Here is a 144,179-nt window from a genome sequence, read left to right on the forward strand (position 1 = left end):
CATTGTATCCCTCCAAAACCTCTTGCACCCCTCCAAAACCTCTTCTGTAGTTATCCTTCAAGCTCTGCTTTTCCAACCTCTGGACCCGCAACCATCCAGTGGTAAAGAGCACTTGTATTCTCAGTGAGCCCAACTACACCACCATCTCCCTTGATGAGAGCATTGTTCTGCTCTTGAGCCTGGTCAATAGGGATTGAAGATAATACTTCTTTCATCTTCTGTATAGTAAAACAGATTCCTTTGAATTTTTTGGCCATATCTGGGTGCTGTGTTGGAAGATTAGCCATGTCTCTCAGATGAACAGGGACCCACCTGGCATAGTTGGTGTGGTCCAAGACATGGAACCAGGGGGCTAGCTCAGTTAGGGCATCAAGATACCTTGTGAATGAAAGCTGCTGCAAACACAAGTATTTCCAACTTAATTTCAAGAACGGTAGACCAGCACTGGAACTGAGGGTAAGTATCTTCTCTGTTACTGCACCCTTCTTCAAATTATATTCCTTCTGGATGCACCTAAGGGCTTGTTTACATGGACCCAAGATCCACTTTAAACATGCTGCTTTTTCCATTGGGATTGATTTTGACAGTTCACATACTTCCGCCCTCGCTACGAATAAATTGGCTGTTTTTCTTTGTAGCATTCACACGCGTGTGCGTTTATTGCTATCAGCATTTCCTTGTTGCCGTGCCCTCACATTAGCATGTTAACTGCAGAGGTGGGGAAGGGGCGTTGTTTCCCTAAATGAAGGAATAGGTGCTTGAAAGACAGGGAATCGCTCCCACCCGTGGCTGTTAGGCTGACCCTGCGTGAGATTGGTGTGCCTTTGCAACCCCTTGGACAAGCCTCAGCATGCGTTCTTGGAAACATAAAAAAAACCCCAAACAATTATCTTTAGAGAGACATTAAAAGCAGCTACTAAAGGAAGCATTGACCGTTTAATATTATCGCTCTCCGTGAGTGGAGCAGATGCTGGGATGAGATGGCAAGGCAGCTCCCCTTACCCCAGCGGCGCCTTCGCTAGCCTCCTCTCGCCGTGGCTGCGAAAAGGGCTCATGCATCAGCCCGAGGGGGGGGAGATCCAGCTTTAGATCCTCCACACACACACTTTCTCACACACTCTTTCTCACACACACGCTAGACGTAAACAACAGCGCCAAAACTGCAGCTCTGAGGAAGGAATTTTATGAGCTCCAGCCCTGCTACCCTCGGGAGTTGATGGTGTCACTTTCTTTAAAGGAGCAGGGGAGGAAATGTATTGGGGGGAAGCGGGAGAAAGCAGGAGAAAGGAAGGCGAGAGCAACCGGAAGTTGCTTTGTTAAGGGTCGGAAACAAAATGACCCCCAGAGACACTTGAAGGGGTGGAGAAAAGGGAGGATCTAATGGCGAAGAAACTGCACAGCCAAAAAGGGCACTTAAAAGGTAATACACGGTAGAAGCAGGTGCGGATTTTAAAAGCAAATTTGGGTTTTTGCCTCATCCATTTAATCCGGAGTTAAAGGCAAAAGCAGTACAATGCACGCGCATTGAATTGAATTGAATTGAAACTTTATTTTTACCCCATCCTTTTTCCAAACTGGAACTCAGGGCGGCTTACAAATAGAACTACATGTAGTTAAAAACATAGAAAAACATACAATTAAAATACAATTAAACTATGCCCAACCTTAAAACCGTAAAAGGCACTTAAAAATCTAAAAACAATTTAAAATAATACAAATAATAATATAAAACAATAAAACAAGCCTTGTAAAGCCCAATCCTAAACACCTTCTATCCCAAAAGCCTGTCGGAATAAAAAAGTCTTTACTTGCCGACAGAAGGATGGCAAGGAGGGGGCCATTCTTGCCTCCCTAGGAAGGGAGTTCCAGAACCTAAGAGCAGCCACCGAGAAGGCCCTATCTCGCGTCCTCACCAGTCGCACTTGCGAGGGTGTTGGGACTGAGAGAAGGTCCTCTCCTTAAGATCTCAGGGCCCGTGCAGGCTCGTATAGGGAGATATGGTCTGACAAATAGGCTGGACCTGGGCCGTATAGGGCTTTAAAGGTAAAAACCAGCACTTTGAATTGTGACCGGAAACAAACTGACAGCCAGTGGAGCTGTTGTAACAAGGGAGTTGTATGGTCCCTGTAACCAGCCCCTGTTAATACTCTGGCTGCAGCTCTTTGTACCAGTTTAAGTTTCCAAACAGTCTTCAAAGGCAGCCCCACATAGAGCGCGTTACAGTAGTCTAAATGGGATGTAACTAAGGCATGCATCACCATAGTCAAATCAGACATTTCCAGGAACAGGCACTGGCTAAAACGTCAAGTAAACGGTCCAAATTAAAAGGATCTGCAAAAAAATCAGATGCAACATTTTTTGGCATGTAAACAGGCCCTCACTGCTTCGATCATATGCTCGTCTTACTAGGATGTATAAGGCATCAGCAGTGACCTGTTTGTGTGATACGGGCTGCTCGTAAGAATGAATCTGCTGTGCCAGGTGTTGCTATCTCAGCTTGCACTAAAGCTACATACCCATGCAGGAGAGTCTACAGAGTGCAGCTAGAACTTTTAATATCTGGCACCAACTATAAAATATTTTCCCTAATAATAATTAAAAAATATTTCATAAAAAAGACATCAAATACATTTTTCTTTAAATATGAAGTTGCGTTTGGCTCCCATTTTGGAAAGTGGCTACCTTAGCCTTCAGAGGGTAAATCAACTGTGCACCAATATCTAGATATTTTAGAAATATAAATAGCTGTCTCTGTGCCAAATTTCATGCTTTTATCACAAAGTGCACAATAGGTTGGCTAATCCGCCCCACTATAATCCTGGAATGTCTTATGAAGCATCTGAGCTGTACTATATTGCTAGAGGAATCCTCCAAGGAAAAATGTGGGTGCAGGAAGGAGAAATTTCAACAAGCACAATTTATAATAATCTCTGGGCTCATCCAAACGCAGCGGGATAATCCACATTTTCCATATCCGGTTCATCATCTGACAGTCCTCACTTTGCCTGTTTGTTCGCTCTTTCCCAATTAAAAAAAACGCTTTTTTTGCGCCCACACACGCAGCAAGAGAACCCGTACTTCTTCTTGCTTTTTCCCAACACCCATAACACTCCCCCTATCAGCCAATTGGTCCACAAAAATATGACGTATGCTCCTCTTCCCCTTTGCAACAAAGCACAACAAGGCGCATGCGCTTGAACGTAGGAGCATGAAAGTTTGAATTTCCTGATGGTTTGGTAGTAGTGGCTGTAATGGAGTTCCTTGTCGCTCACCACTCTGGAGCAGCGCTGGCCAGGGGGGGTGTCTCCAGGTGCCCCTGACCATCCAGGGGGATTGTGGGCAGTGCAAGAGATCAGCGCTTGTAATCGCTGGGTGAATCCCCCTGTAACCCTTGGGCTCATTCACTGCAGGGTTCAGCCCCAGACCATTATGCAGCTCGGCAGCAGGAATGCTGCCCCTGAGAGAAGCAAACAGCTGCCCCTCCACGGGTGGCCACTCTTGGCTCAGGCAGGGAATGCAGGCAAACAGCCCTGCATGCTTCTGGGTCAATCTGTGCTGAAGCAACCAGCACAGGCTTTGTGGTGTTCCCTCTGATAAAAGAAACATGCAAACCACTTATATGCTTATAATTCCTGTATTTTTCTTTGTTTGTATTTGCGATATTTCGCAAAACTGACTGTATGCTTTTCTACCTTTAACGTTTCTGGAGATACACATGATTGCAATTCCACTTATTTCTCCAGAACAGCAAGTAATGATGTGTCATGTCTAGGAAGGCAGACCACCAGTCTCTATGGTTGCGGGTGGCTGAGACTCTCTAGCAAACCACTTATATGCCAATAATTCCTGTGGGTTTTTTGCTTGTATTTGCCATATTTCGCAAAAGTGACTGTATGCTTTTCAGCTCAGCTGGGCTGGGGAACCTGCAGGCTGTGGTTGAAATTGACAAGACTCAAAGACAGTAGCCTTGCAGGCAGGAAAGCGAAATTGACTAAGCGTGGTGAGTGTCTTAATCCAAGAGGAAAGCCTCTATTTCTCTTCTTCCCCCCTCTCCCTCGACTCTGGATGCCTGGAAGCAAAGACCAATATGTTTAAGAAGGGCATTTGATTGGGGGGGGGTGAGGGGTGGGAGGTGGAGGTTAGGCAAAGATAAATATTTTCTCCCTTGAAAAAGTTTACAAACAACCACAATTGCAGATCTCACCCTGAGCTGCTGCCCAGTTTGCAGGCTGGCTAAAAATTAACCGCTGTTGCTGCTTCTGCGCAAATGTGCTTTTTTGCATTTGCGCAGTAGAAGTTGCAGGGGCCCCCCAATACCACACCATTGCTCTGATAGGTTCCTTTTTCCCGGGCTTTCCCCAGACATTCGCGCACATGTGCAACAGTGGAAATACGTGATTGGCTGAGAATGAGGGAAGGGATATGGGGAACCGCCCAAGAACCGCCCATCAAATGCCCACAGCTGTAAAGTCCGTGGTATTGCATCTGAGTGCCTGAAGGTACAGCGGATGATTCCCGGTTTAAAAAAGCACATCACATGATTTGCGGTATTCCAGGAGTGGATTTAACTGCGTGAAAATGTGCAAAAGCGCACGGTGTCATATGGACGACCGAAAAATAATGAAAACACAAAGCGATCATGTCACACATTTTACAGTCATCTGGATGAGCCCTAAGTTATCTTTTCAGCACCTATTGAAGACTTTTTTCTTTCAACAAGACTTTTAAGTAAAGGCCTTATCCCAGTCTGCGTCTGTGCTAGAATTGCTTTGTAAGATGTTTTAAATGTTATTTTTAAAAATATGTTTTTAAGATGTTTTCTTTTAAGATGTTTTAAAATATTTTGTTTTAAAGATATTTTAAAGTGCTTTTAGTGTTTTTGTTTGCCACCCTGGGCTCTTTCTGGGAGGAAGGGTGGGATACAACTACCACTACCACTACCACTACCGCTACTGCTGCTACTACTACTACTACTACTACTACTACTACTACTAATGTACATCATTACTGATCACTGGCTTTATTAATTTATACATTTACATTAGGATTGATAGAATATTAGTATTGTTAATATTAGCTGATTGTTTCTGTCTTTCCCCCGTTATACTTGCAAATTAAAAAATAAAATTTATAAAAAATAAAATAAAAAAGAAATGCACATCATGTACAGTTCCATTATACATTTTTAGGAACTTAAAAATATAGAATGCAGATTCTGAGACTAAAATTGGGAGAGGAAAGACTAACACCATGGGAGAGCCATTGTCTAGCTGAAAATTGCCCCCTGAGCTGCTTTTTCCTGGTAGCTTGGAAAAAGCTAGGGTGGTTCCTCTCTCCCAATGCTGGTCTTGTCTTTCTTGTCTTAGTGATTTCATTATGTACAAAACAAAACGATCACCAGGGGCGCAATCCAACTCATATTTCTGCCAGGCTGGGGGGAGTTGGATGCAACTGCCCCCTGCCTGAGCTGGCTAGCCCCTGGCACTGTCAGGCTCCACCAGTAAAAGGCCCCCACCACGGCTGTGCCATGCAGCTGCCAGGACCCTGCCGGCATTAAAGGGGGTCTGACGGGGACGGCCAGTCTGGCAGATGGAGAGCTGGTTCCGGGGCATGGTGGGGGAGGATCCATGGGGGGGGCTTACACAACTTCCAAGTCCCCCTTGAACCACTCCTCTGGGTCCTGATACCCACAATAATTCCACCAGGTAATTGGCCAGTGCAGTAAAAAATTACAGTGGTGGCCTACAGGGACTGCTTCCCATCCAGCTTCTGTGCACTGCTGCCAATGGAGCTGGCGCTCAACCAGGCCGGCAGCTCCTGAGCAGCAAGCGGATGCTGCAAAACTTTCTGTCGGCTCCCCTCTGCCACTTCCCCCCTCCATCATTTGGATTGCTCTGTAAAAAAGGATAGTGGAACTACATGCAAAGTATAGTTAACCCTTGATTAAATTATTGCATGGAAAAATGGTTAGGACAGTTAGGATAGGAGTGGGAATGGAGGTTCAGGGATGGGTCCCAGCATTACTAAAGAACAGGATGCCACAGTTCAATCCTAAAATTACCCCTGGCTACTTATTGTTACCAAACATCTCTGCTTACTTAAGGAATATATAAACACTTGAACTGATGACAAACCTAGGCTGTGTACACGCTCTCATTTATTCTTCATCCAGTGCACTCCCACTGCTGTTTTGTGAAGCCATGTACACATGATGTTAGCCACCATCTACATCTGTGAGGTAGTTGTTAAAGAAATACTGCATTTTGGTGTGATTTTCCCCAAGCCAGCTTCTATCATGTAAACTGTATGAAGACATCCATGTCCCCACTCCAACCACTGGTATGGACAGACAGCAGACGACTTGGAAACACATCAAACTGTACTGATGTGTACAGTGATGTGTAAATACGATTTGAAATGCAGTGGAGAAAAATGACGTTAATGCATTTTAAGTCGGTAAGTGTACACGGCCCTTGTCCAAATTAAGTTTGGATATAGTCTAACTCTTGTAATGTGGATGGCACATGTACAGAGCATCTCCATGACAACAGTAATGTTGAAGGCCAGCTTTTAGTCTTGCTTAAGCTCCTAAAGAAAAGTGTGTTATTTTCTTTACTAAAAAGGAGGTGTTTTGAAAGTAAAATACAGTAATGATTATTTATAATTGATTAAATTTATATCCCACCCTTCCTCCAAAAGGAGTCCAGGGAGACATTTTTGACACTACACAACTTGCTCCTCAGTCTTTCTATAAGCCAGGTTGGTGCAAACTCATTTCCACATTAGAAAAACATTCCAGCAGCCTTAACGATTGTTCATATAGGTAAATAATTAACAGTAAGCTGCCTTGTACTGAATCTAACCATTGGTCCTTCTTTATCCATCTAGCTCAGCACTGTTTACAGTGACTAACAGTAGCTCTCCATGATTTCAGACGGGGACATTCCCACTGCTACCTTAAGATGAAAGGGATTGAACCTGGGACCTTCTGCATGCAAAGCAAGTGCTCTAACACTAAAGCTATAGCCCTTTTCTCTAGTTCTTGTTACGACAGTAGTTCTCAAACTTTTTTGGTTTGCGGCGCACTGTAAAACATAAAAATTTTCTGGCGCACTTCATGTACAAAATTAAAAATATATTAATATATTTTAAACTATGAATAAAAATAAACTATAGAAAACTATTACTTACCCTATACAAATGGGTTTCTTCTCATTTTTAAAATATACTTTCATAATATTTGAGGCACATCTAGCCACCTCTTAGGGTGCACCAGTGTGACTGGGCGCACCGTTTGAGAATCACTGTATTACGACATAAGCCATTTTCTGTAGAAATGGTATTTTGGACTGCTTCACATGTAACATCAAACTATTGTTAAAATAAATGTAATTGTGTAATTTTGTCATTGTAATTTTATTTATTTATGTAGTGCTTAGTGCCAAAATATGCTGCAAAGAAGTTTACAACTATAAAAACATCCAGAATTAAAATACATAAGGAATATTTTTTCAAACTGATTTTAAATTTTTAAAAATTAAAAAGCACTCATGTTTGTGTAAATAGGAAATGATCCTTGAAATGGAACACACATGCACTCACAAAGGTCTTGTGAAGAATTTTTGTTAGATTAACTCTACAATCTAGTGGTGTTGCTCCTAGCTGTGGTGGTCGTTTATAAATGTTCCTAACGTCTACTTGTCCTGGAGACTCCAACTGTCCATGTAGTATAATTTGGGACCACCTGCTACATTTCCAGCTGATTTCTGCTGAGCACTCAGTGAAACAGAGAAGTTTACCTTTCCTTATACTTGTAAACTATGATTTAATGTGAATGAACATCATGCTGATGCACACCGCTGCAATCGCAGACACTTCACTCCTCCCCTGCTCCTGCTCCTGCCATATTGCCAGGAAACAAGCCATGGTCTGGCTTGTCGTATTGTTGAAATTAGGGTAGCCAGATCTCCGTTTTTTGGCCTGAGACTCCAGTTTCTGGGGGTACCCTCCGGCTCTCTGGCTGACCCACCTTAATCTCTGGACTCTCAGCTTCAATTAAAAAAAAATTAAGTTTCTAGGTGGTCTGGTTCCAGAGATATACACCAAAACATCAGCCGCCCCCACAACTATTAAATCTGTTTAACGGATCTGTTATAGCAGCTCCTAGCAGAGCTTGGAAAAGTTACTTTTTAAAAACTATAACTCCCATCAGCCCCAGCCAGGATGTCCACTGGATTGGGCTGATGGGAGTTGTAGTTCAAAAAAATAACTTTCCCAAGCTCTGGCTCTAACCCCACCCTTTCAGGATTGTAGCCAATAAGTGAAGCCAGGGTTGTGATTTGTTGACCCAGGCAGTGCCTACACTTAATTGCAACGTCAGGAAATGGTGGGTTTGAAATCTTCAGTTTGAGTAAGTAATAATTATGGCTTAAAGTTTTTTTTTCTCTTGTGTGTAAGAGTCAGACCCTGGGCTGTAGGAGAGGGCAGTGCTTTGAACACCTTGGCAATATGAAAGTATTTAATCCAATACTTGCTTTTCTGGGAGTAAAGCAATTCTAATCCCATGTACCTGGAGTAAACCCCATGGAATTCATTAGGACTTACTTTTGAGTAGACGTGGTTAGGATTGTGTTGTAAATTAATGGGACTTTTGAGTAAACATAACAAAGAATTGTGTTTGTGTTGTAAATCTTTCCCTCTTTCTCCAATCCTATTTTAAAGCAAGTAGGCAGGGTTTACCTAGGTATCACATTTTTTATTATGTAGGAAACTAATACTGATTTTTTTAAAAAATGTTCTGCAATGACCAACTGGTTTGACAATAAACTATTATATGGGGTATATTTTTACAAGTGTGTGTGTGTATGCAGTCTTTCCAACAACCCTGTGAGGTAGGGTTGGTGATTAGAAAACAAGGCAGCTCACAATAAGAAATAAATTCCTTTAAAAACCAATAACCATAAAACAAGTATAAACAGTTGCAAAACAGCATAAAGTGGCATGATTCTGAATTTTGGGTTGGGTGAATGAAGTTTATTTATTTATTTTTATTTATTATTTGATTTTAATCCCACCCTTCCTCTCAGTAGGAGCCCAGGGTGGCAAACAAAAGCACTAAAAACACTTTAAAAATCATAAAAACAGACTTTAAAATATATTAAAACAAAACATCTTTAAAAACATTTTTAAAAGCTGTGACTCCAAAATTTATTTATGCATTTTATATATTTATTTATTTTATTTTATTTATTTTATTTTATTTATTTATGTATTGTCCGTGGCATAGAGTGGTAAGCAGCGGTAATGCAGCTGAAAGCTCTGCTCACGGCCAGAGTTCAATTCCAACGGAAGGAGGAAGTCGAATCTCCGGTAAAAGGGGTTGAGGTCCACTCAGCCTTCCATCTATCCGTGGTCAGTAAAATGAGTACCCGGCATATGCTGGGGGGTAAAGAAAGGCCGGGGAAGGAACTGGCAATCCCACCCCATATATACGGTCTGCCTAGTAAACATCGCAAGACGTCACCCTAAGAGTTGGAAACGACTCGGACTACAAGTGCGGGGACACCTTTACCTTTTTATTTTATTTACAACAGTTATATATTGCTTTATTGTAAAAAATCTCAAAGCGGTTTACAGAAAGAATTAAAACAATAAAATTATTGGCAAAAACAGTTAAAGACGTGTTGAAAAACATTCAAATTAATAAAACCAACAATGAGTTAAAAACAGATTTAAAAACACAATAGCTTCTACATGTGTGGATAGGCTTGCCTAAACAAAAATGATTTTAGGAGGTGCTGACCAGAGGCGTCTGCCTAATGTCAATAGGCAAGGAGTTCCAAAGTGTAGGTGCTGCCACTTCATTGTTGTTATGTGCCTTCAAGTCAATTTTGACTTATGGTGACCCTATGAATCAGTGACCTCCAATAGCATCTGTCATGAACCACCCTGCTCAGATCTTGTAAGTTCAGGTCTGTGGCTTCCTTTATGGAATCAATCCATCTCTTGTTTGGTCTTCCTCTTTTTCTACTCTCTTCTGTTTTTCTGTATTGTCTTTTCTAATGAATCATGTCTTCTCATGATGTGTCCAAAATATGGTATGTGTCCAAAGTCAGAGGAAGGCAATGGTAAACCACCTCAGTCTGAATACCTCTTACCACAAAAACCCTATGAACAGAGTATCCAAAATGCTGCCACTTTACAGGACTGATTTCTTACAAGAGCAGAACAAGTACTATGTGGCACCCATAACATGGAAAGCACAGCTTGAACTTGGCCTGATAGCAAATCAGCAACCAATGCAGATTTCAGAGCAGAGGTATTATGTGCTGATAGGATCTCACTCATGTCAGCAATCATGCCCCAGCATTCTGCATTAACTGACTGACTGCAAGAATTTTTTTAGTTTTGGTTTTCGGTTATGAATCCTGGCTGGTTGTGGGATGCTAAGTTGTCTGCCTTACTCATAGGAATCTTGTGTTTGGTATGGTATTGCATTTAGGAAAGCATCACTGTATTTTGTTTTTCATTTTCTGTTTGCATTTCATTTACCTTTAACCTCACTCCCTTACATCCATCGAAACAACAGCAGTGGTTGAATGTGCCCAGCTCAACCCCCTAAAACCCATTGATGATGCATCTTGTTGATTTCATGGCAGTTTGTTTCTTGCCCAATAGTGGTAAAAGAGAATTCATGTATTTGAAAGTGTGGCTGCAGTTGTTGTTCCCAAGCTGCTGCCTGTTTTCTCTCTGTCAATTATTACTCACTGGAATTGGGTTGGCTGTCAAAATGAGTTTATAGCAGCCCACAGGGTAGACAGAAAGGGTAGAGAATCTTCTAACTCTTACTCATTTCTCAGACCTCTTTCTGAAGTGAAGGGTCAAATCTGTAAAGAAATTTGGAGCAGCCACATTAAAAGATAAGGGCAGGGCATTCCAGGCAAGGGGTTGCCAACCCTGCTTGGATATGAATGTCTTTGCAAAGGATCCCTAGTCAAGCTTTACCAACAGCACAATCCAAACTATATCTACTCAGAAGTAAGTCCTGTTGAGTTCTATGGGGCTTAGTCCCTTAGTACGTGTGTTTAGAATTGAAGCCTTCAGGGGCATCCATCTTTACTCCTGAATGCTCCCATCTAACATCTCCACAACATTAGGCTCCTTTCTTCCTACAGTGGCCTTCATGACTGGACTGGACTGGACTAGCAGCACTTAAACCCTTCTTGCCGAAAGCAAGCAGGCTAGATTAAATGTTCCCTACCCAGGCTCCATCTTTTAGCTAAGATTTCTATGTTAATTTCCAATCAGATATTTTTTTAATTGTATGCTCCAAGCAACTGTGATTGATGCTTAATGTATCATGCTTAATGACATCACTCTGGCCCACCCCATGACATCACTCGGGCCTGCCCCTAAAATCTCAGGTTTTGGGATGCTTCTGACCTGGCAACCCTAGTTGAAATCCAGGTTTATGGTTTGTTTCTTTCCAAAAAAACTATGGGCTGAAGTCATGGTTCTTGGCTTACTGCTCATGGTTTGTTCATGGGAAAGAAATAATGAGCTCAGGTTCAGACACAGCAACAAGCCAAACTATAGCTTGTTTCCCAGCACCAAGAGCAGGGGATGAATGAAGTGGCCATGATTTCAGCAGCATCCATGAGCACACTGCACATTCACATTAACAGTAGTGTATTGGCCCTCCTGGCTTGCCATACCAGGAACAGCTGAGTCAGCCCCAGGCTGTGGCAGTTTCAGTTCCAGGCCTGCCTTACAAGCAGCACCATGCTGTGGGCCTTGTTCTCTGTAGTAAAGTTCTTGTTATTGTTTAGATCCTCTGTGTGGCCCTTCATGATGCTTTTCACTGGTCCATGCAGCCAGTGTGGTGTAGTGGTTAAGAGTGCTGGATTAGGACCTGGCCTCTGGTAGACCAGGGTTCAAATCCTCACTCAGCCACGAAGCTTACTGGGTGACCTTGGGCAAGTCACTGCATCTCAGCCTAACCTACCTCACAGGGTTGTTGTGGGGATTAAATGAGGAGGGGGAGATGTATGCCACCTTGAGCTCCTTAGAGAAAAGGTGGGATACAAATGCAGTTAATAATAATAATTAACCATCGTTCATTTCAATGTGACGTGAACCAGGTGATAGTCTAACAAATGTCATTTGCCATAACTAAGAAATTGGGAAGACATGTGGCGTCAAGTTATAACAGTCTGAACTGGCTTTCTGTTTTCTATCACAATTTTGTTTGTAATCATTGTAGTTGAGACACCTCTTACCACACTGCTTATCATGTTTTGTTGACTGTATAATGTCCTGTCTCCCTTTTTGGTGACCTTTTTTGCTTCTTGAGTATGCTAACAGTGAAGTACTCCAGAAAACACATTGCATGCTTCTTGAGTATAGTATCACTGACTGGTTTTATTCTGAGAGAGATTCCTTCAGGCCTAAGGAAAACAGATCCCCTCTGTCTATCACAGCCAAGATTGAGATAGCAAGCGTAACATGATAATGCACAGATGTTCTTCTTGGCATTTTACATGACAAAAATAAAGACACTGACTGCTATGGAGACTTGAAAGTCGCCTCAGAGGATATGCTATCAAGGTAGTAAACATCAAGAGTGTAGCTCATGGGCACCTGTTTATAATTGGACAACTTTAACACTGATATATGGCAGCAAATTTGATTTGAAAGTTATTTAGAGCCTGAGCACATGTGGAATCCTTAACAGGTGTGAAACCTTTGATATTTTTATACAAAGAGAAGCATGGTAAAGTTGAGAAATCTGCATTGTATTAATGTGCTGATCATGTAGCTTTACATATATTTACTAGAAATTAAATTCTATTAATTAAGTTTAGTGGGGCTTACTCTCATGTAAGTGTACACAGGATTGCAGGTTTAGGCTATAGTCTTATGTACATTTTCCTGGGTATAAGATCCATGTACACGACAATACTCTTTTCTTGTAGATTTATATTCTTTTATTCTAGAATTTCACTTGTGAAACTGAATACAGAAACAAGATACAGCCATTAATAAATCAGCAGGAATAAACTGAACAAAGGAAACTATATCCTACATGGTGCTTATTTATTGATGGCATCTTTGCAGATACTAGATTTTAGGAATGAACTGGAGCCTACTTAGTTCTCCAGTATGCCATTTGGATTTTGTGACAACTAAATTGACACTATATTTTCTTTCTACCCTTTTTCTTTATAAACTTAAGTAATTATAATGCTTCCATATTTTATACAAGCAAACATTATAGATTATAAAACAATACATTAATTACTTAAGAAGATTTGACTGTTAGAAACAATAATGGAAATCCTGTTCTGATCTGAATACTAGAATTATTGGATGATGAGAGAGTAGTATCATAGAATCACAGAACAGTAGAGTTGGAAGGGGCCTATAAGGCCATCAAGTCCAACCCCCTGCTCAATGCAGGAATCCAAATCAAAGCATTCCCTACAGATGGCTGTCCAGCTGCCTCTTGAATGCCTCCAGTGTTGGAGAGCCCACTACCTCTCTAGGTAATTGGTTCCATTGTCATATGGCTCTAACAGTTAGGAAGTTTTTCCTGATGTTCAGTCGAAATCTGGCTTCCTGCAACTTGAGCCTATTATTCCGTGTCCTGCACTCTGGGACGATCAAGAAGAGATCCCGGCCCTCCTCTATGTGACAACCTTTCATGTACTTGAAGAGTACTATCATATCTCCCCTCCTCTTCTCCAGGCTAAACATGCCCAGTTCTTTCAGTCTCTCCTCATAGGGCTTTGTTTCCATTCCCCTGATCATCCTTGTTGCCCTCCTCTGAACCTGTTCCAGTTTGTCTGCATCCTTCTTGAAGTGTGGAGACCAGAACTGGATGCAGTATTTCAAGATGAGGTCTAACCAGTGCTGAATAGAGGGGAACTAATATTTCACGCGATTTGGAAACTATACTTCTGTTAATGCAGCCTAATATAGCATTTGCCTTTTTTGCAGCCACATCACACTGTTGGCTCATATTCAGCTTGTGGTAATCTAGCAGCTATATTTTGATGAGGTTTGAAAAGTCTTCAAAGACAACCCCACATAATGCGCCGCAGTAACCTAGTCTGGATGGATAATTTCAGACAGGTTATCTCTGTCTTAGAAAGGTTGCAGCTGGCACACCAGCCTCAGTTGATGGAGGGCAGTTTGTACCACATATGCCACTAGGTGCTCCAGTGACCAAGATGTGTCTATGAGCAACCCCGGATTGCAAACAAGGAAGTGCAACTCTGTCCACAATAGGTTAAACTTCCTTAGGCAAATGGGAAATACAAATTCCTACACCTTTAGCAGCAGTATGGCAAGCAGTTCACTACATTTTGCTTCTCCTGCCACCATGCTTTGGTAATGGGAAAAGCTGCATCTGCTGTCCCTTTCCCTGCTACAATGCTGTTGTAGACCCTTGTAGCCAGCAGAATGTTCCTAATAACATTTTGAAGCATTCTTGTGTTTGACAGAGCTAGAAAAGGACATGTTGTAGTGTGGACTGATGTGGTAGCTTATGCTTTGATATTTCATATACACTAGCTGGACTTGGGGCTGGAAATGTGCCGGCCTGTCTCCAGCATTCTGCAGTTGTCTGGCAGTGGGCATGTTATGGCAGCTGTTGGAAAATGTTATGTCAGGGTGCCCCCTCTCCCTCTCTTCAGGATTAGATATTGTGCTTGTTAAGTGTACTTTGTACAGCTAATAAAAGCTTGACCTGTATCACAAGCACATTGAAAGTAACTTCATGGCTTTTGCTATACTAAACACTTGGGCAATACAGATCCAGCTCAGATGTGTTGCTTGTGGCTTACAGTGCAAAGTTTTTCCTCTCAGCCTTTTCTTTCATCTCAACTTCAAAACTGCCTCATTTCTTCTAAATTTTGAACAACTATTCCCTTCCCAAAGAAGGGGGACATACTGGCTTTTAGCTGGAGTCATGCCGGCCTTGCCAGATTGGTTCTTAAAGGCTAGTCTTCATAAATAAATTGCATTTCATTTCATAAGGGTAAATCATCTTTTTGACTGGGGGAATTCTTAGGGTTCTATGCAAAACAAATGCAAACTGTGTTAATTTGTTTAAAAATGGCATAGATGAAAACATTTGTTTATTACTCACTAGACACAGTTTGCTTCTTTTCTTTATTTATTAGCATAAGGATACGTACAGAGTTCAAGAAATATCTAGATTTTTAAAAGAAATCCTACAAATGGCAAGTTCCTTTATATTTATACTTCCTCTAGCACAGGAATGAGAAACTTGTGGCCCTCCAGTTGTTGATCACCAACTCCCACCAGCATGGCTAATGGTCAGGGATGATGGGAGCTGTAATCCAGCAACATATTGGACTCATCATTCTTGCCACAGGAAATACGGACAATACAACAGCCAGTTCTGCGCTCCTGTTAGCATTTACATGATGTATAATACCCATGTATAAAACATTTGATTTTCATGGACCAGATTGAATCGTATGAAAACAGTTTTACTGAAAATTACTACTACCTCAGTATAGGGCAAGATTATGGTTTAGGGCTATTTTTAACAAAAATGTGGGTGCGACCTCAAGCACCTAAGACGTGGTAATCTGATGTCTTTCTTTCTAGACCAGTGTTCTGCCTGAACTTTAACACCACAAGGCTAGTTGATTATCACTTGTTGATAGGAATGTAGGCTATTTCAAGCATTCTTTTCATGTCTATTTTTATGTTAAGCTTGAAGCCCATAGTTTGGAATTAATGCAAACTAGAAATACATGGATTGTATGAGTTCTGCCTTGTCTGCCAAATAATATGTACAATATGCGAGACATATCTCAGCTACTTTCAGGCATAAAGCTTTAGCTGGATCAGTGCTTTCACAAGTCTAAAAAAGAATTCAAACAGAACTCAGATGCAGATACTGTAATGGCAAATACAATTCAACCTAAAGTGTAAAGTTATGCATAATGAAGCAAAAAAGTTAATTTCATGTCTACACTCCTGGGGTCTGAACTCTGAACTGGCAGTGACTGAGCAGGAACAAGACCTTGGGGTCGTACTGGATAGCTCAATAAAAGTGTCGCCCTAGGGTGTGGCAATTGTGAAAAAGGCAAATTCCATGCTTGGGATCATTAGGAAAGGTACTGAAATCTAAACTGCCGATATCATAATGCCATTATACAAATCTATGATGTGACCGTGTTTGGAATACTATGTACAGTTCTGGTCACCTCACCTCAAAAACGATATTGTGGAGTTGGAAAAGGCTCAGAAAAGGGCAACCCAAATGATAAAGACGATGGAGTGACTCCCTTACGAGGAAAAGTTGCAGCATTGGGGGCTTTTTAGTTCAGAGAAAAAGCAAGTAGGATGTGACATAATAGAAACGTATAAAATTATGCATGACATGGAGAACGTGGATAGAGAAAAGTTTTTCTCCCTCTCTTATAACACTAGAACTTGTGGACATCTGTCGCGCCCTTGGGACACTCTACAGGCCACACCTCTTACCAGCCCTACTTGAGGGTTTTTACATAGGTGGAATATGTCCTTGAGGTCTGATAATAACTCTTGGTTTCCTGAATCAAGCACAGAGTGTGGGGTGTAAGTGTGAATAGAAAGTAGCTACTGTAGAAAGGAAAACTTTACATTCATTGCTTTGTCCACTTTTGTCTCTGGCTCTGACCACCATCGGCATGTGACCCCTGGAAGGTTGTCCAGATGGGAATGCGGCCCTCAGATTGAAAAAGGTTCCCCACCTTTGCTTTTACCCATAGGAATTATTTTCTTGTAGCTGTTTTGAAATGTAGTGTAATTATGATAAAACATCTACAGTAGGGCCCCGCTTTACGGCGCTTTGCTAATCCAGCAGTCTCAATTAGACACAATTAGACTAAAGCCCCACTCATATGGTGCTTGTTCCACTTTTACAGCGGTTTTCGTGCGTCGTGCGCCATTCTATTCAATGAGTTCCTCTTTTCAGCGGTTTTCGCTTTTCAGCAGGGGTCCAGAACGTAACCCGCCTTATGAGTGGGGCCCTACTGTACTTCTGTTAGTTCCAATTATTTTTGTTTAGCTAGTTTATAATTTCAGTGTGCTATGCAAAATGGTAAATCTGCCTAATGATGTCACAAATTGTAGATGTAATATGATTTTTTTAATAAACAGCATGAAAAACAAGAAATCCACTTCAGCTGAGCTATTACCCATAGCGGCATAATAGAATATATCTGAAAAGGATAAACTTATCTGTATCTACACTGGTATATATCATCAGGCTCACACTGCGGAATGCATGCTCTTCTGACACATAGAGTTATCTTTGCGTCATAAAAAGACACATTTGTGAGGTTAATAATGCCTAATATTTATAGAGCACTTGCAAGAACTTCATATACACCACACGTACTTTATTTATTTTAGAAAAATTATAAACCTTGATCAAAAAATTTTCCATGCAGTAATGTATTATCTAGTTGTAATTCTTACAACAGTCCTGTAAGCTAAGTCAGTATTATTTATTTATTAACCCCCATATTGCAGCCTGGGGCTGCTGAGGAGGATTGTCTTGCCTGACAGGGTCACCTAGTGAGTTTATGGTAGAGATGACATTAGAACTGGGGACTTAATGATTTGTAGCTCATACTCTAACCACTAAGTGCAGGATTGGCTGTATGATGGCCACCTGATTCTTCAGGCTAAGAGGATTTAAGGTTCTGGTGATGCATCCTGATTAGGGATGGAAAGATCTGTCAATTTCTTTCATTTTCTCATTTTTCCAATCTTAAATCCAGTTCTCCACATTTCTGCAGCAATTTGCATTTTTTATATATAACAAAAATCCTCATGAAAATTTTCCAGCATTTGAGTGTGAACTTCTCCTAACAAACACATTTTTGTAGGTAGTTTTGACTAATGTACACATTTTTACAGGCAATTTCTCAATATATAATGCATTTTTGTATGTTATTTTCACTAATATATTCATTTTTATGCACAATTTCCCCTTTCACATGCATTTTATAAACAATGTTTAGTTGGCAAACTGCATTGCAAAATTTGATTAAGAGCGAAGTTTGAAGAATGGCTGTGTTTTGGTTCTCATGTTGTTTTGGAAAGTGAAAATTTGATAGATTGGCTTGAAATGCAAATGGAATTGAATTTCTTGGCCATCCCTAATCCTGATCCTAACTGCCCCTAGTCACTTCTTCTGACCAGCAGTCTCGGTAGTGTAGGGGCCAGGGAAACAGTGCCAGACCTGCAGGAATCCTGGCTTGAGCTCCATTGTACCTGAACTAGGGATAGGAAAATCTGGTAATTTTGGTTTTTCTCACATTCTAATTTTTCCAGCATTACGTTTAGCTCTCCACATTTCCACATCAGTTTGCATTTTAAAAAAAGTCCTCCTGAAAATTCATCAGCATTTTAGTGTGAATTTCTCCTAATGTACACATTTTTGCAAAGTATTTTTCCCAGTATAATGTATCTTTGTATGTCAGGGATGGGGAACCTGTGGCTCTGCAAATGTTGTTGGACTTCCTCTCCCATCAGCCTCTGCCAGCATGGTCAATGGTCAGGGATGATGGGAGCTGTAGTCCAGCAACATCTGGAGGTCCACAGGTTCCCCATCTCTGTTGTATATTGTTTTCCCTAATATATGCACACTTTACCCCACCCAATATATGCATTTTTGTACACATTACTTGGTTGGAGAACTGAATTGCAGGTTCTAGAGAAGTGCATTTTTCAAAGAATAGATATGCTTCATTTTGTGTATTGTTTCAGAAAGTGCAAATTATGTTGGTTCACCTTTAAATGTGAACCAGATCAAATTTCTCCCTCATGCCCGACCAGAGCATACCTTTTGATCCTATACATTCTTGGCAGTTCTCAATTAATATTATGTTGCTGGGTTTGCGGGCAGGAGGTTGAAATAGGGGTCAGTATGTGTCAATAACAGTTATAAACAATATTTGTTTTATTTGGGCAAGGCGCTGGAGACCCAATTATTAGGTGTATGGCATTGGGGGATCAAGACTCACATCTAAGCACTTTTGGATACAATAGTCTCTTGCTTTTATCCAATACTCAGAAAAACCTGAAGCTAGGCCCTCAAAAATGTTGAGCTTCAAGGTGGTGCAATGTGACACTGGAATTTGGTATAGCAGCTTTTGCCAACCTGGTGCCCTCCAGAAAGCAGTGCTGGCTAGGGCTGAGGGGAGTTGTAGTTCAAAACAGCTGGAGGGCACACGGTTTGCAATGGCTATATTATATAGAAAGGTGCCTGTTCAGCTTCCTGACATCTTTGGTCCTCCAAGCTTGCCTGAGTGTAAGCTTTTCACTGCTGATGTTAACCAATGCTCCATCTACTGTTCTCTGAAATTAACTGCATGAACAGTTAATGATTTTTCTCCCACACAGTACCACTTTTGCTTCCTCCTCTCCACCTCCCCATGATCCCAGAATGCAGATGCAAGATGTGAAATACCATGGCTATTTTTGGTAAGCATGTTTCCACGTATTTATTGACTTAGATATTTATATCTGAAGTAAAAAAAGTTATAAAACATTCATTAACCCTGCATTTCCCCCCCATAAAAGATAAGGGTGGAACATGATTTCATTTCAACCAACATCTGTGGTGTAATGGGGATGTTTCAGGCAGTGGACACTTACCCCCAAATACCAAAAATGATCAATTTTGACAACACTGTTCTGTTGATGAGAAAGGATCAAATCCCCCAGTTCAGCAAAGTATTACTGGCCATGATACCACTGACAGCACACCAACCATCTATTTAGCAGTGCATGCAGGACATATAACCCTGGGTACTGGGTGTAAATTTCCCATTCCCATTCTCTTGCACAAGCAAGACTGCATACAGAAGGGCAATATATGTGCAGCAGCCTGTGTCCTCATGTGCATGGCCCTTGCCTTACTACTATCCCATCTGCTTTCATGTTGAATTCTAGAACATGCATGTACAGTCAATCTTGGAATAGTCAACTGTTGGACATCCTGGGTGGTATTCAACTAAACAGTTTTAGCACTAGAGCAACATTATTCCCCCCCTTTCCTCCTCCTGCTCACTTCTGCACCGTCCCCAAATCTGTTCCGGGGGGTTGGAAAAAACCCGGAACACATTTAGGGGATGCGAGGGGGGGAATGTTCTATTCCATGAAGAGAAATTCTTGTGCTGACAAAACCAGCAACTTAGTGCTATGTTGAATACAACCCCTCTGTTAAGTAGCCACTGATGGATATGAAGTAATGCTCATTACGTTAATAATGGGGTTAACTTTCTATTGGTTCATTTTACTGTTCTCATTCCCTGACTAATAAATAAAAAATAATCCAGAAAATTTCTTTTCTAAAATATAATTTGTTTAATTCATGTTTTCAGTATGTACTTCACTAGGGGCAGAAGTGCTCACATAGGAAGAATATGGAGAAGATTAGCACAACCCAAAGGTGACATGGATTTATGAGAAGCACTTCATATTTTTTAAGCTTGATAGGTTAGTAACAGGGGACACGTTATAAAACATGTTATAAAACAAATGTGTGTGTGTTGTTGGAATCATATAGAGAAGCAACTAATTAGGAGGCAACCAATAAATGTTAAATAAATAAAGAGACTCTGAAAGTTGAAAATGACACCATTTATAATGTGGGAGGGGGGAACCTGTGACCCTCCAAATTTTGTTGGACTCCAGCTGCAATTAGTTCCAGCCAGCCTGGCCGATGGTCAGGGCTGATGGAAGTTACAGTCCCTTACCCTTGTTATAAATGGTTCAACATTCTGTTATTTATTTGTTGCCACATAATCATGATTATGTAATATTACAATAATGAAAATTCATCCTAAAAGCCAAATCAACATGAAAGCAAACTCACTTTACAAGCCAGGAAAAAAAAGTTAAAGAGCAACCAGCCACCATTGATGACAAGATATTAAAAATGATGCCAGTTATTTCCCCTGGATTATATTTCTGATGTTTTAATGAGATATTTTATTGAGACGCAATTGCTGCTGTGTTATTTTATTGTTGTGAACTGCTTTGAGATTGTGTCTTCAATGAAAAGCAGCTCAGAAATTATTTTAAAAGAAAAAAATGATAAAAAAAATGAAAGGTTGTCGAAAAGCTATTAGAAGGCCTGGGAGAATTTTACAAAAAAGCATTTGCCTCATACCACAAGGATATTAATGTGACGCAGAGCTTGGAAAAGTTACTTTTTTGAACTACAACTCCCATCAGCCCCAGCCAGCATAGCCACTGGATTGGGCTGATGGGAGTTGTAGTTCAAAAAAAGTAACTTTTCCAAGCTCTGAATGTGAGTGACAACATGATGAGCATCCCTAGGGAGAACTTTCCACAGTTGTGGGGGTTGCAGGGTGGGGAGAGACCCGACTGGTAAGGCAACCTCATATATTAAAACATAATATACTACTATATTTTACAGGATTTTGCCATATGTAATTAAAATTACCTATTTCATTCCTAAAGAACTCATCAGTGCTGATAACAGAGGGACCTGGTTGAATATCTTTGGCAATTGGACTAGAAAATATCCCACATCCTAGCTTTTGCTGAGCTGTGGCCATGCTGGCACAAGCTATCTTTTCACTTTGACTTACTTCTTAGAGAGATCCTAGAGTGGTTGCTTTATTTACAAAGAGATTGCACTACTTATCAGCAATTCTTGAAAACCCATCAAACATTATAGAAGGTGACATTGTAATAATTTTTTTAAAAAAGTCAGGCTGAAATCCTACACATACTTATCTGGGATGCCCTACTTAACTCAATGGGGGTAAATCTCATTTAACTGAGTTGGAGTTAGAAGTAAGATGTACATAGGATTGTACTGTGATACTTTATCCCTCATTCTATCATTATTTTAGTGATTAGGATGGCAAAGTTCTCCTTTGTTATGCTGTTTTAAGGTGGAAACAGTCCATAACAATACACTTTTTTTTAAAAAAAAGCCCTATTTCTTGTTTGCAATTCTTCTCCCTGAACACTCAATATTTATTGTGAACATTGTGTACTTAGACTTTCAAAAAGCTTTTGACAAGGTAAAAAAGATTATCAGTGGCTATTAGCCATGATGGTAATGGTCTGCCTCCATAGGCGGAGGCAGTATGCTTCCAAATACCAGTTGCTGGAAACCGCAGGAGAGAAGAGTGCTCTTTGTACTCAGGTCCTGTTTGCAGGTTTCCCGTGGGCAACTGGTTGGCCACTGTGAGAACAGGATGCTGGACTAGAGGGGCCATTGGCCTGATCCAGCAGGCTGTTCTTATGTAAAGCATCTCACCAAAGGCTTCTGACAAAACTAAGTAGTCATGCAATAAGAGGAGAGGCCCTCTTGTGGATTAGGAACAGGTTAAGAAGCAAGAAGCAGAGAGTAGGAATAAATGGACAGTTCTAATGGTGGGATGTAAAAAGTGGTGCCCCCCAATTGGTATTGGGACATATACTTTTTAACTTGTTCATAAATGATTAAGAGTTAGGGATTAGCAGTGTGGCAGCCAAGTTTACTGATAATATCAATTTTTTTCAGTGTAATTTAAACAGACATTGGGAAGACGATATCTCCAAACTAAATGAATGGGTGATAAAATGGCAAATGTAGTTCAGCATAAATAAGTGTAAAGTTATGCACATTGGAGCAAAACATAGAAATTTCTCATATATGCTCATGGCATCTGAACTGGTGAAGACTGACCAGGAATGAGACCTAGATGAAGATACTATCCCAGTGTGTGGCAGTTGTGAAAAAGGTGAATTCCATGCTAGGAATCATTAAGAAAGGGACTGAAAATAAAACTGAACTTCCCATAGGAATCTGATTTGCCCCAATATCATAATACCATTATTCAAAGCTAGGGATGGGGGAGAATTTTTATTCAGTTCGCATTTCAAGCAGAATTTATCAAATTTGCAATTTCTGAAACAACATGAGAACCAAAACACAGCCATCCTTCGAAATTCGCCTTTATTAGAATTTTGGGATGCAGTTTGCCAACTAAACAACATTTACAAAAATGCATACGTTAGGGGAAAGTATGCATAAAAATGAATACATGTGTGAAAATAACATGCAAAAAGGCATGAAATGATGAAAAATGGCTTGCAAAAATGCGTACCTTTGTCAAAACTGCCTACAAAATTGTGTTTATTTGGAGTAATTCACAATAAAATGGTGGAGAATTTTCATGAGGTTTTAAAAAATAAATAAATTGCAGATCGCTGTAGAAATGTAGAGACAAAAGCCAAAACAGACAGATCTTTCCATCCCTATTCAAATCTATGATGTAATTGCACTTGGAATACTGTGTACAGTTCTGGTCTCCTCACTTCAAAAATGGTAGAAATAGAAAAGGTTCAGAAAAGGACAACCAAAATTGTCAAGGAGCTGGAGCAACTCACCTGTGAGGAAAGGTTACAACATTTGGGGCTTTTTAGTTTTGTTTAGAGGAGACATGATGGAGATGTATAGAATTATGCAAGGTGTAGAGAAAGTGGATAGAGAAAGGTTTTTATCTGACTAGAACTTGGAGATATCCAATGAAACTGGATGTTGGAAGATTCAGGATAGATAAAAGAACTTCACATATTGCATAGGTAAACAATGGAATTTGCTCCCACGAGAGATAGAGATAGCCACCAACTTGGATGGCTTTAAAAGACAAACAAATTCATGGAGGATAAGGGCTCACTAGCCACAGTCTCTATGTTCTACCACCACTGTCAGAAGCAGTATGCCTCTGAATGCCAGTTACTGGGAATCACAAGTGGAGAGAGTGCTATTGTACTCGGGTCCTTCTTGTGAACTTTCCATAGGCATCCGATTGGTCACTGTGAGAACAGAAAGTTGGACTAGATGGGCCATTGGCCAGATCCAGCAGGCCCTTCTCATGTTCTTATTTATTTTAAAAAATAGGTTCATATTTGAAAAATACACACTACCCTGCTTGAACTATTTGCATCATGAACTGATTTGTCTCTGGAAGAAATTGAAATTATTTTAGTTACATCATAATCCAGTGTTCTTTGTTTGGTTTTCAATACATTTTTTTTAACATAGGTGAAAACCTAGAGATTATAACAATAAAATTTCAGATTAACATTTCTGTAGCTTCTTATGTTTAAAATATTTTTTTCTGATCAGAATATTTCATTTACTGTGTTATAAGTGACATCTGACTCCACCATACTAAAGCCTTCAAAATTGCTATTTACTGTGTCATCTAATTCTTTCTTCTCCATCCAGCTTCCTGCCCCCAGATTAAAGGAAAGCAACTGAAAAGTATTAGAACTTTTTTCAACTTTAGCAGTTGAACAGTTTATTTCACTCCCTTTGGTTCTGCTTTCATGGTAGATTATTGGTGAAGGTCTGTCAATCAGCAATTCCTTTTTCAGTTGCTCTTCTCTTGTCTGAAAAGAGATACTCTTTATGAAATAGGCATAAAATATTTTTAGAGACATGCATACATGTAGGATAGCCCCACAAACTCATTCTTAATGTAAAGGTTATCAACATGTGAAGGGGAACATGGGTATTGCAATGATAGGGCCCATCCTGACCTCAATGTACTGATGGTTACTTTTACCATAGAGCTTATGTATATACAGATTGTGAGTGCATAAGCTCTGTATGTATGATCTGGTACCCTGTCTTTTGCGGGGTGCACGAAGATAGCCTGTGTGCACACAGTTTCTATGTGTATGTGCTCACTGCACAAAGAAATAGTTGATATGTGGAGGTCAGGGCCCACCACCACAATCTTATTCTCTCTACCCCCATGCTATTAAGAATATCTAAAACTGTTGTTAGAAGCTGCATTGATCTTCCTGTCAGAGTTATAGGTCTATCAGTGCAATGAATGAAGCAAAAACAACAAAGAGTCTCTTGGCACCTTAAAGATATGGCATGTGGCATTACCTTTTGCGAACTAGAGACTACTTTGGTGGATACATATTGAATTTCATCAGTTTATTGGGAGAAAAAAAATATTTTGCAAATTTGTTTAAGTCTCTGCCAGTTCATTTGTTTAGAAATATCTCCTGCAAGGAGGACCAAGTTCAGTAGAACAGGGAATAGAAGCTTCCCTAATTCAAAGATATGTTGTGATGATACATACATTCTTGATTATTAGGTATTCAGATACTATAGTGATGGGAGTCAGATTAGTGGATTCTTCTCTTTTCAAAGGTCTTGTTTTCAGAGTTCTCTACTGTTAAATTATGTGCTTTCTGCTTTCTTCCTTTTGATTTCAAGCTTTTCCAGTTTGGCTGGTGGTTTCTGTGGTGGCCTTCCTGTATCTACCAGCTGTAGAAACAGATATATAAATTTGTATATCTCTCTGTGAAGGAAGTCTGTATTTAAAGGGGGAATACCTTATTCTACTCTGTACATACATGTGAAGAATTTAGATTACAATCTTTGAAATAAATTTGAAAAGAACAACTTTATAAATAGAAAGGAAAACAGTTATAGTGATATTTAGGCTTTAATCCTATGCAAATGTAAACTGGAAGTGTAGCCATTGTGTATATTGGGACTTAAATAAACATAAATGCCTCTTTAAAAATGCAGTCTAATGAACACAGAGAGTTTGGTTTATAAAACAGGATATGAATGTTTCCCCCACACATGCGCTCCCTTTGCTCTTCCCTCTGTGTGATTAAACCAGGAAGCCTCTAATTAACCATATAGTGTTATGTTTTGTCTGAACCTGGAAAGTGTGATTACTAGCTGTGAAATAAGCCAAGATAGTTAACCAACTTCAAACTGTGATTTAATGTTTTGGTTTCTTCCAAAGCTGGAAACCATAGTTTCCCAATTTAGATGAAATGAGAAACGATGATTAACTGAAGATTTACTAGTTTCTTTGCTCATGCTACAAAGGGAGGAGCCAAGAGGCTGCATGTGCAGACAAAAGGCTCAGCTTATTAAACAGAGATATGTTTGTCCGAACATGGCCAGACACCTTTGCAAAAAAACCCCTTATATGATAAAGTGGCAGAAATGTACAGAACATTATTTCAGAAGATGTTTGGTCCTTGTTCACTGGAGAAAAAAACTTCTATATTTGATTGAGTATACTAGATAAAAGGTGCACAATGGCATTCTAATGATATCTAGCTTCCTAGAAAATTAGTAAAATATGCGGGACAGGGTACTGTAATGGCTGATTTTGCCATGTTGAAATAGGTGAATTCATAAGAGGTGGTAGAGCAAAAGAATATTGAAATTCTGGAAAATTATTATAAACACTTGTAATAACACTTTTCAGCAAGAAATACTTCTTGATCCAACGTTTTATCTATTACATTGGGTTAAGATCCTGCTTATACATATATGTTCATTGCAACAAATTACATTTCTAAAGTGCTAGAGGGCAATAATAAGGCCTGCAAAAACTGCATGTTCAAGTGCAGTTTCAGATCTAATTAAATTAGACATGTTAATTATTAAAAGCTATATCAGAGAACAAAATCTGTAACAGCTGAAGGCCAGTGGTTAATTTGGGTTTTCTTAGCAGAACACCATTTTATGAATGGTAAAATTAGCTCTATTTTAATCTGGATTAACGTGGGTTTAACATCCTTAAATTTGAACTGTAATTTCGGGATATGCTGTGTTTGTGTCTCTGTAATTATGTCTATGTACAGTAGTATGTATTTGAGGTTTGGGTTTTTTGTATTTTTAAAATCAATTTTAAAAACACACACACTGGGATTTAGCTTAGACTAAACTTGCATGGTTAGTTTATTGTGTTTAGGTTACTTTCATACATACAATTATCAGAGACCTGCTATCATCTCCATGAGTTGTATTTTGTCAGTGTTAGGGCTTACCTTTTTGTTGCTATTTTTGTATCTTATATTCCACCTCCTACTTTATTTTAGTTCATGTCAACTTTATGAAAAATGAAATGGACTGCCTTCAAGTTGATTCTGACTTATAGGTGACCCTATGAATAGGGTTTTCATGGTAAGCAGTATTCATATACAAACTGTGATTTTGTGATTCCCTGAACACTGTTAATGAGAATTCAGATAAATTTTGCTGAAGTCTGTAAACCAATTCAGTTTAAAATGCAAAGAGAACAAAACAGAAAAATAATTTATATGGTGTTTAGCCTTTATAAAAGCATGAAAACTTTAAACATTTTTTACTTTCAATATGTATGTTGAAATGATTGACTACTTTATGAACTTTTAATTTTGACATAGGATTTATTTATTCCCTATCAGTTTGTATGGCTCTTGACAAGAGAACAGGCCACTGCCCTGAAGAGTCACAATCTAAAATTTGATACAGGGAGAAACCAAGGTGAACTGGAGATGGTAAGCAGGGATGAGTCTTGTTTAAGAGCCAACTTACATATTTCATTAAATGTGTAGCATGCAGCTACATATATTCTTTAATTACAGGCATGGGGGAGATTGTCATCAGGAATACAGCACAGCTCTTCCATTCCCAGCTGTGATCTGGACAAGCCCCAGCGCTGCTACGAGGCTTAGAAACAGAGTTCCCATTATTTCCCCCCTAAGGCTCACAGGTATATAGAAGGGGTGGTTTTCATCTGGATCACTGCTGAGGAAGGGATAAAGCTCCCCATGTGCTATAGTCCCAATGATAATACCCCACCTTGCTGACACATAGAGAAAAAACAGGCATAGCTATACACTGTGCATTTAGCATAATGTGTAGTTTGATCCTCGATTACCTGTACAGACTTCGTTACAGTAGGGCATGTGAATCCTGTGCATAACTGGAATACTGTAGCTGTGAATTTTGCTATAAATGAGAATGGAACTGTAAATACAAGAGACCAGTAGAGTGTCTTTAGAGTGTCATTTGTGGGCAGGGTAGATGTGGGGCAAATCTGTGCTTGGCCATGAATCTCACTAGGTAACCAGAGGGGCTGCAAAGTCTGAGGGTGTTCTGGCAGTTTTAAACATATGGGGCAACAGAGAAGAAAGGGTGGTGGGGTTGAATGTTCAGGAGACCTTCAAAGATAAATTGATTGAAATAAATGTATTTATTTTTTTATGAAGAGATTTTTATATCTCCTCCACCAAAAATAGTCACAGTGTTGTTTTTAAAAAAAGATAATATAAAACATAATAAACAAAAGTATTAAAATAATTATCATATATTACATAAACAGCCAAATTAAATTACTTCCCTGTTCCATAAGAAAGATCCACTGGAGAAGTAACCCATTGTTCAGCGCAGAAAGCAACTCCCGACTTGAAAGTGTGTTCATTAGTTTTGAAGTTTACTTACCATGGAGTCATCTGCTGTTCTGTTTTTAGAGGTTGCATTTGGGATCTTGATTATTCCTTGCATCCGAAGCTCCTCTAAGATGTCTGATGATGACTGTCTTTCCCTTTCTGTTAAGCTCACTGGTTTCTTGGGAAGTCCACCTCTGATATCTTCAGGGGGAAAAAGTTTTAAATTATAACTTTTCTTATATGGGGGCAATTTTTAAAACTTCATTGCTAATTTTCAATCCTCTGAATTAATTTGTTTTAATTAATTTTTTGTTTAATAAGTTGTTTTTGTTTAATAAGTTTTTGTTTATTCAGGGTCCATAATATGAAGAGCAGAGGAGTCAAATAGAGGGTAAGAGAGAGTCACCAAGGCAAAACACTGAAATTACCCTGTTCATGAGCTTCAGACATAACTTCTGCTCACAGTTTATTTTTATACTGTGGTAGCTGAACATTTAGAACATAATCCATCAGAAAATTATTCAGCAAAATCTTCCTGAAATGAATGTGAGCTGTAGTTTTCTTGTGAAGGTCCCATTTGTGTTTTATTAACTATTTTAATCAAAAATAACAAATATTAAACATACACTGATGACCATGTCCATAATTGTTATTATCCTAAGTTACAATGTTTGACCAATAAAAAACATAAATATTCTGTAAAAACCATGGCCTCTCCAGGGGGCCCTAATCTGGCATTGCTGTCTCAGGAGTGGTGAAGAACACTATCCTGTCACACAATGAAGCAGGATTCAGCTGCCAGTACAGCTGGTTTCTCTACATGGAATGGGGAAGGGGCACCATCTTATCCTTTGTCTCAAGCAGCAACATTTCTTGATCCAGCCCTGGGAGAGCCACAGCAGTCAATGGAGACAATACTAAGCTAGATGGACCAATGGCCTGATATCGTATAAAGCAGCTTCCTATGACTTACTATATAATATTTTTCGAAGTGTCATGCTATCCATGAATGCTTCTGCGCAGCCGTGTGCCTGCGCAGAAGCATTCACAAGTCACATGATGCAGTGAGGTAGGGCAGCAATGGTAGCGCGCAAGGCACCCGGTTGCAGCAGTGGTGGCGAGTGAGAGGAGCAGAGGAGATGGCTGCAGAGACACATGAGGAGCCTAGCGGTGGCAGCAACAGCAATGGGAGCAGCAGCAGCAGTGTCTGAGTGAGAGGGGTGGAGGAGGTGGACACGGAGGTGCATGAGGCACCCAGTGGCAGTTGTGCTGGCTGGGCCTGGGCCTTGGTCAGTGGGTGAGTGGGTGGGGAATGGAGGTCTGTGGGTGGGAGGGGAGGACTGGCTGGTGATCTGTGGGAGGGAGGGAGGGAGAACACTGGCGACCCAAGGGAGGGGGGAGCATTAGCAACCTGTGGGGCAAAGGATGGGGGAATGCTAGTGACCCATAGGGGGAAAGGATGGAGTGGAAGCACTGGTGACCCTTGTAGGAGGAAGGGGAGTGCTGGTGACCTACGTGCAGAGAGGGAGGTGCAAGTGCTGGTGATGGGATGGGGAGGGAGTGCTGGAGAACTGTGAGGGGGAGCACTGGGGACCCGTATGCAGGGGGAGGGAGGGGGAGCACTGGCAACTTGTGGGGGAGAGGGGGAGTACTGGCAACCCATAGGGGAGGGAGGGAGGGAGGGAGGAGTTCTGGTGACAGTAGATGGGAACGGCAAGTGGAGCTGGCAGCAGCAGAGCCCCTAGTTTGTATCAATATCTATGAGTAGCTCCTTACAGGTGTGGACTGTAAATGTGTGAATACCACAAACAAGAAGAAGTGTTGGAATTGCTTTTAGTATTTTTTTTAAAAAAAACTATGTTTTTTAACCCCTTTTTAAAGATGTTTTTAAAGCTTTTTAAAAAAATGTTTTTAAAGTTGTTTTGTTTTAATGTATGTTAAGGTCTGTTTTTATGTTTTGATGTGTTTTTAGCGCTTTTGTTTGCCACCCTGGGCTCTTGCCAGGGTGGGATATAAATCAAATAATAGATAAAAGAGAAAGGAAATATAGAAGACTAAAAAATAATGGCTGTTGAAGTCGTCATTCTCCACCTGCTATCAAACACAAAACGCTGTTCTTATAACATATAAGACTAGAAATTCACACCTGTATTTTGCTCGTTAGCTAAAGGTAGCTTCTGCATACCACCATCTGGTAACCTTCCTTCACAGGAATAGTCTTCATTGACTGACCCACCTGGAGAGTCAATGCTAATTGTTCCAAGAAGCGCATTATTTTCAGCCTGAAGAGAAAAAAAGATATTAGCATGTATGCTAGTGTGTGTACACATTTTCTACAGTATTAATTAAAATCTAGTTGTTGAGTTTGTGGGTGCTCTTGGCACAATTGTATACACATGTTCTGTTCTCCTGAAGGCTGCCATAGAGGGAGGGAAAGGAAGGGCTAGGAGGCTTAGCCCCCTCCCCTGACATGACAGTGGTGGTAGTTGTGATAAGTTATCACTGCTCCACTGAGGCCCAGGTCATTAACCCCCAGGCACCTGGTTGGCCACTGTGAGAACAGGATGCTGGACTAGATGGGCCACTGGCCTGATCCAGCAGGCTCTTCTTATGTTCTTATGTTCTGCTCTGCACCTAGTCTGCCTTGGTTTGCTTGAACTGCACTGCAAATGAGCATAGTATTGGACATCAGAGCTTTGAACCAGACCATGTATTGCTGTTGAATTATATGAGTTGGTTGGCACAGCAGTGGATTCTTCCAAGCCAAACAAGCTAACCCAGCCCCTCTTGGCATAGGTTTTCCTTGTCTGTCACCATCCCAGACTTGCTATTGCATTGTTACTTTAAAAACATTGCAAAGAACTGTGCAAATATATACAGTGATTACATCCAACTGTACATAACAATTCCAACTGTACATAACAAACCACCACCACCACAAACTCCCCTTTGCAGTAGGAAAAATGGGAAAAGAGTGTGTGTGGGGTGGGGGAGAAGGAAAGCAGGAAAGTACTGGAGATAAGGGAGGGCCGAAGAATGGATCACCATGCCCAACACATTGTAGCAAGCATGATCACAAATCTCCAAAACCAGTTTTGTTAACTTTTGTCTCTCTTGTGGGCTTCCCATAGGCATCTGATTGTCACTGTGGGAAACAGGATGCTGGTGTAGACACGCCCTTGTCTTGATCCAGCAGAGCTCTTCTTAGAAACATAAATTCCTGTAGCATCTGTAAGGAGTTCTATACATTTTCAGCACAGGTGCTGCAAATCAGCTGTCTTGGTTAAATCAGCTTTGTAGTTGTGGCGTTCTGGGCTGTAGCCTGCACTGTCAGACAGAAGGAAGGCAAACCAGTTCCTCCTTTTTTTAATCACTGATGCCAGAAGGGTGATTATTTGTTTATTATATTAAGTCTCAAAGTGGCTTAAAAGCAAGATAAAATGCAAACAGGTAAAATTTAAAAGCCAAAGAAAAGAACACAGAAAACAAAAACTTCCTAAAGTACTTATCCAACAATACAATAAAAAGGACAAATCCTATCCCACTCCGCTAAAAGATGAGTACCACAGTAAAGGTTAAAATCATACATATGATCTCAAAAACTTAAAATGTTATAGTCTGACACATAAAAACTGGCAATGATGGTGCCAGGTGTGTTTCCCTGGACAGAGCATTCCACAAATGGGGGTGTATGATGCCCCTGTAAATGTAATTACTGTAAATATGGTAAGTGCAGGTTTATTAGAATATATGTGGTAAGTAGACTGAGTGAGAGGGGGGAGTACATGGGTTGGAATGTTGATGAGCGTTGTATGATGATTGGCTGAGTTCTGGGTGTCTGAAGGTATAAATGGGAGGATGACAGTTGTGAGTGGGTTCAAGTGCTGAGAAGGGTTTTTGGAGGGGTGGATTGGATTTAGGTGGGTAGTGAGGCAGTTATTTATGACTAAGAAATATAAAAACACATCTTATGAAACCACATGCATGTTGACTGAATCTTTAAGTAATCTTTCTATTCCCTGTGTAAATAAATAAATAGTTCTTGGTTTACCAAAGTGCCTGATCCTTGGCTGGGTTTCACAGACCAGAAGGGTGGGCAGGACCAGAGCTTGGAAAAGTTACTTTTTTGAACTACAACTCCCATCAGCCCCAGCCAGCATGGCCACTGTTGGGCTGATGGGAGTTGTAGTTCAAAAAAGTAACTTTTCCAAGCTCTGGGCAGGACCTATACCAGCCTTTCCCAACTAGTGGGCCACCAGGTGTTGCTGGACCACAACTCCCATCAGCCTTAGCCAGCATTGCCAATGATCAGAAAAGATGGGAATTGTGGTCCAAAGGTGGCCCACTAGTTGGGAACGGCTGACCTATACCAAGGTTGGGAAACGGTATCAATGGTGGCAGCGGTGAAGAGATAGTGTAACATCAGCAGGTATCCAAAACAACCCAGGGCTGTAATCTTTATAGGCACAAAGATACAGGGGGGTTGTGGCCTGTAAGTGCACCCAGACACAACATATTGTTTACAGAGAGTGTCAGGTGGTGTTGCCTAGCAGTGGGATCCTGAGAGATCTGTGCTAGGGCTGGTGAGAGAACCATTTTGAGAGCAGGACCCTGAGGTGTGACTGTGACAGGGTGGTGACCATTGGAGGGGTCCTGACAGGGGGCACCACTGAAAAAGCCAGTTCTTGTGCAGCTATCACTGCAGCTGTTTCTGATGAGGCTCACAGATGAGGCTGTGAGGAAGACTACAGGGTCCAGGCTGGTTCATGTGGGGAGAGGCGGTCCTTGAGATTTTGCCATCTCCTAGAGGAATCTGTTTGCTTCCATGCTCTACTAGTATCAGAGCCTGGAAGATTACTTTTAAAAAGTAATAAATTACAGTTACAATTATATGGCCCAAAAAAGTAGCAATTACAGTTACAATCACAATTGCTCTGAAAGTAACGGATTACTTTTTCTCAAAGGTAATCACTACAATTACATTTCAGTTACTTTAAAAAAACACGCCTACAAGGTGCTGGCCTTGGCTGCTGCACATCTAAGTAGCCTAAAACAACATTAAAAATAAACACACACATACAGACGTAGTAGAATAATTCTTGTTATCCATAGGATAGCAGTGGTGGTTTCTTTGCTGGTAAGGGAGGTGGGGAGAGAGGCAGAGGCCACAGCTCAGATCTTTGCATGTCAAACCAAGTGCCACTCCCACCCCCCTCAGCCAGCAAGCATAATCTCTCTCACTTATCCACCTCCTGGACCCTGCCCTGCCACCAACTAAGGGCCACTCACCCAAGCAAATATTGTCCCCTGAGATGCAAAAAAGTTAAAATACTGCAAATGCAGCACAGTAGCCAGAGAGGGTGGTGGAGGCCACTTTGTGTGCCAAGTGCAAACACACACACATGTTGTCATCTTTCACCTCCACAGTTCTTTATCTCCATTCTGCTGCTGCCTCCTTCTCCTTTTTCCATGTTCTTGCCCTCCGGCTCCTTTTCCCCTCCACTCCATTCTTCACCACCACCATCCATTTTTCTAAACAATTGTTTTCTCCACTCCACCCTGTCTCACTCTCTACCTCCTCCCTTGTTGCTTCCTACCCACCCACAGAGCTTGAGGGAAGAGCAACGCTGCACAGAAACCCAGTGAGGCACATGATTTTCATCCACAAATCAGAGGAGCAGAAGACTTCCTGTGCTCCCCCCCCAAGTAATGCCCCAAAGTAATGCTGGGAACATTACAGTTATTCCACAAAAGTAATAAAATTACTCCTAGTTCTATTACAATAAAAATGTAAAGGAATTACCCATTAGTTCCTCAAAAAAGTAATTAATTACAACCAAGTGATTCCTAACTTGTAACGAATTACTTACAAGCTCTGGCTAGTATGTATGTAAAGGACAGACATTAGAAAGATGCCATCACTTTCTAGTGATCTCACATCTAGAGGAAACAAAACCCTGCAGCACTGATCTTGGAACTTCTCACCATTTGTGGAAGTAGAGAACTCTAAACAATATATTACCTGCTTTTTTACTTCTCTGCTATGATGTGGATTCTTGGATGATGGTTCTTTGGCAATCACTCCGTTGGAAGTGCTGCAGCCCATGGTGTGACAAGTGCTGCTTTGGAAGCAGAACAGGCAGCTCAGCCTCCTGTTTTTCACAGAAACTGTGGGCATTGCACCATCACTATGGACTTAAGCTGTTGCTACGGCCTGTTGCTACAATAAATCACACCCAGCAAAGAGCTTTTGTCTAGTGTGTAGCTCACTGTAGCACTCTGCATCTTGGCCTGGGTAACCCTGCCTAAGCATGGACAATTGTCCTAGGTCTGATGTGGACAGCAGAATGACAGCAACAAATCCTGGTGGATTCTTCAAGAATTCAGTTATGGAGGCAAAAGTATATTTTTATGCTGACCTTTCTCCTGTATCAGCTTGTGACCAGATCCTTTGCTGTGACTGCAAAATAACAGTAACAACATTTTAAAGGACAAAATTCCAGATAATATAGCTGATTGGGTTTATATTAATATAAAAGAGCAGAGACAGAAATCCTGACAAAGAAGGGGATTATACAATAACAACTTCTAGGGAAGCCCTTTAAAATGCATGTGTCTTAAACAAGTTATGAGTTTCACACACACTTTCCACTTGCTAATTGTTCTCCATACATTAAAAAAACCCACGTTTGTCCTCGCTTAAGAACATAAGAACATAAGAAGAGCCTGCTGGATCAGGCCAGTGGCCCATCTAGTCCAGCATCCTGTTCTCACAGTGGCCAACTAGGTGCCTGGGGGAAGCCCGCAAGCAGGACCCGGGTGCAAGAACACTCTCCCCTCCTGAGGCTTCCGGCAACTGGTTTTCAGAAGCATGCTGCCTCTGACTAGGGTGGCACAGCACAGCCATCATGGCTAGTAGCCATTGATAGCCCTGTCCTCCATGAATTTGTCTAATCTTCTTTTAAAGCCATCCAAGCTGGTGGCCATTACTGCATCTTGTGGGAGCAAATTCCATAGTTTAACTATGCGCTGAGTAAAGAAGTACTTCCTTTTGTCTGTCCTGAATCTTCCAACATTCAGCTTCTTCGAATGTCCACGAGTTCTAGTATTATGAGAGAGGGAGAAGAACTTTTCTCTATCCACTTTCTCAATGCCATGCATAATTTTATACACTTCTATCATGTCTCCTCTGACTCGCCTTTTCTCTAAACTAAAAAGCCCCAAATGCTGCAACCTTTCCTCGTAAGGGAGTCGCTCCATCCCCTTGATCATTCTGGTTGCCCTCTTCTGAACCTTTTCCAACTCTGTAATATCCTTTTTGAGATGAGGCGACCAGAACTGTACACAGTATTCCAAATGCGGCCGCACCATAGATTTATACAACGGCATTATGATATCGGCTGTTTTATTTTCAATACCTTTCCTAATTATCGCTAGCATGGAATTTGCCTTTTTCACAGCTGCCGCACACTGGGTTGACATTTTCATTGTGCTGTCCACTACAACCCCGAGGTCTCTCTCCTGGTCGGTCACCGCCAGTTCAGACCCCATGAGCGTATATGTGAAATTAAGATTTTTTGCTCCAATATGCATAATTTTACACTTGTTTATATTGAATTGCATTTGCCATTTTTCCGCCCATTCACTCAGTTTGGAGAGGTCTTTTTGGAGCTCTTCGCAATCCCTTTTGGTTTTAACAACCCTGAACAATTTAGTGTCGTCAGCAAACTTGGCCACTTCACTGCTCACTCCTAATTCTAGGTCATTAATGAACAAGTTGAAAAGTACAGGTCCCAATACCGATCCTTGAGGGACTCCACTTTCTACAGCCCTCCATTGGGAGAACTGTCCGTTTATTCCTACTCTCTGCTTTCTGCTTCTTAACCAATTCCTTATCCACAAGAGGACCTCTCCTCTTATTCCATGACTGCTAAGCTTCCTCAGAAGCCTTTGGTGAGGTACCTTGTCAAACGCTTTTTGAAAGTCTAAGTACACTATGTCCACTGGATCACCTCTATCTATATGCTTGTTGACACTCTCAAAGAATTCTAATAGGTTACTGAGACAGGACTTTCCCTTGCAGAAGCCATGCTGGCTCTGCTTCAGCAAGGCTTGTTCTTCTATGTGCTTAGTTAATCTAGCTTTAATCATACTTTCTACCAGTTTTCCAGGGACAGAAGTTAAGCTAACTGGCCTGTAATTTCCGGGATCCCCTCTGGATCCCTTTTTGAAGATTGGCGTTACATTTGCCACTTTCCAGTCCTCAGGCACGGAGGAGGACCCGAGGGACAAGTTACATATTTTAGTTAGCAGATCAGCAATTTCACCTTTGAGTTCTTTGAGAACTCTCGGGTGGATGCCATCCGGGCCCGGTGATTTGTCAGTTTTTATATTGTCCATTAAGCTTAGAACTTCCTCTCTCGTTACCACTATTTGTCTTAGTTCCTCAGAATCCCTTCCTGCAAATGTTAGTTCAGGTTCAGGGATCTGCCCTATATCTTCCACTGTGAAGACAGATGCAAAGAATTCATTTAGCTTCTCTGCAATCCCCTTATCGTTCTTCAGGACACCTTTGACTCCCTTATCATCCAAGGGTCCAATTGTCTCCCTAGATGGTCTCCTGCTTTGAATGTATTTATAGAATTTTTTGTTGTTGGTTTTTATGTTCTTAGCAATGTGCTCCTCAAATTCTTTTTTAGCATTCCTTATTGTCTTCTTGCATTTCTTTTGCCAGAGTTTGTGTTCTTTTTTATTTTCTTCATTCGGACAAGACTTCCATTTTCTGAAGGAAGACTTTTTGCCTCTAAGAGCTTCCTTGACTTTGCTCGTTAACCATGCTGGCTTCAAAGTTTTTTTTACGCAAAACATGATAGTACAGGGAAGTATAGGAAATTACTAAAATCAGTAGCCAAAACATTAGTGCTTTGGAAAAGGAGCATTTGATAAGCTAGCTGTATGTTGGTTTTAAGACTGTAGAAGAGATTAGCAGTTATCCCCAAGCATAATTTTTTTGCTTCTTCTTGGCCAGAGACCATTATTTTCCTGGATTTTCCAGCAGAGTGGCCATGTAAAAAAGAGAACAGGGCTCCTATACCTTTTAATTACTGTTTAGAAGAAGGTATGTCAGTCAGCACCACTTTCTGCAACTTCAGAATGAAGTCTGCAAATGTTTGAGAATAAGAATTTCAGGAGATAGGCATGTATGCAATATTACAGGGGTCCCCAATCTGGTGCCCTCCCGATATTGCAAGACCATGGCTCCCATTATCCCTGAGCATTGGCCAGACTGACTGGGCATTGTAGTCTACATTGGAGGGCACCTCGTTGGCTATCCCTGTCTTAGTGCATGCATACTAATATCCAGTGCATGTGCATGGGAGGGACAAGCTAGATGCATGAGCAGCCAAACCAGGAAATAAATCTGTCACAATGAGGTCCAATGCCCATCTGCTGTGCTCCATCTGTAATTTTCTACTGGAAATTTTTCTACTGAAGACAATAGGCATAGCATGGTGAATCTGTAGGCCTCCAAGTGTTGTTGGATTCAGACTCCCAGCACCCCAGCCATTATGGTCAATTGTCAGGAATGATGGGAGCTGCAGTCCCACAACTAGTGGAAGGCCACAGATTTCCCATCCCTGTAATAGACTGCAGCAGTACTTTGACTGGGAAGAGTGTTCAGATCTGTTGTTTGTTGCAAGTGTTTGTCTTTGTCTGAAGTCTAAAAGCTACCATGGTCCTGTAAGCTCTGTTGCTATGGAAAATACCAGTGTTTCTCTTTGTGGCTCTTCAGCTAGCCCAGAAATTCAGACTCAACTAAAAGAAGAATTTTCCCTAGGCTTCTTAGAATGGCAGAATGCTGGATTAATGAAACAATGATGGGGAAATTCATAACAGTAAATAGTTAATCACCAACCCACACACAATGATTTTCATGAAAAAAAGGATTTGTTGCATGGATTAAAGGGTTTCTGCCTCCCTGGGGAGAGTTCTGGTATTGTGAGGAACAGTAGCAGTACTTTCGCAACAGCAAAAGACTAGGATGGAGTATTATTTATGGATAATCAGTAACTATAAACATCCTATCTATCCATGGCCCTGAGATATGAATGCAGACTTTCCTTATTTCCTTATTATTTTAATGTGTGCATACATAATAAAACCAGCAGAGGGCAACAGTATCTCAGTGGGAAAAAAATAACAAAAATAACATCTTATGTTAACAATTGCACTACTATACTGTTCATATCACATGGTAATTTTGACCATAATAGTGGGATAAACAAAATGTTTAAAATAACTATCAAGTAATCTTGGTGTTGCATATTGAGTTTTAAAAACACACAATAATATACCTGGCTGAATGTTTGAAAATATATTTAAGCACATTCCTATTCAGAAAGAAACATAACGTTCCAAGAACTGTAAGATGTCAGATATTTGCAAGCCAAGCACTTTCACAAGAGATTCCTAGTTTCTAAAGCACAATTTGAACTCCCACTGCAATCACGTACAGACAACTGTTTTGCCAACTTATGCTGATGAATTTATAACAGATTCAGTGTATTATATGGAACTGGAATGCAAACATCTTGTGTGGTTATTCTCTCTTGGTCTTTAGGATGGGGCTCTGTTTCTACAGACAACTTTCTTAATTCCCCTTTTGTCTTTAGATCCTGTGGGTGGTATTTGCAACAGGATTCCCTCCTCTCCCAATATGCCACTTCCCTCCCCATATCTGCTCCAGAAGGTGAGGGGAACCCCTATAACAGATTTAGGGGATATGCATGGAGAGGAGTGGGGAAGCTTCATTGCACTAGTGACAATTCTTGTGCTGATGGGACCCTGACCTAATGCTATGTAGGATACAACTCTATGTAAAGCTCTGGGGCTGATGGGAATTTAGATGTAGGGTTGCCAAGATGAAATGGTGTCCCAGATGAAAAGCACCTTCAGCACATTCTCTGTTACTTCCAGTTTTTAATACCTTGGGTTTTTTAAAATTGCATTTAGAACCCATTTCACAACTTTGATGTATGATTTGCAGTCATGATCTACTCCTGCCATGTAATACATTTGCATGCACAGATGTGCAAATTTGTACTTGTTTAAATTCAAGTTTCTTTTAAGCTTACAGCATCTTTTTAATTTTAAGAATAACTAAAACGTTCCATCAAGAAGGTGAACTTTTTTTTTGCCTGTTGAGTTGATAGTTGAGTAGATAATCTCTGACGGATGAAACCCAAATCTTGGCGTCTCCCAGCCTGGGGCCTCAGGCTGTTGCCTGGGTTCCCTGCCCCTAAAGGTGGCCCTGGTTAGGGGTTTACACTGCCTTCCTAATTTGCTGCTGCCTAATTTATCCTGAGATTGGATTGTGGTTTAGTGACAATTAGGGATTGTCTACATGCAAGAGTGTCCCTCACTCCCATAGTAAACAGATACTATGGGATTAATATGACAGTTTTTTTAGTTAATAGTAATACATGTATGCCTTAGTCTAGAGATTGCCTGGTGATCATCCTAGTTCGCAGATCAGACCTTAACTCTGTTTAAATGTGCTTCCACTAGAACATATGTTCTGGGCTTGATTCAGTGAGCTGATATTAGAGGAAACATGTTTAAGGAAGAAGTGTAACAATTTGGATGAGTTTTTGTTTCTGTTATTCTTCTGGAGGTTTTCCTCTAATATTTTTATGTATTTTGCTTTCATTTTTTCTTCTTTTTCGTTAAAAAAAAGAAAAGAGAAAAGAAAGTAAAATAAAATAAAGGAAGAAGTGTAAGCGCAATGTCACATTCCATGTTGATCTTCTGTCATTACAAACTGACGAAGGAAGTTGCGTGAGCAGTGCATTTGTTTGTTGCCAGTATACTAGCAAAAGCTACTGTTATTGAATGTGGCAAAGCTGTCCTATGGCATATCCTTGGCTGGAGTATGATGGGGACAGTGTTGAGGATTTCTCAATTAAAGGTATCTGAGTTACCCCAGAGCCAGCTGTACGAGCACAATCCAATACCTTGACATTTGTTCATAGCTTTGTATTGTGAGATGGCAGCTGGCAGGTAGGATAACAATACAGATTTGCTATACTTATGAAGAATAAGATGCCGCCGTAATTCCTTTGGCACATACCTCCCTGCATGTTGCTGAATCCAATTTCACACATATCTGATATATACAGGAGTGATATATACAACATTTATGTTCTAGGTAGTTTTTGAGCTGCACAGGAACAAGTTTAAATCTTTGGTATTAAAACTCTTTTAGAAACAGCGATTCCACTAGCAACAGCTTTGTTCTTAGTGTAGTGCAAATCCAATCAGTGCCTTGCACTTGCAAAAGATGTTGCATAACCTCTAGGAAACCAGTGTTGTTGACTTCCGGGAAGGGTGACTTAGCCTGTGCCTGCTTTTGAGACGGGCTCCTGCCTCAAAAGAAGCTTATTCAGATATATCAGTCAGTTTTTTCTTTTTTTTTTGACTGATTAAACTTCTCCCGGGTAGGGAGAAACGAAGAGATTAACCTCAAAGCCTATTTTTGTTGGGACGACCAGATCTCATTAATTTATGGGACGAGGTCCAGCCGACGAAGGTGGGACGGATTTTCAACAGCAAGCTCTATCTGTTAAAGCGAACGTTCATCTTATCTTCTAAGAGAGAACGCACTAACAGGCAAGCACCCTTCTTTCTATATTTTTCTTTTACTTGACTTAAATTGTTGCTGTTTAAAAGAGATTTGCCAGATTGATCGGTTTTTGACATCTCACTGGGGAGCCGTAACTTCTCTCTGCTACGCACTAATTAATAGCTTATCTCTGTTTTTGTTGCAAAAAGCTGTCCTGGATTTGCATTCTAAAGATACACACAGAAGAGGGATTTCTATTCCAGATTTTTATTTTGAAAAATATTACACTGTTTTGAGACTACTCTCTTTTTGGTCTATTTTATTTTGACGAATCTGTTTCTTGACGATTGCCATTAATTGCTTCGATCCTGGGAACTGCATTTTGTTTACTTAACTATTGGAGAGATAAGGCTGTCTGCTCTGTTTATACTGTGATGTCACCAAGTTTGGAGTATTAACCCAATTGTTGCTGAAATAAGAAGTGGTTTTCCTATATTTTTCTTTTAAAATGGCAATTAAGAAAGTGGCTGAGAATCTGGAAATAACTATGTTTCAGAGAATAATGAATGAGATTGAGATAACGAAAATTGAATTGAGTAAAATGAAGCAGGAGATTAAAGATATAAGGGTCCCTGTGAGAGAGGTGACCCTGGAAGGGGTCCCTGTGAGAGAGGAGACCCCGGAGATTGGAATAGGGGTCCCTGTGAGAGAGGAGACCCTGGAGACTGGAATAGGGGTCCCTGTGAGAGAGGAGATCCCGGAGATTGGAACAAACGTGGAACAGGAACAAGATTTGGAGTCTATGGACTTTAGAAATAAAATCTATTGTTTGGAACTCAATGTTATCTCTGAAGAAATTAATGAAGATTCTAGAGATAAAGTTATCAATGGCATGGATTATCTTCTGGACTGGAATGATGTGATGGAGCCCAATATAGAGAAAATCTATGGAATTAACTGCAGCCATGTGACAATGGAAAAACTTTTAAGAGATGACCCAGTGTATTTTGAAAAAAAGAACAGAGATATGATTTTACAGCAGTATTTCAGCAACTTATTCAGAATGGATGGCAAGAAAATATTTGGGATAGAGGTAATTCCCATCAGACTCTTATTATATGACTATGGCTTTGACAGCAAGATTATTATGGAATACTGATAATGGAAGATTGGATATTGAAATTACTGGACTTAACAAGACTACTGAAGATGGAAGATGGAAAATGGAACTAATAGAGATAATAGAACAATGGCTACTGAAATTACTGAACCTAACAGATTCTGATGTGATGGATTAATTGAAATGTTTATTTTGACTATGGTTATGACAATAAGATTATCATAATTAGTAATGAGATGGATTAATCGATATGCTTATCTGGAAAAAAAAATTGATAGATATATTTCTTAAAGAATTGAAACCTCTCTTTGACTTTTTGTGGAAAGAATAAAGTAATGTTTATGAGATTTGATGATTAAGTAAGATAACTACTGGAGGAAAGTGATTTTATAATATGACTTAAGAGACAGGATTGCTATATATTATAGACTTATAACTGATTTGATCTTTGACAAATGGGAAGTCAATATTTTACTCTTTATTTTTTATTTTTGTTTTTTTTTTTTCTTCTTTTCTTTTTTTCTTTTTGTTTAACTATTTTTGATTTTGTTTTTTGTCTTTGAATGTTTTATGATTTTGTCTTGTATGTTTTATGAAAATCTGAATAAAAATTATTGAAAAAAAAAAAAAAAAAAAAAAAAAAAAGGAAACCAGTGTTGTTGAACCTGGTGATAGTTAAGCTTGTATGCTACTGCCAACTCTCATACGTCTTGCACTAAATTAATTGGATCTCACCCACAGGGTTGTGTCAGCAGATCTGCACCATACATTTAAATCACATTCTAAGATACGTGACTTCCACAAAAAAAGGGAACTATACTTTCTCCTCACAGAGCTACAATTCCCACCACCCTTAACAAACCACAGTTCCCAGGATTCTTTGGGGGAAGCCATGTGTTTTAAATGTGTGTTGAATGTGCTTAAAATGTATGGCATTAATCTGCTAAGTCGTACTCAGAGTAGACCCATTGAAATCAATTTTTAATTTAGTAATGACTAATTTTAGCCCATTGATTTCAGGGGGTTGAGTATGACTTAGTTGGTTACAATCCATAAAGTCAATTTTCTGCATTCCCAGTTGTTGAATGGCTTCTGCTTGTCTCATGGAACAGTCATTTGTTATTGTGGGGCATGTTTTTGGCATGGGTTTAGCTCTCCATTCAGTCATGTTGTGTCTTCTCAGTAGGATGCCTTGGACAAGTCCTCTCCTCTTAGCCTCAGAGATTAAATGAAATATAGTCCAATTTATATATATATATAAGAATATATATATGGCTAACTCTGAGCTTTCTTTTATATCATAGGCTTTTTACGGAGTAACAAATTGAGACAGCATATAAAGTACCATGGAAACACCAAAACAAAAGTATGAAAGGACAAAATATTGCAAGAAGCAATTGCCTTTGTGCACAAATCTGAATTTCAACCAGGGTGAGTAGGCAGGTACAAGTGTACGAGGTTGTTCTATAAATAGAGAGAAGAGAAATCAGTTTGCTTTTTTCCTCTGAAAAGCATTCTTCTCTAGAGTGGAAGGTGGTGGCTATTTTTAAATCCCATGACAACATTTCTCAGTGACTGCATCTGAAACTAGCTTTCAAATGACTGGTCAGAGTAGTTGGGGATCAGATGAAAAACTGTAATAGGAGTCTGAATCATCTTGAAATATGAGACAAAATATTATGCTGAGTAATGGTCAGCAAAAATCAGATACAACAGAACGTCAACACTACAAATATTCATGAGAGAGGGTTAGGGAACTTCCAGATGGCTCTGATTTAGGGGATCACATGAGCTTTCTGGCATATCTGATCTTTGCAGTAAACATGGGGAGAGTGACTAGTGCCCGCAACTGTTTATACTTGTTTTTATGGTTATTGGATTTTAAATGGCTTTATTTCTTGTGAGCTGCCTTGGTTTCCAACCCTACCTCACAGGGTTGTTGGAAACACTCCATACACGCACACACACACACACACTGCAGATGTATAAATACATACAGCCCATATAATAGTTTATTGTCAAACCAGTTGGTCATTGCAGAAAACAGTATTAGTTTTTAAAAAATCAGTATTAGTTTCCTACATAATAAAAACTGTAATACCTAAGTAAGCCCTGCCTACTTGCTTTAAAATAGGACTGGAGGGAGGGACAGAAAGAGTTAGAACACAAACACAATTCTTTTTTACATTCACTCCAAAGTCCCATTGATTTTCAGCACATTCATAACCATGTCTACTCAAAAGTAAGTCCAATTGAATTCAATGGGATTTACTCTGGGCATATGGGATTAGCATTGCTTTTACAAAAGCAAGTATTGGGAAGGTTTTCAAAACACTGCCCAGGATCTGACTCCTGCACACAAGAGGAAAAAAAACTGAAATGTATATACTTACCCAATTTATGAGATTTTCAGATTAACGGGGGGAAACCACCATTTTCTGGCATTGCAGTGAGGTTTTCTAGACACTGCCTCAGGTCAACCAAATGCAACCTTGGCTTCACTGATTGGCTGCAATCCTGAACGGGCGGGGTTAAAGCTACGAAGTGCTATACAGTAGGGCTTCACTTCCCAGTGTTCCACTAATCTGGTGGCTTTCGTTTTCTATTTTAAAGCCAATTTTTGCTCTTTTGCAACGTTTTCGCGTCATTTTTGCGTAAAGGCCCCATTATAGTCTATGGGTTCCACTTTACGGCGATTTCCGCTTTACGGCGGGGGTCTGGAACGGAACCCGCCATATAAGCGGGGCCCTACTGTACAGTACTGTTTAAAGAAAGATTTAACAGTCAGGGGGGTGGATGACGTTTTTATGTATATCTCGAGAACCGGACCACCTAGAAATGTAATTCTTTGTTTAAATTAAAGCTGAGAATCCGGGCCACTTAAGGGGCTAAACGGGTGCTGGGTGGCATGCAAAGAATCCAGGTAAAACCCAGCTAACCGGGTAATATGGCAACCCTAGCCTTGGGGGTGTGGCATAACACAAAATGGCTGCTACATCTAAAAGGGCACAAAAAGACACAGGGCCACAAAATGGTCTGGGCATCAGCTGTTCCTTCAATGGGGAAAAGCCAGTGCTATATCAGCCACCAAAGTACTTGCTCACAGAGAGAAACTGTTTGTACCTGTCCTGCAACAGACTGTCTGCCAATAATGCCATTCTCTTGGCCATTCCCTGCCCTTGACCACTATTGCTGCTGCTGCTGCTGCAACAGCTTGGAGGTTGGACATGGCCTACCATTGTACGCTTTCCCCGCCTCTTGCTTCCTTGTAGAACTGTTCCAAGGGGACAGACAACATCCAGGGGTTTTAGGCTACAACCCTAACCATGTCTAAAACAGAAGTAAACCCTATTAAATTTAATGGGATTTTCTCCCAGGTAAGTGGGTAGGATTGTAGCTTTAGTTGGCAGTATGTAGCTTTACATATATTCAGTATCATGCACCCAAATTAATCCAAATCACCACATTAGTATGGAATAGAGAGAGACAATGGCAAGCAGACTAACCATCAACCTTCTGATTCTCTAACTGAAACTTGTCACACAGAATGTTTCAGGTGCACCGTTTATAAACAGCTCCTGACTCTGTAAGCTTGAAACACAGAAAGTCAAACAGTTCCTTTAAAAGATGTGTATTCTAATACTGGATCTGATCTTGGATAAAAATAGCAACCATGAGTAAATTACTAAATATGTTTTACTTTGGCAGCGGGGGTGGGGTGGGGGAGACAACTCACACAAGTGATTATGTAAAAAGCATGCATACAGTATAGTACTAATCTGGCTATGATTCACATTAGGCATGTGTTCATAAATATTCATAGTTAGCTCCTACAAATCTGAATAATTGACTTCTCTGACATCATTGCAGTTTGGGACATCATACTCCACTGTCCCACTCATGTCTCTGAATATAATGTTAATAGCCTTTGCTTTAAATCAGGGCTGATTTCTGCTTTACTGAAGGACATAACCTGCTCTCTGGCTTTTCACAAGACACCTCTTCCCTTTCCTTCATATATGGTACTGATTACTTTACATCCCAGGTGGAGGGAGATGGTGTCCCAGGGCGATGTGCTTTTCCCTAGGCCAGGAAACTGAGCTTTCAGTTCCATTGTGGGGTGGGTGGCACCACACAGCCTGTCTCCAAAACCTCAGACATAGTTTGGCAAACTCTAAGAATCATTTAAAAGCAAGCGTGAGCCTTTTCCCTTTTCATAACAGAACAAAACATTGATTTTCAACTGCATTTTGAACTATCTTCTTTAATTTCATGTTAGAATATGTGATTCTGCTTTATTACATTACCTAGGGGTGGGGTCACAGGTGCATATTCACCTGGAGCCTACTAGCCCCTCCCTTCCTCCACCATTGCAATGCAACTTAAAAGAAGTTCTCTTGTCACCAATATAAGTTTTTTTTCCAAACAGCATTGTGCAGGGGCATTTGGAGGGTTGCAGATGAGGAGGGAAAGATTAATTCTCCCCTCTTTCCTGCTCTGACACCACCCCCACCACAAAAATAACCCTCCTGTGCAATATTTAGTCTTGATAGAAGCCTTTTATTGGCTACAATAGAACACTACTTTTAAGCCTAATTCCAACAGGGGTGGGTGACTTTGGGGGGGTCTCAGTTATGGAGGGAAGAGTTAACGCTCCGCTCCTCAGCTGTGATTTCCCCCTCTGAAAACGCCCTCTCTGCCCCAAGTAGATTTGAGTAAAGCAGGGACTGAGGGAAAAACAACGCTTTTAAACAATGGCAGAAGTTTGGGTACAATGAGCAGGGGAGACACTGAGAGGAATAAAGTCACAATTTAAAACAAGGTTTGAGTGCAGCTAGAAGGGAGTTGGGGAAAGCTCTGTTATGTTAGCTTCTGTATTGTACCCAGCTCTGTTTCTCCTTGTTAAAACATCTTGTTTTAAAAAACAACCCCTCAATATTCCTCCCTTCCCAGTTTATTCAGACCTCTCTCATTGTTTTAAATGCCATGCCATAGCCATGGCTGCTATGCAAGCTGCCTTCTCTTTTGCTCCCCTACCCCACCCTGACTTCATGCAAATCTAGGATTGTGATGAAGCACTACAAATCCTCCAATGGGGCCTGAGTGATGACACCCTTGCGTGTGTGTGTGTGTGTGTGTGTTTTCCAGGTCAGAAGCATCCCAACCCCTGAGATTTCAGAGGTAGGCCCTAGTGATGCCACTGGGGCAGGGCCCTAGTGATGTCATTAAGCATCAACCACAGTTGCTTGGGGTATACCATTCAAACAAAAAAAATTATCTGATGAGAAATTAAGATAAAAATCATGGCTAAATCTTTGTGACCCTGTTACTCTTACTTGATCTCTCAGTGGCTTTTGATACCATTGACCATGGTATCCTTCTGGGCCGAATTGGTGAGATGGGTATCGGAGGCACTGTTTTACAGTGGTTCCAATCCTATCACCAGGGTTGTTTTCAGAGAATAGCATTGGGTGATTGTCTTTCGGCCCTTTGGCAGTTGTGCTGTGGGGTGCCGCAGGGTCCTATCTTGTCCCCCATGCTGCTTAACACATCTATGTGAAGCCCTTGGGAGCAGTCATCAGGAGATTTGGGGCGAGCTATCAGCAGTACGCTGATGATACCCAGTTCTATTTCTCTGTAACATCTGAATCGGGAGAGGCTGTGCAAGCCCTAGACCGCTGCCTGGACTCAGTGGTGGGCTGGATGAGGGCCGATAAACTGAGTCTGAATCCTAGCAAGACAGAGATGCTGTGGGTGGTGATTCTTGAGTTCAGGTAATAGGTCAATTGCCTGCTTTGGATGGAGTCATACTACCTCTGAAAGAGCAGGTGCTTAGTCTGGGGGTACTCCTGGATCCATCTTAGTCGCTAGAGGTCCAGGTGACCTCAGTGGGTAGGAGTGCCTTTAACTAACTTCAGCTGGTAAGATAGCTGCGGCTGTTTGTGGACCGGGATAGCCTGACTACTGTTGTCCGTGCACTGGTAACCTCCTGGCTGGATTACTGTAATGCACTCTATGTGGGGCTGCCCTTGATGTTGGTCCGGAAGCTGCAGCTAGTGCAAAATGCAGTGGTGAGACTGCTCACTGGGGCAGGGTACCGCCAACATGTCATCCCACTGCTGAAAGAATTGCACTGGCTGCCCATTAGCTACTGGGCCAAGGTCAAGGTTCTAGTTTTGGTGTACAAATCCCTATACAGCTTGGGACCAGGATACCTGAAAGACCATCTTATCCTTTATATACCCAGTCGATCACTGAACTCTGCAGGTGAGGGCCTCCTGCAGATACCATCTTACCAGGAGGTCCGTTCTGCACAACATGGGAAACGGACCTTTAGTGTGGCGGCACCTACCCTGTGGAATTCCCTATCTTTAAATATTAGACAGGCGCCACCTCTGTTATTTTTTCAGTGCATATGGAAGACCTTCCTCTTTCAACAAGCCTTTTAAGTTGAGACCTTATCCCAGTCTGTGTCTGTGTTGGAATTGCTTTTTAATATGCTTTTAAACCTTTTTTTAAAAAACTATGTTTTTTAACCTTTTTTAAAAAAACTATGTTTTTTAACCTTTTTTTAAAAAAAGTCTTCAAAGCATTTAAAAATGTTTTTAAAGTTGTTTTGTTTTAATGTATTTTAATGTCTGTTTTTATGATGTTTTGATGTGTTTTTAGTGCTTTTGTTTGCCACCCTGAGCTCCTGCTGGGAGGGGCAGGATATAAATTAAATAATAAATAAATAAATAAAAATGAGGGTGTTCCCAGGTCCAGCTGAAGTGATGGGATCATTCCTCCTCACTTGTTTAGGGAGCCTGGGTAGGAAACATTTAAACTAGGCTATTTGCTTCTGGCAAGAAGGGTTTAAGTGCCCGCAGGCCAAGTTAGTCACCAGAAGGCCATTGCAGGGAGAAAGCCTAGTGTTGTGATGATGTTAGATGGGAGCACTCAGGAGTAAAGATGGATGCCCCTGAAGAGTGCAATTCTAAACACACTTACTAAGGGGCTAAGCCCCATAGAACTCAACAGGACTTACTTTTGAGTAGATATTGTTTGGATTGTGCTGTTGGTAAGGCTTGATTAGGGATCCTCTGCAAAGATATCCATATCAAAGCAGGGTTGGCAACCCCTGCCTGGAATGCCCTGCCTGCCTTTTAATGTGGCTGCTCCAAACCTATTTACAGACTTGATCCTTCACTGCAGAGAGAGGTTTGAGAAATGAATAAGAGTTAAGAAGATTCTCTATCTTTTCCTGCCTATCCTGTGGACCGCTATAAACTCACTTTGGGAGCCAGTCCAATTCCAGTGAGGAATAATTGACAGAGAGAAAACACACATGGTTTGGTCTAATTTCATAGGCAGTAACTTGGGAACAACAGCAATTGAAGCCACACTTCCCAGTATGTGAATCTCTTACCGCTATTGGGCAAGAAACAAACCGTCATGCAAACAACAAGGTACATCACCAGTGGGTTTAAGGGGGTTGAGCTGAGCACTTGGAACCACTGTTATTGCTTTTATGGATATAAGAGAGTGAGGTCAGAGGTAAATGAAATGCAAATAGAAAAGAAAAACAAAAGACAGTGATGATTCCCTAAATGCAATACCATACCAATCACAACAAGATTCCTATGAGTAAGGCAGACAACTCAGTATCCCACAACCAGTCAGGATTCCTAACCAAAATAAAAGAATCGTGGCAGTCAGTCATTCAAGGTCAAAGAAATCCCCATGCAGCACAACTTGACCTGGGGGCTGCAGCACGATTGCTGACAGGAGTGAGATCCTGCCGGAACATAATACCTCTGCTCTGAAATCTGCACTGGTTGTTGATTTGCTACCAGGCCAAGTTCAATGTGTGCTTTCCATGTTACAGGTGCCACATAGTACTTGTTCTGCTCTTATAAGAAATCAGTCCTTTAATGTGGCAGCACCTACACTTTGGAACTCCCTGCCTATTGGCATTAGGCAGACACCTTCATTGTACTCTTTTCGACACCTGCTAAAAACAGTTTTTGTTTAGGCAAGCCTACCCAGGCATGTAAAAGCTATTATGCTTTTTATCTGTTTTTAACTTATTGTTGGTTTTATTATTTTGAATGTTTTAAATACCTGTTTTTAACTGTTTTTGCCAATAATTTTATTGTTTTAATTCCTTCTGTAAACCGCTTTGAGGTTTTTTTACAATAAAGAGTTATATACATGTTGTAAGTAAAATACATAAATAAATTTCAGAGTCACTGTAGCTCTAGGGTCTCTTTCCTCTTTTAGGAACAAAGGAATCTACCTTATACTAACTCAGGCTGTTTGATACTATCTAGCTCAGTACTGACTAGCACTGACTCTTCAGGATTCCAGACAATAGTCTCTTCCAGAGAATGGATTTTAGACTTTGCATGCAAAGCATGTGCCCTATCAGTGAGCTACAGCCCTTCTCATGTTTAAAAACTATCTTTTAAAATTGCTCTTTTCAGTTCACTAATGAATGAACCCTCCTCTTCGGATGCACACCTTAACACGGTGAAGGGGTTTGAGTGTGTTGAAGAGGCTGAGAGCAATGCCATCAGGAGTCTAGACCAAGAGGCCAGACTCCTAGCAGGGGCACCCAAGGTGGAATGGTCAAAGCTGAAACACCAGACTAAGATGCATCCAAACTCAGAGGAAGGCAATGGTAAACCACCTCTGAATATCTCTTACCACAAAAACCCTATGAACAGAGTATCCAAAATGCAACACGAGATAGTGCTGGAAGATGGGACCCCCAGGTCAGAAGGCACTCACCGAGCTACTGGGGAAGAACAAAGGACAAGTACGAGTAGCGCTGTGACTAATGATGCAGCTGGGTCAAAGCTGAAAGGAATCCCAGAGGCTGATGCACACAGATGCGAAAGGAGAGTCCGGAGTTGTATGACGCGCACAATAGGAACATGAAATGTGAGAAGCATGAACCAGGGAAAGTTAGAAATTGTCAAGCAAGAAATGGAACGCGTCAACATTACAATACTTGGTGTGAGCGAACTAAAATGGATGGGAATGGGATATTTCCAATCAGGCAACTACAAAATATTTTATGCAGGAAATGAGAAATTAAGAAGAAATGGGGTTGCTTTAATAGTGAAAAGTGATGTAGCAAAAGCAATTAGGAGCTACAACGCAAGGTCTGAGCGAGTGATATCAATGAGATTAAATGGGAAACCTATCAACATAACCATCATCCAAGTCTATGCTCCGACGGCAAACGAAGAAGAAGAGGAATTGGAGAGATTTTACACAGAAGTACAGGAAGAAATTGATCACACACCAAAACAAGATGTGCTGATAATCATGGGGGATTGGAATGCAAAAGTAGGGAACAGAAAAGAATTAGGAATTGTGGGGAAATGGGGCCTAGGAGACAGAAACGAAGCAGGAGAAAGACATTGAATTCTGTGAAGCCAATAATTTGTTTCTTGCGAACACATTTTTTGAACAACCGAAAAGACGACTGTACACGTGGACATCACCAAATGGTCAATATAGGAATCAAATTGATTATATAATTGGTAGCAGAAGATGGAGATGTTCCATACTTTCTGCAAAAACAAGACCAGGAGCAGACTGCGATACAGATCATGAACTGGTCATATCAAAAATCAGAGTAAAGCTAAAGAAGAAGAACAAAGCAATCATAATGCCAAAATACAATTTAAATAACATCCCAGAAGCATATAAAGATCAAATAAGGAACAGGTTTGAGACTTTAAACTTAGTTGACAGAGAACAGGAAGAACTATGGAATGAAGTCAGAGACGTTATCAGAGAAGAATGCAAAAAAGACAATACCTCTAATTAAAAAGAGAGAAAGACCTCAATGGATGACTGAAGAAACTCTTCAAATGGTTAAAGAGAGAAGGAAAGCAAAGGCAAAAGGAAATAGAAACACAGTCAGAACCCTAAATGCAATAATACAGCGACTAGTATCTAGGGACAAAGAGAACTATTACAATAGTTACTGTATAGAAATAGAAGAGGACAACAAAAAGGGTAGAACAAGAGCCCTGTTCCAAAAGATTAGAGAAATGAAAGGGAAATTTAAACCAAGAATAGGGATGTTGAATAATCAACAGGGGAACACACTGACTGACCGAGATGAAATAAAAGGAAGATGGAAGCAATACACTGAAGAACTCTATAAAAGAGATGCCAGGATGATAGATTCATTCATGGAGGAACCATATTATGAAGAACCAGAAATTTTAGAATGTGAGGTGAAAGCTGCTCTTAAAATACTTGGAAGAAACAAATCACCAGGAATAGATGGCATACCAATAGAATTGCTACAAGCTACTGAGACTGAATCAGTTCAAATTTTGACTAAAATCTGTCAAGAAATATGGAAAACTGAACAATGGTCCTTAGACTGGAAGCATTCCATATACATCCCAATTCCAAAGAAAGGGGATCCCAGGGAATGCAGTAATTATCGAACTATTGCCTTAATATCCCATGCAAGTAAAGTAATGCTCAAGATTCTACAACAAAGGCTCTTACCATATATGGAGTGAGAAATGCCAGACATCCAAGCTGGATTTAGAAAAGGAAGAGGCACCAGAGATCATATCACAAACATACATTGGATAACGGACCGGACCAAGGAATTTCAGAAGAAAATCACCCAGTGCTTTATAGATTATAGCAAAGCCTTTGACTGTGTAGATCATGAAAAACTATGGAATGCTTTAAAAGAAATGGGGGTGCCACAGCATCTGATTGTCCTGATACGCAACCTATACTCTACACAAGAGGCTGCTGTAAGGACAGAATATGGAGAAACCAATTGGTTCCCAATCGGAAAGGGTGTGAGACAGAGGTGTATTTTATCACCCTATTTATATAATCTGTACGCAGAACATATCATACGGAAAGCAGGATTGGACCAAGATGAAGGAGGTGTGAAAATTGGAGGGAGAAATATCAATAATTGAAGATATGCAGATGATACCATACTACGAGTAGAAACCAGTAATGATTTGAAACGAATGCTGAGGAAAGTTAAAGAGGAAAGCACAAAAGCAGGACTACAGCTGAACATCAAAAAGACTAAAGTAATGACAACAGAAGATTTATGCAATTTTACAGTTGACAATGAGGACACTGAACTTGTCAAGGATTATCGATACCTTGGCACAATCATTAACCAAAATGGAGAGAATAGTCAAGAAATCAGAAGAAGGCTAGGACTGGGGAGGGCAGCTGTGAGAGAACTAGAAAAGGTCCTCAAATGTAAATATGTATCACTGAACACGAAAGTCAGGATCATTCAGACCATGGTTTTTCCGATCTCTATGTATGGATGTGAAAGTTGGACAGTGAAAAAAGCTGATAAGAGAAAAATCAACGCATTTGAAATGTGGTGTTGGAGAAGAGCTTTGCGGATACCATGGACTGCAAAAAAGACAAATAATTGGGTGTTACAACAAATTAAACCAGAACTATCACTAGAAGCTAAAATGATGAAAGTGAGGTTATCATACTTTGGACACATCATGAGAAGACATGATTCGTTAGAAAAGATAATAATGCTTGGAAAAACAGAAGGAAGTAGAAAATGAGGAAGGCCAAACAAGAGATGGATTGATTCCATAAAGGAAGCCACAGACCTGAACTTACAAGATCTGAACAGGGTGGTTCATGACGGATGCTCTTGGAGGTCACTGATTCATAGGGTCGCCATAGGTCGTAGTCGACTTGGAGGCACATAACAACAAAATCAATGAACATCATACCTAGGCCAGATCCACACCATACATTTAAAGCACATTCAACATACATTTGAAGCACATGAATCCCACTACAGAATCATGGGAACTGTAGTTCGTTAAGGGTGGTGGGACCTATAACTGTGAGGGGGAAACTACACTTCCCAGGATTATTTGGGGGAAGTCATGCGCTTTAAATGCCAATTGGATGTGATTTAAATGTATTATGTGAATCTGCATTACTTCATAAACTTTGTCTGCATATAAATCATTTTAATTATTTTTTAAAATGGAAAATAGCCACAAAGTTTACGTGGTGACCATGGACTACACACCATCTCTGTCTAATCTGCCCCTCTGGGTGAAAACAATGGAGGGGGACCATGACCACCCCAAGCAATAAGGGCACACTTAAAATCTAAATAATAATGTACAACCATAATGTGAAATCAGATGCATACTGAGACATAGTATGAAGAAATATTTATATAAGCATGCATGTCAAAGATGTTTATTATTTACACAACCTGTAAATATATTTATAGTGCAATCTTATGCATGTTTACTCAGAAGCAAGTCCCAAAGTATTCAAACAGGGAAGCATGCACAGGACTGCAGCCTCAAATGGAACTTCACTCACCCAATCCAAAATTCAGAATCATGCCACTTTAAGCTGTTTTCAAACTGTTTTATACTTGTTTTATGGTTACTGGATTTTAAATGGATTTACTTCTTATTGTAAACTGCCTTGGTTTCCAGCCCTGCCTCACAGGGTTGTTGGAAATATTCCATATATACACACACTGGAGATGTAAAAATACACACACCCTATATAATGGTTTATTGTCAAAACCAGTTGGTAAATGCAGAACATTTTTTTTAAAGTATTAGTTTCCTACCAAATAAAAGCATTGACCTTTGGGTGAAGGGTAGGTAATAAATTCTATTTCTAATAATAATTCTAAGTAAGTCCTGCCTAGCTGCTTTAAAAAAAAGGATTGGAGTGGGAGAGAAAGATTTACAACACAATCCTTTGCTGTGTTCACTTAAAAGTTCCATTGATTTTCAGCACAATCCTAACCATGTCTACTCAAAAGTAACCCCCTACTGAATTCAGTGGGGTTTACTCCCAGGTATGTGGGATTAGCATTGCAGCTTTACTACCAGAAAAGTGGTTAATGGATTAAAATTTCATATTGGGAAGGGTTTTAAAACAGGCTATGTATGAGATAAATAAACTGCCCTCTTCAACAACCCAGTAAAATTAAAACTTGTTTGACACCTTATAATTAGAAAAGTATAACATATTATAGACTCACTCAACTTCTGATGGGCAGACAAACAGGAAAAGGAAACTGTTTTCAAGATTTGCAATGGGTTCTAGCTCTTGACTGGAGGTCAGCAAATCTCTTGTCAATCACAACCTTGACTTCACTTACTGGCTAAAAACCTGAAAGGGTTTGGATTAAAGTAGCAGGCTTCTAACAGAAGGGGGGGGGAGAGCTGACATTTTGTTGTATATCTCATGAACAAAGCCACCTAGAAACTTCATTTTTTTACAATGAAAGCTAAGAGTCCAGATATTAAGGTGACACACCCAGAAACCCAGAGAGGACCCCCCCAAACCGGAGTTTCTGGGCAAAAACCAGAGACCTGACAACCTCTGTGTGTGTGGGGGGGTGCCTGGCCCAAAGTGGGTAGCCCACCCTACCTGAGGACCATTGTGGACATGGTATTTGGTGACCTGTGCACCTGGGCAATTTATATATATATATATACACACACATTAGATACTAGTTTACTGATGTACCAGACTTGCACAAAACAGTAGGTTAATTTTTTTTAAGTATGTGTTGCAGCCAGTCCCACTAGCAGTTCAGTGAGGAGCACCTCACCAATGGGAGTAGAGGGTGTGGTGATAGATGACCCCCAGCAAAATTTCACCATACTCATAAAAAAACCTGTCCAAGCAATGTGCTTTGGTAGGTCCATAATCAGGGAACATGTGTTTTTATGTTGGCTATATGACCATTTTAAAAATTAAGAATAGTCTAAAAGTTTCTGAAGTCGTGATCATCTATAATGTTCTACAGTATTATAATATTCTGGAATATATGTCAGTCTTCTAAAATATTGATTTTCCTTAAAATAAAGGACTTGTGACAACATCATGAAATCAAAATGACATTAATTGCATTGATTTCCCCAAGTTAAAATGAGGAAAACAAACTGAAATTATTTATTTTACAGAAGAAACTAAACTTTAAAATAAATGGAAGTTTTCAATTGAGATATCCTTCATCAGGCTTTTTCATATGCCAAGACCATTCAAGACCCAGCTGAATGTCACATCCAGGCTCAGAGATATGTCAGTTACATATTAGATATTGGCCCCACTTAGAGTAAGTCAGGTTACACAAGTCACCATCGGTGACACACTCAAATAATTCAGTACAATAATTAGATTGTAGGGCATTTCCCCAGGACTAGTTGGGCTTATAAACCAGAGAGCAAATATAAGAATAATTGTTAGCAAAACTGGATATAAACTATTAAAAAACGTGGGGTGAAGGACTAGATTTTTATCCATACTCTAATTCTAAACCTGATATTGAACAAGCTTGAAATTCTTTTCCTGAGCAGCTGTACATTAGTGACTAAAATTACTGATCAAAGACCAAGCCATATGTGCTATTCATATTTATTTATCTATGGTTAAATGTACCTCCGTTGTCATTGACTTTTGTAGCATTGCAAATTTCCCTGTGTTTGTTTTTGCATAAATTGAGAAAAACTGTACACATTTAGTGTAAGATCCTGCTGCTGATAGTAAATGTTAATTTGTAGCCTCATTTCTGAAAACCCCTTGGGAAATCATTAAATGAACATAACTAGAAACAGAACTGCAAGCCAATAAGGCAGCATGCCAGTAGATAATCAAAGAACTGATAAATAATTTTTAATACACCAGTTTTTCTCCCTAGAGGATAAGCAAGCAGAAAACTTAAATCCCTCTTGAGCTTAACAACTGCAAAAAAGAAAGCAGAAACTGCCTTGTATTCCAAAGGAGGTCACTTTGTTCTCAGGTGAAATGTAGAGATGAGACAACATAAACTTAGGCTGTGAACACACTAGTTGCCAGAACAAAGAGTTTCCATTAGCCACACCTGGAGGGGGAACGGGTTGATCAGCTGATCAACTGTGAAAGCTCTTTGAAGCTGAACTAAAAAAAAAAAGTACTCAAGCTGCTCCCACCAGACTTGGCCTGATGTTTTCCTAGTGCTAGCAACCTCAGGACCTGTGATTTTTTTATTGTGTGATCTACCATGGTAAGCTTTAGTTTAATGATTGTGTGGGAGCTATAAAAATAAGTGTATTTAAGGTTATCTGCTTTAATTCTACTGGATCCTACTTTTACTTAGAGCAATGACTTTCTCTGTGTGTGCTTTCTCTTTTAGTGTGTGTGTGGGGAGAGTGTGACCCAGGTGAGGGGTGAGAGAAGCAGCCTGGGGGCAATGCCTACTGGATTGGAGACCCTGGCATAAACCAATTCAATTAACTGTGAATGTATCATTTTTGTTTGATAAGGACTACTATTAAGAACATAAGAACATAAGAAGAGCCTGCTGGATCAGGCCAGTGGCCCATATAGTCCAGCATCCTGTTCTCACAGTGGCCAACCAGGTGCCTGGGGGAAGCCCGCAAGCAGGACCCGAGTGCAAGAACACTCTCCCCTCCTGAGGCTTCCGGCAACTGGTTTTCAGAAGCATGCTGCCTCTGACTAGGGTGGCACAGCACAGCCATCATGGCTAGTAGCCATTGATAGCCCTGTCCTCCATGAATTTGTCTAATCTTCTTTTAAAGCCGTCCAAGCTGGTGGCCATTACTGCATCTTGTGGGAGCAAATTCCATAGTTTAACTATGCGCTGAGTAAAGAAGTACTTCCTTTTGTCTGTCCTGAATCTTCCAACATTCAGCTTCTTTGAATGTCCACGAGTTCTAGTATTATGAGAGAGGGAGAAGAACTTTTCTCTATCCACTTTCTCAATGCCATGCATTATTTTATACACTTCTATCATGTCTCCTCTGACCCGCCTTTTCTCTAAACTAAAAAGCCTCAAATGCTGCAACCTTTCCTCGTAAGGGAGTCGCTCCATCCCCTTAATCATTCTGGTTGCCCTCTTCTGAACCTTTTCCAACTCTGTAATATCCTTTTTGAGATGAGGCGACCAGAACTGTACACAGTATTCCAAATGCGGCCGCACCATAGATTTATACAACGGCATTATGATATCGGCTGTTTTATTTTCAATACCTTTCCTAATTATCGCTAGCATGGAATTTGCCTTTTTCACAGCTGCCGCACACTGGGTCGACATTTTCATTGTGCTGTCCACTACAACCCCAAGGTCTCTCTCCTGGTCGGTCACCGCCAGTTCAGACCACATGAGCGTATATGTGAAATTAAGTTTTTTTGCTCCAATATGCATAATTTTACACTTGTTTATATTGAATTGCATTTGCCATTTTTCTGCCCATTCACTCAGTTTGGAGAGGTCTTTTTGGAGCTCTTCGCAATCCCTTTTTGTTTTAACAACCCTGAACAATTTAGTGTCATCAGCAAACTTGGCTACTTCACGGCTCACTCCTAATTCTAGGTCATTAATGAACAAGTTGAAAAGTACAGGTCCCAATACCGATCCTTGAGGGACTCCACTTTCTACAGCCCTCCATTGGGAGAACTGTCCGTTTATTCCTACTCTCTGCTTTCTGCTTCTTAACCAATTTCTTATCCACAAGAGGACCTCTCCTCTTATTCCATGACTGCTAAGCTTCCTCAGAAGCCTTTGGTGAGGTACCTTGTCAAACGCTTTTTGAAAGTCTAAGTACACTATGTCCACTGGATCACCTCTATCTATATGCTTGTTGATCTTTGTGATAATGAAAGGGTCAGTCTTCGGACTTTGGATTAACTAAGAAAAATATAAAAAAGGCTCACACTCATTTAATTATTTCTCCCCTCCTTTCCTTTGTGCTTGAAGCGTGGATTTAGACAGATATTTAAAGTAGACTGTGCCTAGAGATATGCAATCCAGCCCAGGGTCAAGGTTGTTGAAGCAGCTCATGTGTTTGCTCCACTGCTGAAAGCCAGGACTGGAGGAAAATGACAACCAACAACATGGGTGGATCTTAAATCTCTCCACATCTGAGGCCACAGGAGCAGTTGATGGATTGTGGGGGCAGGGCCACTGAGAACTAGTGGCACTGGGCCCTTGGCAAGATGCATGAACAGGACCCCCTCCCTATATCTTCCTACAAACAAAATATTACTACTTTCTTTATTAAACACATTTTAAAGTGACAGGTTTAATTTAGGGCAAGCTCTTAGCCATTAAGGTATTATGCCTAAACACCTATTGAAAAATGCATACTTTTTGTGTTGCAATTTTTAAATATATTCAACATTATTTTGAGATGTGCTTTATATCGGTTCACTAATTTTATGCTGTTTCCAATGGTGTATAGTTTTATTTTTTTTAACAATACAAGACCTCCAAATGAGGTCCAGAAAATTCATGGTGGTCCTAAATGTTCTGCAAGTACTGTTCACTAGCACTGTATATTAATATTAACTTGATGTTTGAAGAACAAGTGTTTCATATTTGGTATTACAAAAATGAAAGGAAATGTAAAAATATCCAAATTTCTTCTAGTGTGCTAAGTATACAGGCAAATTGATTCACAATGAAGTATTCAATAATGAGGTATGAGACCAATCTATCCTTACCCTGAGTAGTGCTAGTGCTTCTACTTCAGCAGAATCCTCCTTAGCTTTTTCTTCTGATATTAATGCTTGAGCATCCAATGACTGGCTTTCACTATCTCCCTCATCACCACATGATTATTTTGAAACAAAGTCCAGGCTGAATATACTTATCTGGCCTTTTCTTTTTCATATTTTTCTCATTTTTCTTTTCTCCTCTGTGCTCCAGACTTGTATTTGTACTCCATAATGTTAATTTCACTGTAAAACAATACCAAAACATGTAGACTTGTTCCAATGTGTTCTAGTCACAAAACAAGTAAGGAATAGAAATGACACACTCCCATGTATTAGCTTTCTCTTTATCTGCAACTGTGGTGTACTGTTCCTTTAAGAGAACTGTAGGAAATGCTTGTTGAGCAAATGTGAACTGGGACCTACTACTGGGCCTAGTCGTTCTGGTTTCAAATTGAGACTGCACTGTGCCATGTCTGAATCATATTGATGAACGTTGGTGCTTATAGTAGACTTGGATATGCTGAGATTTAGCAACAAAGATTATAGCCAATCTCTGGTCTGTTGAGATGCCAACATTCATTTTGTAATGTATTGTTTGTTTTTTCACAGTACAGGTCCCAGAGAACTGGGTCCGCCAGAGATCCACACCCCAAGTATTCCCCCTTGACCCCCTCTCCTCAGGCCTGGGGGGCCCACAAACAAATGAGACTGGTAGAAAGAGGTAATACAGACTCACATAGCGAACCTACAGGAAATTAGGGTGCTTACTAGCACAGTTATCAGTGCTTTAAATGATGTGGCATGTCACTAACAACATTGCTTGTCAACAAGTCCTGCAAAATTTGTCAGGCCAGCTTTGGATATTACCATTGTAGCATTGTTATCACCAGCAACTCAAAACTGCATAGATCTCTGCTTGCATGATTAGATCTTTGCATGAAGTGCATCTATTGCCTCTGTCTATATATGTGTGTGTTTCTATTTCCCTTCATCCTCCTTAACTTAGCTGTTGCTTCTAAGCAAGGCTAGTAAACTTACAGGTTCCAGAAGGTGAGTTAAAGTCCAAAATGACACAGACCACTTTCTTTTTTTTAGGTGCCCATGCCCTGATACAGTTCCAGCTAAATTATATTTTTAGGGAGGCATCAGGTCAAGTCCAAATAAATATTTCCCTAAATCTGGCACTACCTAGAGCTGCTCCTACCCCAGGGCTGCATAAACACACCAGATAGGTTGGTTGGGCTGTGGAATGGGCCCAGAATAATGCAGCACCCAGCAGAGATATTAACTATCACACAAGTGACTGAGGTTGCTTCTGCAATATAGGTGTTAGGAATGGGGCTCGCTGCCTAGTTCCGATCAGCTTGTAGTCTGTTGTTCGATCCCAATCCACCCTTTTTTTGTTCCGCCTTGTTTTGGCTCTTGCCAGTTCAATCCACTGTTGTTTTTTGGTTGTGAAAAAAATTGCGTAATTTTTAACGTAAATGCCTATGTAAATGATCACGATGTTCCATATGGTTTATTTTTTCCTGTTTGTCACACCTACACACTGTTACAAATGCATCAACTTGGAGGAAATTATGAAGATAATTACGTAAAATTGGGAGGGAAATTCGGGGCTAGGGAATCCATGCTGAATACAGCCGCAGCCCGCCACAAAAAATCAGTGCTGGTGCAAAAAGATCCTGGACTGCTGAATTCAGTTGGAATCCGGTACTAAGTCCGATATTCTCCCCCATCCCTAATAGCTCTGTAGTGAAGCTAAGACATTGCTGTTGCACAATTAGCTGGAAGTGGAATTAAATAGAAGTTTAATATTGCACTGTATTATATCACCAGTGCTCTTCCTCAAGGCTAGGATCCTTCTAAGGTTTATTCACAAATAAAGGTTTATTCACAAATATTTTCCTGCATTCCTTCCTTGCATCAGTCCATCCTTCTGTCAATTTTTACTGTCCTTTGGAATAAGGATCAATTACCTCTGAGGAATACTGAGAAGATAAAGTCCAATTCATCTGCCTTGTTCTGTTGCAGAAAGCTTTGGGAAGGACTGTAGCTCAGTTGTAGAACATCTGCTTTGTCTCCAGAAGGTCCCAGCTTCAGTCTCCAGGTAGGGCTGGGAGAATCCTGTCTGAAACCTGGAGAGTTGCTGCCAGTCAGTGTGCTGAGCTAGATGGACCAATGGTCTGACTGACAAAATGGTAGCTTCCTATGATACCTAAGGCTGGCTCAATATGTTTTGTCTTAGGGCAGCACACATTGTCTTCAATCTCATTTTATCCTCTCAACAACTCTGTGAAATAGATTAGGCTGAGATAGAGTGACTGGCACAGGCTCACCCACAGGGCCGGCTCTAAAGCGCGGCAAGGTTGGGCCCCTCTTCAGGGTGGGGGAGTAGTGCTCTCTTTCCGCAATCCATGGCAAAATCACTGCTGTGGATTGCACTGCCCGCCTGTTTCCCCACTCTGCCTACCTTTCCTGTGTTTTGCAGCTGTGCATGCAGCACTGCCCTTAACCAAGATGGCGGCAAAGGTTTCCATATGAGGCTGAAGCATCCTCCACCATCTTGGTTGATGGCAGCCCTGCATGTGTGTAGCACGCATGTGTGCCATCAACCAAAATGGTGGTGGAGGCTTAAGCCCCTTAGGGAAACCTCAGGTGCCATCTTGGTTAAGGGCAGCACTGCACGCACAGCTGCAAAACACAGGACAGAAGGATACACAGAGTGAGGGAAAGGGCAGGAGTTGCAATCCGCGGCAGCATGCGCTTGGGCCCAGGACAGGTGCTGGAGCCCAAGGGCCTCGGCATGCCTGGAGCCGGCCCTGGTCACCCATTCAGCATTGCAACTGTGGATGTGAACCAAGTCCAAGGGAAGCTCTCTAAACACTTTGTCACAATGACTTCCCTTCTCACATCACTGCAGTTTGCAAAGTACATTCTAGAGGGCATCACCTACTATGTCTGCACGTTCCATTGGCAACACAATAGGCTCACACTGGTTCTTCCAGCAGCTGCCAATAGATGTGGCTTATCTGTGATAGCACTTCAGATGACATGGGTTTCTGCCAATAACAATGTTTAAAGCATGCTGTTTGGGCACAGCCATGCCTGCTGGGATTTTATAAGCTGTTGTGTGAGGAGTAAATACTCACTGGAACAGATGTAATATTTTTTAATTACCAAAAAAAAAATTAGCTTGCAGTCCTAACCCCACTTACCTGGGAGAAAGCCCCACTGAATTCAGTGGGGTTTACTTCTTAGTAGACATGGTTAGAGTTGCAGCCTTAGTCTCATTTCTCTTCTAAATAAAGAAATGTTTAAAATGCCTTCTTTAAAAGGGTCGTCTGTACTGTCATGTCCAGCAGACAGAAACAAAGATATAACAGAGGTTTGCTGTGTTAAGAATGCATTATATTCACTGTATTTGCATTGTGTGCTCTCCCTGACCTTCATCTGACAAATTCAGACTCGGAGGCATTCAACCTGACATGGAATCTACCTTTCAAATGGAACAGGCACTGTATTCTGATGGCTGACAAGTCCCCACCCCGGCCCCCTCATTTTTGTAACAGGACAAAATAGGCTACAAAGCTAAGCTAAGGTTCAGGCCAGGGCTTGGGATAAATGGGCAAATCCCTTGTCTCCTGAGATTCAAATAGTTGAAATTGAGGTAGCATTAACTGCACTTAAGTCAAGGAGCAGTGAATAGCACACACACACACACTCAATTAATGATTAAAGGCTCAGCATGGTAACTCTAAGTATGGTACTGAATGTCTATTTAAAGATCTTTGGTAGCCAGTGCGATATAGATGAGACAGCGAATGTCCCAAATCTGCAGATTGTCAACATTCACATGTGAAAGGCTGAAAGCTGAGAATCCCATATGCCTGGAAACCTGTTCCTCCTCTCAGGCATCTGTATTTGGATACTCAGTGCGGGGAGGAACTTCAGGGTGGTTGAGGGCAGAGTTCTCCTACTTTTGCAGAAAAAGAGCAAGGCACAAAATTAGCCCTTGTCTTCACCCCACCCTCCCATTCTGACATCACCTGAGGGTTGGAGGTGCATACTTCCTTCACCTGTGGGGGTATCCCCAATGGCCTTGAATCCAGTGGTGGAGTTGCCTGGCTGGTGCTAACATAAGGGTTTCCTGACTGTAGGCTGTCACTGTGTCCTGAGAGCTTTCAGGATGTGGCAACTTGATTCCTGTTGCCTGCAGGCAGCTAGCTGGCAGGTAGAAGGGCTCTGAGCACCCTGCCACCGTGCCCTGATTGCTCTCAAGATTCACAGCCGTGGCTTCAATTACTTTACTCACTTGCAGTCACTGGCAGCAAAACCATCCAGTGCCTTTTCCTGCAATTTCACGAAGTCTTATCACGTTGCTGTAGATCAGGGGTTGGCAACTTTTTAGGGTCAGTGGGCACATTTGGAAATTTCAGAAAGTGCTGCAGGTGCTAAATCACAAAATGGTGCCTGTGGGGACATGGCATAACACAAAATGGCTGCTGTGAGAACACAGCATAACATGGAATGGTTGCCACAACTAAAAGAGCAGAAAAAGAGACTGTCACGATCACTTCTGAGTACTCTGATTCAGACCAGGAGTGGGAGGCACTTGAGGAAGAGGAGGGAAGGAGGGAGATCAGATGATGGAGCAGAGACCAGTTGAGAAGCCCCACCCCCTCTGCCTCTGCATGCGCCCAGATCTACTGATGAGATGGAAGCCTCAGAAGCTGCCTTTCCCTCACCTGTGGAGGAGAGGGTCCGTTAGAGATTGTGGAGGCGGTTTCCCTGCAGGAGGACGAGGAGGTGGGTCTGGCAATGTCTCCCAAGGAGAGGTGGTGCATCAAGAGAAAAGAGGAGACTAGTTTCCCTAGGAGCACCCACCTTCAGGCCAAGAATTCTCATGGGGAGCTGGGGCATTCTCTGCCTCTGCTTAAAAGCTTGGTGGGGAGGTGGGAAAACTTGCTGGAACAACTTCCCAGCTCCCTTGTTACTGATCTTGGGACACCTGAACCTTGGCCTTGATTCTGAATTTGACTTATTGTTGCTACCCCTTTCCTTGTAAGGATGCATCCAAAATCTGTATAATCTGTAATGTAAGCCCCTTGTGCCTCCATTAATTTACCCCCAGCCATATGACATTTTCCTCCAATCGCTGCCTTCCCACATTTTACCCTCCCTTGATCCGAAGTTTCCAATACCAACCATACAATGAAAAGGAGAGAAACAACTATACAAAGGGTTGCTGAGGAGCCACTCTGGTTGCTTTGACTCGCAGTTTTTTATGTTGGGTTCCCACTGGCTCCCTCACCCGTCTTCTTTCTGATCTGAGCCAATCAGCAACACAATAAGATGAGAAGGAGGGAGGGGGATTTTATAAACAAAAAAGAGCATGCTTACAAGTATGAATAAGATAGAAGTTTGATTCAAGAACAAAGAAAGTGCAAAGCAACCACGTTTGGACCACCAGTAGACAATTCCAATAAGGAAAATGTGAATTTTCAGTATGGTCTGGATGAGCCCTAAGGGCATGAGGACTTTATCCTGCTTTTTCCATGACATTGAGCTGGTACTATTAGTCTGAAATAATAAAAGTTCACTTCTTTACTAACAAGAGAATGCATCTGTTGTCATTTTGGGGTGGGAACCAGGACAGAGACAGGGCTACAAAAAGTTGTGGGTATGCCCCCCCCATCAATGGGGGAAAAGGCACTTAATATCAGCCACCACTGCATTCACTTACACACACAGGTTCTTTGCACCTGTCCTCTGTTCAGAACAGAAGAGAGAGTGTCTAGTCCAGTGAAATGTGGGCATGTTTAAATGAGTATGTTCCATGCAGGAGAAGCTGAGCCAGTGCAAACAGTAACAGAGCAGAAAGAGCAGTCTTTCATGCATTGTGGATTTTTGAGGGGATACTTACTAAGACCTTTTGTGGGTGCCATACAAGGTATTGGTAGACACACTGGTGCCCATGGGTGCCCAATGGGCAAACCCTGTTATAGATGGTAGTTGACCATTGTTAGGCCTAGAGCTAGCTGGCAAATAGTCCAGGAAGTATCAGTTGATATTTCATCAATGGAAGCTTGTGCTTATATGTTTTACTCAGCTCAACCTCCGTCAAGAGACCAGTGCTCTGTGGTGGGAGGAGAAGGGGTGAAAAAAGAAGACACTTTTGCAATTTGAACTGGAGAAGTGAGAAGCCTTATGGGGGACTGCTCCCTGGGGATCCATTTATTGTTATTTATTTAAAATATTCATAAACCATACTTTCATATACTTTCATTACAAGGCAGTCTACAAACTAAAAACACGGTGGTATTCAATGCTAATCCTGCTCAGAGTAGACCCACTGAAGTTAATAGACATGACTAGCCTACTTTGGGTCTACTCTGAGTAGGACTTTGTTGTTAATACAGCCCAGTATTACAATAAAAACACGTCAATGAGAGCTGATTGGCAAAGAACCTCAGATTTGAAAGGCCTGTATGAATAATATAGTTTTAGAAGATGTCTAAAAACAAGCAGGGATTACTCCTGCTGGACTTCTATTGGCAAGGGGTTCCACAGGGCAGAGCCAGCCACATTGAAAGCTCAGTCCTGGCAAGGCTGGATTATCCATGGTGCAATTGGAACAAATTCATTAGGGCCCTTCCTGCAAGAGGACCCAGACTCTGAGCTTTCAATTAAAAAAAAAAGTGAATTGGCCTTGTGATAAGTAAGTTAGGAAGCAAAGCATGCTGACTGATGAGCCAGCCTTGCTTTGCCCGCCTTTTCAGTGTTGTTAGTCAGAGCTGTGACTGACAAGTCAATTGTTTCAACACTGGAATACAGAAATCCCTGGGTCCTAAAGAATAGCTGTTTCTTCCTTCCCTTTAGTTTCTGTTACCTAGTATATAGTTTGCCCAGACCCAGCACCAGCAGTAAGTCAGGTCAGAGAACACTATGTATATTTATAATTAACTAGGGGGGTTCTGCCCCCCTGCTTGCTGCGCTCACCAACCCCTAGGAACTCCCAATGCTCAACTCCCCTTGCTACCCGCATCACCCCCCCAAGGCACCTCCATTCCCATTGCCAACCTGCTTGCCTCACCTGTTCCTGTTCCACCTAGGCTGCCCACCAGCCTTCCACCATCTGCTCAGGCTGCTCCTGCTGACAACACAGGTAAACTTGCCACTTTGCAGCAAGCCTAGGCTGCACACTACTGGTAGCAGCACCACCTCACCTAGGCCACCTGCTTGCCAAGACTGCCACCACCATCGCCTTGCCTGCTTCACAAGGTGGATGATGGTAGGTGGCACAAGTGGTGTGCAAGCAAGGTGGGGGGAGAAGCATTCATGCTGCATTTGCCCACGTGCTCACCTGCTCTCCAAGGCTGCCACCACTACCTTGCTTGCTTGCTGAGGTAGGTGGTGTGCAGGCGAGGGGGTGCAGAAGCATTCATACTGTAGTTTGCTTAATGGCATCTATCCATGGCACTGCAAACTGCAGCATGATGTTTCTGTTTTTATTATATGCATAAAGATATAGATATAGTACAGCATTATTTATCCTAAATGTTTTGGTTATCTCCCAGTCCTCCAATCAATCAATCAATGAGGAGAAAGTTTGAAGGTGTGGGATAGAAAGTGATTTATAGTGTTCTGTGTGAAAAAAGTTAAGAGCCTGGCTAAATTTAATCTGAACAGGGTTAGACTTTGCATGTTCCATGTTGTATTGAATTTTTTGGGGGTTATTTTGGCATACCCCATGATGAATCGTGAGGGAACAGAAGTGCACATGTGTGTAAAGAGTGGGGGAGTGGTGACACTTCCAATGACACACATTGTGGCATGCCACGTCCACTGAATGAAATTTAGTACAACATGACTATATATTGACCAAAAAGCCACAGTTCCATAAAGTAACAAGTACTGCAGTGAAAAAGGAACTCAGAAATCCCAAAGAACACTAAACTCAGTTGTACTCCCCTAGGATTCAAAAGTGGAAATAGTGAACAATATTTTTAATTATGTTTATATCTTGCCTTTCCGTCAAGGTGGCATACATAGTCCCCCCATTTTATCCTCTCAACACTCCTGCAAAATATGTTAGAGTGAGAGTGGGTGGCTGGCTCAATGGTCATGTATGTAATGGTATCATGATACTTGCTATTAATGACACACACACACACACACACACACATATTGTAAAAAAATATGGACTATCAGTAGATATACTATGCCACTAAGCAAGCAGACAAATACTAGATGTTTCGGGCTTGAGATAAGTTATTAAGATGTAATCTTAATATTCTTCAGTCTGATCACATTTAGTGCTATTTCTGTACTTTCCCTAATCATGCACACCTTTGGTTATTTTATAGAATACTACATCATCACACTGAAAATGAACTTTTCATGACGATCCCCAAATTCTTTGTCCTGGGTAGTTTCTGCTAATTAGAACCTCATCAGCTATGGTTATCAGATCTTCATTTTTCAGCCAGAGACACAGGTTTTTGGGGGTCCTCTCTGGGTCTCCTGGTGACTCACCTTAATCTCTGGACTTTCAGCTTTCATTTTTAAAAAAATTAAGTTTCTAGGTGGTCTGGTTGCAGAGATATACACCAAAATGTCAGCCACCCCCCCACAACTTCTTAGTTGCTCTAAATCCTGCTCTAATCCCTGCCCTTTCGGGTTTTTAGCCAATAAGAAGTCAGGGTTGTGATTGACAAGGAATTATAGAGCCCAAAAACGATAAGAGTCAAATTGAATTGTCTGCTTTCTATTTGATTCCGACTTACGGCGACCCTATGAAAAGGGTTTTCATGGTAAGCGGTATTCAGAGGGGGTTACCATTGCCTCCCTCTGAGGCTGAGATGCAGTGACTGGCCCAAGGCTCAGAAAACGTGTTTTTTCCTGCTTTTCTGAACATCTCACAAATTGAATAAGTAAACTTTCAGTCTTTTTCTGTCTTGTGTAGAAGTCAGACAGGTTTAAATCTCAAAGGGGGCAGTGTTTTGCAAACTTCCCAATATGAAGCTTTAATCCAGTACATGCTTTTCCAGAGTAAACATACCCAGAGTAAACCCCATTGAATTCAATAGGACTTCCTTTTGAGTAGACATAGTTAGGATTGTGCTAAAATAAAATAGATAAAAAATAATAGCTTCTACATGCCTGGGTAGGCTTACCTAAACAAAAATATTTTTAGTAGGTGCCAAAAAGAGTACAATGAAGGCACCTGCTAATGTCAATAGGCAGGGAGTTCCAAAGCGTAGGTGCTGCCACACTGAAGGATTGGTTTCTTACAAGAGCATGTGGCACCTGTAACATGGAAAGCATACCTTGAATTTTTTGGCTTGCTAGCATATCAGCAACCAGTACAGATTTCGGAGCAGAGGTATTATGTGCTGATAGGGTCTCACTCATGTCAGCAATTGTGCCACAGCATTCTATACTAACTGCAGCCCCCAGGTCAGGTTGTGCTGCATGGGGATTTCTGTGACCTTGGCTGACTGGCTGCCAGGATTTTTTTAGTTTTGGTTTTTGGTTAGGAATCCTGACTGGTTGTGGGATGCTGAGTTTTCTGCCTTACTAATAGGAATCTTGTTGTGGTGGGTACAGTACTGCATTTAAGAAATCATCACTGTCTTTTTCTTTTTCTGTTTGCATTTCAATTACCTTTATCCTCACTCCCTTTCATCCAAAGAAGCAACAACAATGGTTCCATGCGCTCCACTCAACCTTCTTAAACCCACTGATGATGCACCTTGTTGGCTGTATGACGGTTTGTTTCTTGTCCAATAGTGGTAAAAGAGAATTCACATACTGGGCAGCATGGCTGCAATTGTTGTTGTTCCCAAGCTGCTGCCTATGAAGGTAGACCAAATCATTTGTGCTTTCTTTCTGTCAATTATATTCACTGGAATTGGGTTGGCCTGTGAAGTGAGTTTATAGCAGCCCACAGGGGAGACAGAAAAGGGTAGAGAATCTTAATACTCATTACTCAGACCTCTTTCTGAAGTGAAGGGTCAAATCTGTAAAGAAATTTGGATGTAAAAAGGTAGGGGCAGGGGGTTGCCAACCCTACTTGGATATGGATATCTTTGCAGAGGATCCTAGTCAAGCTTTACCAACAACACAATCCAAACCATATCTAGTCCTATTGAGTTCTATGGGGTTACTCCCTTAGTAAGTGTGTTTAGAATTGCACTCTTCGGGGGCATCCATTTTACTCCTGAGTGCTCCCATCTAACATTTCCACAGCATTAGGCTCCTTTCCTCCTACAATGGCCTTCTGGTGACTGGCCTGGCCTGCGGGCACTTGAACCCTTTTTGCCAGAAGCGAATTGGCTAGATTAAATGTTCTCTACCCAGGCTCCGTCTTTTAGCTAAAATTTCTGTCTTAATTTCCAATCAGATAAATGTTTTTGTATGAACTGTATGCGCCAAGCAACTGCGGTTGATGCTTAATTTATCATGATTAATGACATCACTTGGACCTGCCCCATGATGTCATTTGGACCCACTCTGTGACATCACTTGGACCTGCTCTATGATGCCACTTGGACCTGCCCCATGACATCACTTGGACCCACCCCATGACATCACTCAGACATGCCCCATGACATCACTCGGACATGCCCCTAGAATCTCAGGGTTTGGGATGCTTTCTGATCTGGCAACCTTATCATCAGCATATGATCGTTGAGCCCCAACTCCCCCAGATAGATCAGGGAGAGGAGCCAGAGGTAGATGAGGTTTTTGAGGGCATTGAGGGAGGGGGTGAAGTCGACAGCCCATCAATTCCCACAGACAGTCCTCCCATCAACGCAGAGCTGGCTCCACCTACAAGTGTCCAACAGAGCTGTTGGGAGATGACCTCACACGCGTGCCAACTCCACCCCCCCAGGACTCCCTGCCTGGCACTTCAAATGCTTCCCCACCAGCGGGTTCCCCGCCCCCTGAATTGAGCTGGCACCTAGCAAGCCTGCACTGTCAGATGAGCAGGCAGAGGCTCGTCCCCCCTCACCGCACTCGAGACGCCGCAAGACGCAGGTCGGTCAGAAGGTGAAACTTCGAAGGATCAGAGATTATGGGCAAAGACCTTTCCTATTTAAGGCAGCGCCCCCCTGATTGGGGTGCTGAGTCAACTTACTCCACACACTGCAGAGCATGCTTAGGTAGTCTAGTTAGGGTCAGTAGTGAGTCAGCATACAGAGGTCTATGAAGCGCACTGTTTTCAATGTAACCGTTACTCTAATAAAACAAGCATTAATTCCAGTCTCGTCTCTGTGTCGTCTCTCAGACTCTGGGCAGAACAGCTTGACTCAGCCATCATCCCTCTTCTCCGACGCTTCCATGACAGAAAATATGGAGGCTAGCGGCAGTGCCACCAAGTGGGCCACCCTGTATCTGATCAGAAATGACCCCATCCTGGGTCAATACCCCGCCTTCATCGCAGCCATGGAAAAAATGTTCCAAGATCCACAATGGAAGGAGATGGTCGCCCGCCAGCTAGGACCCCTGCAGCAAGGAAGGGGCTCTGTGGGGGTCTACACTAACACATTCCATGTCTTGGCCCAAGAGGCTGATTACAACGACCTGGCTCTGATGTACTTCTATCAGAATGGTTTGAGCCCAGAGGTGCTGGATGAGCTGGCACGCACCTCCCCACCAGGCAAGTTGGCAGTTGATCCAGTTGAGCTTGCAGATAGACTGTTGGCTCGAGGGCCATCAGTTGGAGAGCAGAGCAGAGCCGCTCTGTTCCCAGGCACCACTACCTCTCCCCCTCATCCGTCATCTGTCTAGCATGGGAACCTCGACCTCGTCAGGGGTAGAGCCCATGCAAATTGGCAGGGCCCGACCACGCTTGTCACAGGAGGAGAAGGAGAAGCGCAGGAGGGAGGGGCTGTGCCTATACTGATGAAAAGGGGGGCACCTGGCCTGAGGATGCTCTTCCAAAACTGAGAAGACCCCGATGCCGGAAAACTCCAAATCCCAGCTCTCATAGAGGCCCAAGAGTTGAGAGCCAAGTCAAAGAAGTTGCCTCAGCAACAACCACTTCCGTCGCAAGCCACCCTGCTCGTGCTGGTCCGATTGACTCTGCCCATGGAACAGAGTTTCCAAGTCAAGGCCATGATTGACAGCAGGATGTCATCGAGTTTCATGGACTGTAATATCGCCCGTGAGCATGGCATCCCCATTCAGACGCTTGAGCAACCCTTGTCCGTCGAGACCATTGATGGACACCCCCTAAAGTCAGGAACTGTGACCGGAGCAACCGAGATGCTAGGGATAGAGATCCCGGGGCATGTGGAGGAACTGTCATTCTATGTGGCTTCTCTACCTCACTTCCCAGTGGACCATTTTCTGGGACAAGGCGGTGCTGGCGTTCGCCTCGAGATATTGCCAACAACACTGCCAGGATAGGAAAAAACCTGACCCTGAGATAGTGGCTGGAGCAACATTGCAGAAGGAAGCTCCTCTACCCGAGAAATATGTGGAATACTGGGATGTGTTTGACAAAAAAGCCAACCAACTGCCCCCCACTGGCCATATTACTGCACCATCAACCTAATGCTACAAGTGCCCATTCTGTCCGGGTACATCTATTCCCTGTCAAAGCTGGAGTTGGCAGCGCTGAGGGAGTTTCTGGACACGAACCTGAAGAGAGGCTTCATTCGACCCTCTCAGTCCCCGGCCGGGGCACCTCTGCTGTTTGTTAAGAAGAAAAATGGAGAGTTACGCCTGTGTAATGATTACAGGGTGCTGAATCACATAACCATCCCCAACAGCTACCCCTTGCCACTCATCACGGAAATGCTGGAGCGATTGCGGTCTCCCAAGATTTATACCAAGCTCGATTTGAGGGGGGCTTATAAGCTGGTGCAAATAAAAGAGGGGGATGAGTGGAAGACCACCTCCAAGACCCGATATGGTCAGTTCGAGTACTTGGTGATGCCATTTGGCCTATCTAATGCTCTAGGAGTCTTCCAAAATTTCGTGAATGACATCTTTTGCTACCGGGCCAAGTTCAAGGTTCTAGTTTTGGTGTACAAAGCCCTATACAGCTCAGGACCAGGATACCTGAAAGACCGTCTTATCCCTTACATACCCAGTCGATCACTGCACTCTGCAGGTGAGGGCCTCCTGCAGATACCATCTTATCAGGAGGTTCGTTCTGTACAATATAGGAAATGGACCTTTAGTGTGGCAGCACCTACCCTGTGTAATTCCCTCCCTTTAAATATTAGGCAGGCACCATCTCTGCTAACTTTTCAGCGCCTTTTGAAGACTTTTCTTTTTCAACAAGCCTTTTAAGGTGAGAGCTATCCCAGTCTGTGTCTGTGTCAGAATTGCTTAATATGTTTTTTAATAATGTTTTTAACCCTTTTTTTAAAAAGTTTTTTAATTTTTTTAATGCTGTTTTGTCTTAATGTATTTTAAGATTTGTTTTTATGATGTTTTAAAGTGTTTTTAGTGCCTTGTTTGCCGCCCTGGGCTTCTGCTAGGAGGAAGGGCGGGATACAATCATCATCATCATCATCATCATCTTTCGGGACTATTTGGATCGATTCATGATCGTGTATTTGGATGATATTCTGATATATTCTGACTCCCCTGAGGAACACGAAGAACATGTGAAGGCTGTGTTGCGGTGCCTCTGGGAACATTGCCTCTATGCCAAGTTGGAAAAGTGCAGGTTTGATGTGACCATGTTGGACTTTTTGGGGTATTGCATCTCACCAGGCAGGGTAGAGATGGATGTGGGTAAGGTTCACTACGTTCTTATGTGGCAACCTCCTTGTACCAAGAAAGAGTTACAGCGCTTCCAGGGGTTTGCCAATTACTACCACCGGTTCATCGCAAACTACTCCAACAAGAGGACACCCCTCACGGACTATCTAAAGGGGCCGGGCCCCTTTCTCTGGACAGAAGCCATGCAGCAAGCCTTTGAAGAGTTGAAGGGGCGGTTAGCCTCAGAGCCCATTTTACAGCACGCAGACCCCACGCTCCCCTTTGTGGTTGAGATGGATGTGCCGGACGTGGCCATCGGAGTGGTGCTTTTACAACCAGCACATAAAGAGGGAGGCCTGAGACCCTGCGCTTATTTCTCACAGAAGTTGACCAGTTTAGAGCAAAACTACACCATGTGGGAAAAGGAGTTGCTGGCCATCCAGGATGCCTTTGAAACTTGGTGGCATCACATAGAAGGAGAGCAGCACGAGATAGAAGTGCACACCGACCATCGGAATTTGGAGAGTCTTCAGACTGTCCGCAAATTGAATCAGAGACAGGTCCAATGGGCACAATTCTTCACTCGCTTCCACTTCAAAATTCACTACATCCCGCAAGCGCAGAACAAGCAAGCAGATGTATTGTCCCGCAAGCCAGAATACCTAGACAGCCTGATCCTGAAACTGCCACAACTAATCATACCTCCCAAAAAGATATTAGTGGGGGAATGCCAAGAGTCTTGGGTGACGGAGCTGCAAGTGGTGCAAGAGCAGGATCCCTTTGCCAAAGAGAAGTGCTCTGAGTTAGCAACACAACCCACCGAGAGTAGCGAGGGTTTTGTGCTGAAGGGAGGGATGCCGTACCATCAGGAAGCCATGTAGTTAGGTCTTTTAGGTCTTTTTCATTTTGTAGTGTATCACTTCACCTTGTATTCGCTTACATAGAATCCCTAGACTTGATTTTGTTAGCGAAATTTCACCTTGTTGAGATTGCCATCACTTGGGCCTTGATGCAAATTGCACACTCCTTTCCTTTCATGTTGCCTGGCTTGCAAAGGCAAAAATATTTCCATATAACTAGATTTGCCATGATCTGTATGAAAGGGTAGCAGTATAGGACCATTTGAAAATGCCGCTCCCACTGCTTTAATTTAGCTATAATACAACCTATCCAATTTGACTAATAATAATTTAATATAGCACCTCCTTCAACCTCTCTCAGGTAGCAGTGATTCCGTGAAATAAAAAAACACACAGGTTGAAAGCATGTGGGCAGGGGGAGGGGAAAGGGAAAGATACACTAAAAGGAGCTTTCTAACCTCTACCAGCAGATGGAGCACTGTCACCATTGTGACAGCTGACAAAGTAGAAAGCCAAGATGTGAACAGAATTTCTTCTTTGGAAGGTTAATGTTCCTAGTCCAATTTCTTTTATAGATCGGTTTGCCAATAGTTTTTAGAGAGCATTTTCATTTCACAACCTGCTTTTTAATGTACTTTAATAATATTTTATTACAATATTGCAGTTTTTAGCTCAGGCTATTAGAAGCTCCATGGTGCATCTCCTACCTGTGTGTGTATCCTTGGTGAGCAGAGAAGCAGAGCACAAACAGCCACGTTAATTTAAAAAGAGAATTGGATTAGGAAGGTCATTTTAGAATGCTTAACCTCTATCTGTTTAGACAAATATGTCAAGTGCCCTAGTGGAATAACTGTTTGACATAATGCATACCAAAGTGCAAATTTACATGAATGTTTAACAATGGCTATTGTAAAATTACCTGTTGTTTCAAAAAACATGAAGAACATCATAAAGGGTGTTTGGGTGTGTGAGAGAGGGGATTTTCCTGGGAGGCAATCCTGGAATACTACCTGAATATGATGGAGTTAGTTTTCCCAAATGTTTTTGTATATATGCTCTACATTTGAGGTCCTGCACATTTCTGAGCCAGATTGACTAGTCTATAACTGTAGTTACTGGGAAGCTATAATTGTTCCACCAAGTGGAGCTATTGGACATGTTTTGCTGTGAAGTTGAAGGTTGTGCTAGTGTCATAGGTAGCCACTGGATGGTGTCTGTGTTACGATTGCCATGCCTATTACAAACTTCTCCTCTGCCTACTTGTGCCATTTAAGAAACCCATCAATTAATTGCTTTTCTGCCAACAGTGTATTAGGGGCTGGTGATGCAGTCACTTCTATGCCAGTGTCTCCCAGCCCATAGGTGGAAGGGTGTGGGCAACAAGGGCATGGTGAGTAAACATGTTGCTGGTCTCTCTTGTATGCTATCCTGGGATCAAGGCAATGAGGAGTGGAAACATGAGAATTGGACCTCACCTACTTCATTTGCTGCTGCAATTGGCAAAGCATCTAGGAAATTGTTATCATATGAAGGCAGTTTGATGCCCCGTACAAGTATATATAATATATAATTTGCTATTATTGGCTGTGCTGCAATATCCCAGCACTACTAGTTTTTCAGCTTGATGCATTCATTTTTATGTTTCAGTGACCTATTTTTATTATTATTTTTGTTTCACATCTGTCCTGGAAGCTCACTGACAAGCAGAAAACAAAACTGTTTACCAGCTGAACTCACAGCTGTTGCTAGTATTGGAGACCTAGCCAAAAATGACTGCTTTCTTGGTAAGCTCATTCTGCTGAATGAAACTCTCTAGAGTTTGCTGAAAGTGTGCTGCAGCTGGAGTCATGTCAAAAGTTCCCACATCTTTATGCTAATCATACTTCAGCTTTCTTAGAATCTTGGACATTCATTTACTTGGTTTTTCCAGAGTTCCAATAGATTTAAAATGGTCTCACTATGCCAACCACCTTTCAGGAATCTATATTCTACCAACAAGCATCTCAGAGTGGTGGCTGTGTTGAAACTCTTAGCAAGCATTGGTAGAATTCATTTATATTTTAAAAGTCACACATCCTTTCTTTACAGAAGCAAGCTTGTTAATAATGCATTCTAAAATGCATTATTTTGCTCTGACAACACTGTTTTACTTTAGAAAACCTTGTTACCATTGGGTTCATTGCTGCAAACTTTAAATTATTGCATAATTAATAGGACTAGGACAAATTTCTGCAAAGTCCAGTTTTTCAAAAGGCCCATTTGAAGGGACAGACATGTTCTGAATATGTTGGCTTCTTTTTTGGGGGGGAGTGGGGGGGAGTTGTACAAAACTATTTAGCATATGTTTTTAGAGGAGTAATATAAGTGTCTCCATAACTGCTGTGGCAGAGATGCTGCAGTAGTCATACTGCTGCTCTGGGAGCCATTGCTACGGCTGCTGCATTCTTCACAGCTGGCAATAGCTTTTGTAAATAATACAACACATTAAACAGCCAATAAAGCGCTATGTTGAAAATGTCATGATGTTATATGTTGCTGCCTGATGTAGCTATGTCACTAATGTGGGAGTGGGGAACCTTTGGTCCTCCAGATGTTGCTGGACTACAACTCCCATCATCTCTGACCATTGGCCATGATGGCTGGGGCTGATGGGAGTTGTAGTACAGTAAAACATCTGGAGGACTATGGGTTCCCCACTTCTGCTCTAATATATCAGAAAGAGTCATATAGGTCAAGACAATGAACTGTGGAGTATATGGATATTGTATAATGATAGGGGAGATTATTCAAAAGTGGGTGATCAAATGTGCAAGTACTTCTGTTCAAATTAGAGCAACCCTAATTTGAGTCTACTATAGCCCTCCCACACCTCGAGCAGACTCTTCCATGAATTGGGGCTTGGGTCCCACCTCTTCCCTGCCACAGGGGCTTACTTAGTGCTGAAAATAAATTGCCATTTTTGAGTGTTCATATTCATCACTTGAAAAGCTTCTGCTTGTGACAAATGAGGAAATATGGAGTAACTTTCCCCAACAGGATTCAAGAGGCTTGACTAAAATCCCCATGATTTCTGGCAGGAGATGTAATCTGTGCATCATTTACTGCTAAAGAGGAGGCCCCATTCTGTCCCCTGTGTTGAGGGAGCCTTCTAGGTTTCCAATTCTCCAAGTTTCCATATAACAGCCTCCATATAACACCTCTGCTCGGAGATCTGCACTGGTTGCCAATTTGTTACTGAGCCAAGTTCAAGGTGTTACTACTAGTATATAAAGCCCTTAACAGCTTGGGACCAGTTTACTTGCGGGACTGCTTTACCCCATATGCAGAGCTTGGAAAAGTTACTTTTTTAAACTACAACTCCCATCAGCCCCAGCCAGCATGGACACTGGATTGGGCTGATGGGAGCTGTAGTTCAAAAAAGTAACTTTTCCAAGCTCTGCCCATATGTACCCACTTGAGCACTTCGATCTGTGGAACTGGCCCTGTTACAGATGCCACATAATACTTGCTCCACACTTGTAAGAAATCGTTCTTTTAGTGTGGCCCCACCTACTCTTTGGAACTCCCTGCCTATTGACATCAGGTAGGCGCCTTCACGATATTCCCTTTGGTGCCTGCTTAATTTTTTTTTGTTTAGGCAAGCCTATTCAGATGCAAAGCTGTTGATGTGTTTTAATATTTTTAGTTAGTTGCTGCTTTAATTATTTTAAAAATGTTTTTAATTACTTGTTTTTAACTGTTTTATTGATAATGTTCAATGTTTTTTGTAAACTGCTTAGAGGTTTTTAATGCAATCTAGTGGCATATCAATTTGGTAAATAAATAAATGTTACAAATGGAGTCTGAGCAGGAAGGTGCTCAACTGGCAGAAGGTGCTCAAACTTACCAGTGGCAGGGAAAGGGCTTAAGTCAGTCAAGAGAGGAGGAAACCGTGGAAACCAGTTCAATGGAGTTAGGAGACTAAAAGAACCTAAGCAGGGACAAGGAGAAGGATCTGGGCTTCTATTCAGACTCCAGTATGGTGCAGAGAGGCCTTCTTTAAACAAAAGAACAAAAACAAACCAAAACAAAAAGACAGAGGTGGTGGTGAAGTATAGTGGCATTTATAGTGTAAAAAAAGACCAAGGTATTTGTGTGGTTTTATGGATGAATAGTGCAAAGAAGAAGCATTCAAAAATTGCCTTCAAAAAGTCAACAGTTACAGCAGAATGCCCTTTTTGCCACCTAGGGTTTTCAGTTAAATATAAGGAAAGAAAGCAGTAAGAAGCCATGCAGAAAGTTTAAAACATAATGAATTAGAAAAACAACAGAAAGGAATGCCACAAATCTCATAGCTTTTTACCAAAAGAGACTCATCCCAAGAAAATCTGGCAACAGTAGCTGAAGTGGGAGATGTTTATCACAGTATTTCCCACCATTTAAGTTATGCAAGCCAAGACCTCAAACAATATTGTTCAAAGAAAATTGCCTGATTCGGAAATTGGAAAAAAAATACTGTGGACTGACAAAAGCACATAAGCATAACAGACTGTATTTTGGCATCAAAATCACCAGAACTTTTGCTTAAGGACTTAGATTGTGCACAGCTTTTTTTCAGTTGGCTCTGATGTCTCCAACAAGGGATACAGGAAATTCTTCCCAGTAACTCTGCATAACTTTTCTATGACAGAGGGAATTAAGCATGACTTGCTTGATTTTTACAATGACGAGACATGATGTAATTGTGACATGGATGTCCAACATTCTACAGAGGAATGGTCTCAGCATCAAAAGTGTGTCTGCTAGCACAGATTGCAGAGCGGGAACTACCCATGCCCAGCTGAAGGGGCCCCTGTCAGCCACAGGGGCCCTCAACCAGTGCCCAACCTGGCTGCCTGCTAGCTCCATACCTGGCTAATAAGGCACAGTGGGTGGGGCACGACTGCTCTCCCAGATTCCAGACACAGCGGGTCATGCTGTTGGCTGAGAAGGGGGGACAAAACCATGGGGAGTTCAGTGTCAGGAGTGTCAGATTGGCTCCACCACCACATACTGCACTGTGCCAAGCTCCCACCCCTCACCCTTCTCAGCCACATTCAGAAGCCAAGAGAACAGTGGTGCCACACCTGTGCTACCTTGCTGGCCGCTACCAGGTAAAAACATTACATTTAATTTCAAATATTTCAGTATGAAGATGTCATGCCGGCCGCCTAGCTGCAGGGGAGTAGAATGCAAGCTTAGGAAGGTGTTATAAATGGCCTCAAGAGAATGGGTGGTTGTCTGAGGAGGACCCACCAATCTCCCCAGGGTTTACTGTTTAAAGGTGAATTGAAGGGATAAAATTGGGTGTGTGAATTCTAACCAGAATTCAAAGGGGTAAAGCAACATGTAGAAATTCAATCTTGGTTTGAAAAATTACCCAGGAATTTCCTCAGGCAGAGTTGGCAGAGCTTTCTACAGAGCCTTCTGCCACCTGTAACCCTCATGCTCTTCTCCAAAATAAAACTTATGTGCCTTGGGAAAGAAAAAGGAGGTAGCAGGGAAGGGGGAGTGGTGGAAACATTGTCAAGGGCATCCCACTAACACAAAAAGCCCCTCAAGGCTTTTCAAAAGCTTGGCAAACAAACAATTGGGGGTGAGTGGGTGATCACAAGATTTGAGCAACGTCCCCAATAATGAGGCATCCATATGCTGAATGATATTGCATGATCTGAATACAAGCCTGCAAACATCAATTTTAAAAGTGCATGTGACAAAGAACAGAAATCAGTCCCAGATTTTGAAAACTCAGCTGTTATGACTAAAGGCAGAGAGACCTGACTGTTCTGCCGGTTCCAGTGTGTCTCCACCTCTCTTCTGAAAATGGGGGCACACAATACTAGTCAAACTCTGCCCCTTTTTACTGTAAAACCTGGTGGAATCCACTTGAGTACACTTTTTTAAAAAAATGTTTCAAACAGATTTTGCAGATCAACCTGTTCCCCCTCCAGGTGTGGTCAATGGAAATGCTTTACTATAGGAGACTAGTGTGATCACAGCCTAACTTTGTCACAGGTTCAGATATCATTTGATGATGTTACAGTGTAAGACCAGATACATAAAGCTCCTGTGACAGCTTCTCAATACGTGTGTCAGCTTCGCTTCTGAGCTAGTTTTTCAAGTGACAAAATTTAAACTCTTGGCTGTTTTGTAAGTAACTGTGTTCTTGTGTAATGTTTTATTACCTCAGGCCTGTATTCAAATATTTTCAGGCATCAAAATATCTGTCAGGATATTTATTTATTTATTAAGGTGGTTTACACCCACCCATAACCAAAGAATAAACCGTTTATTATCTCCCAGGCCTTTGCTGAGTTCTGTGATCTCCTAAGAGATTTTGATTTAAAAAACCAAAACATACAGGTTTTACCCACAGACAGCCTTGCAGAGAGGACATGCTACGAAGAGGAAAGCAGAGAGAACAAAAGGCATTCAAAACAACTTTTAGACAGCCAGCTTGCTCAATGATGTGGATTCAAGCCAGAAAAAATAAAGGGCATGCTCTTCATGTTTTTCTCAAGCCAACAAAAAAAGAAAGAGGCATGCCATGGCCACCAGTTTGGTTCTAAGCCAGGAAAATAAATACTCACCCAAGTTAGGAAAATAGCTGCTTTTTACCTTGTGTGCAGCTGCTGTAATGGGGCCAGAAGGGGTAGACAACTGAGATCAAGAAGCTGTGGCTTTATGTCTAGCAGCAGGCTGTGGCTCGTGGTGGGGGATGAACGCAAGGTGGCTGACTCTGGCATCTGTGGACGTGGAATTTGTCTTCCTTCCACACCCGATCTGTGAAACAAACTAGCCAGGTAGCACTGGTGAGCCTGGAATCTGAGAAAAGATTATAGCAGCAGCAAGTAGAGATGAACGAAAAGGTAGTTTTCCTGCTTTTCAAATTACACTATGAGCACATTCCTACTCCCCCTGATGTTGGTGGCTTGTCTCTGTGTGTGGGTTATTAGTTGCCTTTCTGCAGGCCTCCATCAAAAAAAGTACCCTGCTGCTGTTGCTCTGCCCCCAGGGAAGCCCTAAGCTTCTCTGAGGTGGGTGGTAAGCTGTCACCAGTAGTTCCCCAACAATAGTAGCTATCAGAAAGACTCAAACTGGGGTGTGGGTAGGGGATGGGATCCTGTGGATCCCCTGAGGGGCCTGAGCTGCACCTGTGGGGACCTTGTGCAACAAAACAAGGAAACTCCCTTCCACCCTGGTCAGTTTGAGCAGCAGGATTTGGGATGTATTTGCCAATCCAACATGCCACTCCGCTCTGCTCCATATCTCTTATTGGCTGTGCAGAATAACAAGCACTCATTGGGGAAACATCCTGATTTCACTATTTGGGTTGTCAGGTCAAAGTAATTGGTTCCACTGTTGTACTGTTTTTCCTGATGTTCAGTCAAAATCTGGCTTCCTGAAACTTGAGCCCATTATTTTGTATCCTGCACTCTGGGACGATCTAGAAGAGATCCTGGCCCTCCTCTGAGTGACAACTTTTCAAGTACTTGAAGAGTGCTATCATATCTTCCCTCAGTCTTCTCTTCTCAAGGCTAAAGATGGCCAGTTCTTTCATAATTGTGGACTACTATTCCAGTTTCAGGGACATAGATAGCCCCATTGCCAGATACAAGATCTCGGACAATGATCATAAAGCTAGAAGAGGATAAGTTCTGTTTGAACAAACTCTATTACTGACTGCCATGGATCACTTAAAAACTTTAGTATCAGGTGAAAAGAGACTGATTGTTTAGACTATCCTGGTGTTGGAGAATGTTTCAGTTCTTTGGACTGGGGGTCCTTGAAGAAATTTGAAGGCACAGGCTTGAAGCAAAAAGGTAGGCCTTTATTCTTTACCAGCATACACAGGGTCAGCCTCCCAGAGAGTCTGGAGAGGACTGCACTGAAGCACAGTCTGCATGGCTCTTTTATACAGTACTAAGTACACATGTGACATTAGTTTACCAACCCCACAAGTTCCTTCCCACATAACGTAACAGTTCCTCCTCTTTGCAATATTTCCAAAAAAATCAGAAAACATTAGGTAATTCTACTCTCTAGTTACATGAACATGTGTACAGGTAATTTGTCACTGTTTTAATATACTACTTATTCCAATTTTCTGTCTTACTAATATCACCATTGTTCTGCTGTTCCCCATGACATATTTTTCCAGGCCAGTTGAAACCAGTTACTACCATATACTACATTCTGCTGTTGTGAATGGGCTTTTATGCATACCCGGTACTTTCCATTTTCCATTGTTCTTGATCAGCCAGGCTAACCCAGGTACACCTGGAGATATTACATGTTCCTTAATGATACCAGGCTGGGTTTGGCTCACTCAGCATAGGGTGACTGGAAGTTCATGAGCACCACAGTTTTATGAGTTTGCTGTAGGGGTTCTTATTTCTTATATTTTCTTAGAAATCCCATTCCTACTTAAAGAAACTGCATAGCTATAGATAAGGATTCTGATTATAATGCTGGACTATGACTGAATTTAAGACAAGGTACTGGGTGATTCTGAGCCAGCCACTATCTCTCAGCCTCAGAAGAATGGAAAAGGCAAACCACCTAAAAATACCTTTTTACCATGAAAACCCACTTACAGAGTTTGTATTCTATTAAATAAAACATACCAGATCATTTTAAAACTCGAAGTTTCTCTCATTACTATTTGATAACGTTACAAAGTTTTTCCATTAGTCGGTGCCATTGTACTAGAACAAGAATAAAATTTGTGTATAATTTGCCAACTAATAATCACTTTCCCAGGATGAAACAGTTTAAAAATCAATCATAGATTACATGCTCATTTGCTTCCAAACAATATACTCATTAATTAAAGTCAGTCACACACAGGCCTATTTTGGCAAAAGCAGAGGTTCAAAGTAAGTTGAATTAACCATTGCCTGCTCTCCAGGCCATACTCACAGGCCTGCATTTCTCTGTGAGACTGGATCTTAGGGGTCTTCAAAAGGCCTATGGCCCCCTTGCCTCGTTCCTTGTGATTTTCTTATTTTTCATAAATATATACCTTCTAATTATGTGGATATATAAAAATTCTCCATTACCGGCAACTTCAATTTGTCTGCTTAGGATAACTAAAACAGCTGTTGCACAATTCACAAAATAGCAGGAACATGTCATAAATGGTAAGTTGGCACAGGACTACAGCAAGTTCCAAAACCAGGAGCACTTTAGAAGCTAAAGACTTAGGTTGTCTCCCAGTCATATAGGATTCACTTGTCTGGAAGCAACTCTGTCTGTATAGTAGAAGAAAATTTAAATGACTCAACAAGCCATGTGAACTCATTTTTCTGTCCTGTACATATTGTGGGCTTTCCCATTGGCCACTGAAAAACAAAATGTTGGAGTTGGTAGACCTTTGCCTTTTACACTGTAGAATGGGGCAGGCTGCTGATTTTGTGAACTATGTACATCAGTGCATAGCCTTTGTGTCTGGGTCATTTAGACATGCTGCCTGAGCAACATGGTATTTTGCTCAGAGCTAAATTGCTTTTACACAGCTGGCAGAATATGATTGAATTGTAGAGTGGAGGTCTTATAAGCCATCTAGTCTAATCCCTTGCTCAGTGCAGGAGATCCAAAACTAGAGAATCCTGAACAGATGGCTGTACAGCCTCTGCTGGAGTACCTCCACTGAGAGAAAGCCCAATGCCCCTCTAGGTAATTGGGTCCATTGTTGAGCTCCTCTTTCCATCAAGACATTTCTCCTAATGTTCAACCAAAGTTTACCCTTCTGGTAACAAGTGTATTAGTCCTGTGAGGGAACAGAAAACAAGTGTTTGCCCTTTTCTATGTGACAGCTTTTCAGGCATTTGAAGAGTGTTATCATAAACCACCAACACCCCCGTCCGCCAATCTTTCCGGGCTAAACATACCCAGTTTCTTTAACCTTTTCTCATAGGATATGTTTTCTATACTGCCACAGCTTAGAGGTAAAGTTGCAACAACCTAGAAATAAATGTAGTAGAGCAATCAAAGGGTATGCAGAAAGGGCAAAGAAGCAATGCTACAAACAGCAAAACCAAGTTAAGAAAAAAGAGACATTCAGGTATGTTTCAAATATTTTTGTTCCCCTGCACTGGTAAACTTTATACACAAAACAGCTGTGCTCACCATATGGCATGCATACTGCTAGGCACTTTTTCTTGGCCATAAAAAAGGAAAAGAAAATTGTGATAAAATGAATTGTGTTTTAAACAAAGTCAATCTCTAGCAGTAATACCTGTGAAAGAAGCATGTAAACATGACTTAAAAGCTGTGCTACAACAAATAATTCTGATTAGACTGCATAGTACTGCCACAGCATATAGCACATATAAGAAGCTGCTTAGGTCAGCTTCAGACAACGCAGTGGTTAGTAGAAGCCAGCATGAACTTGGCAAAAATAAATCCTGCCAGATTAATCTTATCTCTTTTTAATTGGGTTACTAGCTTAATGGACTGTGGGAGTGCTGTAGATGAAATTTATCTTGCTTTCAGCAAAGCATTTACAAAACTTTCTTACGATATTTTGGTTAGTGAGCTGGTTAAATGAGGGCTAGACGATAATACTGTCAGCTGGGTCTACAGCCTGTTGGAAAACCAGCACTCAAGAATGGCTCTTTATCAAACTGGAGAGAGGTTTCAAGTGGGTGTCACAGTCTTCTGACCTAAGCCCAATACTCTTCAACATTTTTTCAATGGCTCTTATATGAGTGGAGGATATCTTTATCAAATTTATAGATGATACAGAACTGGGAGGGGTAGCTAGCACATCAGATGATGGGGGAAATTCCCAATGACCTTGAATGAATGAAAGATAAGCAGAAATGAACAAAATAAAATTCAACTAAATCATATGCAAAGTTCTGCAGGGAGGGGGGGATCAAATGTGCAGGCATAGGATGGTGGATACCTGGCGGCAGTAGTAGATGTGAGAAGGATAAAAGGACTGTAGTCAAAAGCAAGGTGAACATGAGGCAGCAGGGTGATGCCGCTGCAAATGTGATTTTAGGCTTCATTAATAAAACCATAGTTTACAAGTCATGAGAGGGAATAGTTTTCTTATGGTCATCATCAGTCAGACCTCATCTTGAGTACTATGTACAGTTTCAAGTGCCAGACAATGTATGCAGATAATGGGTTCAGAGGATGGCAACAAAGATGATCAGGAGAATGGAGGGAAAAGTCCATGAGGAAAAATTGAAGGAGCTGAGTATGTCTTGCCTGGAGAAGACTAGGGAGGAACATGATAGCACTCTTCAAATACCATTAAGTAAAACAATAGGGAAAATGTCTTAATGGTAAGAGTAGTCTGTCAATGGAACTGCTTATCTAAGAGGAGAGTAGGCTTTCTCTTATTGGGAAGACTTCATACAAAGGCTGCCTTGTAGTACCTCTCTGTGCCTGTTTAGCGACTGGAAGGTACTTGCCCAACATGTCCATTGCTGCCCTTTTTGGGGGCCCTCAGCCAGTGTGAGTTCCCGGTAGCAGTGTCTCAGAGGACGTCTGCCAAATGCTCAGACCTTCCAGCCAGCAAAGTTTTACCACAGGATTACAGTTTGAAAAGGCAATCCTATTGTGTTTAGTGAGGCTATCCATGAGTATATGTGATTTCAACATCAATCTAATCCATCCTGACTTGAACACTATCACCGTGACAGGTGCATATACATAAATTTTCCTACCATAGTTTTTATAGCTGGAGTTAACAAACCTTACACATACAGAAAAAGCACAGGTGAAAATGTTTAAGATCTTTTGCTCACTCAAACATGTTCTGCAACTGTTTGCAGGAGCAAAACACTGAAGTTAGCTACAAGTTGGCTAGTGAAAAATAAAAGCTGCTCAGTGATAGATAGTGATATATTCCAGTTATGACCACATATTATTAATTTCTTATCTCACAGCAATAGCTTTTCTTTACAGCTGAAGAGGATGTGTATGTTTTTATCAGCCTCATTTGCATGTCACTGTAAACCATAGGTAATGGTTTCCTGTGAATGCACTGATCTGGGCTACTTTGCTCCTCTCAACCAGTGTGTGGGAGAAACAAACCACTATCCCTGGTTTATCATTATATCCATCCTGGGGATCATTTGTTTCACTTAAAACGCACACACAATCTATAAGTCAAGAACATTAAGCCAGGGATCATGGTTTGTTTCTTCCATGCGCTGCTGAGGAGGCACAAAGTGGTCCAGATCAGTGCATTCTTGATAAACAATTGTTTTACTATAACACGTGAACTGGGTACAGTATGTCTGTTTTATTTGGCTTCTGTTTGTCATAAATATGTTATGTCTAAGTTGCACATTTGTAATTTTTCTTTTCAATCTTGTAAAGTAGAACTCTTCCTTGAAAAAGAGATTCTATTACATTTTGTACTCATTTTGTGCTATTTATTTTTGTCAACAGAATGAAACAATTAGCATCACATAAGGAATTCCCTAGCATCTGTATGCACACAAGTCACTTATTAGATTGATCTGTAGTGCACACAGGGGTTTTGTGTTGGAAGGGTTACAATGGATGAGCCAAGGTGGGACCAATTCTGGAGTCCGATGCATTTGGGGGATATTGATTTTATAAACTGTAAACAAAACAAGTAACAAAACCAATTACCCCTAAATGATAATGAACAAACAAGAGCTTATCCACACGGTGATTTACTGTGTGTCTGATGCTATTTGCATCCCCTTTTAATTCGCATAGTTCACTTGGCGTTACTGGCAAGCAGAAGCAATCACACAGTTTCCTCCCTGTAAATCCATACTAACCCAATCCTATGATAATCCAAAAAGGGAAGGAAAAAATGTTTTCACTCCGTTTCTCTAGGGCTTACAGACACTTTGCTGTGATGCTTTTAGGTGGGTGTGTCAATTGTTCCCTTCTCCACCCCCACTCCCTCCTCCTCCATTCATTTATTTCCTGCAACTTACAGCTGCTCTCCCCCATTCTGCAATGCTTTTTTATGTTGCTACAAACGGTGCCTTTATTTTCTTTCCCCCCCAACTTGTGCACAAAAGCATAACACTGCTCAAACAAAGATTGTATTTCAGCTGTATTGTACCAGTGAAAATACAAATAATCACACTTCCGGGATGTTGTTTTTAAATGAAACTTACTGGTAGAACAAACTGAGTATACTCGGTTGCCAGGTAACCAGAGGGAGTGGAAATGTTAAATTAGAGGGTGTGGTCTTTAGGAAATTGCTTCCCCTCAAGCGTAACTAGAAAACACTGTGTTTGCAGCTGCCATTGATTCCTTACTGTAGATGGTGCAAAGGAGGTAAAAACAGCATCTTTAGCATGAAGTTATGTTCCCATGTGGATAAGCCCCAACAGTCAGATAATAGATTTCCCATCCTCAAAGCCACTACTTTCAGAGTGCTGTTTGTTGTTGAATCTCTATCCACAGATCTGTCATTATCCATTGCTGTTGCTTATGTTCACTGTTCCTCCACTTCTCCCTAGAGTTTTATTGTCTGTTTCTTCTCCAACTGACACCAACATACATTTGCCCTCACTGTCTCCATGATTCTAAGCCCGCCCTTTGCCAGTCCAGCTCTTTATGATGTCATAGGAGTGGGTATCACAGAGCCAGCTTTATACATGTATTTAGGAGTTTATTGATCTCCAGACAGTGGGGAAGCTGAAGCGAAGTGACAAATGAAAAGGCCTTTCCATCATTATCATCTCATTTTTGAGAGAACATTAAAGATACCAACAAAGGAAATTCTAGCTACTGTTACGACATGTGCTCTTGGGGACCTGAGTGTGTGCATTTGCCACCCTCATGTCCCATGAAACACACCTCCTTGAGAGGAGGGGATCTTTTGCTAGGGATAAAACAAGCGCTTTGCCCTGAAATGTGCTTAAATGGTGTATATATTTAACCCAAGAAATGCAGGTCCAAACCAAAATAAAGCAAAGCTTGATTTTATTGAGAGAAAGAGTAGGAAAGCATTACAGAATTACTTGGGTGCGTGGCAGCATTTATCATTAATATCCTAACCCATTCATAACTTTAAAGTTAAGAAATCAAAGGACCCTATTACTATAAGAGGTGAAAGGTAAGAGAGAGATTACCTATCCTATGCCCGGAGTGGGCGGTTGAATACAGCTGAAGCTATGTGGAAGAGCTCTGATCCAAAACCAGGAAGGAATCTCTTGGTCTCAAGGTTTTTTTGCACCGAGACCCAGAGTCTCCCCGGTTCTGTCCCTGCAGTCCTTGATGCGTTCCTTGAGAGCGTAGTACATGTGTGTTGGAGCTCTGATGTTCCTCAGCCCCCCTTCCTCTTTCTTCCTCTCTTCCCTTTTTTTTTACCTTCAAGCCTCGGTTTTAAAATACTTTTTTCCTCTCTCCCCCTCCTGCCAAGGAGGGTATGAAAGTCTGGTGATGTTGTGTATGTGTGTGTGTATCTCTAACTGACCCTGAAAACTAAGGCTCCTAACAAACAATGGGATTCACTGTGGGTGAGGGAAATTTGCCAAAGGACAAGATAACAATTATGCAGAACATTTATGCTGTAGCTTTAGTTTTGTATCTTAATTTCTGCCCTTGTTACTCTTCGCACAAAACCTCGTGGGAAAGCATAACCAGCCATACCATTAGGTGGGGGTGTGGGGTGGGAATTGTAGTTTAGCAGGCTCCATGGCCCTGCCTCGTAACACTACTTTACTGAAGAATTTAGACTAAACCTCAATATAATATTTCATAATGTTCTGTCCGAAGCTGCTCCCTCAGACTTACCTGAAGTATCATGGACAATGGTAGAACCAGAATCCAGAAGCCATTAAAAAAACCCTACTAACATCTAAAATCTTTAAATATATTAATCTTTCTCCTTTTCCTCTTTTTGTTTTCTCCCAAAACATAGCTGGTATCAAATGCTAATGGCAGAGAAAAGGCCCAAGTACCTTCCCTCATAAAGCTCCCCTGGCCATCTGACAGGTAAGCCAGTTTGAGATGTCACAGAGGGAGAAGATGTCACTGTTCCTATAGCAACCTGCTTCAACCATGGGCATTGTTTCTCATGGGTCTCTGGGCCAAGTTAGCAGTAACAGTCCATAATCGGATCTCCCGCTCTTTTTTAAAGGTTTAATTGCTCAAGCTGCAACGGGGGTGGGGTGGGCACTGGGTGAGTCAGGGTTTAACCCTCCTCCCATCATGTTCCCAGTGAAAATCCCATCCAAGCTGCTGTTTACCCCATCAGTGGGTAAAACATACCGGCACTCTAATTGCACTTGCATTACACTTGCCCTTTTCTGTATGCCATTGGGCCCCAAACTTTTTTCCCTATTGACCGCTTGAAAATTGTTGAGGGTCTTGGTAGACCACTTAATGGTTTTTATGCCTGTTGCAGCAATTGTAATGCACTGCGCTATATGCTGTATGATTTTTAATTGTACTGTTATTGCTTCTTTTATTGCTTAAAATACTATATAAAATACAATATATATTACAGTTTGTATTCCATAGAATTCAAATTCTATCGTTTCTCATGTTTAAATGTATCTCCCTTACACAGTTCAGAAAAGGCGAAGAGCACAATGTCTTTGCATGTTTAGAGTGCTATATAAATTATAATGTGGAGATGTAGTATAGAAAAGCTCTCTCGCTCTCTCTGCCACTCAGCCCCTCTGTACTGTAATTTAAAGCAGTGTCATGTCACTTAAAAAAGTCAGGGCTCCCCCCCAAATCCTGAGAACTGTGGTGCTGAGAGGTGTTAGGAGACCCCTATGAGCTACAATTCTTGGAGTGGTTTAACAATCAATCCCTCTTCCCAGGAAACTCAGGGAATTGTAGCTCTGTGATGGGAACAGGAGCAGGGGTATAGTCGTCTAGGGTCTCAGGGGGTCTTAGACCCCTTACTTTTTTGGGAGCCAGGTCTCAGCAGGATCCCTATGTTTCCAGCATCCTGTGAGCCAATCAGCATAAAAGGGGGGTATATTGGCCACTGAGAAGATCCTTCTAACATGTTTTCTTCTTCTTTCCTGCTTTGGCTTAACCCAGCAGCGAGTGTGTGTGTGTGTGTGTGTGTGTGTGTGTGTATGAGAGAGAGAGAGAGAGAGGAAGAGGGAGAGAGGGAGAGAGGGAGAGAGAGGGAGGGAGAGGGAGGGAGGGAGGGAGAGAGAGGGAGGGAGGGAGGGAGAGAGAGAGAGAGAGAGAGAGAGACCTATGTACACAGCCGTTTAAAAAGTTTGTGTTTTCCTTTATTGCTGTAAGGTTTTCTGAGCCAGTTATGCAGTCCCCAATGAGTGTCAGTCGCCAGCAAGCCTTTAGTAGTTTCTTCTTCAAAAAGCTAAAACAGGTTTTGGAGAGTGAGAATTCTGTAACTGCAGAAGAGAAGACAGTGAATCCTGAGGACAGCATCCCATCTACATCATCAAGCAGTTTGGTAACAGCAGGAGATAAACATGTAGACACTGAATTCAGTAATTCAAGCAATATCTCTGATAGTGAGAAAGAACAAATGGTGACAGTGACAGAGAAGCAGAAAGCAGTATTTAAACTTGGCCAGATTATTCTATAATCTTAGAAGGGGCAGTGGCTATGAGGGGGCGTGACTGTGACTATCATGAAGGGACCCTTCTGAATTTGCCACTACACTACTGAACAGATCTCTCAACAATTCTCAGCACTCATTACAAATGTGTAGTGCATTTGCATTATGGGGATAATAATACTGACTTACGATATATGGGTATTGGGAATACAAGATAATAAAGTTTGTGAAGTGTTTGAATCCTCTAAAATGCAATTGAAATGCTATGTACTACTACTGCTACTACTACTTTTTTAGAAATAATATGGAACTGCTCTCCATATTCTTAGACAGGATATTTTATTCAATTCCTTGTAGTTTTATTTTCTCTTTATTTCCAGGTTGGCCCCGTGGAAAGAGGTATAGTCTCTTTTTCTTGACTACACTTTCCATGATGTTTAGAGAGAGGAAGAAGAGAGAGAAGAGAAAAGCTGTCTGCACTGGAATTTTTGTGGATTGTTGTTGTTGTTATGTGCCTTCAAGTCGATTTCAACTTATGGTGACCCTATGAATCAGAGACCTCCAGTAGCATCTGTTATAAACCACCCTGTTAAATCTTGTAAGTGCAGGTCTATCTTGTGGATAGACAGCCCTTATTTTAAAGGACATCCATTAATCAAAGGTGCTCAGGGCACCTTTACTCCCCAAAAATTCTACAAGGCCCCCTCCAACACTATGAGTCTGACTCTGGTATTAGTTGGCTAATGTCTCAGACTCAATAGGGGTGAAGTAACAAAAAGGCAACTGCAGGGTCCCACATCCCTCCAAAAGTGGCATTGAGAATATTCACTTCCCAGTTGATTGCTTTTTATCCCTGACTGAACAGTGATTGGAAAGGTTCTTCTGAAACCACATTTGAGCAAAAGGCTGTACACTTGACTTCATAGGGAAGGGCAAGTGGATCAGGGTTTGATTCAGGGTTGGGGCAACACTGACTTGGATTTGTAGAAAGCTGGATTATCAGTACAATGGTTTTATGAGACGAGGAGGCAGGGAAGACCTTCCCTCCTTTACCTAGTTTGGATTATTTTTTACATCAGTGCAGTAGAATAATAATGTGTGTAGTCTTAAACCCTGCAGAGGTTTAAACCCTTCAAACAATTGGTGCTGTTGCTGCCTACTCACTGGTGGTATGTGATAATGTGCAAATCTCTGTCAGGAATTATTTCAGCGTTGTTGTTGTAGTAGCATCTTTATTATGGTCAAATGACCAAAATACTATATATGGTGAAATGCCAACTACTGTCAAAGGGAGTAATGCATCTGAGGCTTCCAATACTGTGTGTTGTAGAATGTTTTAAAACATCACAGAGGCAGAGATATATGTGTTGTGTGCCTGAATGATGCAAAAACAATTGCAAGGTCTGGAACAGTAAAGCATCTGTTTATTTTTTCATTTGTCACATTGTAAGCTTTAGAGCCTAGAGGGTTAGTGGAAGTAGCTTTCCCACCCTAAAGTTCTGATGTTTTAGAGCTGTCAGTAAAATGTAAGAGAAAATACCATTAGAGAGATACAAAAAATTGATTTGTTCACATTATTCATGTAGGTGACATTTGAAAGTCAGATGAACTGCTGTCTCCTTGAAAACAGTCAATCAGACTGGAAATAAAAAAATCCCGCAGCACTTAGGGCCTGTCAGTCTCTACTTCCAGGGACAGACAGGATATCAGGGCATTTCCTATTCCTGTGTTTACGTAATGAGGGGAAAATTAACGAAGAAAGTTTGCATCAAAACACACATTCAGGTTGATTATAATTCTAGCAGATTCTTGATCAGCTGTAAGCATTTGCCACAGATACCTCAAACATATGGGGAGGTGGAGGGTGTGTGTGTGATTTTATGCCAGTGCCATTTTCCTGCAGTCTTCACTGGAGGAAAATCCCTTCAGATGTCAATTATATGAAATAACATGGGTAGGGAGGATCACACAGAGAATCTGAAATAATTGTTCTGTCAGCCCTAGCCCCTGGAATAAAAGCCTAAGATGAATTTGCATGGACCTTGTGGTCTTGTATATAGGACATCACTGCCTCTGATTTATAAAGGGTTTTCACTTTTCCAGTTCTAAATAAGTATTAACAAACGTGCTAAAACAGAAATCCAGCATGGGCTAAAGATGCCAACTGTCCTGTCCTGATGGGATCAGCTGCCTTCATGCTGGCATGAGACATATGAAAGGAAAAAATGAAGGGGATCATATAACTGGTTAGTAGACGATTAGTCACATTTTCCCAGTTGCTTCCTATTGTAATAAAGGAACAATAAAGGTTTTTGTACAGTTACTAGGCTACCATCCACATCATTTCCCCTAACACCCTTTCTCCCCCTTTCATGAATAAGCTTTTTGTTGCAATGCTTTGCTCTAAAGTTTTGCTGTAATGTTAATGGCTACATTTACATGTAACACTAAACCATGGTTTAGCATTATATGCACAAGCAGGAAGGAGCCACCACAAATCTTGGGCTTGTGCACTCCCCCCTTATCCTTCCATGCAGCAGAACTTAGTTTAACTTCCCACAAAATCTGGCATGTTGTTACATACAAACCAGCAACTCTGGTTTAAAACGAACACTGGAAAGTTTCAAAACCCAAGCTAACTTCAAACTATGATAAATGGCTTGTTTTAAACCATAATCCTTAGTTTGTAGCATAATGACAAGCAACGTTTTGTGGAAACTCTGCTAAAGTCCTCCTCTCAGCTGCACAGAAGGAAGAGAGGGGAGATGGCAGGACTGCGCAAGCCTGAGAGTCACAGCAGCTCCTTTCTGCTCATGCATGTAGTGCTAAAACTTGGTTTAGTGTAATGTACAAATGCAACAATTACATAGATGATGACCACCCCATTAGGTAACCAGTGAACTGTGTTTGTATATTGGAGATGGGGGCTGATGTCTCTGTTCTTGGTTGTAGCAGATGGACCAATCTAATTGCCAACCATGCTTCTGCCACTCTCAAGTGTGCAAGTGGTTCTGTGTACACACACACACACAGAGGTTTGTGCAGAGGATGCTAGCCATTTTGTATAGCTGGCACAGCAAGGGGGGAAAGTACTGACTGAGACACTGAGATCTTGTCTTTGTGCCTAAATAATTTTAAACTCATGCTTGGCCCTCTCACTGTGCCAAGAAATTAATCATGAGGGAAGAACAGGTTTAAATGTTGTAGGCTGCATGGGTTTGTTTCATCCCGTAGTTTATCAGTCCTTAAAAGGAAGGAGGAAACTCTTCAGGCCAGCAATTTTATGCACGGAGGATATCATCTGCACATGGCAGTTGAGGGGATGGGAGAGTGCTCTATTCACACTGTAGCAGGGACTTGGACTTTGAGGGATCCTCATTCGGAGCTATAGACTATTCTGAAGGGGCAGCCCTGCAGCCAGCCTTCCTTATTAGGTGGGGCAGCCATATTTCTAGGTGGGGCACTTTTGTGGGGGTGGTGCACAGCACCATCCAATCCCCCACCCCCACTCACTGGTGGAAAGGATGTGAGGGGTAGGCCAGGGGAAAGGAAAGGTAGTGTTCTTCACCCTCACTCCTCCATGCAGAGTGTGTTAACATACATGAATGAAGTTTAATTTGTTAAAATTGTCTCAACCTTTTTTGAGAGCTCCCCAGGAATATCAGAAAAAAGCTTGGTTTTGCCTATAGCTGCAGTTCTTCTTTTACCCATGTCCCTGTGTTCTGATTCTTCATGAACTGAACTACTTTGGTAAAGACAGTGAGCTCCTGAGCTTGGCTTTGATGCTGCATTAGGTATCTCAATTTTAGATCCTCCCCCCCAAAAAATACCTTGTCCATACTACAAGTTTAGAAAAGGGCAGAGAGAAAACAACACACTTTAGGGTGTGTTTCTTATCTCCTTCTCGAGGGTCCTTCCTTCTAGTGTTGTCACTGACTTTTAAATTTTTCTGCCTCTTGGACAATCAATGGAAAACTTTTTAGCTGGTTACTATATAAAGGACTTAGCTATTGGAAACTCATTGTGGAAAGCAACTGGGGTTTTTTTTTACTGATGTGCTGGGTTGATTTTTTTTTCTGTCCAGAAACCCTGAAAAGGCCTCATGCTGAACAGCATATATTGGGAAAATTAGACATTAGGCCTGAGTTACACCCTACATGGCCAGCCACCTACTTAATTGTAGTGTGGATAGCAGTGTTTCTATTCCTCTAGGGCTGTTTTCATCCTTAGCCATCAAGTACTCAAGAAAAAGAAGAAAAAATAGCCACTATGACTGTGAGTATAGTGAATACTTTAAAAGAATGAAGGGTGACGTAGGGTAAATATTTTTTTAGATCACTTTATGTTATCTCTTTGTTTCAGCCTTAGCAATAAGCATCCAATCCTGCTCTGCTCATAATAATAGTTGCTGAATAAACAAACTCCTCTTACTGCAGGCAAATATGCTTCTTTATTGTTGGCTGGGTAGAGAACACAACTGAAACAGAAAAGCAAAGCAAAGGAAAGTCTAAGGGGTGGAGTCTAATTCTAGCCCATAGTAAAAAGTTCTAATATTTAACTCTTCAAGGGTCATGCTACTATAAAGGGTGTTTTTTCCAGAATTGCTTAAGTAATTACAGGCAAAGTACAAACTTGACTTGGAGGATGTGGAGTTTCAAGGTATTTTTCCTCCCAGGGTCTGGGAAATTGTAGCAAAACAGACACACTGGAGGCTATGAACGGTTAACACTCCAGAACAAGCTTATCATGAATGAGTCCTATGCTTGTCACATCCAGAGTAAGTTATTAAAAAGACTTGGCATACAAATCCCTTAAAAAGGCAAGATCTCAATTTTCTAATGGTGCTTAAATTAACAGCTTTAAAAAGTTAACAGGATATTATTATACTTTGAAGTAGAAGTAAATCAAAATTTGACATCAGAATAAAGAAGCTATTGAGAATGAAAGGTGCTACGTAAATTTATACATGCCTTTTCATAATCTTAATATGATGGCAACAGTGTTCCCTAGTGAACCAAAACTAAGTAAGGTCAGAAAGTGACTTCTGGACTCCTTTTCTTTAAAAAAAAAAAAAAGAGCTCTTCATATAACTGACACTGATTTATAGTAATGTTCAGGTTTTTTTTAAAATGAGAGTCACCAAACCTGAATCAAGGATCCCTAACAATCTTATTTTCTAACCTGGGGCTCCATTTTACCCCAATCTCAGATGTGTCAGGGGTGATTGGTCTACTTTTAGAGGAGAGTTTTATACTAAAATATACCAGTCAATCACTGCACTCTTCAGGTGAGGGCCTCCTGCAGATACTATCTCAACATAGGAAATGACCATTAATGTTGTAGCACCTATCCTCTGGAATTCCCTCCCCTTAAATATTAGACATCTGTTATCTTTTTGGCACCTACTGAAGACCTTCCTCTTTCAACAAGCCTGTCAAGTAGAGACTTTATCTCAATCTATGTCTGTGTTGGAATTACTTTTTAAGATGCTTTTAAAGATGTTTTGTTTTAAAAGATGTTTTTAGAGAGGTTTTGTTTTTAAGATGTTTTTAAAGGTGTTTTCAGTGTTTTATCATTTCTTGTTTGCTACCCTGGGCTCCCTTTGGGAGAAATGATGGGATATAAGTGTAATAATAAATAAATAAATAATACAAAAGACATAAAATCAAGGGCTCATCTGTACAGTAGTTTACTGTGTGTTTGGTACTACTCACATCTCCTTTAAATTTGCATGGTTCACATGACATTACCGGCAAACAGAAGCTATCACACCATTTCCCCCTGTAAATCTGTACTAACCCAATCCGCTGATAATACAAAAAGTGGAGAGGGGGGGAAAGTCTCCACTCCATCTCTCTAGTGGTTGTAGACACTTTGCTCTGATGCTTTTAGGTGGGTGTGTCAATCATTCCCCTCTCCATGCCCATTATCTCCTCCTCCCTTCTTTCATTTTGCTGCATGTGGGCTGACAAGCAACAGCTGCTCTCCTCCATTCTGCTGGCCTTTATGTTGCTGCAAATGGTTCCTTTATTTTCTTTCCCCCCTAACTTGTGTGCAAAAGCATAACACAGCTCAAACAAAGATTTTATTTCAGCTGTATTCTACCAACCTTAGGCAGGGAAAACACAGATATTTTCACTTTCAGCTTTTTTTTAATGGACCTACTGCAGCTGGTAGAACAGACTGAGTGTGCTCAGTCACCTAGCAACCAGAGGGAGTGGAAATGTACAGTTAGAGGGTGGGGCCACAAGGAAACAGTGAGACTAATCCTACCCAGAGGAATGCCTACTTGTGTGAATGGGAAAAACCAATTGGCAGCTAACATTGAGCAGGAAGTGCAGACGGTGCAAATCTGTTATGAAGGTAAAAGCAGTATGTGTAATATGAAGAAATGCTCCCAGATCCGAATTTGGGTGACACTTCTGCAGCAGTGAGGAAAGCACATGTTATATATGCTCAGAGCAGTCACCTTTTCTCACATATTCCAGGACTGGACCCTGTCGGAAGGCAGAGCTGGGGTCCCAATCCCGGGGAGCTGGATCCTGGAGAGTTGGGAGAAGAGTATCCGGATGGATGGCAGAGGGAAGGGGGAGGAACTTCCCCCCTTTGGAGCGAAGACGAAACAGAGGAACTGCCAGTGATAAGGTCGCTTAGCAACGGGGAGCCTGAGCCCTCCCTGGACATTCTCACGCCTCCCCCTCTTTCAGGCTGAGAGCAAGAGGGGAAAGAGGGAGGGCTGCTCACAGCCGAAAAGCAGGGAGGCAGTTTACCATCAGCCCCTCCCCTATCCCCCATCCTGGAATCGGAAACTTCAGAAGAGGAGGGGGTGATGCTTCCCCCCTCACCGCGCACACGCAGACAGCTGAAAAGACAGGAGAGAAGGGGGGGAAGGCGGGCAGTACCTGAGGGGCAGTTAAGGAGGAGCGAAAGATTGCACACCCGTTTGGCCCCTTCTTAAAGAACAGGCGGGAAGAAGTCCCTTGCTCTGTCAACTTTCTCCCAATGCCGCAGGACCTGTATCCCTGTATTGCTTCATGAGAAAACGCAGTCTTTGTTTGGACATTACCCTAATAAAACACAAATTAACTACAGCCGTTGGTCTGGTTCCTGAGTCACATCCTGGGCCTGACAGCTTGACAGAGCCACCTAAATCACCCTCAACGCTCTCTTCACTTGACTGGGACAAGATGTCAAAGGGAGCAGCGGGGGGGACAAACCCCACTTCTGAGACGGAAGAAGTGGAACTCTTGAGGACTAAGGTAGCTGATTTGCAGACAGATGTTCAAGCCCTGCTAGCAGCAGTCAAGGCGCTGAAGACGGATAATCAAACCTTGAAGGCCACGATAGACCAGATGCGAACAGCCCCTCCAGCTGCCGTAGTAAAGGTTCCCATTGGATTGCCCCCAAAATACGCGGGACAAAGTGATCAGTTGGCAACCTTCATGGCTCAATGTGAGTTATATCTGGATGTCAGGCACACGGAATTTCCAGACGATGGGGCTAAAGTAGCTTTCGTGATTAGCCTCCTGGAGGGAGAAGCTGCAAAATGGGTAACTCCGTATCTCGTGAGAAAGGATACTGTCTTAGGAAGGTACAGAGGATTTATACAGGAGATGACCGAGATGTTTCAAGACCCGCAAAGGGCTGAAACAGTAGCGCGGCAACTAGGCGCTCTGAAGCAAGCTAAAGGGACTGTTTCCGAGTACACTAACGCTTTTAAAATTCTGTCCCAGGAAACTGGTTACAATGACGCCGCCCTGATGTTTATGTACCGGAGTGGATTAAATGCTGAAATCCTGGATGAGTTGGCCAGGACCTCCCCCCCCCCGCTGACCTACCAGGGCTCATCCGGCTATGCCTACAGATAGATCACCGGATGGAAGGAAGGCGCCTGGAAAGGAAGCAGGAGGTCCCGAGATACTCAGCTTCGGCATCCCGCAACAAGACCCTTCCCACTGCAGGGATGGCAGGTAATGCAACTGAGGGACAGGGAGGGGCTAGGCCAAGACTGTCGGAAGAAGAAAAAGAAAGACGACGCCGGGAACGTTTATGCTTTTATTGTTCAAAGCCGGGCCATGTGGCCAGAGACTGTGGACTGAAAGGGGGGAAAGCCGAGCCGTCGGGAAACTAGAACACCCAGTCCACGTGCAGGCCGGTGGACTGGGGGCAGCGTTGTATAAAGGCCCCCCAACGATCCAACCTCCCTCAAAGGGGGTGTTGGTCTTGCCTATTCGGATTACAACTTCCAGAGGAGTGGTGTTTAATTCCACTGCCTTAATTGACAGTGGAGCCTCCACAAATTTTATTGATGCAAAGTTAGTCAAGGGTCATGGAATTTCCCGGTGGAAACTGGACGCTCCCCTAGCTGTGGAGACTATCGATGGGAGACCCCTGAAGTCAGGAGGGGTGACACAAGCCACGGAGGAAGTGAAACTTCAAATCCCTGGGCACAAAGAGTTCATTTCGCTATACGTGTCAGATCTCTCAAACTTTGAGGTGATTCTGGGAATGCCCTGGCTAGCAAAGCATGAACCCAAAATAAGTTGGAAGGAGGCGGTGGTGTGGTTCACCTCACAGTATTGCCAGGAGAACTGTCAACCTGAAGGAATCAAGAACACCCTAGTGGGGGCAGTGCAAGAGATCGAGCAAGTGACCCTGCCGCCAAAGTATGAAGAATTCAAAGATGTGTTTGATGAAAAAGAGGCAGAGACTTTACCCCCCACCGCCCTTACGACTGTGCGATTGATCTAGTGCCAGGAGCCAGCATCCCATCAGGGAAAATCTACTCTCTCACAGAGAATGAGAGGGAGGCCCTGAAGGAATTCCTGGATAAAAACCTGAGGCGAGGATTCATACGCCCCTCACAATCCCCTGCTGGAGCGCCACTATTGTTTGTGAAAAAGAAGGGGGGGAACTCAGACCCTGTAACGACTATCACGCATTGAACCAGATCACCATCCCCAACAGCTACCCGCTGCCCCTGATCTCAGAGTTGCTGGACCGACTGCGCTCTGCAAAAATCTTCACGAAGTTGGATTTGAGAGGAGCGTACAATCTGATCAGAATGAAGGAGGGAGATGAATGGAAAACAGGATTCTTGACCGCTTATGGACAGTATGAATACCTGGTCATGCCGTTCGGGCTTTGTGGAAGTCCAGGAATTTTTCAAAAATTAATGAACGACGTGTTTAGAGACTTGTTGGACACGTATGTAATCTGTTACTTAGATGATATCCTGGTGTTCTCAAAGAACCAGGAAGACCACGAGCAGCATGTGAAGACGGTGTTGAAGAGACTGAGAGAAAATCACCTGTATGCTAAATTAGAGAAATGTGGATTTGACCTCAAGTCTCTAGACTTCCTTGGATATCGAATCTCAGCGGAAGGCGTGGAGATGGACCCAGGGAAAGTAAGCTGCATATTGGACTGGGGCCAACCTGTCACCAAAAAGGATGTACAACGGTTTTTGGGGTTTGCCAATTATTACAGAAAGTTCATTCCAGGGTTTTCCAAATTAACAGCTCCTCTGACTGACTGTTTAAGGGGGAAGAAGAAGTTTCAATGGACAGAGAACGCCACCGAGGCCTTTGAGGAGCTGAAGAGAAGGTTTGCTACTGAGCCCATTCTGCGCTTTGCTGATCCGAACCGCCCTTTCGTAGTGGAAGCAGATGCTTCAGATTTTGCCATCAGGGGGGTCCTGCTACAATTAGACCAAGAAGGGAAGGAGCTGCACCCCTGTGTGTACTTCTCTCGGAAGTTAAAGCCTGCAGAGAAGAACTACACAGTTTGGGAGAAGGAGCTGCTGGCCATCAAGGACTCTTTTGAAAACTGGAGACAATACCTAGAGGGGACCTCTCATCGAATTGAAGTGCGCTCCGACCACAAGAATCTTGAAAGCCTCCAAACCGCCAGAAAGCTGAACCAGAGACAGATAAGATGGTCCCAGTTCTTCACTAGGTTTAACTTCCAGATTACTTACCATGCCCAAGCCAAAAACCAGAGAGCGGATGCCTTATCCAGACAGCCACAATACAAAGAAAGTGAATCCGAGGACCAGCCTCAGTACGTAATCCCGCCAGAGAAATTAACGTTGGGAGTATGCCAGCCTTCATGGGAAGAGGAACTCAAAAAGGCACAACAAGAAGATGCAGACATGCTAAAATATCAGCAGGAGACGGGACAAGGTCAAGACTCAGAAGTAACCTTTCACTGGAGAAATGGACTGTTATGGTTCAAAACCACCAGATATGTGCCAGAAGGGGAATTAAGGCTCAGAATCCTACGCCAGTGTCATGATTCCAACACAGCGGGACACTTTGGGATTTACAAGACCATTCAGAACGTGGCCAAGGACTTCTCGTGGCCTAAAATGCGTCGGGATATTGAGAGTTATGTAAAGTCCTGCTCTGTCTGTCTGCGGACAAAAACACAAACAGGGACACCAGCAGGACTGTTACAACCGTTGCCTGTCCCACACGAACCCTGGAAGGACCTCTCCATGGATTTTATAACTGATCTACCCAAGTCCCAAGGAATGACAGCCATCTTAGTAGTGGTGGATCTACTTACCAAAATGGCACACTTTCTTCCTTGTGCAGGGGCCTTAGAGGCTAAAGAAACGGCCAAGTTATTCATAAAAGAAGTCTACCGGCTGCATGGATTGCCAAACAGCATAGTCTCAGACCGAGGAACTCAGTTCACAGCCAAATTTTGGAGAGCAATGTGGAAACAGTTGCAGACGGAATTAAAACTCTCCTCCGCCCATCACCCCCAGACAGATGGGCAGACGGAACGCTTGAATGCCGTTTTGGAAAGATATTTACGAAGTTATGTGTCCTATCAACAGACTGACTGGGTATCATATTTGCATTTTGCAGAGTTCGCCTACAACAATTCTCTGCACTCCAGCACTCAACAAACCCCGTTCTTCGCTAATTGTGGATTCCATCCTAAAGTCTTTCCAAGCAGCTCAGAAGGAATGCTGGTACCGGCAGCTGAGAACTTCCTTAAGGAATTGCAAGCGGCGCAACAGACACTGAAACAGCAGTTAAACGAAGCCAAAACGGAGTACAAGCGAGTTGCTGACCTGCACAGGAAGGAGGGCCCCCCCTTCAACCGGGAGACCAGGTATGGCTGCCCACCCGCTTCCTCCAGATGCCGGGCAAATATAGAAAATTACAAGACAAGAGGGTGGGTCCTTTCGAAATAGAAACTCAAATCAATCCCGTGGCGTACCGACTGAAGCTGCCTGACACGTTTAAAATACATCCTGTGTTCCATCGATCCCTCTTAACGAAAGCCGCCCCTCCCAGTGAGTTACGGCCGGAGGAACCTGCCGGAGCTCCACTCCTGGTAAATGAGCAGCTTGAGTTTGAAGTTGAGGAGATCTTAGATTCCAGGATTAGACGCCACAAGCTGCAGTACTTGATTCACTGGAAAGGCTATGGGGTGGCTGACAGATCATGGGAAGATGCAGCTGATGTGCATGCTCCAGAATTGGTAAAACTTTTCCATCAACGTTTTCCCCACCGTCCCAAGCCAGACAAGGGGAGGGGGGCACAGCCTGGGAGGGGGGATGGTGTCGGAAGGCAGAGCTGGGGTCCCAATCCCGGGGAGCTGGATCCCGGAGAGTTGGGAAAAGAGTATTTGGATGGGTGGCAGAGGGAAGGGGGAGGAACTTCCCCCCTTTGGAGCGAAGACGAAACAGAGGAACTGCCAGTGATAAGGTCGCTTAGCAACGGGGAGCCTGAGCCCTCCCTGGACATTCTCACGCCTCCCCCTCTTTCAGGCTCAGAGCAAGAGGGGAAAGAGGGAGGGCTGCTCACAGCCGAAAAGCAGGGAGGCAGTTTACCATCAGCCCCTCCCCTATCCCCCATCCTGGAATCGGAAACTTCAGAAGAGGAGGGGGTGATGCTTCCCCCCTCACCGCGCACACGCAGACAGCTGAAAAGACAGGAGAGAAGGGGGGGAAGGCGGGCAGTACCTGAGGGGCAGTTGAGGAGCGAAAGATTGCGCGCCCGTTTGGCCCCTTCTTAAAGAACAGGCGGGAAGAAGTCCCTTGCTCTGTCAACTTTCTCCCAATGCCGCAGGACCTGTATCCCTGTATTGCTTCATGAGAAAACGCAGTCTTTGTTTGGACATTACCCTAATAAAACACAAATTAACTACAGCCGTTGGTCTGGTTCCTGAGTCACATCCTGGGCCTGACAGACCCAGACATTCAAAAGAAGTTCTGGCATTTGGTCTTGGCCAAAGTTTGAGATGGAAAAGTTTAATTGGAACAGATGATTAATGGATTTTTTTCCTTATTGTGGACCATGGGGCTTTGATCTCCAGGAACATGATCCACAGCAGAGCTTGGAAAAGTTACTTTTTTTGAACTACAACTCCCATCAGCCCCAGCCAGCATGGCCACTGTATTGGGCTGATGGGAGTTGTAGTTCAAAAAAGTAACTTTTCCAAGCTCTGATCCACAGCAACCTTGCTGAAGTAGGTCAATGGCTGGATATGAGACCTCCTGGAAAGTGATGTATGCCACCTTGAAAAAATGCATGTAATTAATTTTTAAAAAATTCTTATGGTCCAGGCCTAAGTCCTCACATCAAGGCTAAACACTACCTAGCTGTGTCTCTCATTAAGTCTGGGTTTACAATGCTTGAGTAAGCCTGGCCTTTCAAAGGTTTGATAGGAGGAAGGAAAACCAAAATGCTAGAAAAATAAGTATTTATTGTAATCCAAGCCCAACACATTTCAGCCTTTGCATATTTAGGCCTTCATCAGGGGAATACAGGCTGGCAAGAAGTATCTTCCAATAAGCAAACTGCTTTCACCGATGCAAACACCTCAACGTAAGGCCTACTTTTTTGCTTCAATCCTGTGTCTTCAAATTTCTTCAAGGACTCCCAGTCAAAGATCCCAAAGGAGAAAATTCTCCATCATTTGAACCAATTGTGTGCATGGTTCAATGTACATCCTGATTATGGGTGAATCCATGTTTGATTAACCTACTTTGTGGTATCTTCCAATTGTTAGTTGATCTGTGGCTTGGATTCACAAGCAAACTGAATCAACAACTTGCAGATTAAAAAAAAAAACTTTAGTTGACCTTGGAGGGGAGTTATACCTTGAAGTAGAAAAGAAAGAAAAACTCATTTGAATCAGCCCTTCATGACTTCTAAAGCCTTATTCTGTATATTTTTTGATGACATTTAAGCAACAGCCTTTTTTCTGTTATGGGGCACATTCCTCTGGAGACAATTGGTGGGAGCCCACAATTGGTGGGGCCAGAGCCATCCCCTTTCTTACTGTTTTTCTCCGTCCTTGTCACCTGCATGAATTTAGGCCAAGGACCAGATATGGCCCCTTGGGCCTTAGATTGCACACCTCTGCTCTAGAGTCTGTGACGTCAAGCAGACCATTTTGGTGTAAGTGGTTTCAGGAGTGTGATTAGCACCGTGAGGAAATCCTGTTTATTTGAATTAAGTTTTACTGGGTATTGTGTAACGCATTCTGACATTTATATTTTAATGTGCATTGTAATGTATTTGATGTGGGAAGTTTTCTGTCTGGTCCAGTGAAAGTTAGTTTAACTGTCATGTGAGACCTTAACTGGTGGTTGTGAGTTAGAATTCTCAATATGGAAAAGAAAGATAGAAGGCAAGTATATTTCAAATGTTCTGACTGGACAGAGTGGGACCTAGTATCTCCCTGTTTACTAATATGTTTTTTGCACTAAGGCATCCTGGTGTGGGGGACAAGGCTATGACGGTGAACCTGATCGCCCTGAACTCCAACCAGCTGACTTCACTGGCTTCACTGAGTAACCAAATGCCCTGAATTGACTGGTGAAGGCAGTGTGTTCCCCATCCCTGAAGGCTCCTATCTGTAATCAGGATGATTTTTGCAGCTCTTAGAAGCAAGTTCCTTTGCTGAGGTTTGTGGAGGACAGCCACCAATGAAGAGACCCATGGACCTGGAGTTAGGGGAACCTGAGGGTGGGTGCTCTGAGATATGGCCTTTTGGATGGTGAAGGAGAAACGTAAGGGTCAGGAATGGAAGCATGCCCAGGGGAGGACTCCCTGGCACAATGCCAAGTTTAGAAAGCTGGACAGTGTGATTGGCTGGGACTGGATGAGCGGGGCCAGAAGTTGTCTATATATGGCTTGGTCAGCAAAGGGTGGTTCGTTGTTTGGAAAGTTGGAGTTGATGGTGCTGTGTGTTGGTCGAGTCAGCCAGAAGAGGAAGAAGAAGACAATGATGACAGCAGAAGAAGAGGATTGGAGAAGAAGGAAGACCCGAACAGCAGGTGGAGAGGCTTGATGGATGAAGACTTGCTGGAGATATTGGCTTAGGCTGAAGAGACAAGGGGACAACCTGTCTGTAGCGCTGAGGGGAGAAGTTAGAAGCAGCGTAGGATGCTGTCAGGAGTACCAGAGGGAAGATTTCCAGCACAGTACAGCAAGAGAAACCTGCACTTCAGTAGGTCAGTAAAGGGTTGAAAAGGGAGGCTTCCAACAGAGGCCTCAGTTATAGTGCTGGTGAGGCTTAGCTGGGACAGAGTAAATAAAAGGGCAATTTGGCTAAAGGTTTTTAATAGGGCAACCAACTGCTTCCTTTAAGCTGTCCTAGTTAAATATAAGCTGTTAGTATTTAAAGTGACAGGAACAAGTTAACTAAGCACATACACATTGAAAAATACAGTACTATTTTTAAAGTATCCTGATCAGCTTGTGCACTTAATAATCTTGTAATAAATAAACATAAATACCTTTGTTAAATATAATATCTGTACCTGACTTGCTTTGTACCAGACCTGTACCCTGCAGTTACTAGGTAACTGGAAAGTTAAGGGTTCAGAGGAAATGAGTGAGGCTGAATGGTGGCAGTGGCATGCGTTTAGGAGAACCACTGGAGTGGGAATTGGGTTTTGTTATTATAAAGCAGAGCTTGGAAAAGTTACTTTTTAAAACTACAACTCCCATCAGCCCCAGCCAGCATGACCACTGGATTGGGCTGATGGGAGCTGTAGTTCAAAAAAGTAACTTTTCCAAGCTCTGTTATAAAGTAAGTAAATACTCCCCTTTTCACCACAAGCATGTTAATTTTCAATGATGTCAGTGATGTGACAAGAGGCGAGATCCAGATTCAAACTGTATTTGTTACAGCCTGACATGATAAGAGGCAAAGATTGACCATGACTGATTGAGATGAGAGATAAATAATGCTTCCTTTCACAAACTCAGTTGGTGAGTGAGAATCATAAAGGGTGAACGCATGCTAACATTGTTCTCCAAATAGTTTTTTCATATCTATACAAATCACAGAACGCTACTACTCCACATGATTAAAAATCTGATTTCCAATTAATATGGTTTGTATTTTATAGACTTATTTTCTGTGAGACTATCAAGGCCAACCTAATGCATTTTGCAAAGTAGTGCAAAATTTAAATTAAAAAAGCAGTCGTTTTTATCCTCAGTGCTTGAATTGAAAAGTAGTGGATAGTGAGAGGTGGCAGCAATAGAGACAGGAGAAATAAGGACCTGAGAGGCTCTGCTCACATGAAACAGTCATAATGTCCTATTCATAGCATTTCAGCCCAGGCATACCCAGGTCTGCCATACTCCCATCTGCTACCTCTGTAGAGAAGAGGAGACTCTCCTAATCCATTGGGGCAGAAGGGGTGAGTTGGAGCCCAAGGCATAGCGTACGGAAGTAAGCCAACTATGTCACTTGCCTATTCCAGTGTGCTAGGCCCAGAGCTTGGAAAAGTTACTCTTTTGAACTACAACTCCCATCAGCCCCAGCCAGCGCCATGCCTAGGCCTAGTCCTGATCCCAGCTTTGGCAAGGAGGCCACAGACTGACTTCAGCACAAAGCATTATTCCACTACGAAACACTGTGTTACATGATTTTCATTTCCATGCATCATTTCTGTTGCCAATAAATAATTTTTCTTTAAAACCCTGTAATCTGTACAAAATGCAGCTTCACCATACTGACCCAATCTCCATCTGGTGACTGAGTTGGGAAGGGTGAAATGCAAGCAAGGCTGTCCCACACAGATGGCATTCTATTAATACACACGAGTGAGCCCAAAGAGATACCTTCTTTTAAAAGTAAAATGCTGCATCTTGCTGTTACATCAGAGGGCTTTTGCCATTTGAGCTTTTGGAGGATCCAAGCTGTTAATTAGGAATTCCAGCTGCCAGTTCTATCTCATGGCATATTGTTGCATTCTTGAATTCTAGAGTTTGGAAAAGTCTTAGCATCTAAAGATTGAGGATTTGCTTTTGTGACATATGCAGCCATGCCTTGGTTTAACAAAGAGCATGATAGAAGTTTGGGTTTTGGCTGTGACTTCTTCTCTGGGTTGTGACATGCCTCAGTAGGGAGGGAAATGTGTGACATTACTAACTTTGCTGAGAAGGATGCCACATGTCTCAAAATGCTGTAGCTTAATCTCACATTTTTATAAATTCAATTTCCATTCTGTTGTATGTGTGGTTTCACACTTTGTGTTCTGAGTAAGTTAACAAGAAAGTACATTTTATTTTCATCTCTTTTTTGTTTTTTGCTTTGCGCCTTGTCTCATACACTACAAGACAAAGACTCTTTGTAGGGTTTCAAGATATGCCTATCCCTGTTGATTTCCTTTGTCAACACACACAAGTTCCAGATTAATCCCTTGCAGACACTTGACTCTCATACTACTAGATTTTGCTAATTCTCAGTTATGGTTACTGGGGCAAATATGACACTGGAAGGATTATCCCTTTGCTCTTCTTACTGAAACCCGTGACCTTCTCCCAAATAAATATCACTTTCTGAAGCTAGGATATTGATATCTCTGCCAAGTCACATCTGTCATAGTATTCTAGCAGTCGGTCAAGTTAGCCAGCTATGAAGTCTCTGGTTGGGAAGTGACCCTCTGGAGTCTGATCTTTATCAGTGCTAAGCCTCAGCCCAGTAAATTACAAGCCAGTACAAAGAATCAACGGACTAACATAGCAGAAGTTGTTGTCAACCAGGCAAAAGTTCCAGCTTACTTTGGGAACCTTTATAATCCTCTTGGATTGGAGGGGTGCAGGGAGAACCAATGGGCTGACTGGGGGGACACAAATTAAACCCAATGGCTGTGCTGTGTCAGGAAGTGCTAGGGCTTGAACTGGGAGCTTTTGGTTTTGTGTGTGGCTGCCCCATATGGTGATCCACTGAATTGCATGTGAGAACTTAGTATCTTCAGGATCTGGACTACCTATGCCAATCCAGGCTGGCTACTGGATCCTTCTGGGCAGGATGGAGTATAAGTAGGCTTCCTGCTCTTGTTAAGGCTGAGTGGAGCAACAAAGGGCTTATTCACACGGGAGCCTAACTTCATACTAAAGACACTGCTTTTACCAGAGTAATAGATTTTCAAGGTCCACACTTCTTGCTCAATGGTAGCTTCCAATCTGCTGTTTTCCATTCACACAAGTAGGATGCAGTTGTTCTGGCTTCAACACTGAAGCCGGGAGAGCGCCTCAGCGTGCAATTGACAAGAAACAATGAAACTGACTGGACCCCTTCCCCTTCTGGAAATGAAAGCATGGGGGGGGAAGGCTGGGGGAGAAAGGGGAATTAGATACTCTGGAAACGGAGCCCATTGCTTGCAAATAATAAACTCACTTGATCAATAACATGGAGACTGGGACGGAGAAGGTGGTTGTTTTTTTATAGTAGCTCCCACTGTGAGTGATTCAGACTTTAATTTCACACACACACACACACATAAGAACATAAGAAGAGCCTGCTGGATCAGGCCAGTGGCCCATCTAGTCCAGCATCCTGTTCTCACAGTGGCCAACCAGGTGCCTGGGGGAAGCCCGCAAGCAGGACCTGAGTGCAAGAACACTCTCCCCTCCTGAGGCTTCCGGCAACTGGTTTTCAGAAGCATGCTGCCTCTGACTAGGGTGGCACAGCACAGCCATCATGGCTAGTAGCCATTGATAGCCCTGTCCTCCATGAATTTGTCTAATCTTCTTTTAAAGCCATCCAAGCTGGTGGCCATTACTGCATCTTGTGGGAGCAAATTCCATAGTTTAACTATGCGCTGAGTAAAGAAGTACTTCCTTTTGTCTGTCCTGAATCTTCCAACATTCAGCTTCTTTGAATGTCCACGAGTTCTAGTATTATGAGAGAGGGAGAAGAACTTTTCTCTATCCACTTTCTCAATGCCATGTATAATGTTATACACTTCTATCATGTCTCCTCTGACCCACCTTTTCTCTAAACTAAAAAGCCCCAAATGCTGCAACCTTTCCTCGTAAGGGAGTCATTCCATCCCCTTGATCATTCTGGTTGCCCTCTTCTGAACCTTTTCCAACTCTATAATATCCTTTTTGAGATGAGGCAACCAGAACTGTACACAGTATTCCAAATGCGGCCGCACCATAGATTTATACAACGGCATTATGATATCGGCTGTTTTATTTTCAATACCTTTCCTAATTATCGCTAGCATGGAATTTGCCTTTTTCACAGCTGCCGCACACTGGGTCGACATTTTCATCGTGCTGTCCACTACAACCCCGAGGTCTCTCTCCTGGTCGGTCACCGCCAGTTCAGACCCCATGAGCGTATATGTGAAATTAAGATTTTTTGCTCCAATATGCATAATTTTACACTTGTTTATATTGAATTACATTTGCCATTTTCCCACCCATTCACTCAGTTTGGAGAGGTCTTTTTGGAGCCCTTCGCAATCCCTTTTTGTTTTAACAACCCTGAACAATTTAGTGTCGTCAGCAAACTTGGCCACTTCACTGCTCACTCCTAATTCTAGGTCATTACTGAACAAGTTGAAAAGTACAGGTCCCAATACCAATCCTTGAGGGACTCCACTTTCTACAGCCCTCCATTGGGAGAACTGTCCGTTCATTCCTACTCTCTGCTTTCTGCTTCTTAACCAATCCCTTATCCACAAGAGGACCTCTCCTCTTATTCCATGACTGCTAAGCTTCCTCAGAAGCCTTTGGTGAGGTACCTTGTCAAACGCTTTTTGAAAGTCTAAGTACACTATGTCCACTGGATCACCTCTATCTATATGCTTGTTGACACTCTCAAAGAATTCTAATAGGTTACTGAGACAGGACTTTCCCTTGCAGAAGCCATGCTGGCTCTGCTTCAGTAAAGCTTGTTCTTCTATGTGCTTAGTTAATCTAGCTTTAATAATACTTTCTACCAGTTTTCCAGGGACAGAAGTTAAGCTAACTGGCCTGTAATTTCTGGGATCCCCTCTGGATCCCTTTTTGAATATTGGCGTTACATTTGCCACTTTCCAGTCCTCAGGCACGGAGGACGACCCGAGGGACAAGTTACATATTTTAGTTAGCAGATCAGCAATTTCACCTTTGAGTTCTTTGAGAACTCTCGGGTGGATGCCATCTGGGCCTGGTGATTTGTCAGTTTTTATATTGTCCATTAAGCCTAGAACTTCCTCTCTCGTTACCACTATTTATCTCAGTTCCTCAGAATCTCTTCCTGCAATTGTTAGTTCAGGTTCAGGGATCTGCCCTATATCTTCCACTGTGAAGACAGATGCAAAGAATTCATTTAGCTTCTCTGCAATCTCCTTATCGTTCTTTAGTACACCTTTGACTCCCTTATCATCCAAGGGTCCAATCGCCTCCCTAGATGGTCTCCTGCTTTGAATGTATTTATAGAATTTTTTGTTGGTTTTTATGTTCTTAGCAATGTGCTCCTCAAATTCTTTTTTAGCATCCCTTATTGTCTTCTTGCATTTCTTTTGCCAGAGTTTGTGTTCTTTTTTATTTTCTTCATTCGGACAAGACTTCCATTTTCTGAAGGAAGACTTTTTGCCTCTAAGAGCTTCCTTGACTTTGCTCGTTAACCATGCTGGCATCTTCTTGGCCCCGGCGGTACCTTTTCTGATCTGCGGTGTGCACTCCAGTTGAGCTTCTAATATAGTGTTTTTAAACAACTTCCAAGCATTTTTGAGTGATGTGACCCTCTGGACTTTGTTTTTCAGCTTTCTTTTTACCAATCCCCTCATTTTTGTGAAGTTTGCTCTTTTGAAGTCAAATGTGACCGTGTTGGATTTTCTTGGCAATTGGCCATTTACATGTATGTTTAATTTAATAGCACTGTGGTCACTGCTCCCAATCGGTTCAACAACACTTACATCTCGCACCAGGTCCCGGTCCCCACTGAGGACTAAGTCCAGGGTTGCCGTCCCTCTGGTCGGTTCCATGGCCAACTGGTCTAGGGAATAGTCATTTAGAATATCTAGAAATGTTGCTTCTTTGTCATGACTGGAACGCATATGCGGCCAGTCTATGTCTGGGTAGTTGAAGTCACCCATTACTACCACATTTCCTAGTTTGGATAATTCCTCAATTTCATATCTCTCTCCACCCTCCCCTTCCTTGTCCGGGGCTTACTTTGAAAATGGGAGAGAGCGGCGGAAAGTGCTTTTCAGCCCAGAGGATATGAAATGAATGAAGGGAGGAGGGAGTGGGCGTGGAGAGGGGGACGATTGACACATCCTCCTAAGAGCATTGGAGCAAAGTGTCTGCAAGCCCTAGAAATATGAAGTGGAGACTTTTTTCCCCTTCCCTTTTTGGATTATATCAGGATTGGGTTAATATGGATTTAAAGGGGGAAACTGTGTGATAGCTTCTACTTGTCTGCAACATCATGTGAATCATACAAATGAAAAGAGGATGCAAGTAGCACCAGATACACAGTAAATTGCTATGTGGATAAGCCCACACTTCCTGAGTTCCGATGTATTTATGCATCCTTTGGTTGTTCTGCAGTCCTGAATCCTGACTTGTTCCTTAGTCCTGCCTCCTGTTTTTTCCTTTGGTCCTGACTTGCTGATAGAATCCAATTACTAGCTTGCCCCATGGCTGCTGGCTCATCTTCGACTGCTGCTCCTAGCCCAACCCTGACATCCTGGTGGCTTACTGCATTGGGCAGCAGCAGGCAAATCTGAGGGATTCCCGGTTCTAGCTACGAGAGCTCTTGGCAGCCCCTCTCACCTTAGGGAAGGGAAGATCTGTCCATTTTGGTTCTCTCCCTTTCTTTTTTTTCCAATCTTAAACTCGGTTCTCCACATTTCTGCAGCTGTTTGCATTTTTTAAAAAAATCCTCATGAACCTTCTCCTGCATTTTAACGCAAACTTCTCCTGCTAAACACATTTTTGTAGGGAGCTTTGACCATTGTACACATTTTTGCAAGCAATTTCTCCTAATATAATGCATTTTGTATGTTATTTTCACTCATATATTTATTTTTATGCACACTTGCCTCTAACATATGCATTTTTGTAAACATTGTTGGTAAACTGCATTGCAAAATTTGAGTAAGTGTGAATTTCAAAGGATGGCTCTGCTTTGGTTCTCATATTGTTTCAGAAAGTGCAAATTTGCTTAAAATGCGAACTGAATTGCATTTCTCACCTATCCCTACTCTGCATCTTCTGAAATCATTCAGGACTGCTTCCCAAAGTATGAAAGCCCCTTATCTTATGAACAATGAAACATGGAAAGGATTTGTACCAGTGTCTGACTACAAATTGCCAGGAGCAGGTTTTTCAAAAGGACATTTACATAGCCATTCAGGGGATAATTCCTTTGAATGAAGGCTGTAATATGAAAAAGAGTTCTTAGCTGCTGAGGGAGAACATATTCCCATTCTATTGATTTTGGGCTTATGATTCCTAGAAAAATCCAGGAACTTCTTTATTCTTGGAAAGCAGTATAAAATCTGTAACAACTAGATGTGGGTAAGAACAACAAGACTTATGAGTGCCTCTTAAACTCATAAAGACACTACTACTTCAGCGCTACTGTTTTGTCTGCTGCTGTTTTTTAATTGGTTATTTTTGTATCTTAACAGTGGTTTTTTTGTTTGTTTTTAATTACACTGCCCAGAAAACATATTGTTTATGGGCAATATAAAAATGCTGTAAATAAATAAATATCTTTAAGTGGTCTTGAATTACACAATGGCCCTGAATTAAGCAATGCTGCAGTCAACAGTGCTTGGCACCTAAAGGCCTTTTACGGAAGACTAGTACAAGAAGATTAATCACCCAGTGTGTAGACAGCATCCTCCACTGGCATGGAGGATAACATAAAGGTATAGTAGATTATCTGATAGCCCCTCCCTTGGGTATAGCATAACTACTCTTGGCAAAGTGAACAAAAGACCAGAATGGAATGAGGAGGGACCCCCTGGCATTGATACTTGCTGACTCCAGCTAATTGTACTCACTCCATGCCATTTCGCTGTCAGAAGCCAGAAAGCTCAGTAATTCATCTTCCTAGTCTCTGTGCAATTCTCATATATTGGTTCTGCACCTGTGCAGAGCAAAGTTCAAAACTTTCTAAAAGTTTTGTCTAGGGGACAAAAGTTTTGATGGGAAGCCCCACTTTCACAGCACATGCTCAAGGGGCATAGTTTCCACTTTCTCACTTGACTGCCAAAGCAGTAGCATCTGGAGGGACTTTCAGTAGGCCTATCTCTGAAAACAGCATGGGATAGAGCTCTGTCTTTACTTGTCTTTTTCTCCAGAATAATTTCTTTCTTTCTGTTTTTGCTTTTTATTTTGGACACTTTGCATTCTCCTGTAGCCTGGCTATAACACATTTACATGTTTCCTCCACTCCTGCTAATAACAAGAACATTTATAAAAGTAAAACAGGACAGGGTGAACTGTATTCTCATCATGTTGTGATGGAGTAGGCAGCCATGTTTCACAGCCCTACTGCTCCTGCTGGAGCTATTAAAGTTTGCCAGAAGCATCAGGCTTTCTCTTTAGGGATCAAGGTTAGATTCCCCACTCTGAAGTCTTCCATCTCAGTGTGATAGACCTGCCTCCAATCCTTCTTCCTGACAAAGTAGGTGGGACTGCATGGAGATTACAAAAAAGAAATACAGGTTCCTTACCAGTAACTGTGGTTCTTCAAGTAAGGAATCTGTGCAGTCACACAACCCACCATCCTTTCCCATTGTAGACTTCATTCTGATTCAATTAAGTGTTTTCTTATATAGCTGCTATGGCGACCTGTTAGGAACTAAGTGGGAAGGTAGAAGCAACACCTTTTCAGTGTACATTCATTGTAAGCACCAGGCTTAGGGGTTGGATTTGATGTCCTTATAGGCCTCTTGCAATGCTACGATTCTGTGATTCTTGGGGCACAGTTCCTTAAGAAATTCACTAGTTTTAACATGAATTGGTTTTATCTGTGTTTTGTTAGCTATTCTGAGGATCCTTTTTAGGGCTGAAGGTACTGAATAAATATAAAGCTATAAATAATAAAATGTTGTGGCATCCATCCATTATCTATCATGATTGTAGCATTTGTGAACTGCATGAAGTTGGCAGTCTTTGGTGCAGCTGTTCGGTAGACAGAAAACTTCTGTCTGAAAGGTGCAGTGATGTAATGCCTGGCTGTTTTTCAGCTTGCATGGGATAAACCTGTAATGAACATTCACAAAGATTAATAATTGCATTGAGATACAGTCACTCAGTCAAGTTGGTATGTTGATTACCTCCACGCCATTAATGTACAAATGCACTCTAATAAGACATAGTGTCTTCTAGCACAGGTTGCCCAAACATCTGTGGCAATGCTAAAGAAAACACGGGAATAAAGGGTGGGAAAAAACCTTGAGATGAATATTTCAGTAAAAACGTGAGAAGAAATGCAAAGCAACTCACTCTCAGCCTTCTGTACTGTGTTTCATAAATTAACACAATATAAATTTATATAGGTTTCCATCACACAGGCTTAAACAAAATAAATCTTAGCCTTGTATAGTAGGTGTAAACAAGTGGTACATATGTTTGTTCAAGTTCTGTGAATTACTAGAGTGGTGGTTCCTAAGCTTTATGAGTACGGGACCCCCTTTGTAACCTCAATTTAATTTCTGCCTGCCACAAAGCTGTTAAAGGAACAAGAGCCCTGCTGTCCCCCAATGCCAACCCTAAACCATACAAAGATCTCAAGAGTAAAAACAAAATGTGGGCCACTTAACATATTTTAAAATAAAAAATAATTAAGATGAACATATGGAACTGTATAAAAAACACTCAAAGCATTGATAAACGGCAAGACAAATACACTGAGCATCTGCAATTTCACATTTTAAAACTTATTCATTATTTGCTCACTAATTCTCAGCCTAACCTGCCTCATACAGATGTGAAGATATAGAAGGCAGAATTAAAATGGCTGCAAAAGGAGACTGGCTACATTCCTAAACTCACTTACTTGGGAGCAAGCTTGATTGAATTCTCTAAGACTTAGTTCAGAGTAGACCTGTTTAGGATTGCAGCTTAAGTGCTTGTATTATAGACATATTTTTTACTTCCTTTAACCAGAATGATGCATCTTTGTACTATAAAGCCCCATGTTCCCCACTCCCCCACCTCCAAAGGTAGTATAGCTTCAGAGCTTCAACAGAATCTTAATCTGGTCTGATTACTGCAATCTGATTTACCTGGGAGTAGGGATGAGTGAGAAATTTGATCCAGTTTACATTTAACTCTGAACTTATCAAATTTGCACTTTCCGAAACCATATGAGAACCAAAACAAAGACATCCTTCAAAACTTGCACTTATCTGAATGTGCAATGCAGTTCTCCAACCAAGCAATGTTTACAAAAATGCATATATTAGGGGAAAGTGTGCACAAAATGAATATTTTGGTGAAAACAACATACAAAGATGCATTATATTAAATAAATTGCTTGCAAAAATGTGTACATTAATAAAAATTGCATACAAAAATAGATAAATTTGCACTAAAATGCTGAAGAATTTTCATGAGGATTAAAAAAAAATTAGATTGCTGCAGAAATGTGGAGAACCGAATTTAAGATCAGAAAAATGAGAAACAGAGTGAACCAAAATTGACAGATCATTCCATCCCTACCTGGGCATAAGCTCCATTAAATATGAAGAGACTTACATCTGAGTAGACATGTATACATTGTACTATAATATAACAGCCAACTTTGCTGATGACACTAAATTGTTCAGGGTTGTTAAAACAAAAAGGGATTGCGAAGAGCTCCAAAAAGACCTCTCCAAACTGAGTGAATGGGCAGAAAAATGGCAAATGCAATTCAATATAAACAAGTGTAAAATTATGCATATTGGAGCAAAAAATCTTAATTTCACATATACGCTCATGGGGTCTGAACTGGCGGTGACCGACCAGGAGAGAGACCTCGGGGTTGTAGTGGACAGCACGATGAAAATGTCGACCCAGTGTGCGGCAGCTGTGAAAAAGGCAAATTCCATGCTAGCGATAATTAGGAAAGGTATTGAAAATAAAACAGCCGATATCATAATGCCATTGTATTAATCTATGGTGCGGCCGCATTTGGAATACTGTGTACAGTTCTGGTCGCCTCATCTCAAAAAGGATATTATAGAGTTGGAAAAGGTTCAGAAGAGGGCAACCAGAATGATCAAGGGGATGGAGCGACTCCCTTACGAGGAAAGGTTGCAGCATTTGGGGCTTTTTAGTTTAGAGAAAAGGTGGGTCAGAGGAGACATGATAGAAGTGTATAAAATTATGTTCTTAACTATACAGTGAATATTATATTCTTAATATTCTTAACTATACAGTGAATTTTTAATGAGTGGCCAGGTGTGTATTTGTGGGGGCATGCTCTGAGACTCCATCTCATTACTTTTTTGGCAAGCAGATCCCTCCTGAGATCTCTCTGTCTCTACCATCACAGCAATCAGCTCAACTGATCTTCCCTCACTGCTGCTGACAAAAGAAAAGGGCAGGAGAGGCACTGGTGTTAAACTAAGCTCCAGCCGGCCCTGTAAAGAACTCTCACCAGGGGGTCAGCTCCCGAGCCCAGGGCAATTGATCCTGGCCAGGCACAACCCAGCCTCCCCTATCAGAGCTGAGGTAAACCAACACCAACTCTGTAAGGTAGGTAGATTGCCACCACCCCTTACACCTGGTCACCCACTCTGGGCCAAGAGGAAACCCCAAGTGCCAGAAATACCGTAGAACTGCCAAGGATTCCAAAAGACAAGAGCCAAAGATGTACTCCTTGTCTTGGAGTCTTAAGGGAAAATATCCAGTTATACTGTAGTCTGTGGCTAATTGGCCAAGGTGCTGGATTCCAAGCCAAATTCCCCCTGTAATGAACCCACAGTGGTAAATAAGAATTTGCTTTACTAATATAAAATAATTCCTTAAACCAAACACCCAAAAGGTAAATAAAATACAACAATTACAGAGACTTCAAGTCACAAGAAAAACAACAAATCTGCCTAGTGTATTCTATACACACAGTATAAGAAGACAGGTAAAATAACTTCATGGTTCCACATCTTTCCCCAGAGATGTGTAGCAGATGGAAGATGGAATCCCAACTTCAAGTAGCACCAAGGAACTTTGGGGAACAAAGACCCAGAATCTTAGCTCTACTTTTATTGGGAAAAGGCCCGGCAACAGCTAGGAATTAATTAGCCAATCAGAGGGCTTTCTGATGATGATATCTTCCAGAGCTTTTGCACCTGTCACATGCTTCTCCAACCTTCCCAGGCCTGTGGCCTTGAGGTCCCAGTCTCAAGCTGATAAGCAGGCGTTCTTACGCAGTTCTTACTGGAAGAGGGCTAGTAAACTGAGGCTCAATCCAGGCAAGACTGAGATGCTGCTAGTGGGTGGTGCTTCTGACCGTATGGTGGATGTTCAACCTGTCCTGGATGGGGTTGCACTCCCCCTGAAGGAGCAGGTTTGTAGCTTAGAGGTTCTCCTAGAACCATTTGAGACTCAGGTAGCCTCGATGGCACAGAGTGCCTTCTACCAACTTCAGTTGGTGGCCCAGCTAGGCCCCTATCTGGACAGGGATAACCTGGCTTCAGTTGTCCATGCTCTGATAACCTCCAAGTTAGATTACTGCAATGCACTCTATGTGGGGCTGCCTTTGAAGATGGTGCAGAAACTGCAGCTTGTGCAAAATGCAGCAGCCAGATTGGTAACAGGGACCAGAGGGTTCGAACATATAAAACCGATTCTGGCCCATTTGCATTGGCTGCCTGTATGTTTCCGAGCTCGATTCAAAGTGCTGGTTTTAATCTATAAAGCCTTACATGGCTTGGGACCACAATACCTGATGGAACGCCTCTCCCGACACGAACCCACCTGTATACTACGCTCAACATCAAAGGCCCTCCTCTGGGTGCCTACTCCAAGGGAAGCCCAGAGGCTGGCAACAGGGGAGAGGGCTTTCTCAGTGGTGGCCCCCAAATTATGGAATGATCTTTTTGACAAGGTGTGCCTGGTGCCAACACTGTTATCTTTTCAGCGCCAGGTCAAGAGTTTCCTCTTCTCCCAGGCATTTTAGCATGTGTTTTTTAATTGGTTTTTTTTTAAAGTGTTTTTAAATTTATATATTTGTATATTTGTTTTTAATGTTGTAATTGTTGTAAACCACCCAGAGAGCTTCGGCTATGGGAAGGTATACAAATGTAATAAATAATAATAATTAGTTGGATTCAGCTGTGGGAACTGACAGTCTCATGGCCTTCTTGAGGCCCTAATTCAGACAAGATGTTTTCCCCACAGAAGCATCTTTATGAGCAAACCTTAGCAAACCTGGCATTCTTTTTTTTTTGAAGATATATTATATTGAAATTTTAACGTCTTATATAAACACAAATAGAACAAAACAGTAATCAATATCTAAAGGAGGAGGAGAGAGGAAGGGAAGGAAACAAAAAAAGGGGGAGGGGAGAATAGGGAGTAACCCCCCACAGTCATTGGGCGACCATACACTGGGAAAATACAGTAAACCAGCAGCCTAGCATCAGAGTCTAGTAACCTCCATATAGAATAACCGCTTTAGAAAATTGTCACATCTGAATCATACCCGTCCAAAAGACTGCTTGTGCCCCTTTGGGTTTAAACAGACGCTTATCACTATTAGAAAATTATAGTACTGGCCACTGTGTGCCTTCAAAAGTATTTTTTAGTGGAAGTTCCCTATCCAGACGGCTTTGGTGATTAGGCACTCCATAAGAACAAGATGCCACACCTTTTGCCACCAAAGTTCTATTTTGAGAGGTGAGCACATCAGCAGCAAGCATATTAATGGTATGTGACTCACCCCCTATTTCAATTCCCTCTATAAGTGGACTCTGCCTTATTCTATTTGCTAATGCTTCCATAGATAGAATGAATAAGAGTGGAGATAAAGGACATCCCTGACAAGTTCCCCTTCGCAAGGGAAACGGAGGTGAGTGCATACCATTAACTCTAACCATAGCAAAGACATCAGAATAAAATTGGTATATAACTTGCATAAACCTCACCCCAAAGTTCATTTGTTGTGATACTCCATATAGGTATGGCCATGTAATCCAATCAAAAGCCTTCTAAATGTCCAGTGAAACTAAAGTAATCTGGTCATTTTCATGTCTACTATGTTGCATCACATTCAAGGCCCGATAATAGAGTCTGGTATCTGCCAATTGGGTATGAACTCCTGTTGATCTTTTCCCACATATCACCCCACTATCCTACTCAATCTATGAACCAATATAGCAGAGAGAAGTTTTATATCTTGATTTATCAGGGCAATATGATGTCAAGTGAGTGGGGTCCTGATCTGGTTTGCAGGTAAGTCTTGATGCTTTCCATGAAGATGGCATTGAGCCTCCATCCATAATCTCATTAAATACAGAAGACAAGAAAAGTGCTAAACTGTCCTGGAATGCCTTATAAAATCCCCCCCAAAGCCATCCAAACCAGGAGTTTTGCCATGTTTTAGCTTCTTAATGGCAGCCAATACTTCTTCAGTAGATAAATCTTGTTCTATCAGGTCTACGTGGTCCTGCGATAAAGTTTTCAAGTGTGAGCTGCCCAAATACTCTGCAAGACATGGTGGGTCAGAGCAGTTAGAACTGTGTAACTGAGAGTAAATGTCCTCAAATGCTTTGTTAATACCCTGAGTTGAGTAACAAAGGGCTCTCAAGAGTCTTAATCTGAGCTATACGGTTTCGTTCCCTTTTGTTCTGTAAAGCTTGTGCCAGCATCCTGGAGTTTTTATTACCAAATTCATGGTACATGCAGTTGGTATAGATCATTGCAGCACTAACCTGATCAACATCAAGAGTTTCCAACTCACTGTGTTTGTGTAGCAGCTGTTGAAAAATGTTCAGGCTACCATGTTGTTTATGTGCATTTTCCAAAGCTTCTATTTCAGACAGCAAGAGCTGTCTAGCAGCTAATTTTGATTGTTTCAGCATAGAAGCTTCCATAATGCATCGTCCCCGAATAACTGATTTAAATGCATCCCACACTACTGCTGTACCAAGGTCTGGTGAGATGTTTTCTGCAAAGTAGTGGGTGATGCCTTCCTGTAGTCTGTCTTTGATTTCCTGTCTAAATAATAGGCCAGGTGATAGACGCCAGGAAAAAGAGTTATGAATAGGTGAGTCCAGTTGTAAGGGTATAGTAGCTGGAGCATGGTCAGACACAGAGATCACACCCATTCCCGCCTCCAGCACCTTGTCTGCAGCATCTGGGGATGTGTGAGAATGTAGTCGATCCTTGAATAGGATTTATATCTGGGAGAGAAATGGGTGTAATCTCTGAACTGGGAACACCTATGACGCCAGACATCAGCTAAGCTGAATTCTGATATTAACCTAGAAATAGCTGTTGGGCCCTTCAGTCTTATCAATGAAGATCCACTTCTATCTTAAACATTAATCCATGATGGCATTCAAATACCCACCAAATATCATCATGCCTTATTTAAATGTTTCTAACTTATCCAGTGCCCTTCGTAAAAAGCATTCTTGGCCTTCATTCGGACAATAAAGGGAGCCCAATGTAATAGTCTCCTTCTGCTGTACCTTTAGCATAAACATAGTGACCCTCACAGTCTGTCAGTGTGTCCGTGATCATGATCGGGCATTTCTTTGTCAGCAAGATTGAGACACCCTGTGCCTTTGAAGAGCCAAAAGAACTGGACTACTCTCCTATCCAGTGCCTTCAGATGATGCTTTTATTAGCCGATTTCTGGTGTGTTTTTTGCAAAAATATTACATGCGGGTCTGCTGATTTGATTAGTGTAGCTACTCTAGATCGTTTAAGTGCAGTACCCAGGCCCTTCACATTTAAAGATAATATCTTGAGTTTATTTGTCATCACTCTGAAAAATAGAAAAAAGCAAATTCATCTTCATGGACCCATTTAGTAAAAAGAGATTGGAGAGAGAAAGAGAGGGGGAGGAGGAAAGAAGGGGAAAGGGGGATAAACAGTAACCATGCTAGAAACAAAACCCTCCCAATTGGGGGCAACAAACAGGATGCCCAGGGTGGACAACATTCCACCTCTGAATGGCAGAGGGTAAGTCAACAGTGGCCAGCTGTATTAGCAAAGACACCTTAAAATAATATTTCTCATCTTATGGAGTCTGTTTATCGTTAGCAACATCCTCATGGTAACAGCAACGTATATTAATATTAGTTCAATTTTTCTGTGGACCTAACATTGAGAGTAGGAACAAATATATATTCAGTCATTGTCTCTCAATCTCTATGAGGCACCCCTCTTTTATCCTTCTGCACTCACTTGATGGTCTTCTCTGGAATCACGCTTACAGCAGCGAGCCTTTCCCCTCTTAATGGACCACACATTAGCTATGCCTTCATTGTCTGAATCCACCTCAGAATCCTTTTACTCTGTAGGTATCTCTATATGGAGCTTTGTAAGCAATTTCTTAGCTTCAGCGTTAGTGGAAGCAGCTAGGACTTTATCTTTGTGGCGCACTATTAGTTTGAAGGGAAAACCCCATCTACAGGGCACTTCAGCTTGTTGAGGGGCTTCAGTTATTGGCTTGAAATTGAACCTGCGCTTCAACGTTTCTAGGCTTAAATCTTGATAGACCTGGATTTCTGCAGCCCCACACTGTAAAGTACAAAAATTACGTAGAGCTTTGTAGATTGCCTCCCAACACTGTTTTTCTCAAATCCTATTATCATATCTCGAACACTGCCGCCATTTTGGGTCTTGGGACCCAGCACTCTATACATTTGTTCAATGTCTTTCAGGGCAACATCCCCCACCACTTGCAGATATCTAAGCCATTGTAGTATGAACTCATGGGGGATAACCCCCTCCTCTCCATCAGGCACCCCCTTAAGTGAATATTCAATTTGTGATATTTATCTTTCTGCTCCTCCAAACATACTTGAAGGCTATGTGTAGTTAACTGTAGCATGCCAGGTAAGGAGAACGCGGCCCAGACATGTAGTGGCTGTGCCACGTTCTGGTCCTTCTCATACCCGCAGGGTTGTTGGTTGTCCTATCAGCCAACTCTCAGATCTCCAGTTGCTGCTCTTTTATGCCAGATCGGTACATAATAAAACCTCCCTCGTCCATGATTTGATTGTGGACGAGGTGGCCGATCTGGCATGTATAACCGAGACCTGGGTGGGTGAACAGGGAGGAGTTAGTCTCTCCCAGCTCTGCCCACCGGGGTATCTGGTTCAGCATCATGGTAGATCTGAGGGTCGGGGAGGTGGGGTTGCTGTGGTCTATAAGAATTCCATCTCACTCACCAAGCACCATGTCCATGCAATCACTGGTCTGGAGTGTTTGCACCTTGTGCTGGGCCAGAGGGACAGACTGGGAATCCTTTTGGTGTACCGCCCACCTTGCTGCCCAATGGCTTCCCTAACTGAGCTGACGGAAGTGGTCTCGGAGGTACAGTTGAGATCCCCCAGACTATTAGTACTGGGAGATCTCAACATTCATGCTGAGGCTACTTTGTCTGGGGCAGCTCAGGACTTCATGGCCACCATGACAACCATGGGGCTGTCTCAATATGTTAGTGGCCCAACACATACATCGGGGCATACTCTTGACCTGGTCTTTGCTACCGGACATGGGGATAGTGATCTGGATGTGGGGAGTTTTACATCTCTCCCGTTGTCATGGACAGATCATTGCTTGCTGAAGTTTAGACTTTCAGTAGCCTTTTTCCTCTGCAAGGGTGGGGGACCTATTAAATTGGTCCGCCCCCAGAGACTAATGAATTCTGAAGGTTTTCAAAAGGTTCTGGGGGTTTTTCCGGCTGATAAGACTGGTGCTCCTGTCGAAGCCCTGGCCGATCTGTGGAATACAGAGATGACCCGGGCTGTTGACACGATCGCTCCTGCGCGCCCTCTCCTATGTAGAGCTCATACAGCTCCTTGGTATACTCCGGAGCTGAGAGCGATGAAACAAGACAGGAGGCAGCTTGAACGGAGATGGAGACGAACTCCCGACGAATGCAATTATGAGCTGGTTCGTGCTTCTACTAAGCTCTATGTAGGAGCGGTGAGGGCGGCAAAAAAACAACATTTCGCCGCCACTATTCAGTCATCTCTCTCACGCCCACGGGAGCTTTTTAAAGTGGTTCGTGGCCTACTCCATCCAGGCCTACAAGATACGGCAGATACATCGGTAGCTCGATGTAATAAATTTGCTGAACACTTCCAGCATAAGATCTCATGCATTCGCCGGGACTTAGACTCCTATTTAATAGCAGTTAATCCTACTGAGGTGTCCGGAGCACAGTCTTGTCATGTTTTGTTGGATGAGTTTCAGTTGGTTCAGTTTGAGGACGTGGACAAGGTGCTTGGACAGGTTCGTGCGACCACTTCGGTACTGGATCCTTGCCCCTCTTGGCTAATTAAAACTAGCAAGGAAGGAACAGTTGGCTGGGCCAAGGAAGTGATTAATGCCTCTTTATGAGAGGGAGTGGTCCCTGGCTGTCTGAAAGAGGCGGCAGTGAGACCACTCCTGAAAAAACCTTCCTTGGACCCAGAGGATTTCAGCAGCTACAGACCAGTAGCCAATGTTCCGTTCCTGGGCAAGATCCTGGAACGTGTGGTTGCTGACCAGCTCCAGGCGCTATTGGATGAAACCAATTATCTAGATCCATTTCAATCTGGGTTCAGGCCTGGTTTTGGCACTGAGACTGCCTTGGTCGCCCTGTTTGATGACCTATGTTGGGAGAGAGACAGAGGGAGTGTAACTCTGTTGATTCTCCTTGACCTCTCAGCGGCTTTTGATACCATCGACCATGGTATCCTTCTGGAGAGGCTTGCGGAGTTGGGAGTTGGAGGCACTGCTTGGCAGTGGTTCCGCTCCTACTTAGCGGGTCGTCTCCAGAAGATAGTGCTTGTGGAACATTGCTCGACACCGTGGGTTCTCCAATGTGGGGTCCCGCAGGTTTCGGTTCTGTCTCCCATGCTTTTTAACATTTATATGAAGCCGCTGGGGGCGGTCATCAGGAGTTTTGGAGTGCGTTGTCATCAGGTGAGGCAGTCGACGTGCTGAACCGTTGCCTGGCTGCGACAATGGACTGGATGAGAACTAACAAACTGAGACTCAATCCTGACAAGACTGAGATGCTGTTGGTGGATGGTTTCTCTGATCGGATGGTGGATATATACCCTGTCCTGGATGGGGTTACACTCCCCCTAAAGGAACAGGTGCGTAGTCTGGGAGTCATCTTAGACTCTTCCCTCACACTTGAGGCTCATGTAGCCTCGGTGGCCCGGAATGCGTTCTACCAACTTCGGTTGGTAGCCCAGCTACGTCCCTATCTGAGTAAGGAGGACCTCACATCAATGGTACATGCTATGGTAACCTCGTGTCTGGACTACTGCAATGCGCTTTACGTAGGGCTACCTTTGAAGACGATTCGGAAGCTACAGCTAGTGCAAAATGCGGCGGCCAGACTGCTAACAAGAACTAAGCGGTCTGAGCATATAACACCTGTGCTAGCCCATTTGCACTGGCTTCCAATATGCTTCCGGGCCAGATTCAAAGTGTTGGTACTTACCTATAAAGCCTTATACGGCGCGGGACCACGATATCTGTCAGAACGCCTCTCCCGATATGAACCGGCCCGTACACTACGGTCTACTACGAAGGCCCTCCTCCGGGTTCCGACTCATAGGGAAGCCTGGAGAGTGGTGACAAGATCTAGGGCCTTCTCAATGGTGACCCCCGAACTATGGAATGGTCTCCCCGAGGAGGTGCGCCTGGCGCCGACACTATCATCTTTTCGGCGCCAGGTTAAAACCTTTCTCTTCTCTGAGGCATTTTAATTCCTGTTAATTCTAAATTATTATATTTTGATTTTAGACTGTACAGTTTTTTGTACAGTTTTGTATTGTGATATACTGTATTGTGTTATTTTTATTGTATTTTTAATGTTCACTGCCCAGAGAGCTGTTGCTAGTCGGGCGGTATATAAGCTTAATAAAATAAATAAATAAAATAGCTTGTCCAGTTTAGATTTATTGCAGACACTCAGATCCATCACATCACTAGCTGTTTTAGCAACTTCCAAGAACTGTTCCTGCAGTGAGGTTAATTTAAGGTCTATAGGCTCTAGAGCAGCTTTCAAGTCCCTTGCACTGTCAGTACGTAACAGTCTGAGATGTACTAAAATGTATCCTCCTCTGAGAGCTCTCTAGTCAGTTTCGTGCCTTTCAACCACTTAGCGCCTCTGCGCACCATATCTGTTTCCCCAGCACTTGACAGCTCAGAATCTTCCAAGCGATCATGTGCATTATTGCGAAACTTCTGAGTTTTCTGCTGACTCCAAGTGAGTGCTGGTTGCATATCAAACTTAATTCTGCTATTATAATATAGATCAGGTAAGTATTACTGTCGTATTTAACAGCATAGGCCTCCTCAAGAACGCGATCAGAAGAATTAAGCAGCCATCTTCCTCAATGGCAAGCCACACACCTCACAAACCAGACGTTCTTGACAGGCTCTTTCTCTTTATGCATTCACACCACACACGTGCTGGCCGGAAGGAAGGGGAGGCAGAGGCGCCTGCGTACATACACAGTGAAGGCTTGCAAGTTGATGATGCACAAACTAGCCATTAATTAATTTCTTAAATTAATAAATAATTCCTCTCTTGGCTCTTTGTGACACCCCCCCGCTCGGGATGACATCCCAACCCCCTAAGAGTCCCGACCACGAGATTGGGAACCACCTTACTAGAGAACAAAATGTGTTTTTATGAAATAATGAATGCATTTAAGTAGCCTTCAGCAAGACAGGTTGTTGTAAGGCTAAACATTGCTCTGAGCCCTTAGAGAATGGGTGTGATGTCAATGTAACGAAGGGATAAAGGATCTCTATTATTGGAAACTTTTGAAATTATCAAAAGGCAAGGATTGCTACAGAACCATCTATCTGAAGCAGGAGGGCTCATTGCAGCAAGACTTTTAGGAGTCTGGTGAGGGCTGGACTAACCTCAGGTGTTGATGATGGTGGTAGATATAAGGAACAAGACGCAAGAGCTCCTTCGGCTCTGTTAATGAAGAATGAAAAAGATTGTTCTGACTGGCCTTCTTAGGACTCATCTCTAGGAGGTGGCAATAAGGTGTCTAATAGCAGAAATCACAGACCCATTAAAAAGAAACTGCCAAAATCATATGGCACATATGTAAAACAGGAAGAGAAAAGCAACCCAAACTACACTTAAACTGACAAAATACATATCAGCAAGAAGTACAGCAGCAAAGTGTAGACTGCACCTGCTCTCAAGCTCTTCTACCAAACTTTAATATTTAAACCACTTACGTGACAAAAATGTTGGTATCAAACTTAAGAGGTTGTTCTTTCTGCTCCCTTTTACCTATAGGATTCTGAGCATGTTCATCTTAGCATGCCTCCAGACTGTCAGTATTTTGTGACAGGGATTCAAGCAAATACTGGAAATTTATGTTTGTGCAATTAAAGAAGATTAAAGTGCTCTGTCGCTCTAGCACAACAAAACCACTTTCTTTAAAAAAATATAATTTTTTTGCAGTTTGGAAAGTGACAGGGAAATGGATTGAAAAGTGTGAGATGAGTGAATGACTAATAGGAAGATGTGTGAATACTCCACAAGCAAATCAGCATGAATGCAGGATGAATACTCATTGTCACATAAGCATTCTGTAAACAAATCAGAATGAATGCCGAATGACAGCCAAACACAGTCTAACCACCACGTAAGCTTTGAGCAAGCAAATCAGGATGAATTCTGAATAAACAGGATATCTGGAGGAGCCTTTAAATACAGCTCTTGTAAGGGTATGAACATTTATCCAAACGGTTTCTGATGCCAGGAGTTCCTTCCTTGGAATCATTTTTTCTTTCATTTGCTACCTCCTTGAACACTTCTTCCTGCTGGAGCCAAGAACTCACCAGTAGAGGAACATAGTCTCATGAATCATTGTATTTTCAGGATCTGAACTAACTGTACCAGCAATCTTGTGGGAATAAGTATGATACTAAGATGGGTTGTGGTGGACCAAATGGTTCTTCTGGAATTAGTATCTATTGTATCTATATATTAAGATGAATATTTTGAGACATTGAATATTCTCAATTAAATTACTGCCATTTTCTTACCTAGGTAGCTTCCTATAGTCCTCTATCTGACAACCTGATCCTTAGACCACTCCTTGGAAAGATATTCAATTAATTTTACTAGGATTTACTTTACCTCTAAGTAAATGTGCTTTAAGACTGCATCCTTAGAATAACTGGTTCCATCTTTAATTACTTTCATCAGCATCAGAAAGACACAGATAATATGGTGTTTCTTTCCATGAAGAGTCGTTTATTTAAATTAATCAGATAATCCATCCCATATTAGAAAACAAAAACAAATAGTGTCCATACATGTCCACAAAAAGTTCAGTAGTTTGTGTCACCTCTAATGTTTATTCAATTCCAGGCGTAGCAGTTCTCCCAAAGGGAATTCTAGAATTCCCTGGCTTAAGCTGGGTTAAGAACACTTTATGGCCTTTCTCAACATTTTCATACTTACTATTTCACTTTCGGTCAGCTCCTGAAAATACAGAGATGCATCATGATTTAAAACAAACAAACCAATGCCAATGGGAATAAAGCAAAGCCAAACAAATGGAAGCCAATGGGGAAAGTATAGTCTCAGGTTATTATAATTCAAAATTTAGGTACCAGTACATAACAAATACTGTTTGATGTATCTGGAAACTAAGGCCAGGAAATCTGTGGCCTACTAGATTTGTTGGACTACAACTCCCATCAGCATGGCCAATAGTCAAGAATGATAGGAGTTATAGTCTAACAAAGTCTGGACGGCCATAGGATCCCCACGCCGCTATAAATTTTTAAAAATATACATCCTTCAGTTTTTATTTAAACAATAATTACCAATATATCCAGTATTAGAAATAGAGCTGCAAGCTGGTGTACCCTAAGAATATCTTTCTGCTAGTTGTCAAATATTAAAATAATAAAAACAAAAGTTGAAAATGGAGACCATCAGCATTCTAGCAAACAAAAAGGTGAGCCATGTATTATTTGGCCTTAGAAAGAGACCTCAGTGTTATTGCATACAAAAACAGCAAAAAGTTATGGATCTAAAGAAACAGCTCAGAAATTAACTTCTCATATAGTAATCACATTATTGCACTCAGTATCAGAGAAAAGGTTTCATATGATATTAACAGCATAATTCTATGCATGTCTTCTTAAAAGTTAATCCCACTAAATTCTATGGGATTTACTTCCAAGTAAATGAGTATAGAGTTGCAATCTTACCCTGCAATCCTATCCCTGCTTACCTGAGAGTGAGCCCCACTGAATTCAATAGGACTCAGTTCTGAGCAGAAATTGTTAGGTTTGTGCTATGAAGGAAGATCCTCCATGGCGCAGAATGGTAAGCGGCGGTAACGCAGCCGAAAGCTTTGCTCATGGCCGGAGTTTGATTCCAACAGAAGGAGGAAGTCGAATCTCCAGTAAAAGGGGTCGAGATCCACTCAGCCTTCCATCCATCCGTGGTCGGTAAAATGAGTACCTGGCATATGCTGGGGGGTAAAGAAAGGCCGGGGAAGGAACTGGCAATCCCACCCCATATATACGGTCTGCCTAGTAAACGTCGCAAGACGTCACCCTAAGAGTCGGAAATGACTCTCACTACAAGTGCGGGGACACCTTTACCTTTTTTGTGCTATGAATGGTTTTTCTCACATTTCTATCTAGTATGCTGTACTTTGGAAAACTCCCCCCCATTTGTTTCATTTCCCCCACCCACCCCAATCTGTAGCCCAGCCCATTTAGATTAGAAGTTGCCATAGTAACAGAAGAGATCTAGAGAGGTCAAGATATGCCAAGGTTTTTACTATATAGTTTGAGACTTAATTCACACAAATACATTTTGAAGAAACTGTATGTGAACATGCTTTTGATGTCTAAAGCTATTTTCAGACAGCACTTGATAATGTTTTCCTGATGTTTCCTTACCCATCAATTTTCACATTATATGTGATCTTTCAGATGCCATAAAAACTTCTGGAAATCTAGTGGAATCGAGTGGAAGATGAGTGCTTATTTCCATATTAATTGCTTCCCCCCAAAATATGTTTGCAACCCTGTTAACCTGGAAAATTGCTGGAGGTTGGCATTTTATTTTTCCTGTGGTTTTCTTGGGATCACGCTGTCACCATCACTCACATAATGAAATTTGGAGTGGTATTCCAGCATACAGAAGCATGCATGGTCATAAAGAGTGGGGGTGGCAACGTGTCAGATGGTGTCCGCTGTTGTATCACACCATGCCCACCAGTGTGAATGAAATTTAGTGCGACACGGCGGTATATTGATCAAAAAAACACAGTTCCATAACACAACAGGTACTGCAGTGTGAAAATAACATCAGAAATCAGGACAGAAGCTCTAGCATTATAATCAGGAAAAACAATGCAATAAACTCCATCTGAATAGCAATGGAGTCCGTTGGTTCCAATTCTTAGTCCACCCACCTTGCAGGCGGTTACGGTTTGTGTTCATTAATTTCTGCTTTTCTTCCCTTTTATAGTTTTGTTTTCTTCCCTCCTGAGAAATAGCTTGAATGTTCCTAGCGTTCTTTCATTGAAATGCCCGGGAGGAAGCAGGAGCAACCCAAGCGCCTCTCACTTAAGCGTTTTTATCTCGCCCTCCTTGCCATGTCCTTCTTCTCTTCCCCTCTGCCTGCCTCCTTCCCCTTTACAGCCTCCTCCATAGTTTGGGGCCCTTTAAAAAATTTTCTCTATCCCTCCATGTGCGTGCGTGCATGCTTGTGTGTGTGATGTGTGTCTCTCACTCGCTCTCCATCCCCTCTCTTTCTTTGCTCTACCTGCCCTCTTCCCTCCCCTTTCTTGTGATTGTGTGTGTGAAAGGAGTTTTCTTTCTCTACAGAGCCTCAAAACAGCAGGAGGAGGAAGAAGAGAATGGAAAGAAAACAAATAAAACACACTATAGAACATAACAATAAACAACAACAAAACAATAGCAACACCACCCCCACATAGCCACAGGAAGATTTGGCAGAGTATTAGAACAAAACATCATCTCAACCTTTATCTGGCATCTTTACCTGGCATCAAAAATATGACAATGAAGGTGCCAGGCGGACGTCACTGGGGAACATATTCATAGATAGGGAGCCACAACTGAAAAGGTCCTCTCCATTGTCACCACCCTCCGAGCCTCCCTTGGAGCAGGGACCTGAAGAAGAGCCTCAGAGGAAGATCTAAGGGTCCAGGAAGGTTCATATCGGGGGAGGAGGACTCTTGAGAAGGACATGGCAGGAGAGCACTGATAGCATTACACTTGCAAAAGGAGGAAGGGGGGAGTGGAAGGAGCCTGGGCTGTGACTGAGTGAAGCCAAAGAGACTCTGCAGGTCACCTGCATATTTAATCTCTTCCTCTGCCTGGTGCTTCTGCAAACCTCATTATGGTGAAGGTCAACCTGCAAAGCCCTGGCTCTGAAAGCAGGCACTTTGGGGAGGAGGGAGAGAGAGAAGGGAGGTGGCAGAGGCAGCAACCCTGAGTTGCGTTGATCTTCAAAGTGATTTAAAATTCAGCTAGCAAAAGTGCAGATTGTAACAAAGTCCAGCACCAAGTTCGATATTTGAGAAATTCTCGGCCATCCCTACGTCTGAATGCAGCCTTAGTGCATAGTCCAGTCAGCATTATAATACTGTAGGTCAAGCCTGTGAAACTCATCCCTCTTTTCCCTCCTCCCCTGACAGTACACAGAATACTGGTCATCACTGCAGCCATCAGGTGTGTAAGTATTTCCCTGATTCTGTTAGTCCACCTCAGATGACTAGTCATCCAACTGGCAACCACAGTATACTACCGTACAAGTCACTGGCTGTGAGTTTGACAGGCCAGCTGTAGTTGAAGTGATCTATCAACTTTAGAATACCTTCCAGAAAGCAGTAGGCACACGTGCTAAATAACTCTGGCAGTCCTATGTTCACTCTGATTATAGATTGCTGATACAGATTGCGTAACTAGATAGGGAGGAGGTGTATAGCTAGTTTGGATAAACAGTGGGCTTGGATAAATGAGCTAGGTAGTGAATTGCACTAGGCGCTAGTGATTTTTTGGAAAATCCACAGCTTCCCTGGTCAATATTTGCTACTTATTTAGGAAATATCCAGAAAAATGCAGAAAGGTAAAGGATGTTCAGGCAAGAAACCTGACTAGAATTTACACATTTTAGAAGGGAAATCAGGAGCAGAACTATATTTAGTTTTTCTAATGAAAAAAGCAACTGTATTTTAAAAAGCAAGATAATGTATTACATGAAGTCTATGGCAGTGTCCACCAGTTTCTGGTGTTTATGGACACTAGCGAAATGAAGGTTTTACAGCATAAGGAAGCATGACATACTCAAAGCCAGTCATCCCAAATATTCACATGGTGTTTAGTGCCAGTCTGGTGTAGTGGTTAGAATGTTGGACTAGGACATGGGAGACCAGGGTACAAATCCCCAGTCAGCCATGATTATTACTGGGTGAACTGGGCCATTCACAGTCTTTCAGCCTAACCTACCTCACAGGGTTGTTGTGAGGATAAAACCATGTATGCCACCTTGAACTCCCTGGAAAAAAGGTAGGATATAAATGTAATAATAAACAAACATACAACAAATAACAAGTTTGGTGAGTAAATGGCTTCGGGCTTTCAGTGGGGATCTAAACTTTGTTATAATGAGCTTCTATTTATTTATTTATTTCATTTATACCCCACCCTTCTTTTCATGATAGAAACCCAAGGCGACTTACATATGGTTCCCAGGCGGCCTCCCATTCAGGCAATGACCAGACCTGACCCTGCTTAACTTCAGCAGGGTGCTGGCCTCATGTGCCTCATGTGCCTCCAGGAAATTGATTATTTTCATCAACCAAAATAAGAATGCAAGTCTACTCTCTATAGATACTGTTTGAATGGATTGATATTGAAACCAGGGGTTCCCAAAACTGTGGTCTATGCACCACTAACGGTCTGCAAGATCCATTCAGGTGGTTTGCAGAATATCATACAGCACCTAATACAGTACATTACAATTGCTAGTACAGACAGAAAAAGCATTAAGTGGTCTGCTAAGACTAGGGTTGCCATATTCCAGTTCCACAAATCTGGCAGGCTAGTTTGCATATTATGCAAATTATTTGCTAATTATGTGAATTATGCATATTAATGGTTGCATTGTTTTTGTTGCCTAGTAATTGCCACCAAAATCTGTGGGAGGATGTAAGGAACCCTTTTTTTAAAAAAGCAACTTACATTTTCAGCTTTAAATGCACAGACCCTAGTTTCCAGCACTATGGAATACGAACACACCACTACAACTTGTAACACAGATAGAAAACAATATTTCAATATTATCAGTTCAATCAATCATCTTATCTAAAGAGAGTAATGTCTGAGCATGTGAGAAACGTCTTTAGGACACTGATTCTCACAAACCAGATCAGGGAGATGGAAAAATGCAGCCTTCTATGATACAGGCTGGAACTTGATGGAGACTTGAGTGATGGCACCTCCTCTTTTTTAAAAATACAGGGAATTCCAGACACCTGGCAAGCTGTGCTAGCATGAGACAGGGCAGCTGTTCCATTCTTATTGGTCTTGGGGGGGGACCATTCCTATTGGTCTTATGGAATGCACTGCATTTAATATGTGTGTGTGTGCGCACGCACGCGTGCCCATGCACACATTCATCCCTGGAGAGGAAATGAAGTAGGGTGATCTTTGGTGGGGAGATGCCCACCAGACATTTTGAAGAAGGATAAGTATTAAAAATACTTCTTAGCCTTTTCTGAATTGCTGAACAGAGACTCTGCTGTGCAACAGGGTGGGTGAGGCTGCATTCCAATGCAACTTTACTTGGGAGTAAGCACAATTTAACAGGGTGAGGGCAAGGCCGAATAAACCAAATGCTAATACCTCAGCCTTTTCTACAGAGAGATTTGCTTTTCTTGTATTTGTATGTTGTATTTGTTCAGGGGAGGGAGCATTTGGTGGATTCAAACCCCTTTATTCCATCCTCTATGATGGCAGGCAGACACTCCCATTGCGTTCACCATTTAAGACACATACCCTCAGACACAGAAGCAATTGAGATGAAGGCTGCTTCTCCTTGATGACTCAACCAGAAAGTCTACAGATAAGGGGCAGAGCTGCATGTGTTAATCAAGTACAGTTTCTGCATATGCAGCAGGCAGGTGGACAGAAGTTCTTGATTTTCCCAGGACAGCTGTGGTGTCCCTCATTGGCTAAGAACAATGAAAAGTAGGCTGTTTTCTCACAAAATGGGCAAAACACTGCCTCCACATTTTGTATCTCTGGATCCACAAAGGCTAGAGATTGTGCAGAAATTTCAGTCATTGGCTAAACGTTAGGTGGGAGCCCAACATGCAGAATTCCATGGATATCCAAGGTCTTCTCTCTGGTCTGGTTGTCTCCTGGTCCATGGGCAGAGCTTCAGGCCCCTGTGTGCAAATATGCATGATTAACACAAACCATTGTGTGATCTTAACAAATATGCATGATTAAGACAACACCATGTGTGTTGAACCTGTGGCCCTCTACATCTCCCATCCTCCCTGACCATTGACCATGCTGGCTTGGGCTGATGGGAGATAGAATCCAGCAACATCTGGAGGGTGACAGGTTTCCCATCCCTGGATTAGAGACTGAGCACTCTCTTGGTGTACTACTTTTGTATAGCAGTTCACCCAGTCTTTCCCTGCCAAAGTGTCCAACGCTAGCAATGTGCCACTATTTCATTTAAACATTTGCATCTTTTAAATGTATTTTATTTAGTTAGGCTCTCCTCCTCTCTAAAACTGACATCAATTTTGTTTTAAAGTGGCAATGGCAATCTTCTTGAAGCAAATCGTCCCACCCCATCCATTCCATGACCAAAACTGTAAAGTGCTTACTCCGCCACTGGAAAAAAAAAAGAATGTTAGTTATGCTTTCATGTAATCAGTACCAAACAACAAGATAGGATCTTACTTTTATATATACCAAACTAAAGTACATCTGTCTCTTTCCATGAAATCTAGCTCTCTGGTTTTTTTCAGAGGTGAAAGAGAGCCAATTTTGCCCCCCACAGAAATCTTTGAAACTGCATTTTGAACATTATTCAAAATGTCTATGCTTTTAAAAAACATACTCATGGTATAATTACAGTAATTGAGAACACTTTTTTTAAAAGAGGCATTTACATTTTTCTCCGATACCTCACTCTCAGTAGGTTTTGTTAGATATTTATGAAGCTTTAAAAGGAAACAGATTTACCTGCTGACTCAGTCAAAAGCAAAAGTGCAACTATTATAAGTATTCCAAACCTGCTGGTTTTTGTTTTTTTTTACTCTTTACAAAAATGTTTAAGAAGAAAGTACAACATTTGAGGAGGGAAGGTTCCTCAAGGTCAAAACAAGGCCACAGTTCGTTTAAGCTGCTATGCTGTGATCCTCAGTGTAATAATCAACAAGCACAGGCTGAGATAAAACACAGCACTCTTCCTTTCCCAGTGACATGAAGGGAACAGGGCTGAGACTGAGATGTGGGGGGAGGGGGGGAGACAGACAGACAGACAGATCGCATTGATGATGTGGGTGAATGCAAGCAAGGTCCAAGCATCATCTTTTTGTGCTTAATACAAGCTTGTAACACAGTCCCTCTCACACACACATACTATGATCCTATTTAGGGTGGCCAGGTCAAAAGCTTCCCAAACCCTGAAATTTCAGGGGTGGGCTCTAGTGATGTCATAGGGGGCATCACCTAATGATGTCATTAAGCATGGTACATTAAGCATCAACCACAGTTGCTTCAAGCATACCACTCAAACAAAAAAAATCTTTAAATCCTGTTTTCTTCAGGATTGAGCTGTGTCAGTGACACTAATTATGACAGAAATACAAAAGAAATAATGAAAAATGCTGCCATAGCAGACAAGATGAATAAGGTAGTATTTGGTAGAAAATGAAATGCAGTCTGCAGTGGAATGGAGAGAGTGCAGATTATGACAAATAAGGCTGGGATGGAAATTTGCTCCCGAGCCAAGTTCAAGGTTCTAGTTTTTGGTGTAAAAAAGCCCTACATAGCTTGGGACTAGTATACCTGAAAGACCGTCTTATCCCTTAAATTGATCACAGGTGAGAGCCTCCTGCAGATACCTTCTTATCAGGAGGTCCGTTCTGCTCAACATAGGAAACAAACATTTAGCGTGGTGGCACCTACCCTGTGGAATTCCCTCCCCTTAAATATTCGACAGGCGCCATCTCTGTTATCTTTTCAGCACCTACTGAAGACCTTCCTCTTTCAACAAGCCTTTAAGTTGAGACCTTACCGCAGTGTGAGGCTGTGTTGGAATTGCTTTTTAACATGTTTTTAAAACTTTTTTAAAAAAATATGTGTTTATAAAGCTTTTTTAAAAAAGGTTTTTAATGATGTTTTGTTTTAATACATTTTAAAGTCTGTTTTTATGATGTTTTAAAGTGCTTCTAGTGCTTGTGTTTGCTGCCCTGGGCTCCTATTGGGAGGAAGTACAGGATATAAATCAAATAATAAATAAATTGCTGCCTTTTCACATCCCTAATTGCAGGTATATGTTAATGTGGTTGCCATCTAGTGGCCAAAAGGCAAAATGTTTTCTTTAGAAAAGTTGGAAATGAGCATGCTCTAGGCCTGTGCCTAGAGTGGTTCCAAGATGGATGCCAGACTAGGGTTGCCAGGTCTCCGGTTTTCTGCCGGAGTCTCCAGCAAAAGTGGGCCGTCTCCGGCCTCCGGCCATATTTGGTGTGAAGAGGCTGATCTCCGGCTTTTGGACGTCCCCCTCAGGCACGCATGCGTGATTGACACACATGGCTGCTGGGTGGGAGGACGGCCGCGATGGGCGTTTCTGGCTGCGGTTTGCATCGCGGCCGATAGAGCAGTTTGGAATCTCGTTTGGAAGCAGAAGGCTGCTGGGTGGCAGGAACTGGAGCAGGTTGGACTGCGGCTGATTGCACAGAGAGAGAGAGAGAGAGAGAGAGAGAGGCCAGAGAGAGAGAGGCCAGAGAGAGAGAGAGAGAGAGGCCTGAGAGAGAGAGAGAGAGGCCTGAGAGAGAGAGAGGGAGAGAGGCCTGAGAGAGAGAGAGAGAGAGGGGCCTGAGAGAGAGAGAGAGGCCTGAGAGAGAGAGAGAGAGAGAGAGGCCTGAGAGAGAGAGAGAGAGAGAGAGAGGCCTGAGAGGCCAGAGAGAGAGAGAGAGAGAGGCCTGAGGCCAGAGAGAGAGAGAGAGGCCTGAGAGGCCTGAGAGAGAGAGAGAGAGGCCTGAGAGAGAGAGAGAGAGGCCTGAGAGAGAGAGAGAGAGAGAGAGAGAGGCCTGAGAGATGGGGCTCAGCAGTCTCTGGCCATCACCACACCTTGGGGGAGGAAATTCCATCACACACACACACACTCTCACACCCTGGGCCCCCCCTCTTCCTTTTCTGATTGTGGAAAGCTGGTGGTCCCATGTCTGCCACTGCTCCTTGGATTGTTGAAAACCAAATGTTTAAATAAGCAAAATGTATAGCAGGATGAGGTTGCCATGTGATTTTTCCAGCTGGGTTTGTGTGTGTATGGAACTTCAGCAGGTGAACAGGCCCGTCCCCTCATCTCTGTGACAATGAAAGTTCTACGTCTTGAATTTCTGGCTGCCACCCAAAGAAAGCTGGCAGCCCCGGGAACAGGTGGGTGCAGAGTGGGTCTTAAAATAAAGAAAGAATCTTGCAGATGGAAGGCAGGGAAAACCAGGCCAGGTTCCCCAGGAACAATGTCTGTTTCCTAATCCCTGTCCCTGATAAATCACAGTTTCCATTTTAAGCATCACTTGTGTTGGAATTGTGGAAATGCAACTCAATTTGGGTGTTTCCACGTCTGGAGGGAGACAGAGAGGAGACCTCCAGGTTGCTAGGCTGTGCCTTTCCTTTGGTCATATGCTCATCTTCCTTCCTGAAAACTGATACCTCTTAGGAATGCTGACCACACCTTCCAACTCTCTCCTTCCTGCTTCTTCTCTGTCTCTTGAAGAGAAGAGATGTCTTTGCTTTGTCTCTCTCACCTGCAGCATGAGGGCAAAGGCCTTGTCAGGTCCATGAACCTCCAATGCAGGTAGTTTACTAGAACTAGAATCCCTTTCCTATCTATTGTGTATTTCCTTCAATGAAGCAAGCTGTTCCTTATTTTACTAAGTCTGAATCCTTTTTTTTTTTTCAATAATTTTTATTCAGATTTTCATAAAGCATACAAGACAAAATCATAAAACATTCAAAGACAAAAAACAAAATCAAAAATAGTTAAACAAAAAGAAAAAAAGAAAAAAAAAACAAAAATAAAAAATAAAGAGTAAAATATTGACTTCCCATTTGTCAAAGATCAAATCAGTTATAAGTCTATAATATATAACAATCCTGTCTCTTAAGTCATATTATAAAATCACTTTCCTCCAGTAGTTATCTTACTTAATCATCAAATCTCATAAACATTACTTTATTCTTTCCACAAAAAGTCAAAGAGAGGTTTCAATTCTTTAAGAAATATATCTATCAATTTTTTTTTCCAGATAAGCATATCGATTAATCCATCTCATTACTAATTATGATAATCTTATTGTCATAACCATAGTCAAAATAAACATTTCAATTAATCCATCACATCAGAATCTGTTAGGTTCAGTAATTTCAGTAGCCATTGTTCTATTATCCCTATTAGTTCCATTTTCCATCTTCCATCTTCAGTAGTCTTGTTAAGTCCAGTAATTTCAGTATCCAATCTTCCATTATCAGTATTCCATAATAATCTTGCTGTCAAAGCCATAGTCATATAGTAAGAGTCTGATGGGAATTACCTCTATCCCAAATATTTTCTTGCCATCCATTCTGAATAGGTTGCTGAAATACTGCTGTAAAATCATATCTCTGTTCTTTTTTTCAAAATACACTGGGTCATCTCTTGAAAGTTTTTCCATTGTCACATGGCTGCAGTTAATTCCATAGATTTTCTCTATATTGGGCTCCATCACATCATTCCAGTCCAGAAGATTATCCATGCCATTGATAACTTTATCTCTAGAATCTTCATTAATTTCTTCAGAGATAACATTGAATTCCAAACAATAGATTTTATTTCTAAAGTCCATAGACTCCAAATCTTGTTCCTGTTCCACGTTTGTTCCAATCTCCGGGATCTCCTCTCTCACAGGGACCCCTGTTCCAGTCTCCAGGGTCTCCTCTCTCACAGGGACCCCTGTTCCAGTCTCCAGGGTCTCCTCTCTCACAAGGACCCCTATGTCTTTAATCTCCTGTGTCTCCAAACAATAGATTTTGTTTCTAAAGTCCATAGACTCCAAATCTTTTTCCTGTTCCACGTTTGTTCCAATCTCCGGGGTCTCCTCTCTCACAGGGACCCCTTCCAGGGTCACCTCTCTCACAGGGACCCCTATATCTTTAATCTCCTGCTTCATTTTACTCAATTCAATTTTCAGCTCCTTACAACCCTGTCGCAGGTTTTGTTTCGTTATCTCAATCTCATCCATTATTTTCTGAAACATAGTTATTTCCAGCTTCTCAGCCACTTTCTTAATTGCCATTTTAAAAGAAAAATATAGGAAAACCACTTCTTATTTCAGCAACAATTGGGTTAATACTCCAAACTTGGTGACATCACAGTATAAACAGAGCAGACAGCCTTATCTCTCCATGCTTAAGTAAACAAAATGCAGTTCCCAGGATCGAAACAATTAATGGCGATCGTCAGAAAACAGATTCGTCAAAATAAAATAGACCAAAAAGAGAGTAGTCTCAGACAATATAATATTCTTCAAAATAAAAATCTGGAATAGAAATCCCTCTTCTGTGTATATCTTTAGAATGCAAATCCAGGACAGCTTTTTGCAACAAAAACAGAGATAAGCTATTAATTAGTGAGTAGCAGAGAGAAGTTATGGCTCCCCAGTGAGATGTCAAAAACCGATCAATCTGGCAAATCTCTTTTAAACAGCAACAATTTAAGTCAAGTAAAAGAAAAATATAGAAAGAAGGGTGCTTGCCTGTTAGTGCGTTCTCTCTTAGAAGATAAGATGAACGTTCGCTTTTCCAGATAGAGCTTGTTGTTAAAAATCCGTCCCACCTTCGTCGGCTGGACCTCGTCCCATAAATTAATGAGATCTGGTCGTCCCAACAAAAATAGGCTTTGAGGTTAATCTCTTCGTTTCTCCCTACCCGGGAGAAGTTTAATCAGTCAAAAAAAGAAAAAATCTGACTGATATATCTGAATAAGCTTCTTTTGAGGCAGGAGCCCGTCTCAAAAGCAGGCACAGGCTAAGTCACCCTTCCCGGAAGTCCACTAAGTCTGAATCCTCAGTTATTGCTGCAGCGTAAAAGTCTGCTACTTCAAAGGGAAAGTCTCTCTCTCTCTCTCTCTCTCTCTCTCTCTCACACACACACACACACATACACACACACACACACATCAGCGCTGGGTCTGCTCTTGATCCCAAACCTAACTCTGCTAACAAGTTTCTAGTCTTTTTTCAGCATTGAGTTGCCTCCACTCAAGACTCTGGAAGTTAAACCTCTCAGTGTGCGTGCAAAGCCCCCCGCAGCAGAGTAGGAAGCCTCTTTTTGTCCGTCAAGAGCCATTGACCACCAGCAGCCAAATCAACCTGAGGCCCCAGCTGGCTTTGTCTGTGGGTCAGTGGCCTGAGGAGATGCCTTGGGTCAGCTGCCAGCCTGCCCAATGTGCACTTTCAAAATTCTCCTCAAGCAGAGACTGCCCAGTGCTGAACACCCTCCCGCCTGAGAAGAGCCTGTGGAGCAGGTGATATTGGGGGACCTGCAGGCCAGAGCCCGTCCCCCCCTTTTAAATCAAGGGAAGATGGCCGTAACTCAGTGGTAGAGAACATGGACAGTCTCTGCCAGTCGCTGTAGACAGTGCTGATGCTGAACCAGATGGACCAATGGCCTAACTCAGTATAAAGCAGCTCCCTGTTTAAATCACCCTTCATTCAGAACCATAAGGACTAGAATCTTACTTTATTTTTAGGGAAACTGTTGCGCATGCAGAAGGGCCCAGGTTCAGTCCTCAGCGGCATCTCCAGGTAGGGCTGAGAGACACCCCTGCCTGAAGCCCTGAGAGCCACTGCCAGTGCAGACAGCACTGGGCTAGAGAGCATCCATGGGTCTGCATCCAACATTCCTGGATAAATGAAGCGGATCCTCGCATCTGGTCCAATCCTGCCTCAGGCCAGGGCTCAGAGTCTTAGTTTGCCTTGGCCACCCTGCTTCATCCGCCCGTGCTGGGAGCTGCACAGCAGGAGTTGGGCCCATCTGTTCTCCTGGTACCTTTCAGTAGTTTTCAGGTTCCCTTAAGGACATAAGAAAATCTAGTTCCTCACCCCAACCATAATAGGAAGCCTGCAAGCAGGACCCTTCTGGGAGGAACGGCGGGATATCAGTTTAATAGATAAATAAAATAAATAAGCGCAACTGGCCTTCAGAGGCATATTGCCTCCAAATGTTAATGCAGCTTCAAATAGCATTTGCCTTTTTTGCAGCCACATCACACTGTTGGCTCATATTCAGTTTGTGATCAACAACAATCCCAAGATCCTTCTTGCATGTAGTATTGCTGAGCCAAGTATCCCCCATCTTAATAACTGCATTTGGTTTCTTTTTCCTAGGTGTAGAACTTTACACTTATCCCTGTTAAATTTCATTCTGCTGTTTTTAGCCCAATGCTCCAGCCTATTAAGATCCCTTTGAATTTTGTTTCTGTCTTCCAGGGAATTAGGTATTCCTCCCAATTTTGCATCATCTACAAGTTTGATAAGCATTCCCTGCCCCTCCTCATCCAAGTCATTAATAAAAATGTTGAAGAGCACTGGGTCCAAGACCAAGCCCTATAGTAGCCCGCTAGTTACCCCCCCCCCCAGGTTGAGAAGAAACCATTGATTAGCACTCTGAATTTGATTGTGTAGCCAACTATGGATCCACCCAATAGCCGTTCCATCCAGTCCACATTCAGCTAGCTTGCTAATCAGAATATCATGTGGCATTTTGTCAAAAGCTTTGCTAAAGTTGAAATATATTGTGTCCACAGCATTCCCACAGTCTATCAGGGAGGTTTGTTGTTGTTGTTATGTGCCTTCAAGTCGATTATAACTTATAGCGACCCTATGAATCAGTGACCTCCAAGAGCATCTGTCATGAACCACCCTGTTCAAATCTTGTAAGTTCAGGTCTGTGGCTTCCTGTATGGAATCAATCCATCTCTTGTTTGGCCTTCCTCTTTTTCTATTCCCTTCTGTTTTTCGCAGCATTATTGTCTTTTCTAGTGAATCGTGTCTTCTCATGATGTGTCCAAAGTATGATAACCTCAGTTTCATCATTTTAGCTTCTAGTGATAGTTCTGGTTTAATTTGTTCTGACACCCAATTATTTGTCTGTTTTGCCTAGAATGCCCTCCCTTGTCCTTAACATGGCTGCAACCATATCTACTCAGAAGTAAGTCCTATTGAGTTCTATGGGGCTTAGTTCCTTAATAAGCATGCTTACAGTTGCTGCCTTCAGGGGCATCTATCTGTGCTCCCATCTAATGTCTCTGCAACACTAAGCTCCTTTCTTCCAATAATGGCCTGGCCTGAGGGCACGTAAACCCTTCTTGCCAGAAGCAAGTAAGCTAGATTAAATGTTCCCTAAAGGTGTTGAACTGTGACCTGGCAGACCAGGTTTTGAATCCCCACACAGCCATGAAGCTCCCTGGGTGACCTTGGGCCAGTCACTACCTCTCAGATTCAGAGGAAGGCAATAGTAAACCACCTCTGTCTGAGTACTGCTTACCATGAAGACCCTATCTGGGATCAACTTGAAGGCAGTCCATTTCCATTTTGCATCACCCTAAGATTGTGAGAAAGAATGACCTTGTCACTTCAGATGGATCTAGGAACACCCTATTTTAGGTAAGATTTCTATTTTAATCTCCAGAGACTAGGGCCGGCCCCCTGACATCACTAGGGCCCGCCCCCATTTTCTCAGGTTTTTGGATGGTTCCGACCTGGCAACCCTATGCCAGACTGAGAACTGTGTAAAAGAAACCAAGAAATAAAACCAGCTATTATTTTCCTCATACTGGTGTAATCTACATATATTATACTGGCAACGAAGGCAAACTGGATACATCAGTCTCCTTGGGTTCTTCACACATTGTAAGCAGTGTGACTGGAAAAAGGCTGTCTATGGACTTCTGAAGGAGCTTGATGCTACTTTGAAGAACTGGATGCAATATGCAGAGAGACTCTCCCAGTACTTCATTGCTAATGATACTGATGATGATAGCAAAAAGTGTGCCATTTGCTGAGTGTTTGTGAAGCAAAGACATATGGACTTTGTAGCTCTGGAAAAACCCAGTGCAAACTCCTTTGAGGACCTGATTGGGCTTGTCTCAAATCACCACAACCCTATGCCATCTGAGATTGTGCAGCAATTTAACAGTTTTTCACACTCTCCTAGGATGTCTATGGTAGTCTATGTAGCAGAACTATGGCACCTGTCAGAGCATTGTCGGTTTGAAGACACCTTCAATGCAATGCTGAGGGACTGGCTGGTCTGTGGCATCAGTAATTAGAGGATTGAGAGGTGCTTATTGGCAGAATCCAGTTTAGATTTTTAAAAAGACCTGGAAATTGCACAAAGCATGGAGGTTGCAGCTCGGCATACTTTAGATTTACAGTATGTAATGATTGTTTTTTAATGATTGCTTTTTAATATGTTCTTAAACCTTTTTAAAAATGTTTTTAATCTTAGACAATGTTTTGAAAGCTTTTTTTGAAACATTTTTAAAGATGCTTTGTTTTAATGTGTTTTAAAGTTTATTTTTATGATGTTTTCAAGTTTTTAGTGCTTTTGTTTGCCACCCTGAGCTCCTGTATCTTGATGATATTGTGATTACAGGAAAAACAGGCAGCACCTATGTAGAACCTAGACCAAGTACTGTCAAATCTGTCGACTGCAGGCATGCGTCTCAAGAAAGAAAAGTGCATTTTTCAGGCTTCAGAAGTTGTGTATCTAGGACACAAAATGGATGCAGCTGGCATACATCCTGTGGAAGAGAAGGTACATGCCATTAGGGAGGCACCTGTCCCAAAGTCAGTGACAGAAGTCCTTTTTGGGGTTGCTAAACTGATATGACAAATTCTTACCCCAGTTTGGCAACAGTATTGGCACCATTACATAGACTCTTACAAAAGGGGATAAGATTCCATTGGGGTCAAGAACAGGCAAGAGCTTTTGTAGCCAGAAAGAACCTGTTGAAATTATCCATGTTTCTAATTCATGATGATACTCATAAATAACTTTTCTTGTCTTGTGATGCATCTCCATATGGCATGGGAGTAGCATTAGCCCACTGAATGCCTGATGGATCAGAGTGTTCCATTAATTATGCATCAAGATCACTGGCACCAGCAGAAAAAAAACCTATTCACAACTAGAATATGAAGGGTTACCAATGGTTTTTGCTGTAATGAAATTCCATTCATATTTTTATTGCAGACGTTTTGTCATACAATTAGATCATAAACCCCTTCAGGGTCTGATGGTAGAGAACAACCCAGTGCCCCCAAAGGCATTGCTAGAATCCAGAGATGGGCCTTGACATTGTCTGTGTATGACTACAAATTGGATTTTAAACCAGGTCAAGCCCTGGGTAATGCTTATGCTCTTAGCAGATTTCCACTACCAGATTGCCCAAACTCAGTACCTCAACCTACTGAAATAATTCTTCTTATTGAATTGATGTCCACATCCCTGATAGATGCAGTAAAGGTTAAATGGGAGATGGACCAAGCTCCTGTGTTATCTAGAGTGCAAAGAATGGCTACAAATGGATGGACTGAGGGGAGAAGCACAGATTTACAGCCCGACTAACAGTGTAGGAGGTCCTAGATGGATGTTTATTATTGGGGTCTCTGATACCCAGTGCCTGGATGGGAGTCCACCTGGGAACCATATGTAAGCCACCTTGGGTTTCAATCATGAAAAGAAAAGGTGGAGTATAAATGTAATAAATAAATAAATAAATAATAAATAAGTTGTACCACCAGGGAGTCGATCTGCTGTGCTAAAG

General features: G+C 42.1%; 1 protein-coding gene, 1 long non-coding RNA gene and 1 pseudogene across 2 annotated transcripts; 2 read left to right on the forward strand and 1 right to left on the reverse strand.

Moving 5' to 3' along the window:
- The first annotated feature begins 20,423 nt into the window (after nt 1-20,423).
- On the forward strand, nt 20,424-20,520 carry LOC133375980 (U6 spliceosomal RNA; annotated as a pseudogene).
- Nucleotides 20,521-24,186: 3,666 nt separating this feature from the next.
- STMND1 (stathmin domain containing 1) lies at nt 24,187-59,583 on the reverse strand. The gene is given in 6 exon segments (XM_061592448.1): nt 24,187-24,458; nt 25,239-25,275; nt 25,277-25,351; nt 28,322-28,470; nt 30,416-30,551; nt 59,529-59,583. Coding segments are annotated over 5 exon segments (570 nt in total). The 5' UTR covers nt 30,453-30,551; nt 59,529-59,583.
- Nucleotides 59,584-80,808: 21,225 nt separating this feature from the next.
- On the forward strand, nt 80,809-93,266 carry LOC133368336 (uncharacterized). The gene is made up of 3 exons (XR_009758625.1): nt 80,809-80,997; nt 89,007-89,080; nt 91,016-93,266. It is a non-coding gene; the product is annotated as an uncharacterized LOC133368336 (long non-coding RNA).
- The last annotated feature ends 50,913 nt before the right edge of the window (nt 93,267-144,179 follow it).

This window comes from Rhineura floridana, chromosome 1 (assembly GCF_030035675.1).
Source record: "Rhineura floridana isolate rRhiFlo1 chromosome 1, rRhiFlo1.hap2, whole genome shotgun sequence".
Lineage (NCBI taxonomy): Eukaryota > Metazoa > Chordata > Lepidosauria > Squamata > Rhineuridae > Rhineura > Rhineura floridana.